Here is a 144,179-nt window from a genome sequence, read left to right as displayed (position 1 = left end):
GTTGATGGCGGGAGTTCAGTGAACATAATTCAGGCAGATGTGATCAAGAAATGAACATCCCTGAAGCAGAAATCACACCAAGATCTTCTGTCCTTGTTGGTTTTAGCGGAGAAACCAAAAACACATTGGGGGACATCAAACTACCTATTTACATTGAGGGAGTTAATTCTTTCCAAAAATTTTGTGCTATAGATAACTTGTCGTGTTGTTATGTAATTCTTGGCAGGCCCTGGATACATGAGATGAAAGCAGTAGCTTCCACCTATCATCAATGTATCAGGCTCCCAACCCATGGGTTAAGCAGGTGTTACTAACAGTTTTAAAGTGCAGGAAAGATAAAGGAAATGGGCATCAAATTCTTCATCCCCGAAAAAAGAGGATCCATCCACCTGTGCTACCCCTCATAATTGTCTTAAGGATTACATATCCTTTACCCTAATTAACTATTGTGTTAGTATAAACCATCAAATATCCATTAAAACACAAACAAATAAAAAAAGTGGGCTCGGGCCTTGTTTTATTTATCCTTCATTGCCCACTTTAGCAGCCTCCTCCTATGTTGCTGCATCCTTCCCTGCTTCAGCCATTTCAGCCTCTTGACCACCGACCACAGTATTCGTGCTTTCACCAGCTTCATCTTCACCACCGCCCAATGCTGCCAGAGCCTGTTTCCATTTTGCTAAATCCCTTGCCGACTTGTCAAAAGAAGGATTATTGGCCACAGTCACGATCTTGATCCTAGCTTGAAGAACAGACTTGGTGGCCCAGATTTTTGATTCGTTGGTAGCACGGGTCACCTCTTCTTACAGCTAAGCCTCAACTGAGGATGCGTGTTCCTCAGCCTTCTTCTTCTCCTTGGTCAGCTTGGAGATCGTCTTATCCTTAGCAGCAACCATAGATCTCATTCTTGACAGAGTCTCTTCATAATCCTTGACCATCTTGTCATAGTAGCTTTTGGCAGAATCCATGTCCTGTATATAACAAGTAGATAAATTCAAGAGGATTTGGGATCCATATCGCAAATAAAGAATAAAAGATCTTTACAAAAGTGATGAGATACTTTCTGGCCTCAAAGGATCTTCCGGCTCAGCAGTCTTCTTTCTCTTTGAAGCTCCAGACTTGGCACGAGTAGTAACTGGACGTGGCTCATGGACTGGTGTAGTCTTTGGAGTTTCCCTCTTCACAATAAAACAGTCGATGTCTTCCAGTGATAACTGAGAAGCGGATTTTCCAGACTTCTGAGCACCTACAAAATACAATATAAAGATAAGTCTTTTGTTATTTTCAATTAATATCAAAATAATATTAAAAATCTTACTTGACATGTTGCTTATTGATTCTGAAATCGACTCTTGAAAGGCTTCGGTGAACTTGGCCTAATAGCTCCTAACCTTAGGACCCAGCGAAAGGAACTTGTTCACTCTTTCCTTTACTCCAGGAAGATCGGCCAGCAAAGCAAAATTATCAACTGATAAACAAAGAAAAAGTCGTTAGATTAAGAAAGGATTATTATTTCCGAGTTAATTGAGGATTTGGAATCCTACCATGCCTAACCCAGCTTTTGGGTAAGTCTAACCCACCAGGGATGGTGTCTTTTTTAATGAAAAAGAATTGTTTTTTTTTTTCAAAAAGCACCATTCTGGGTGGCTTCGGAGATTGGAGTTGGTTGGTGTGGCTTGGATTTCAAAACGAAACGGGTAGATCCGTGGGCATCTAAGGTGTAGAGATAAGGTAACTCCGACAACCCGAATTCGATTTCTTCCTCTTCGAGGATCCTATGGTGTGCAACACTCTCCAAAGCATCGACATTGCTTGGTTATAGCTAATGCCAGTTAAGGTGAAGAAGCTTTGGGTAAACGCTGGAAAGGGGTAAGAATAACCGATAAAAAGGGGTTGTGCCGGAAAGCAAACCCAGGTTTTCGAAAAGCAATCACTTCGAACGTAGGAGTCGAACGGTCGAAAAACTGTGCCGGCCGGAAACAAGGAACAAAGGTCATCAATCTTTGGGTCGGGTAAACTTGCAAATTTCCGATGAGGGATGGTTCAGGAAACCTTGAGGTCGGAGATCACTAGATTCCGATTGCTCGGAGGAGGATGAAACAGAAACTGTAGACATTATAATAAGAAAATGAAAAGAAAGGAGAGGAAAGGATACCTAATAAACTGCTGAAGTGTGATTATAAATGGATGCAAGTGGTCACATTTATAGGCAGGAAGTGGTAAATTAGGATAGATGGTAATTATATCTAACCTATCACGTCTAATCACTCTTTTTGCATGCAAATTGAAATTCAAAATGACAGTTGTTATCTACTCACAACCGCCATTTTGAGGGCAATTGTTAGGGCACAAATTTTTGTGCTGAGGATATGTTAGCCTTATGTAAATTTAGGATCAATTATCCTTGGGATATGTTCCAGGTTACACAGGATCAAGGATCCTCAGTACTAACTATTTACTAACAGTTGTATTATTTGAAGGTGTTGTGATTAACAGGTATAACGGCTAAAGAGACCAAGTATACCTATTTATTCGCCAGTCTATGATGTTTAGCACGTGGTCAAAGTATGACAACGGATCACGGAGAAGTGGCGGAATTGTAGGAGTTTTAGTTAGCTTATATTTTGTATATATTGAGCTTATGATCGGCATAGGAACACACACAGTTTACACATCCTAATTCACAGAGATTATTTCAACTACTATCACTTACACTTCGCAATTATTGTACTCACCGATCTCTAGCTCCACCATTGTAACACTTATTTTTTTTATTAATAAAGTGGTGATAGACGATTTGTCATCACCCGGGGTTTTTGTGTCGGCGATCATCATTTGATCAAGGGCTTTTCCTCGTAACAAATGACGGTGTTCATTCTTATTTCCTTCATATATTCATCAACATTATACAAGCACTCTACCTCACAAAACAAATTTGGTTACAATATCTTTAAAACGATTTTTGACCAAAACAGATGTATTCTTTTTCTCATTTCCTTAATGTGAGATTGACTTCTTTATGGAATCATCATCATCATCATCATCATCATCATCATCGTACTCAATAAATCTCACCAATAACAAAACTATGGTAGGGTCTGAGGAGGGTAAGATGTAGACAGCCTTACCTCTACCCTTTAGGAATAGATAGGTTGCTTCCGGGGAGACCCCCGGCTCGATAGTAGTTTTGCATCAAGCCTTGGACATAATACACATAACACTCAACCATCGGGACACCGCCGATTGGTGCATGTACCATTGTCTTTCGTCTATCAACGCCACCACATGATGGCTGATTAACCTTCCGCCACTTTTAACGTTATTTTCACGTGATTAGTAAAATAACGTCAAAATTAGTGCAATTTCACTTTTTCCCACCCGAGGGTTCACACATATATATATATTATATGCGTGCACCGCAAGTAGGGAACTCTTTATGGAATATTTATTAAAATAATTTTTATTTCCTTATCTTAATTTTCCCTTTATTTATATTGGGGATATTTTTGATCCTTCAACTTTATTAAGTTGTCAAATTTGGATCGAAATTTTGGGGATGTTACAGAACGAGTCGATACAAAAATGGTTAATTTAGTTCGGTTTGTGTCTGTACGGTTTTGAGTCGAAAGGGGTGAGGTCAGAACATGTTTCATATTGGAACAGTGTCGGGTAAAATAGGTTGGTTTAAAAAATTATATATTTGAAATTACTGTATAGTTTAGCTTTGCTTCTTAATTTTCATCATCGGTTACACGCGTACCGCCTTTGCACGAATTGCACATCTACATTCGGGTTATGTGTACATTGTCATCAGGTGAATCATGTATCGACACTGATTATGCGGTTGATGTCAGGTTGCGCTCCCACTTTGCCGCACCGCGCGGGCACACAACTAGTTTTATCAAAAGCTCCAGCTACTCGGCAAAACACATAAATATATCTAAAAAGCTACAGGTAACAGTTACCAGCTAGTTTTGCCAAATATACCCGTGGCAGAAGGTCTAAAACTATTAACATTTGATGACAATTAGAATGCTTGTGATAAAACAACAAACGTTTATGAAGAGATTTTTTTGTCAAATTTATATATGTGAGATTCTAGCTTTAGTGCCCGTGTATTTCACGGTCGACGGGATGAAAAATGAGAAAAACAAAATAAATTACATTAAACATTACATACAAATTATATGTAAAAAAAGTATTACGTTGGTGATTATAAACGAAACTTTAACTTTACAATTAAAGTACATGTACTCATTTTTTCTTGAAAATGCACCAAATACAAATATAATGCTAAAAACAAATACAATGCTTAAAATATTAGAAAAATGGAGAGCAACTATCTTCATATTTCCCTTGGACCCAAAATCTGCTTTGTCTCAAACGTGCCAAACTTGACACAAATCCCTAAACTGCCATTGGATGGAAAATGATGATATATTGACGTGTGATCAAAATCTTAACTCCAAAGTAACTCTTTGACCCGTTTACCCCTACAAATGTATAACATGCAATTTGAAAATCTTCTGTTACATAAAAAGACCAACGGGAGTTTTAGAAATACTCTTTTAGATCCAAATTTTATTTCCCATTTGTTGCTGGTAATTTGTGACAAACCACTTACGGTTTCAAAATATCTTGATTCAAAATGACCCATCTTTGTATCTTGATCATGAGCTTGGATTGATTTCTTTGACTCCTAAGTGGCCAAGTCACAAAATAAATGTTTTAACTGCTTCAAACACCATAAACCTACCAAACAATAAAAAATAAATATAATCATAATAATCAAATTCATTAAAAAATGCAGCTAAGAAATTCTAATTTCTTTAATTCCCAATTCATAAAAGTCATCTTTAACCCTCTTCAAGCATCACAAGTTAAATAACAATTAGAATCTATCAAAACTGCTGCTAAAAACAAATATCGAAACCATAATCAAGCATATAATTCAATAATCTGTGTGATATCAAACTGATCTTACAGTGTACTTGGCAATATAAAAGAAAATGATGGTGGTGTATGCAATGCTATCATCATTTTCCTACATAATAGAATATAAGTTATGCACATTTTAGAATGCATATTAGGATTTGCCAACTTACAGTATCTTTCCATTTCTTAATGATACCTCAGCTTCCAAGATGGAAAGATTATTTTTCCTTCCTTTAACTTTAAGCTAAACTTATTTTTAAAGCACATTGATTACCCCCAAAAATAGTTTACAAACCACTTATACAAAATCAGATTGTTATGCAAGAGAAACATTGGCCTTCATCAAAATCCAATACCTAATATGCATGAAATTATAAAACTAAAACCAGAAAGTTTTATTTATTTTACAAAACCCTTCAACTCAACTGATTATCCATAAATTAGAGAAACTAAGCAGATATATTATATTGGATAATATTCAATAAATTGGTTTGAATTCACAATGTCCAGACATATAGAACACCATATGATTCCGTGCAGGGCCGCTCAACGTGTTCGGAGGCCTAAAATTAACTAAAATGTTGAGGCCTTTTTTTCTTGTGTATAGCTATAAAGAGTATCCACGAATTATAGAATAAGGATTATATGCAATGATAATGGGTACCGACGTTCCTCCTAAACTTGTGGCTAATAACTGAGTTATTAATACTAAAAAAACGACTTTCGAAAACCCATAATACAAACCTATATTTTAGATTGAGGCCCTATAAAACTGGAGGCCCAAAGCCTTCGCCTTATTTGACTTACCCAAGAGACGGCCCTGATTCCGTGAAAATACACCTACAAAATCAGATTAACAAAAAATAACTCACTTGGAATTTTTAATTAAAAAATAATAGTCAATCCTTTCAACAACCCCTAAATTAGTAGATTAGGTCAATTACGTTTCAAATAATCCAAATTCAAGAAAAGAAGTACATGATCTGAACTCTGAACTTTACAGATATTCTAGTCAACAATAAAACCAAACCTCACACCAATACTTAATAATTATGAACAATAATAATTATAAAAATGAAAAACAGAGTGGACATCACATAAGCAAAAACGAAACCCTAAACATGCAATCTATAGAAGGTAAACAATTTACCCGTAGATGATCAAAATACATATCCTCTCCAATTGCGGAAAACAAAAAGCATAAACCCTAACCTTGTGAAACTGAAACCCTCAATCCAACAAAGAACAAAACCGTCAACAGATGGAAAAAAAACACAAAAATATTTTAAACAATCTACACATAATCCATAATTGTGTTGCAAAAGCAACAATAAAAACATGAAGATGATAATCGTTTCTTTAAAAGAGCGGTGAATAGAAAATCAATTCGATATACATAAAATAGATGAGAAATTGGCTGTAAAGATCAATAAGGTTGACAAAGCATAGCTGTTTAATTGATTTGTAAGGAATTCGATCTTGATGAGTGTCACACCCCAACCTACGGCGGAAATGCCGGGGCGCGAACTGATTGTCACAGCTCTCAAGGTACTATCATGTAATATTTAAATGACAATATCAATTAATTTTATTCAATTTTCAAATAAATCAAATACAAAATACAACTCATTAAACAAACAATAAACACAAATTTAATTCTTGATTTTATCTTTTCTAACACAATTCTTCACTAAATCTTCACAAAGTCTTGCAACTAATTCAAGCGATAACCTGCATATGCGTATAAAATAGAATTTGATCAACAACACATGTTGAGTGAGCAACACACCAGTTTAGTTGTACATATAGTATATATAACAAAATACGTAGCTGCAACAAGTCATATGAGAATAACAATTTAACCAAGTAAGCAAGTATAACTGAGATGTCGAGAAACACAAAGGCTAACGACTGGCGTATGATCATGCTAGACTGAGATTATGTTGGACCTCTCCGAATGCGAAAGCATACAAAGCAAATAAGCACATAAACAAGTAAGGTATAAGTTAACACAAAAGACAAAGTTGCAGTTTTGTGTATAAGTATATATGAGAAATATATTTACGCATATGTCCCCAAAACGTGGAAAACAAGTAAAATAGGGGAATGTGGTACTCACCAGGTCGAGAAAGCAAACGGGATAACAAAGATACGAAACGTCACTTCTTTCGAGATTGCCCAACGGAAAATCCTAAGTATGCGTTACGAAGATAAGTAATTATGAACTTAAAATACAAATGCTAATCAAAGACGTTCGAGATTCGATGAGGTTCGGGATTTAATGATCTGATGGGTTCTTGCGAAGTTACTTATCTCTTTAAATTTATTATTAATTTTATTAGCAAAGTTTTATTGTATATAAAATACATTTAAATACTCAAATAAACGTTTATAAAGATTTTGGATAAATCATATAAAGAGATTTGTTTTAAATAATTAATTTAAGCTAATAATACATTAAATTTTTATATGTATTCTCACCATTAAAAAGATTTTTATATTAGTATTGGAGATAATAAGTAATTGATAATAAAAATAATATTTATATGATATAAAATCTTTTATAAAACACTAAGTCTTGTATTTCAATATATTAATTAATAGGATTATATTATGTATTTTAATTTAAGACCTTTTAAAAATCCTTTTTAAATATTAATACATTTATTGTAAAAACACGCACGCATACATGCATACATACATACATATATGGTTTTTACAAAGGTTCATTAAACGACTAATTAGTGTCGGTTTTAACAAAATATGAATTAATTAATATTTACTATATTATTAATATGATTGAAGTGATTAAATAGTTTGATATATTAATATATAAACAAAAAACCAAAAAAAAAACAGAGCGAAAAAAACGCTGCTGGAGGGAGTCAAACCCGAGCCCTCCAGCCCACAAACTCAAAATCACACCCAATAGTCAACGGAACTAGACACCAAGATTGTTATAGCATAAGAAAAACAAGTTAAATACAATAGTCTAGATTTACCCCCAATTTCTATAAACCCTAGAATCCGATTTGATCGAATCTGATATGTTTGATCAAATAATCATGGGGTTTATGGAGGAAAAGAAATCGCGATCATATCCATGTGTTTAATTACCTTAATATACGAACGGAGGTGGGTGTATTGATTACGACAGTGGCCGGCGATGAAAGGCGTTAAGAACACGAATTTAACAGCAACGATTATGCAATTGAATATAGGGCTATGATAGGCGAGGGTTTTGTGAAGGTTTCTGGAAGTTTAATTGCATTCTCAATAACGATTACATGTATATCGATTTAAGCCTTAGGGTCGGCTAAGATAATAAGGAAAAACAGATCGAGTATGATTGCATTAACATAATTGTGATGTCGGTGTGAACGAAATAAGCAAGTATAACAAACTTTTGATCCAGTTTCCATATTGTTTCTAGAGAATTGAGGTCCAAGTCTTCTAGATATGGGTTTGGGTATTAGGGCTGGGTTTGGGTATTAGGGCTGGATCTGGGTATTAGGATATGGGTTTGGGTATTGGTGGATTAATATAAGTAAATTGCAGATTTAGTCCTTGTAAATTATAAATGGATACAAGGTTGGGTTAAAGCTAGTTAAGGGGTGAAAAGTGTATATTAATCAAAGTTAAAATGGATATTAAAGTATAATTAAATAATATAATATTTTAGTGATTAGTTTACCATAAACGCAAATAGGTCGAGTAACAGATATAATATATTAGATGGAAAACTCGAGTTGTTACAATGAGCATTACAAATACGCAAGAGATTGATGATTGACAGAGGCTAAAGAGATACGTAAGGTTCGAAGTTAGGGTTTGACTGAAAAAGATGTTTAGAGAGAGATAGATTGAGAGAGAGAGAGAGAGCAAACCGGGTATGGGTCATAAAAAGATCCACGTGTGTTGTTTATGCGGGTAAAAGAATTTTGAGAGGGAAAAAACCATCAGGGATTCATGATACAGTGACATGTGTCACCAAACATTTTTCTTTATTAGAATAGGTAATGAACCTTATTTATGTTTATCATTACCAACAATCTTGTGTAATACACATGTTCAAAACGTAATGCATACATAAACAAATGAATTGAAAATAAAACAAAACAGAAAAGACAATTTTGGGTATAAAAGTCGGCCGGTGAGAAACTGTAACTGATAATGATTTAAAGTTGGGTCGGCGCTTACTTTAAAAAGGCCCAACAAATACAGATTGATTTTGGATAGACTCATACACAAATGGTGTTGTGCATGGTCGAGTTTTGATTTTTGGTTATTGATCATAGACCTGAAGATAACCATGAGGAGTTAATTAAATATATTTGAATTCAGTCTAAAGTTTATGTTGTTTGATTCATTGCATTTGTGAGTCACACAAGATTAGCACGTTAAACTTTTGAAACTGGTCAAACTTAAACGAACTAGAGTCTAAATCATTGATGTAAGAATTTTCCAAATCTTATGATACCTTTCTATATACCCATTTATTATGTTTCCCACTTTTTCTGCTCGATTTTTTTTAAATGTGATTGGCCATTTCTTAAAAAAGTTCATTTGGGTGTGTTCTCATTTTTGTCAAAATCCTTTCTACCCCGAACCAAAATGGGCATTTTATAAAACGACTCGTTACCCGTGTTGTTGTCATGCCGGATTCAAAAGCAAGTGAAGAGCTCGTAACATATCCTTGAATGGCTAATCTAGTAATCTCCAATCGGTAAGAAAATTTTGTTCTCCGTTTTTATGTTAATTCATAGAAAAATTATTGTTTATTAGTATGGTTATTAGTTTGAATTTACTACTTAAAACATAACAACTTTATTTGTGGCTTGGCTGCAGCTGGAAATGGCCGGTATTGGTTCAGTTCATTACATTACCGGTACGGTACTTGCTTACGCTATAAAATTCGAAAAAGAAAACCCAAAAGTAAAATCTTAATTTGGCCATAGGATATCTACACTTGGTCGATTATTGTTCTAGTGGTGGCTCGGCTTTGCACTTCAAACGTAAGTAGAAAAACCCAAGTTATCAGTATCTATATTTATACCCAAGACCTCCTACTCTCGTTGCACCAGATCAATATCTATACCCTTTAGATGATCAAATAATGTGTGGACCGTTTGACTCGTATGTGACAAGAAGCCCAGCTTATCGGGAACTACGAGGCAATGAGGAACATCCTCTCCCACTTTATGAGGATCGTGATGATAATGATGATAACGACGATTATCAATAATTTTGTTCTCGAAAGTCAAGAACAAAATCTGGATCATAATAAACAAATTCCAAAAGACCAACTCCGGATAAAGATGACCAGGGTGGTGAAAGTACACGAAAATTCAAAGGACAGATGGATTGTGTAATTGGGTCTTTCAAACAAGAGGTAGCTTTTGTGTGACATTCGTCATTTTCGGATTAATCGTATTTGTTCTTGTACGGCAAACCCAACTCGTTTTATCTTTAGGATTCTTTGATATAATTAAAAATAGTGTTTTTATGTTATAAATTTGTTTCACACTTTTTGGATCACGAAACGTCCTTTTCGGTACCTTAAAACACCCTTTTATGGCCAAAAACGACTAAAAACGAACTTCAGGGGCCTAAATCGTCAAAAACCAATATTGGAGACAAAACCCCACCCCCTGGGCGCCACGCCGCGCAGCCATGAAGGGTGTGGTGGTCATGGGGAGCGGCCACAGGTCTGCAGACCCGCCAACTCGTTTTTGTTTGCATATTGTCTTGTTTGACCATGTACACCAATCAAAATGCATGAAACCTCTTGAAAGCAATATTATACCTAAACCTTTACTCTTTCCTTATATAAACAAGACCAATTCCTCCTTTTGTTGGTTGCTCATTCACCCTAACACTCTTCAAATCTAAGTTCTAAGTATTCATCTTTCAATTCTTGATGGTTTGACTTCTCAAGGTCAAACTAATATTAATCTTTGTTTCTAACTAATTCTTGTTAACTAAAGCTTGTTATCATAGTTTGATTAAAACATATTCCCCTTGTTTCCTTGGCTTTATCTTCTCCGGCCATGGTCGGTTTCGGTATTGCTAGGCAAGGCTACATGGAGGACTATTATAGTCCTTGTTAAACACTTTAATTTATGCTTTAATTTTGTTTAAGCTTGTTAATATTGTTTATTTCCTAATCATTTTAGTTTTCAAGTCATTTTAATAGTTCAATGGTATTTGGGTATGTGGTTACCATCCTCGGTTTCATTCCGAATCAAGAACCGAACCAAACCGAACTTTTGTTTAAATACTTTATTATAAACATGTGGCTTGTATGTAAGACTTGAGTATTATCATTTCTAAGTTTATTCAAATGAGTTCCATGGTATTGGGTATGTGGTAACCATCCTCGATCTTATTCCGAGGCAAGGACCGAACCAAGACCGAACTCTCGTTTAACTCTTTATTTAATTGTTTTAAAACAAGTTGTATTAAAGATTTAAGTGTTTAAGTTCTTTATTTACATTTTTGTATTTGTTATTATAATATGGATTTGTTGGACCCAAACTTGGTCACATATAAAGTCTTGAACCAATCAAACCAAACTAGACCGAGTTCACTCGCTTAAAACACACTAGTTGTGTTTCGGGCCACCGAATCTCACGTTTTCTTTTTAAGATCTTTTACAAACTAATTATAAATGTTTTCTTAAAGTACTTGGTATGTTAGATCCAACTTGATCTTATAATAAGTTTGGACCGATAAAACCGAACACTTGCTTAACATCAATGTTTGGAGTTTCTTCTTAATAGAACTTCTAACATTAGTTAAGTTTCTATTTTAAATAATTTATCTCATGATATTTTTCACTTTGGAATGTCGGGTTTGGACTTGAAAATTTATCATGACCCAAACTGACTAACCGAACACTTGTTAAAGTCCCGTTTTTGTATATCTAACAAGGGGTCGTACACTATTGCATTAAACCAATCCCCACATATTTACTTAACAAAGGTTAAGTAAAAATAATGAATAGAATACCGAGACCCGATTTCGAGCAAACTTACTTTTCAAAAACCATGACTATAATGTCTTATGTATTTAAACTTTAACCCTCAAACTTTAATTATTTATCTTACTTGTCATGTTATTTTACTTTAAAGCTTTTAAGACCATCTACTAACTCAAGACCCTCTCAATCTAGGTCTTGCTCGTTGAACTTACATTTTCATTTCATCGCAAACTAATCCTTCAAGTTACTTATTTCATGTGAGTAATCACACTCCCCATTTTTACGCTTTTATACTTTTGGGGGTGGCATGCGTACCATATTCAAACTTACTTGTTTTATTATCTCATTATCAAATCCACAATTCAACATTATGTGTTATTACGAATATATGTTCGATCTTTGTTTATGCCTCAAATTGATTATGTGCACGAGTGTTTATTTTTATGTTGTTGTTGAGCCTCAATAAGTATGATCATACGCACCCCAAATTACTTTAGCCTTGTGCTAGTAGAACAGGGCCCCATTCTCTGAGCATTTTGGTAGTTACCAAATCGAAATGAGCCACAGTTATTTACTTTACATTTACAATAATTGTTGCATTATTCTATTTACGCATGTGAATTGTGATTTTTTCCTTATTATATACATATGTCAAAACTAGTGTATTACTCACCAACATTTGTGTTGGTCAAATCTATTTTTACGCATGCTACAGGTTTACTTTTTGGTTGCTTGTTAAGATTGAAGACTCGTCACTTAGATTATACCTTTAGGATAATTTAATGAATTTAGTGTTGATGTAATTGCTTGTATTTTATCTTTAACAAGTTGTATTTGTGATTATTGAATGAAATAAACGAGTTGAGTAAATATTGTCACTTAAATAGTGTCATAGTGTTCTTGAGCAATCCGTTGCACCCCGGCATATTCCGCCTCCTTTGGTCGAGGTGTGACATTTTGCGTAAAGCATAGATTCATATTTTTGAAAACAAGGTCGGAAATCAACATAATGGATATTTTTTAAGGTAAAGTACTTAAACGTTACAATAATCTCGTAGGTGGAAGCAATCAAGCGATTCATCAACTAAATTCAATATGGACCGCTAGAAAAAATTGTATTTGCTAGTTTATTACCATGCTATTTCTTATTTCTATAACTTTATAGGAGTGTTTACGAAATAGTAGATGCAACGTTTTTGACGTGATGAAATGGACATTAGGTGATTAAAAAAACCACTCGCCTTATTTTAATCATGTTGATGTGTGATAGATTATAAGAAAGCATGATAAATAGGACATGTTCCAATTTACGGATGAAGCGTCCTGTAGTCACTTTGACAAGAGGAGATAGTTATAGGAAGCCGCAAATACAACACAAGTACACTTAAAAGTGATTTCACTAGCTATATGTCGGACCTCAACAAAGACGTTGCATCGACAAGACCAACTTGAAAAAGACAAATGGAGTCATCAAGCAAAGGAAGTGTGGTTGTCAAACTTGATGAGTAGACGTCAATCAAAGGAGCAACCTTGAAGGAGATGGCGGTAATGAAAAAAAAAACAAGGACAACAAGATATATGCATTGTTAGCGGAACAACGGTCGGGGCAATGGAAGAACAACTGGCCCGGGGAGTGAAAAACAATTTTACCGAGTCCCGAAGATGTTTACGGAGTCACACGATCGTCTCCTAGGGTATTAGATATTGTACATAAAAAATATATCATACGGGGTTTGTTGACACCTACGAGACCCTCTAGGTCCAAATTTGTTTGTGTCGTGTCATGTCAAATTATGACGTGTATGTTTTGTATTTACGAGTTGATCAGTTTATTACTCATTGGCAAAAAGAAGTAATATTTGTCATCTTAGAGAAAATTATGATTTGCCTCCTTTTGTTAAATCGAAGGGGGCACCTGAACCCCTGAAAACTAAATTTCTGGTATTGTACATACAGTATATGTTTTTTATAATGCTTAGAATGCTCAATGTAGTGTTAAAAATTGGTTAAATGACCATTATACCCTTCATCTTCATCTTCATCTTCATCTTCATCTTCATCTTCAACACAAACCCAGAAACACAAACACATACACAAACCCAAAAAATCGTTGGCTAATAACCCAAACCCAAACCCGAAAAACACATAAATCTTATACAAAACACATAATAGTAACAACACAATCATCATCATCTTCATATATTTATCAAGAACACCATCTCCACCACTCAAACCCTCCACCACACACCACCGTCTCCACCACTCACCCTCAAACACACACCACTGACATCTTCCTCGTTGCCAACATCGAGCACCGACTTCGGCTCACTTAACCCAGAATCGCAGGAACCCTAGAACTCGCCGGAATCGCCGGAACCCTAGAGCTCGCTGAAACCTATATTTATAACACTCATTTTCTTCCCCACTTCACCCGCACCCCGTCACCATAGCCGTCACCACCATCCCGTCGTCGCACCCCGCTCCCGTCACCACACCACCTCCAGTCGCCGTCCCCGTAGCTCCACTTCACCTCTCTGTCCCCGTCGTCGTGTAGCCGTCGCCGTAGCTTCTAATAATTCACACACCTTAGATCTATGTTTTTTTTAAAAAAAAAAATTGTATAAAACCCATGTGGTTAGGGTTTTAAATCTAGATGAGGATGATGTTTGGTTTGAATTGAATGTGGTTCGAGTTTGGGTTTGGCGGTGAGAAGTTTTCCGGTGGACGCCGGCGACTGTTGCGACGGAGGAGAAGGTTGTGAGATGATGATGTTATTTGTTGTTGGTGTTATTATTATTATTATTATTATCTATTATCATTGTTGTTATTATTATTATTAACAGATATTATTACTATTATTTATCGAATTACTAAAGTGCTCTTGAATTAAACGGTCAACTAACGGTCAACTTAAAAACAAGGGTTTAATACGCTTAACTAGGGGCTCATGTCACCATTATAAAAACCATATGGGTACTATACCCAAAATTTAGTTTTCAGGGGTTCATGATGCCCCCGCCGATTTAACACAAGAAGGCAAATCGTAATTTTCTCATCATCTTATTAACAATTTTAAGTAAGGCATAACTCCAACTCAAATAAACATTTTTATAATTGATAACTTTTTGAAATTATATCCACGATATTTAATGTTCACTTACAAATAATGAGTTTACTCACGGGATGGAGGTTTAGAAGTTAGTTGAGCAAAAAAGTAAGTTTTAAACCTTAATAGTTAATAATAATTATATGTTTTGAAAGATACATTTTTAAGATACTGTTAGAACTTTCCATGCGTTTGGCAAGGAGTCAAAGTCGACGCGTCATAATCAGAAGTGTAGTATTACCGTTAAACCTTTATTTTGTTTCTTCCTAAACACCTTTGACGGACTCAAAACATTTTGAGGTCCACAATAATTTTTAAAACTCAATTTTTAAAACTCCTGGAAGCTTTAAAGTTTCACGTACGTCGTAAACAGCGGCGTAGCTTCTCATAAACTAGGGGTTCTCAGTTCTTTTTTTTTTCAGTAGTATAAATTTACTCGGTTTCATATGAAAATTTTCACACAGAGTTTAAATTTACCCGTTTACGTCTGAAAATTTTGAGCTCACCACCATGTTTATGAAAATTTATACGTATTGGGTCACTCCCCCTCAAGCGTGTTTTCATCCATACTTCGCCACTAGTCGTAAAAGTCATCAATCTTTGTACATAAATTTGTAGTGACTAACATACACTAATTCTATTTCTGAATTTCCAAACAACATAGAAAGTAATGGACAAGTGACAAACCTAACAACTTTTTGTTTATAGGTGTCGCGCGTGACGTACATGTTACTATGGGGATAGGCTCCCCGTGAACTCAAAGAAAAGTATCTACATGTTACTGTGGGGATAGGCTCCCCGTGAACTCAAAGAAAAGTATCTACATGTTACTATGGGGATAGGCTCCCCATGAACTCAAAGAAAAGTATCTAATTTATTTTTTTATTGTAACTTTTTAATCCCACAATTTTTTTGTTCCACTCATGTTTAACTAAGTACATTTGTAAGTTACATTGAATTGTTCCTTTAAATAACTTCTTGTTTTCTTTGTGATCCAACCCACTTTAATCCGAACCATATTATTATATATTTTTCAAATTGATTAAATATTTTTCCTTCACTCAGAGAATTGCACTTAAAAACCAGCATTATTCAAATTTAATATCATAACCATTAACCAATGGTTCCATAACCTCACATATATAAACACGTTTAGTATATAGTTTATAATGGTGTTTGGACAACTTAAAACTTATTTATTTAATTTCGTATTTAAACATGCCATTTTAAAAAGTATGAAAATCATCGTTTTTAAATGATTTTTTAAACCTTAAATACATAATATTAATATACGTAAGAAATCATGAATTAATTCGATATATGGGATGTGTATAAATTTTTTATATTATTAATAACGACATGCATAATAGCATGCATAGATAAAAATAATAGTAAAATTTTGAAGAAACAAAAGTGTTGGATCAAGAATAGAGCAAGGAAACCAGTGGGGCTTGCCCCAATGGGCAGGAACATGATGGATGACCCGGATGTTCCGGGTTCGAATTCTGATTCCGGCCGGATTTTACTAGAGCATTAAAACCTATCGTGTCTTCGGGCGGGGTGAGCCAGCTGGGTTTTACTGGGATCGTCAAGTCAAACTTGGATGCCAGCGTGGATCCCGATCATGTCAACATAGTTGGTCTGAGTGGGGTGGCGGGGCGCGGCGCGGCGTAATCGTGCAATGAGATAACTTAACTGTGAAAGTCACCGATCATAAAAAGAATAGAGCGAGGAAACGTGAGCTTACATGGGTAAAATGATGTTTTTGGTTGTAACAATTGTGATTAGGTGGGACTGGGTGTTTTGTTTTGTAACGGCTTTTGCTTGTTTGATGATTTGGCTTGTTTTTGACGTGTCTAGCAGATTGTAATGTTTTAATGAGTATATTTTGTTGATCATTCAAAATAAAAAGAGTAGTAAAATACTTTAATATTATTATAATAACGGGATGCATAATAATTTAATATATGAATAAAGTAGTAAATATATGTAAAAATTTGCCTCGTATGCATATAAAATAATATTAAAGAACAAGTAATTTGTAGCTAAAATAAAAATAGAAATTCGTCTCAAACTTTAAGTACTACAAAAGTGACACCTAAGAGCAAGATAGTCAACTAAAAGGCTTTAAAAGTTGTAACAACTAATATCTTTTAAACTATAAAATCAAATGTCTATCTTTAAAGATTGATAAAATCAAATGTTTAGGTGAAATCCCTCACTTTTTTCAAATATAAGAATCAATAAACTTTCAGATAACTTTATTTTTCAATCACCGATACCTAATATTGGATCAGCCACTTATTTAGCAATACCATTTTACAAAAGTTTTGTACGCATTCAAGCATATTTAAAAGAAAATAGGTATACAATTTTTAATAGTGCTTGCCACTATACTAACCTAGTGTGTTTTATGAGACGAAATGTCAACCGTCCATAGTCTATACTAATTTTTAGGGTGCGCGTGGTGTGGTTTGGTGTGGTTTTGGGCTAAACCAAACCGAATACCAAAACTTTTGTTTTTGAATTTTTTTTTAAACCGTTCGGTTTTGGGTTTTTTGGTTTCGGTTCGGTTTTGGTTTTTCCTTTTGAACTTGAAAATTTTAGGCCGAAAATATAGTTGGCAAAAAATAATGAATTGGGTATAAATAATGTTGTTAATCATTAGCTAATAGACTACTATACGTTTGAGTTTTGACCAAAAACATTTGAGTTACATATTTATTAAATTATTACAAATTACTTAAAATAAAAATAAAATAAAAAATTAGGAAAGCGGTTCAGTATGGTTTTTCGGTTTTTATTACAAGCAAAACCAAAACCGAACCATTATTTACGTTTTAAAAAGAACATAAAGCTAAACCGTCGATAATCATTTTAATTCGGTTTTTTCAGTTTTAAATCGGATTTTTAGTTTTTATATACCTTTGTTAATTTTAATACTCTGAACATCACTTATCCAAAAACACCAAAAGAAAATTCATCACGATGAGAAACTCTCCTTAAATTAGTTTTCCAGACTAAAACCCTAAGGGGGTGTTTGGTACAGAGAATGGAAAATGAGAGAAAATAGAAATGGAAATGGAATTGTAGAGAAAGAAAATTGGTATGGAGAATGAGAATCATTTCTCTTGTTTGGTACACGAGAAAATAAACAGAGAACTCTACCATACCCAACCCCACCTCCACCCAACCTGACACCACTCACCACCGCAGCCCCACCACCACAGCCCCACCACCACAGCACCACCACCACCAGCCCCACCACCACAGCCCCACACCACCAGCACCACCACCACAGCCCTTTCTTCAACCACAGCCCACCACCACTGGCTGCCGCCACCAAATCCCCTTCTTCAACCACACTACACAAAAAATTAAAAAGATTCAAATTTTTGGAACATAAGATATAGAAAAAGGAGGCTCAGATCTGTCATCACTGCCTCTTTGGAGATTTTGTGGTGGTGATTGTGGTGGCGATGATGATGATGATAATCAGAAGCCACCTGCGACCGCCGTCGATTTCCACCACCACTGTCACCCACCTGCGACCACAATCACCCGACCATCTGAAAACCCTAACCTACCACGAACCACCACTTGAAACCCTAATCTCCGTTCACCCGTACCACCTGCAACCTACAACCGGTTACCATCTCTGTGTTCACCACTGCGAACGGCGGAGACGGGGTGGTGGTTGCAGACTTGGAGACGAGGTGGCGGTTGCAGACTTGGAGACGAGGTGGTGGCCGGAGACGGGATGGTGGTCGGAGACGAGGTGGTGGCCGGAGACGAGGTGGTGACATGCTATGAGGAGGCTGCTGAGAAATGGATTTCTCTTTGTTTTAAAGAGAAATGGAATTCTCTAGTTTTAGAGAAATAGAAAGAGAAATAGAAATGAAAAGTGGAAAACAAACAAAAGAAATATTTCTAATTCCATTTCTCCCCAATCAAATCCCTCTACCAAACACCCCTAAGAATCCAAGCCTTAAGTAAAATCAACAAATGTATTTAGATAAGAAGACCAATCACAATCGAGTTTATACAAAAACGACAAAACACTATTAAAATTAATAATAACAATATAATATTCCCTACTACTACTATTAATAATAATACAAACTATACATAGAAACATTTAAAATACATTACATTCGTATATATTACTCGGAAAGTGCGCGTTCTCCCGGTCAAACTTACCCCACCCCCACTTGCCTGTAAAGTCAATGTCAATTCCACCTTATCCTCCTTCCACTACCACACCATCACGCTATTCTCCATAACCCTAAACCAATGGCTTCTTTCAAACCTATTCTCCGTTACGTCATGCTCATCACCCTCACCGGACTCTTCTCTTCTCCGCCGTCCGTCGCCGCGGACGACGCCAACTGTCTGCGAGGCGTGCATAGCTCGCTTCGTGATCCAGACTCACGCCTCCACTCATGGAACTTCAACAACAACACCGCAGGCTTCGTCTGCACCTTCGAATTCATCCGCTGCTGGAACGATCAGGAGAATCGTGTCCTTGAGCTCACGCCTCGTGACCTAGGCTTAATCGGTTCGTTGCCGTCTGACTTACGCTTCTGTGGTAGCTTACAGAAGCTAGATCTCTCTGGTAATAATCTCACTGGATCTATACCTTCCAACCTTTGTACCTGGCTGCCGTATTTAGTTGACTTAGATCTTTCCAGAAATCAGTTGACCGGAGAGATTCCGGCAGGGTTAGGTAAATGTTCGTATTTGAATAGTCTTATTTTATCGGATAATCAGTTGTCCGGTAGTATACCGTCTGAGTTTGTTAATTTAGGAAGGTTAAACAAGCTTTCGGTTGCGAATAATGATTTGACCGGTCAGATTCCGTCAACGTTGTCGAAATTGGATGCGGCTGGATTTGAAGGGAATAAAGGACTTTGTGGCGACCCGATTGGGGGCTGTGGTGGATTGAAGACGAAGAATTTGGCGATTTTTATTGCGGCGGGTGTGTTTGGGGGTGCGGCGTCGTTGCTGATAGGGTTGGGGTTGTGGTGGTGGTGCTTTATGAGGTCGAAAAGGAGGAGACGAAATGGAGTTGTTGGTGAGGGTGGTGGAAGTGGCAGCTGGTCGTATAAGTTGAGATCTCACAAGCTTGTTCAGGTGTTTTTGTTTCAGAAGCCGCTTGAGAAGGTTAGGCTGGTGGATTTGATGATGGCGACGAATAATTTTAGTAAAGAAAGTATTATAACTGAGACGAGAACGGGGACGACGTATAAAGCTGTCCTTAGAGATGGTTCTGCTCTTGCAGTCAAGAGGCTTAGCTGGTGTAAGCTTCAAGAGAGGCTGTTTCAAGCTGAGATGAATGCGTTGGGCAATCTAAGACATCCGAATTTGACTCCGTTGTTAGGTTACTGTGTAGTTGAAGATGAAAAGCTTTTGGTTTACAAGCACATGTCTAATGGGACTTTGTCTTCTTTATTGGCTAAACAGTTTAGCTTATTAGACTGGCCCACACGGTTCAATATCGGTCTAGGTGCAGCCAGAGGGCTTGCTTGGCTTCACCATGGTTGTCGGCCTGCAATCTTGCATCAAAACATCAGCTCAAATGCTATATTTGTTGATGAAGAATATGATGCTCGGATAGTGGATGCTGGATTGGCTCGGCTTTTGAATCTTTCTAGTAACCATTCAAACGAGAGTAGCTTTGGTGAGTTTGGTTACGTGGCGCCAGAGTATTCAACCACCATGGTTGCTTCTTTGAAAGGAGATACTTATGGTTTTGGTGTCGTGCTTCTTGAGCTAGCCACCGGCCAGAAAGCTACTAATGTAACAGTTGCTGAAGAAGGGTATAAGGGTAATTTAGTTGATTGGGTGAATCAGCTAGCGGGTTCGGGTCAAATCAAAACCGCCATTGATAAGAACATTCGAGGCATGGGTGATGATGAAAAGATTGTTGAGTTTATGAGAATTGCAGGTAATTGTGTTACTAAGGCTAAAGCAAGATGGTCAATGTACGAGGTTTATGAAGCTTTGAACGGTATGACGGAAGGACTAGGTTTATCTGAACATTATGATCAGTTTCCCCTTCTTTTTGATACTCCGAATGATGTTATCAGAGCTTAGATCAGGTTTCCAAGATGGTTGTGGCTCGTGAAAAAATCTCTGTTAGTTATTTACTAAAGTATGCTTGCTGTAGATCCCATGTTTTCTATTTTAGCTCTATTCATTTGATGCTTGTCAAATATATTATTATACATATTATTCCAGCTTATCTTCAGGTGCTTCTGTGTGATAATTTTAATTTGATCATTATTGTGTTTATACCTGTTGCATTGTATAGCTTTTGGTTTCTAGTTACAACTTTGTATTCGGTTTGTTTAACACTAATCTATGTTAAAAGTTCCTGGGTTGCGAGGATCGTTTTATCCTTTTCATTAAAAACTTAAAAATAAAAGACGCCTGAAAACTCGTATATACAGATTGATATGATAATGAGTGGCGGGAAAATGATTCCGACAGATCTTTTTAGTGAAAAGTGTTGGCTTAACAGTCACAGATGGTTGTTAAGGGTATCTATAGCCATTCAATGCGAGGTATGTTACTTCATTAAATGCGCGATAAGTACCGACACCCTTCACCGTTCATCTCTATGGTGGACATTATTATTCTATTTTGTCGTCGTATCCTTCTATCACCATATGCATTATCACCCAATAATAACAAGAAACCAGAAACTCTCAAAGTGGTGAGTCAGTGAGCCACACTACTTTTCCAAATTGATGTTCACTTTGATCTGTTTCATTTGCTACTGAACGACACTGCATTTGTCTCAACCCCCCCCCCCCCCCCCCCCCCAAAATTTATTCCATGGACTTCGTAACTCCGTTAAACACCACTTTGTTTAATGCCTTCAACAAAATCCACCAAGTGATGTAAAATAATCCTCCTTTAAAAAAAATCAAATTGCCTTTAAAATTGAAAACCACAACAACCAAATGCCCAAATGGAGCTGTGACCACTAGAGGTGCACAAATCGGGTTTTTCAAATACCCAGGTTCGGGTATGGAACCGGGTTAGGGTATGACCGGGTATTGGAAAATCGGGTATTGGTAATAACCGGGTAGGGTTCGGGTCCGGGTATTGCCTCTAAAAACTATACCCTATGCATCGAGTTCGGGTCAGGTATAGGACCGGGTATTCTAAAACCAGGTATTTGAATACCCTATTTTCGGGTATTGAAAAAACCCTATTTGTGGGTTTTTTTCGGGCTTTTTTCCGGGTATTTATCAAGTATATATTGGATTTTTTAAAAGATTGCATTTTTTAGGGATTTTTTTTGGGTATTTTTAAGGTATTTTTCGGGTATACATTGGGTATCTGAAATACCCAGTTTCGGGTATGGGAAAAACCCGGTTCCGGGTATGGAACTGGTTCAGGTTTTCGGGTATTACCGGGTACAAACAGGGTCCGGATTTTAGTACCGAAATGCATACCCTATCCGTACCCTACAGGTAGGGTCGGGTACGGGTTCGGGTATTAGAAACTCGGGTATTAAAAAAACCGGTTCCGGTTTATTTCGGGTCCGGTTCCGGGTTCGGGTTTTTTGTGCACCTCTAGTGACCACTGAATCTGAAACCGACCCACTACGATAGATTAGCCCAAAAGAGTGTGGCATGCAGCAAAAAGGTGATTATGATCTGCTGTTTTCATCAGGTTGTTCCCAATAATCGTAGAAAGAATTTGTGTCAAAGGCGAGATTGTTGAATTCCTATGTCAGTTAGCAACTACTTAGGAGATATTTGGTGACATCTCACTTGATAAAACAAATAAATACTCTACTTAGACGGATTATCCGAGCTAACATGCGCTAGTCTTAGCTTAAGCTCAACTCATTTACAAACTTAGCCAGCTCGTCTTCGTTTGTTTACAAATCATGACAATTTCGAGTGAGTTTCGAGTCATCCACAATTTAAGCAGTCATGCGGACCACTGGAAGCGAAAAACTCTGAAGAATGTGAGAGATATTTGGAGAGAGAAATGGAGGGGAGCCCGGGGGAGAAGAGGAAGTCCTTGGATGGAGGGAGGAAATGCGTAGACACCGAGCAAAGGGATGGGAAGGGGGGCCGTGAGCCTTTGTGTTGTGAATGTTCTTTTTTTTTAAACGACCAACTAAGTAACGTAGGGTACTTCGTACGCGCCCCCCATTGACTAACGGTAGCCCGAGCCTGCCACTAGTCCAGACGGACGGAGCCCCTAGCGGTCCACCTATTGAGGGATTCCCCAAATAAAACCCAACCCCCACGCCCGCCAAAGGCACGACATCGAGGGGCCGGTAAAAGTGGGTGAGATCAGGACTCGAACCCTGGCAAGCCAGGGTCATCCCTCATATCTCCCATATAAATTGGTGATAGTGAGGTTTGAACCCCCTACCTCTCACTAGTAAAGTGAGTGCTCTACCATTGAGCCACATCCAATTATGTTGTGGATGTTCTAAATTGAGGAGTTAAATAGGAACTTTTGGATGCTTGAGATTTAAATTGTTAAGGGAAAATTCCCAAAATAACCTAAAAGAAGAGAGAGAAAAAAAAATCCTAAATTTGTCCACATTCCTAAACTAACTTATTAAATATGTACTGAGCCGACGCTTTGGGAAAATAAACGACGAGATTTTTCAACCAATGAAAAGTTGACATGTGGAAAACATCTAACACACTATACGAGATTTTTAAAAATTTCGTGGTTTCTGACCATATTTTTAAAAGATCATGTTTTGAATAAGATACTAATAACTTGTTATGAGTGGGATTTGTTAAGATGTTATGGTTATTATACCATAAAATCGTTATTAATTTTTTTATCGTCTAATTTAAGTACAAACAATTTTTTCTTTTATTAAAAGACTCTTCTTATTTTAAAAGTTCCATAAATATATTCATTATTCAGTACACTTGTTAATACAGAATCTAATCTAATCTAATCTAACTATACAATAAAAGAATATAATGAGCATGATTTGACAATCTCACATTCATATTTGGCCTAATCTCTTTCTAATTTATTCTATATATCCATGGGTTATGGGCAAACCGTTTTGGAAATGAGTTATAATTTCCTTTATAATTTACTAATTTCTCATCTCATTCATCCTAGTTATCCATAGGTCACATGTCAAAATAATTTTGGCAAGTGGATTATAATATACTTTCTAATTTCTCATCTTATTTATCCTACTTATCTATGGGTCATGGAGCAAAACAATTTTGATAAATATGTTATAATTTCCCTTCTACATATCTCATCTCTCATCTCTCATCTCTCATCTCATTCATCATGGCTATTCATTGATAATGAGTCAAAACAGTTTTGATAAATGTTGTATATAAAGATATTTTTTCGAATGTGTAAATTTGAGCTTTTAGAATTCGTATTGTTTGTACTATATATTTTATTTTTTACCTTTATTTTGTTCATTTCTTTCAAATAACGAATCAAATTTATTTTTATTATTTGACAAATTCCGTATAATACACGGTTTCAAAAGATAGTTCATAATAAAATGAGACATAAAGTTAAGGATGACTTAAGAGTTACTCTATGTATCCGATTCCAAAACATATTTTCTAATGAAATAAATATTTAAAATTTGATTTCTAAATATATGAATTTAGCTATATAAAAAAATGTTTTGGAAGTTAATTTAAAATTAACTACTGTTGTACCTGGTTCGTTGCGGCGGAACAGGTCGGTAAAACCTTAACGATGGTAAACCCAAGCATTGTTGGTCCCCCGCGTTGAGGCGGTCGGTTTTGGTTACGTAAAACAAAAAATATATAAAAGTTGAGGTGGACCAATAGGGCGGCGTCGGTTAATAAAACTCGATTATTGGTAAAACCAAACTGTTGCCGATCCCCCCGTATTTAGGTGGTCAATCTACGTGAATTTGATCAGTTTTCGTCGTGTTTGTTACTATACCATAACTAAAACAAATTCAGCATTCGGTCGGTTTTCGTTACATTTGTTACGGAATTGGAACTAAAACAAAACACGTTGAGTTTGCAAGATTTTAGTTAGTTTATGTCACGATGGTTATGGCACCAGAACTAAGACAAAAACAAAGAATACACAAAAGTCGGTTTTGTTTACGTTCTTACCGACCGGAACTACAACAAAACCAAAAAAAGAAATAAAAAAAAAACACAAAAATCAAATTTGTTTACGTTCGTTACGGACTGAAACTACAATAAAACCAAAAAAAAACACAAAAGAACCACCAATAAGGTGTCGCAAAGTGATCAGGTTGTGCGGCACCGAAGTTTCAAAGTGTTATATTTAATAATGATATTAAAAAAATAAAATTAGAACAATTTATATTGAGAGTTTGGCAAGCAGTCAAAGTCGACGTATTATACTTAAAAGTCCACCATTACCATCAAAACTTATATTTTTATACTAAAGAGTATTTGATTGGTTTATTCAAACTTGACAATTATGTAATAAAAGTTAGGTTAAGGGAGAACCCCACCATCAATGCATGGAAAAGAGTGGTTGCCACACGTGGATGGTGAGGCTGCCACTTTAACAAGGCACGAATGGTGATGCTTCAACAATTATCGCACGTAGATTGTCTTTCCAAACAAAATAAAAAAGGAAGTTTTGGGCAACATTGGAGCCCATTCAACGCAATTTAAGCAATCTCTGTAGCCCGATAGCCCATTTAATATTCAAATTTCGGTCAAAATGCCTATTTTGGTTTTTTTCCGGGGATATTATACAACATACGTACGTGGAAATTAAGACTTTGGTGTCGGAAAGTAGACCGTTTATAAAGAGCTTATGTGAAATATTTCACTGTGACTTCTCCAAGTCCAACTTATAGAAAAGTAAAATATTCCTACCACCTTATTCTTCTCGCATTAACTAGTGACGTACGTGCATTCATGCAATTTCCAACATTCTGATCAATGGCTTCTTTCAGACCAGTTTTCCACTATAGGATGATACTGATCACGCTTGCCATTTTCTCCTTCTGCACTCTGCCGTTGTTGCTGCGGACGACACCAAGTGTCTGCTTGGCGTCCGTACCTCCCTTCGTGATCCAGACTCACGGCTCCACTCATGGAACTTCAACAACAACACCGCAGGCTTCTTCTGCACGTTCGAATTCATCCTCTGCTGGAACGATCAGGGGAATCGTGTCCTTGAACTCACCCCTCGTGACCTAGGCTTAATCGGTTCGTTTCCGTCTGACTTACGCTTCTGTGGTAGCTTACAGAAGCTTGATCTCTCTGGTAATAAACTCACCGGTTCTATACCTACTGAACTCTGTACGTGGTTGCCTTATTTAGTCGAGTTAGATCTGTCCAATAACCAGTTAACCGGAGAAATACCGGCAGGTATTGGTAAATGTTCGTATTTGAATACACTTATTCTGTCGAACAATCAGTTAACTGGTAATATACCGCATCAGGTCAATAATTTGGTCAGGTTAATAATGTTTTCTGTTGCAAACAATCATCTTTATGGTCCCATACCGTCAGTCAAATTTTGATGTTTCCAGTTTTGTTGGAAACGAAGGAAGTAAGCTTTCTGTTGCAAACAATGGTCTTTCTGGTCCCACTCCGAAATTTAATTCATCATGTTTTGATAGGAACAGAGGACTTTCTGTTTCTGGCAAACCTCATGACAATCGTAGCGGTTTGAACACGAAAAATCTGGCAGTAATTATTGCTGCTAGTGTGTATGGGGCAGCAGAGTAATTGTTAGTAGCGTATGGGTTGTGGTGGTGCTTTATGAGGTTGAAAAGGAAGAGTGGCAGCTGGTCCGATAAGTTGAGATCACACAGGCTTGTTCAAGTACAGTTGTTTCAGAAACCACTTGTGAAGGTCAGGCTAGTGGATTTGATGATGGCGACGAATAATTTTAGTAAGGAAAATATTATAACTTCGACAAGAACAGGAACAGGAACGACATATAAAGTTGTTCTCAGAGATGGTTCCGCCATTGCAATCAAGAGACTTGGCTGGTACTGTATGCTTCACAAGAAGATTTTTCAAGCTGAGATGAATATTTTCCTTATATTTAGTAAGGAAAATATAAGACATCCGAATTTGACTCCGTTGTTAGGTTACTGTGTAGTTGAAGATGAAAAGCTTTTGGTTTACAAGCACATGTCTAATGGGACTTTGTCTTCTTTATTGGCTAAACAGTTTAGCTTATTAGACTGGCCCACACGGTTCAATATCGGTCTAGGTGCAGCCAGAGGGCTTGCTTGGCTTCACCATGGTTGTCGGCCTGCAATCTTGCATCAAAACATCAGCTCAAATGCTATATTTGTTGATGAAGAATATGATGCTCGGATAGTGGATGCTGGATTGGCTCGACTTTTGAATCTTTCCGGTAACCATTCAAACGAGAGTAGCTTTGGTGAGTTTGGTTATGTGGCTCCAGAGTATTCAACCACCATGGTTGCTTCTTTGAAAGGAGATACTTATGGTTTTGGTGTCGTGCTTCTTGAGCTAGCCACCGGCCAGAAAGCTACTAATGTAACAGTTGCTGAAGAAGGGTATAAGGGTAATTTAGTTGATTGGGTGAATCAGCTAGCGGGTTCGGGTCAAATCAAAACCGCCATTGATAAGAACATTCGAGGCATGGGTGATGATGAAAAGATTGTTGAGTTTATGAGAATTGCAGGTAATTGTGTTACTAAGGCTAAAGCAAGATGGTCAATGTACGAGGTATATGAAGCTTTGAACGGTATGACGGAAGGACTAGGTTTATCTGAACATTATGATCAGCTTCCGCTTCTTTTTGATACTCCGAATGATGTTATCTGAGCTAACATCAGGTTTCCAAGATGATCATGGCTCGTGAAAAATCTCTATTAGTTATTTACTGATTTATGCTGGCTGTAGATCCTATGTTCTCTATTTTAGGTCTATTCATTTGGTGCTTGTCATATATATTACACATATTATTCCAGCTTATCTTCAAGTGCTTCGTGTGATAGTTTTAAATTTGATCAAGTATTGTTTAATAACTGCTGCATTGTATAGCCTTTGGTCTCTAGTTACAACTTTGTATCCCGTTTAGATCATTTTGTCCTTCTCAAGAAAAACTTAAATATTAAAATAAAAGACACTAGACAACTCATATATGCAGACTGATATGATGATGAGTGGCAGGAAAGATTTCAGCATAGATATTTTTAGCGAACAGCGAGTGTGTTAGCCTAACCTCGTCCGGATGGTCACTTCTCGCTAACTGTATTACTATTTATAGCCATTGAATGCGTGTATGCTCATTAAATATCTGGTAAGTGCTGAAACTCTCCACCGTTCATTTCTGTATGGTGGACAATATTAAAATTCCTTAACACAATAGTGAGCAAAACGCTCCTCTTTTTTTTTTTCCTTATCAAAATTGCCTTTCAAATTGAACAGGGGCGGATCCAGTATTCGGTCAAGGGGAGCGTTTGTACCCACTCAAGTCCATAGTTTTATTTACAATGTAATATATCAAGTCCAAAGACCTAAGTGAGCCGCCAAAAAAAATTTGGGTGACCCATTCAGAATTTTTTCAGTGCTCTAAACTTGACTTTTAAAATTTTATGCCAAAATTTTTAAGCCCAATTTTAATTTTGTTATGAACAATAACAATTAAGCCCATATTAGTTAATTGCTCAACCACTTTAATTGAAAATTTGGAATTAGTGGGAGGCGAACAAATTAGGGTGATGGCGGCTTCACATTGTTGTAGATGACACTCGTTATAGACCCAAAAGACAAAGGTACACAATTACCAATCAACATTATTATAATTTTGATTGTTTCAACAGTGTTGTCGATATAGAAATGCAAGAATTTGGTGATCGCTATAATGAGATTAACACTGATTTACTTCAAAACATGTTGGCTTTCAATCCGTATGATTCATTTTCCAAGTTTGATGCATCAAGTTAATGAGATTGTGTGAGTTTTATCCATATGATTTTGATAATGGGGACAAAATTGTTCTTGCATCTCAACTTAGTTTGTAGTTGATAGTGTGCGAAAAGATGAAAGATTTGCTAATTAGAAAGGTATTGCGGATCTTGCTAGAGTTATGGTGGAAACAAGGAAACATATCTCTTTTTATTTGGTTTATCGATTAATAAATCTAACATTAGTTTTGCCAATTGCAACCGCAATGGTTGAGAGATGTTTTTCGGCAATGAAGATCATAAAGACAAATTTACGTAATCGAATTGGTGGATATTTTTTGAACGCGCGTGTAATTTGTAATGTTGAAAAAGAAACACTTTAAGTGTTACGAATGAAACTATAATTGACCGTTTTCAAAAGATGAAATCACGTAGAGATCAACTATAATATGTATTTTGTTTATCTTTAATGAAATTTATTGTTTTCATTTTTACACGTAGTTTGTTTAATGTATATTTTTTACTCAACCCGTTTCGGTTTGACCCGACCCATTTTTGTTTGACTTGTTTTAGTTTGAATTGAAGAGTTCTAGGTTGAACTTTTTTTTTGCACCCACTAGCTATATTTTCTGGATCCTCCACTGAAATTGAATCTCGTGACAGATTAGCCCCCACAACAGCAAAGCATATTGGTAGGCCTGTAAACGAACTAAACGTTCGGTGAAATGTTCGTAAACCTTTCGGTGGGAAGTTCGTTTATTTAATAAACAAACGAACATGAACAAAAAGTTGTGTTCGTTTAATTAAACGAACGAACATGAACGCATGTTTCGTTCGTTCATTTATGTCCGTGAACGTTCGTTTATGTTCGTTTATTTATGACCGTTTATGTTAATTTATTATTAATATTTGCATTTTATAAGTTATATTACTTTATGTGTGTATGTTCTTGATTTCTAATTCATTAGTTTCTAATTCACTAATATCTAATTATCTAAGTCACTGGTTTTTAATACGTTCCAAACTTCAATCTCCACATAATACCTAAAGAAAAAAAAATAATAATAACCTCTAAATAGCCCTAATAGTTGCATTTATTACAAAGTGAAATCTAATTGTACACTCTCTCTCTACAACCCCAACGTTTCTCTCCGTACGTTTCTCGCCGTACGTTTCCAACGTCCCACACCTGCAAGTCTCTCCGGCGGTGTCACTGAAGAGTTTCCGGCACCGGGTAAGTACTCTCTTCTACTCATTTCTTGTCTTCATCGCAGGTTCTTCACAAGCCACCACCACGTCACCGTTTGAAAAACAAGGCGGCAACAGGCAACCAACGAACTTGGCCGGAAAATCCAACATCCCCGATCAGCGGCGGAGGACTCAACATAAATCAAAGCTCAACATCTCATCGACACAATCACACATTCATACTCTCTTCAAGGTTGTTCGCATCTGGATCTAGATCTTGCTTCATCGGAATCTAATCTGGGTTTGCTTCAATTTGGAATCGTGATTTTCCACCCCAAAAAGTTCAACCTATTACCCACTATTATTATTATTATTATTATTATTATTAGTAGTAGTAGTAGTAGTACTACTACTACTACTATTATTATTATTGGGTGTCCTATTATTTGTGTTTGTGTGATTAGTTACAATCATAGAGCGTAGGAACCATGCTTATTACTTGAGACCATGTCCTAGTACGAGGGGTGTAGGTAAGGGTAAAGATAGGGAGTATAAATTGCGTTTGGCTTCTTGGAACGTAGGAACACTAAATAGTAAGTTGCTAGAATTGGTAGATGTGCTTAAAAGACGTAAGGTTCAGATAGCATGTCTCCAGGAGACAAAGTGGAAAGGGCATAGAGGGGCGGAGTGTAATGGGTATAAGTTGTGGTACACGGGGGCTGATGGAGCGAGAAATGGAGTGGGGTTTCTAGTGGCTAAGGAACTACACACTAGTGTGGTGGAGGTGATAAGACATAATGACAAGATTATGGTGTTGAGATTAGTACTAGGAGAGGAAGTAGTGGTAGTAGTATGTGCCTACGTGCCTCATATAGGCCTAGAGGAGCAGGAAAAGAGAGAATTTTGGAATTGCCTAGACGCAGTGGTATGAGGCATACCTAGGGGTGAGAGGATTTGTATAGGAGGTGATTTTAATGGACACATGGTAAGGGTAACGGTGGTTTTCAAGCTGTACATGGGGGTTTCGATTTTGGTGATAGAAACGAGAACGGAACAGATCTTCTAGAGTTTGCGGTGGCCATGACCTAGGTATTATAAATTCGTATTTTAAGAAAAAAGATTCACTTTTGATCACTTTTAGCAGTGGCGGACGCGACACGCAAATTGACTACCTTTTGATGAGGCAAGGAGACTGACGTTGGTGGAAGGACTGCAAAGTCATACCTGGGGAGACAGTTGTGGCTCAACATCGACTGCTGGTGGCAGATATAGGCTTCAGAAATAAGCTGACTGTTCGAGAGAGGAAATTTACACCAAGAATTCGATGGGAAGATTTGAAGGACGAAAATCTCCCACTGTTTAAGGATAAAATCATATTGCAGACGCTGGATCGAATAATGGGGACTCAACTCATATATGGGAAGCTAAGGCGACAAATATCATTCAAGTAGCAAAGGAGACTCTCGGGGTCACAACAGGAAAGGCAGGTGGCCATAAGGAGTCTTGGTGGTGGGATGAGGTCGTACAAGTCAAGATAAGGGAAAACCAATGATGTTTTAAGGAGCTTATGAGGTGAACGAATGAGGAGGAGCGAGTGGAATTGAGGGGGGGGGGGGGCTACAAAACGACAAAGAGAGAGGCGAAGAAGGCAGTGGTGGAAGCAAAGAACACGGCCTATAAACGGATGTATGAACGTTTAGACACGAAAGAGTGGGAACATGCTATGTTTAAGATTGCCAAAGCTAGGGAACGTAGAAGGCAAGATTTAGGGCCTGTGAAGTTCATAAAGGATACAGATGGGCATGTACTGGTCAAGGAGCAGGACATCAAGCTAAGATGGCAAACCTACTTCCACAATCTTTTTAACAATGTGAGAGCTTTCCAAGAAGAATATGACAACACAACCTTCCAACGACAACAACCAAATAACTGCTACTGCCGACGGATCACACGGGAAGAGGTGCGGACTGCACTTAGGAGGATGGGAAGGGCTAAGGCGGTTGGCCCAGACAACATACCCATCGAGGTGTGGAAGTGTCTGGGAGAGGAAGGAGTCATGTGGTTAGCTACTTTGTTCAATATTATCCTCAAATCTGGTAAGATGCCAGACCAGTGGAGGAGCAGCGTTGTAGTTCCTATCTATAAGAACAAAGGCGACGACGAATGTTGTGGTAACTACCGAGGAATCCAACTACTAAGCCATACTATGAAGCTATGGGACAGAGTGATTGAGGTTAGACTTGGACGGGAAACTCAGGTTACAGTGAACCAATTTGGCTTTATGCCTGGGCGTTCCACCACAGAGGCAATACACCTTTTAAGAAGATTGATGGAAAAGTATAGGGAGAAGAAGCGTGACCTGCATGTGGTGTTTATTGACCTAGAAAAGGCCTACGACAGCGTGCCACGACAATTGCTCTGGGAGTGCTTGGGGGGTAGAGGAGGCCCAAGGAAATATATAGAGATAATTATGGATATGTATACCAGTAGTGCAACAAGTGTCCGTGCGCCCGTGGGGGATACAGATTTCTTCCCCGTAGAGGTAGGCCTTCACCAGGGGTCAGCGTTGTGTCCGTTTCTTTTTGCAGTAGTCTTGGATGAGTTGTCAAAGTCGATTCAGGGGACTCTCCCGTGGTGTAAGATGTTCGCAGACGATATTTTGTTACTTGCTGAGAGAAAGCAAGACCTAAACAGGAGGCTAGAGGAGTGTCAAACAACCTTAGAGACAAAAGGTTTACGGATTAGTCGCTCTAAGACGGAGTACCTCCACTGTGATTTTGGTGGAGTAAATGACAATGAGGATGCCCAGATCACCATTGAAGGGCAAGTGGTTCCACAGGTAACGAAGTTTAAGTATCTAGGATCTTTTGTTCAGAGCGATGGGGAATTAGACAGTGATGTGACCCATCGAGTTTAGGTAGGATGGTGTAGATGGAAAGCAGCCACAAGTATATTATGTGACAAGAGTTTCCCAACTAAACTAAAGAGAAAATTTTATAGGGTAGAAGTTAGACCCGCAATGCTATATGGAACAGATTGCTGGGCCATTAAGAAGGAACAAGTGCGGAAGATGGAGGTAGCAAAGCTGAGAATGCTACGCTAGATGTGTGGGCACACAAGGTTAGGCAGAATAAGAAACGTTGTGTTATGATAGAGATTAGGGGTAGCTAACATATCAGACAAGATAAGAGAGTGGAGATTGAGATGGTTTGGACATGTGAAGAGAAGACAGACGACAAATCCGGTTAGATCCGTAGAAAACATTACTATAGATGGGAGGAGGGGTAGAGGACGACCTAAATTGACGTGAGATGAGAGGATTAGGCATGATTTGATAGACCTAAATCTCTCAGGGGTCATGGTTGGGGATATGAATTCTTAGAGAAGTAGAATTAAAGTTAAGGATTTTTAGGGAGAAATGAATACCTTAGGGGCTTCTATTTACCTTATTTTGATCACACACCATTATAGTATTTTCTTTTCATATATATATATATATATATATATATATATATATAGTATTATAATTTTACTACCTGCTATTATCAATTATCAATTATACTATAGTTGAACTTTGATTTTTTTTATTGTCGCATACATATGTAGTCAAGAGCTGAGGGTCTCTCTGAAATCCACCTCTCTATCCCATTGGATAGGGGTAAGGTGTACCTACATCCCACCCTTCCCAGACCATACTTATAGCTTTGCTATTGGTGGGACTCCACTGGGTAAGATTGATTGAAATAGCCCTAATAGAATAATAGGTTAATCTCATTCTCACATTCATATTTCTAATCTAGACAACTAAACAAGTAAACCTAGCACCAGTCTCCAGATTTTCTCTCACAAGTCACAAGCTCATATCAGATCTGATTCTCCATATCCGGCTCTATTTTTTCGCCATCGCCACCATCTCCGGCTCTGATCTCCATATTTGTCTCTACTCTCGCACCCCTTTCACTGTAAAGTAAGTTTTTGACATTTTTCTCACAATTTTTTTAATGATTTGGATATGTAGCCTTTATAAATCCATTGTTTGCGTTTCAAGGTTTATTTTAGTTAGCTACTAGATATTAAGTTATAATTTCATTGATTGACGCCTTTTCAGAGATTATTTTAATTTAAATCCATTTAATATCATACAAATTTTCTTTCTTATTTGTTTATAAATCTATTTAGTTTCATAAAAATTCTTTCTTGCTCTATTTTTTATGTAGATAATCTAATATGTAGGATTCAAAATTGTTTTAATTGGTGGAATGCAACTTATGCTATGTTATCTACGGCCTTGGAATATAAAAGAGTTTTTGTTAATTATGGAGACCGAGAAAGTACATACAAGACATTGCCAAGTAGTGATGATTGGGATAAAGTCGACAGTGTATGCTCATTCCTTTCACTCTTCAACGAGGCTACCAAAATAATTTCAGGTAAGCGTTCTCAATAAAATCTCTTATTTTAGCTTTATCCCTGCATAGAATTTTCCAAATTGTTTGTTAATCCTTTTATATATCAGTCTCCATTTCTCCATCAATATGAATACATGATGTTGTGAATAATCAACCTTTTTGAATAAGCTAATATGTTGCTTTCAAAATTTATATCTGACGTTATGATTTTTTTTCTTATATTTTATTCAAATTTAAGCTACCTGATCCGATCTAACACAAATCCTTTTCAAACATGTAATATTTGGCCATCATGGAGAATTTTATTCATATATGTAATATTTGGCCATCATGAAGAATTTTATCAAAACACATGTAGTTCATTTTCACGAGTACTTTTATTTCAAATATCAAGATTTCATTTTTTAATTATTTTTTAATCTTGTAGGTTCCGAGTATCCAACTTCTAATTTATTTCTCAGTGAGTTATATGTTATAAAGGAAGCATGGGATAAAGTAGCTTTAAAGGAGGATGATTGCATGAATTCAATGCCCTTAAGATGAAAGGAAAATTTGATAAGTATTGAGGTTCTTTTAATCTGTTGATTTCCTTTGGTGCTATTTTGAACCCTTTATATAAAATGGAGTTAATCAACTTTTCTTTCAAGACAATATATTCTGAAGGTTTATGGGAAGTAGAAACTCAAATTGTTCGTGATGCTTGAGAGGATTTGTTTGAAAAATATGTTGAGGCGCATAAAGAATCAAATAATGTTCGATCCAATAGTGGAAGCGGGATCAAAGCTAGTACTTCTAACAGCTCTAGCTTCGCCACTTCTCGATTTAGTATGAACACAGGTAGCGCTAAGTTCGCCCACATATCAGAAATGTTAATACCATTGAACGCGTGAAGTCAGTGTTAGCCACTTATTTAGATGAATGATTATACTTGCGTGAGGCTGATACAAAGTTTGATGCATTGAAATGGTGGAAGGAAAATAGACATAAGTATAGAATTTTGTCTAAAATTGGGGCTGATATCTTATCTGTTCCGATAACAACTATTGCTTCCGAATCATCTTTTAGCTAGGGATGACAATGAAACCTGAACCCGATGGGAATACCCGAAACCCGACTTAATTGGGACGGGCAATACCCGTCTCATTAAGGTATGGGAAGGGTTTGGGATTACTTTTGAAAATTTTATCGGGTTTGGGATGGGTATGGGATTTCTAATAAACCCGATTACTCGAACCCATTACCCGATAACATAGCATCATTTACCCGATTATATATCCAAATAACTTGACATAATTTTATTTTTTTATATATTTATTTTAAACATGTATATATGTATATGGATATATTATTATACATATATTATATTTTAAATGTATCATCAAATTATCAAGACTTATAAGTTTCCAACACCAATTTCCCAAATTCCTCATGCTCGCTCAATTACATCTTGATTCTTTCTTCTAATCTTTTTAATTTTTCTAGACTTATCAGTATTACTATTTGGCAAGGAGGATTAATATTGTTCCATTCAGTGATGCAACTCGCAAACCTATGTAGTGGTGTATGATGAATAAGTTTTAGTTATCTTATCTTGTTTTAATGTATGTATATGAATCTTGAATTTGTAGTCCATAAATTTTTTGAGTCGGTTCATGTTAAAATCCGAAAAAGGTTGCAGTCCATCTATGATGTCAAACTCGTTAGAAACCAGAAAGTTTTGTGCCATGTATACCCGACGAGTAATTACCCGATAAATGGGACGGGTCTGGGGCGGGGTTTTTTAATCGGGTCCGGGTATGGGAATACCTACACCCGTCCCAAACCCGACCCATTGCCTTCCCTACTTTTAGCGCCGGTGGGAGGGTTATTGACCCATATCGTTCATGTTTAGGAACGGAGATGGTAGACACGCTTGTTTGTGGAGCTGATTGGTATCGTCATTATTATGGATTACATAAAAAGAAAACCAAGGTGATTTGCTTATTCATTCAACTATAATATCATTATTATTCTATTACTAAAATAATTTTTCATTGTTAACCGTAGGAAAATGGCGATATTGCATACATCATGCTTGAATGAAAATACGGTGAAGTATTTAATTATTGTGTTATTGGTTTCGCGAGTATAAAATGTACATTAGAACCACTAATAGAATGTATTTCATATATCTCTCTTTTATTATAGGTTTAACATGGATGGAAGACTTTGGATAACAGGACTTGGATGAAACAAGGATGAACAATTGATTTTTTTGTTGGAATCATGATGAACTTTTTGATAGAATCTTGATGGATTCTTTTCATTATCTTGTAAACAACAATTTTGATGTAATTTTTGGATGAATTATGCAGTTAATGACTGTTCATTTATGTTCGTTTATTGTTTGTTTAGTGTTCATATATGTTCGTTTAAATGTTCATTTATGTCCGTTTAAGTGTTCGTTTATGTTCACGAACTGTCATTTGACTTTTTAAATGAACTAACACGAACATGACCACTTTTTAAACAAACGAACATGAACATTTATTGCATGTTCGTTTAAGTGTTCGAGTTCATCTAAAGTTAAACGAACGAACATGAACAAGCTCATGTTCGTGTTCGATTAGTTCGTTCGCAGGCCTACATATTGGAATGGTAAAAAAGGTGATTGGCATCCTCTCTTTCCAATTTTCCAATAAACAAAACTTGCAAACTGGATGAATATATACTATCCCCCTTTAGAGGGATTAATCATAGTAGGTATATGATTTAGTAACAATCATAATGCGGAACCACTTGAGCTATCCTATCCACTGCCCTACTGCAGTGAGAAGTTAGCTGGTCTTTTCGCCTGAATAGCTCGCACAAATGATTTTACTGAAAACTGACTGGAGGCTTCCGCCATCCATTCCCAACCGTCTTCATGGTCTGAATATTTGAAATTCTTCAACAGGTACTCGATATTGTCCAGTACGTTAAGACGATCTCTATATTTTTAGATGTTTCACCCCTAATTCCAAGGAAACAAACCTTCAACATTTTTGCCTTTGAGAATTCTTTGCAACACGAAACACAATTCTCTACATTCGAGCTCAACTTCTATGTGCCTGGAGCTTATGCACGTTGAATTTGGAGGTGATACGGATGTGCCTTGTTCGCTATAAGATCAGAAAAGTGTCATGCCCAGTGGTGAGGTATGAAAGGTGTCATGTATGGTGCTCATGACATGTGGAAGGTTTGAATCCTATATCAATCCATCCTCATTCATGGGCTCTAGTCTGTGGTGCGTGGAGCATCGTACCAGACTAAACGCATTGTGTCTGGTTGTCAAAATCATTATATACTTAAAACACCTAATTCTTTCAAAATCATTCTTACATACTTCAAACATAAGGTCTAGTGATGTTGAAAAATCGGAATCTCTGTCTCAACCTCCAATTTTCCTACTACTCTTGAGTCACAAATCTGAATTTCACCATGAAGTAATTCGAAGAATTGGTGTCCGATCATGTTGAGAAGATGTACTTGATGCGGAAGCAGCAACATACCGAATGAGGGCCAAGTTCTAGACATGAACGTTTAGAAGATGTACTTGATTGTATGCATTGGGCATGGAAAACTGTCTTGTTGTATGGAAAGGACAATATACACAAGGTGACAAAGGTCGTCCCATCAAAATGCTTGAGGCAGTTGCGTTACATGACCTTTGGATTTAGCAAGCATGTTTTTGAGTTGCAGGATCGAAAAATTCATTTATGTCATAAATCAGTCACCGATATTCAATAGAGTGTTAGACGGTAACACACCGCCATATAATTTTACTTTTAATGTAAAAGTATGCGACAAATAATATTATCTAGTAGATGGAATATATCTTGAATGGGCCACACTTGTAAAAAGCTTCTCATATCCACAATACCCCAAAAATCAAAAACTAAAAAACCGTCATGTGGTAACAAGAAAAAATGTGGATTCCAGACAATTGGCCATGTGGCGCAGGTTTTAATGACGGTTAGGTTTTACTGGCCGAATAAACATTGTTTTATGATGTGTGCGTGAGGTGTGGTAAAATATAATGGATGGGAGATTTAGCTTTTGCACAAGATAGTGTTTTAAATTTATAAAAGTGATTTCTACTAAGACTAAACACACACAAAATAGGCAAGTGTACCTATCGTATATGTAGAATAGTATTGGTAAGAACCAATTATCTATCCGTGGACACAAATGTTTCTAGTTGAATCTTCGTTTTAGTTCAATCAGATAGTTTTAATCATTTTGGGGTTGATTTTTAAACTTTTTATAAAATAGAAATACTTATATATCTATAATATGTAGATGACATGAAGAGAAATTCTAAATGAGTAATTCAATTATATGAAGGTTACCATCTAAGATCAAGAATCCACTCAATTCTTCCTTGATGATTATTAAATAAACATGTGACAAACTTGCCCTAATAATATATGATAGAATAGCCTCTCATTTCTAAGTGAACATATTCTATGACATAAAATAAAGTAGCATGCGTATTTTCAAGTCAACCCTTGCTTAATCTCATACCACCACGAGAATGTCAATTTAAGTAGGCAAGTAGTTTGGTAAAGTAGAAAGATTAGAATTGACTTCGATTTCTCAAATACCAATTCTAACAACTTCGGGTGGTTATAGTTTAGCCACACAACCTCCCCTTGGTTGATTTAATTAGGTTATAGTTACACATTCCATTAACATATGATTTCTTTAACTAGCATGATAACCTAAGCAATCGTGTTAACAATGTCATTTTAGAATTATCAAAACTAGAGAAATAGATCATAGCTTATATCTCATCATTTCTAAGTACAATATAAGGATCCATGTTTTATCTTGAGTAATGTATCAAGGTATTCTTTTTACCATTTCTGATCTCCAAGAACATGAGTGAATCATGAATGATTGTTAATCATCAACCTTGATGTATAGAGTTAACGTGATAAAGCATTTCTTCATCAAAGGATAATTGCAAAATAACCATATACTTTACCAAACAAAATCACATGTTTAATATAACAAAGCTTCTTCCTAAAAATTAGATGGTAAATGGAGTTTAGCTCATGATGAGCATGGTTATGAACATGAAAATAGATGAAGATAACAACCAAATGATCAAACTAGAACAATCTAACCAAATGTGGATGAATCTTCCTTCTTCAATGGTGATGGATGATGATGATGATAGATGATTATTATGATAGCCTCCAAGCCTTCAAACTCTCCACAAGACCTTCAATATGAGTGTAAAGTGGATGTTTTTATAAGAGAAACCCGTATAGAACTTTCTTCAAGCACACTTGATGAATGCAATATGCTCCACTATTTATAGGCAGTCTGGGCACTCAGGCACGACCCCGTGCTCCATAAGGCACGCTCCCGTGTCCAGCTCTCCTTTCTCATTTAATGCTCTGTTAGATCATACATGCTGACTCCTCATGGGGGCGTTCTTCCTGAGGCACGGCCCCATGTTTTTGGTCATTTGTTATATTTCTTTTATCTTTTCTAAAAGGTGACCACGGCCCCATGCCTTCTGAGGCACGGCCTCGTGTCCATCTATTTTGTCTTTTCTTGCATATTTTTGTCTTTTATTTCATAGGAAAGCATGGAGGCATGTTTCCTTTTTTTTCGGTTTTCTTTCATTTTTCTTTGGCTTTTGGTTTGTATCTTTGTTTGAGGCTTCGGTTTACCTGAAATTACATTTTAACATGATAAGTAGCTATTTGAGCTGTATTATTTGATGGAAGTTTCGGGTTTTAGAGATAATTTGATTCTAAAAAGATGTATAATTTTATATACATCATTTTAAATATTTTAATTTTTTATATATTAATCTTTTTAAAGTTAATTCGGCGAATTTATAATTTGGATTAATTATGGTGCCATCACGAACGTAACTGATGTCCAAAGAATACCTATCAACTCAACGCCACAGCGCTCGAGTTATACCAACGCCTAAATTTTACCTACTGAATAAGCATTGTTTAAAATATGTTACTTTTTTATAAATACACTGTATGAGTGCCGCTACTTGTTTTTGTTTATTATTTAAATCATGTTAATTTGATGAATTTATTTTCTAGGTTAAAAGCCTGTACCATAACGAGCGTAGCCAACACTAACTGAATTCGGGTCGACTCGTCACTGCAACGTATAGGTGTAACTGACTGAATTCTCCATGCAACACGCACGGGAAAATCAATGTTATTGCTGTTAAGACCTTTTTAATATGTATTTTTATTATAAATTATACTAGCTTCGCTATTGTTTTCTACGTTAACAAATTAAAATTCTTAAGTAGTGTTGGTATCTTAACGAACTTAACCAATAGCAACTGAATCAACATTAGTGCACCACTGCAACACGAAGGGTATATAAATATATTCAAACTACCCGGCGCAACACGCCAGGTAAAATACTAGTTATTACATTAGAGAATATTTAATTATTTTCTTTTTGAAAAATATATGTACGTGTTGTTTTGATTTTTAAGATGTTTTTATATGTACTTGTTGCTCAGATTTTCAACATGTTGTTTATACCTTAACAAACGAACTGATACCGGCCGAATTTGCGTTGACTCGCCGTCGTAACGCTTGGATTTTAACAACACTCGGATTTTACCAACGACGGGGTTTCAACGCTCGGGTTTTCACGACAACGTTTGGGTTTTAACAACGTCCGGGTTTCACCGACCAGATAAATGTGGTTTTTAATATTTAAAATATTTTCATATGTTATTTTGATGAATTTATTTTTTAGGTTTTATTCTAATACCAAAACGAATGTAATCTTTACCGATCGAATTCACGTCGACTCGTCGTCTAAACGATCATGTGCTACCAACGCCCGAGTATTACCGACGAAATGAATGTTGTTTTAAATATTTTAATTGCATTTATAATAAGCTATACGAGTGCCACTACTATTATTTTTTTAAACATGCTAGTTTGATGAATTTAATGTTAAGGTTTAGTTTCGGTACCGTAACCAACGTAACCTACACTGACCGAACTCAACTAATTTGAATGAATCGTAGAGATAGGTGATGGGTGACGGTTATGGAAATTTGTTGTCTGGAACAGAATGTTGTTTTCAGGAAAGTTTGTGAAATGCACATGTGAATTGAATGGGAATATATATGGAAGACAAGACAAAGAGGACATGATGAGGGAAAAGAGAGTGGATTCCTTAGTTAGATGAGGATGTGACATATGATATTACAAATGCCTAATTCTTCTACTCCAAATCTATGTGATATTAGTAACATGCAATTTTACAAATTCTCATCAACGGCTTGTTGCACACTTATTCTCATACTGGCCTTTTAATCTGTATCATGCCTTCTTCAGAATTAGATGATTTCAAGTGTCAGGCCTGCATAACTCGGTTTCGTGATCCTGAATCAATGCTTATCTCCTGGAACTTCGACAACACATCCTCCGCAGAATTCTTCTACAACACCTTTGATTTCATAAGCTGTTGGTACGATCAACGAAGAGTTAATGAGCTCAGGCTTAATAACCTAGGATTGATTGGATCATTTCCCTCAGACATACGCATATGTAATTATCTGACTGGTTCTATACCTAGCGACCTTTATACGTGGTACCTTATTTATTCGAATTAGATCTATCCAATAACCGGTTGACTGGAGAAATTTCAATAGGTATCGGGAAATGTTTGCATTTGAATAGTCTTAATCAGTCGAACAATCAGTTATCCGGTAATATACCCCCTTAGTTCTTTATTTTAGTCCGCCTAAGCAAGCTTTCCCTGGCAAACAATGCTCTTGTCGGTCCAATTCCGTTAAGCCTGTCCATATTCAATCTATTCAGCTTTGAAGGTAACGAAGGACTTTGTGGCGAGCCTTGTGACAATTGTGGCGGTTTGAACACAACAGATTTGATAAAAGTTATTTTTGTTAGTGTGATTGTGACTATCTGCTTTTGGGCAACAATGTTTTGATTGTGGTCGTGCTGTCACAAAAGGAAGAGCAGCAGCAGCTGGTCTGATAGGTTGAGATCTCACAAGCTTGTTCAAGTACATTTGTTTCGTAAACCGCTTGTGAAGGTCATGCTGGTGGACTTGATGATTGCAACAAACAATTTCAGTAAAGAAAATATCATAACTTCAACTCAAACGGGAACAACATACAAAGTTGTACTCAAGGATGGTTCCGCCATTGTAATTAAGAGGCTTAGCTGGTACTGTAAGCTTCCTGAGACACTGATTCAAACCGAGATGAGCTAGTTGGGCCATCTAAGACATCCAAATCTGACCACTTTGTTAGGATACTGCACAGTGGAATATGAAACGCTTATCGTTTACAAACACATGTCCAATGGAACTCTATCTTCTTTGTTGGCTAATCAGTCTAGCTTATTAGACTGGCCTACATGGTTCAAGATCGGTCTAGGTGAAGCCAGAGGGCTTGCTTGGCTTCACCATGGTTGATGACATGTAATGTTGCATCAAAATATTGGATTGGCTAGGCTTTTTAATCTTTCCTATAGTAGCTTTGGCTTTATCGCTTCGAGCTTTTAACCACCATGGTTGCTTCTTCCAAAGGAGATACTTACGCTTCTGATGTCTGCTACTTTTATTAGCCATCAGTCAGAAAGCTACCAATGTAACCGTTGCTGAAGAAGGTGTTGGTAATTTCCATATTATTAGGCCCGTCACGTGTATGTGACTGGGTTGGACCTATTGGGCCTTTGGAATTCATTAATGATGTAATCGGTTTATGGGGTTGAAATTGGGCTTTTATATTTGGTAATTACTTTTTGACCAAGTTAGGGTCTCCCTATATATACATAGCCATGTTAGGGTTATTGTATGAGTGAAAGGGATTATTGTATTCAAGTTTTGTGCTAGTATCTTGATTATAATAATACATGAGTTTACCCTGAATATTGTTTGTTCGTTTGTGTTTCCGTTATCAATTTGTTCTTGAATTTGTATCAAAGCTGGTTAAGGATTTCGTGTTAGTCGATCAAAGACGTGATCGATTAAAATCTGCCCACTCGATGTCGCCGCTGCCAAATGTAACATCCCCAAAATTTTGGTCCAAATTTGACAAATTAATAAAGTTAAAGGATCAATAATAATCTCAAAGACAAGTAATGGAAAAAATATTTTCAAGATAAATAATAAGAAAATAAGATAAGGAAATAAATATATAAGGTAAGTCATCTCACATGAAGGAAATAAGAAAAAGAAACTCTATCCCACATGGAAAGATGTAAAAAAGTGGAAGCATTCCACTTGGGTATAAATAAGGAAATGTAATCCATCCCACAAGGAAAGTGGTAAAAAATTGAAAGCTCTTTATAAGAGATAGAATTTCCAAATTTATATTCTTTTATGCTTAACATGCACCAAGTGGTCCTAGCAAAGGGTGCGAAGTACTCGACGCGCACCGCGCACGGGCTCGGGTGATGGCGAGGGCGATGGCGACGGGCGCAATGTGGCGCTTTGATGGCGCACTTTGCACTTCGCACGCTCGCATCGCCGAGAGCCGCCTTTGTATTTTTGGATAATGAGATTTAGACCTAGACATGATAAGCTATAAAAGAAAAAGGACCAAAAATGAAAAATAATATCCAAGGACCCATTGCAATACGTGATGAGTCCAAAAACACGGCTATCGCGTAGCGCGATGGGCCGTGATGACGCATCACACACGTGGCAGGCTGACAAGCCACGTGGCCACGTCTGACGACATGTGTCATCGCGAAACGCGATGACCATGAGAAAGGGGCCCATCGCGTATCGCGATAGCACCAGAAATCAGCTATAAAAGGGGAAGCCACGGGCTTATTCTCTCACACACATTCCCACTCTCTCTACATCGTTTTGCATGCCACCGACCCGACAAATATCACCTCGTAAACCGTGTCAATACCCGGCGTTTCCTCGAAGTGCGTGCCACCCAAAAGTAACCCAACATTTTGCCTTGAAGTACGTGCACGACCCGGCAACTCCTGAACATCGCCTCGATTTGCGGCCAAGGAAGGTTGATCTAGAACGCCTCAATAAATGTACATTGAGTAGAAGTGCTGCTTGTATAAACTTAGGAATATCTAAATCCGAATACCCGTGCGAGGTAGGGGTTCGACCTAAGTCATTATTTTATTATTATAAATGGCTTAAGACCATAGTCGGAGATATAACCGAACCTTGATTACAATTTAGTATTATATAACTTTTCTTAAGCAAATGTTATAGTCAAAATATTGTTTCTTCTTAAGAAACGTAAGCAAGTATATACAAGGGGTATAATTAAAATAGTATTTCTTTATTATTAAGAAATATAATATTCAAAGATTAGAATTAAATTAATGTTCTTCTTGAATAAGAACTCAGTATAGACGTTTGTTCCTTAAGAAGAAACATAGTATATGATTGGTAAATAAACAAGGGAACTAAAGGTCCAAATGCTTTATAGAAACAAATGTTTTTATCAAGGTTAAAGCAATACAAAACGGACTAAAGGTCTGAAGCTAGATCAAAGATCTAGTTATTTATACAAAAGGTTATTCTCGTACTATAGGTCTGATATACGTTTATTTATACATCTTGAATCCCATGTAAAGTTTTGTTTATTTAATGTTTTGAGTTCGTTTTTGTTCGAGTTTCGTTTATCTTTTATTATTTAAGGTTTTGAGTCAAGTTTTATATATTTGTCGTGTTTTAACTCTTTTGATGTCTTGCATGTTAAACTTAATTCTTTCTATCATTTGATGCGAAGTTTATGTTCGTTTTACTCGTCAATGACTACATGATTAGTTCACTTAGAGTTTAGATAGATGGTGGCTTTGGAGTCAAGGAAAAGAAGTTCTAGAAGTTTCTCATCGTTAGTTGGAGTTCAAGAAAGGGGCCTAACATGAATAAACAAGAAATAAGTGCAAAAAACGAAAATTCACCCCAGGGGGCGCCGCGCCGCGCCTAGGAAAAAGGCAGTTTGCCGTCGCGGGCGCCTAGGTCTTTCTGGTCCCTCGTTTTTGCAAGTCCAAGCCCATTATGCGTTCTATATATACATCTTTATAACCAATCAGATTCTACATCTTTTGGCAGCCGATTTTGAGTCAAAAACCAAGGGTTTGATGGTGATTTGAAGCTAGGAACCAAGGAGGATTGAGAGAGCTTTCATCCGGGTGTTCGAGGATCAATCGCAAAAGGTTTTATCGCTCTAACTTTCGTTCCTTGTTCATTATTCTTGATGTCTTTCCTCTTTGTTTTTAAGACTTGTTTAGGATTGTTTTTAATAATGATTCTAGGCTAGACTTCATGTCTACCTAGGTTTGATGAACATGTTTGAGACTTGATTCTTGCTTTGGACTATTCTTTGATTATGGATTTCGTTATTTAATAGTAAAGACTTGATTTTGTTTTCATGACTCGTATAAGTATTTGTTATCTTGATTGATCGTTAACTATTGCTTCACATGGATCTTTTATCTATTGATTGTGTTCTTAGATTCAGGGTTCGTGTTTAATCTTTACTTGGTGTTTTGATTATTATGGTTGAATAGACCTATTAGATCATAAAAGCTTGTTGATAGTTGGTTAGGGTTTTATATGTTTTGCTAAATTCCGATAGCTGTAAGGTGAAGAGTTGTTCGTGTGTCTTGGTCAATTGCATGCTAGGATAGATTGTGACAATATTCTTGCTTATTGTGTTGATCCATTTTCACGATGTCATGTTAGTTTATCAAGTTATCTAAGGTTTAGTGTTTCATAAGATTGCTTGCTATAGAAACATTTAATTAACCCTAATTTATGACTTTGCGAAAATCAATAATATTGATTGCTTAATAATCTAATAGTTGTTCTTTGGGATTTCACTTGATTCAGTCAAGGGTCCTTAGGGTTTTGTTAGATGAGTATGTTTTAGAAATCAGTTTCCATAATCATGTTATTTGTCCATTGCTTGATGATTGTTGATACATGGGATTCTTACCTAAGTAGATTCCTTCTCTGATTGGTTTCGATCTCGTGATTAATTGCTTGTTTCTCGTTTACTTGTTTATTTGCTTTCTTAGTTTAATCTTAGTTTATTATTAGTTTAAAAATCCCCCTTAAAACATTAATAATAAATAGTCGTGTCGTAAGTCGAGTCTAATTAGTTAATTAACGTAATTTATAGAGACCTGTGGGTTCGATATTCCGGACTTACTTAGCTTAGTACAATTGACCGGTTCAGTTGCCGGTGTTTTGTTTAGCTGAGTCTTAGGTCTTGTTTTTATTACTTGTTTAATTTAGTTAATATTTATTGACTGTTTTTAGCACATCAAGGTCCGAGGTAATAAAACAAGAAGCAGAAACAGAAAACTGGAATCAGTATCAGAAACTGATTATAAACAGAAAAAGGTGAATACGCCCTAAACTTTTATAAACTCTTTTAGAGTCAGAATTTTTGCATAGGATTTACGAATCCTTAAAACTTTGTGTTACAATAATAAGAAACGGACACTCAGATTAAGAGTATACATGAGTCTGGATCCATTCATACATGGTGACTCGGCATTTCCCCAAGGCCATGCATATCATCAACATGCCTTTGAAAGTCTACTGGACTGTTCAGAGAAATGATATTGTGTATATAATTAATTGTACAAGGTACTTAGGGTAATTTGATCCCAATGTAGTTTGGTGCCTAATGAGTAGTCACAAAGGTATTGAAAATATTTTTACAAAGAGTCGGCGTCATTCACCAGCTGTGTGCTGACGTATTTTTCTAAACATTTTATAGAAAAACAGAAAAGTTAGGACAGACAAACAAGATAGAATAGAAGATTGGAGAATTAGTCATTAGATGTTATCTGATGGCTCAGATATTTTATATTAAAATATTATAAAGAATTATGTTTTCTAAAGAAAGGTATTTGAAATATCAAACGGGTATTTAAACTCGAGTTTCAATAATAACAATATTATATTTAAGACTTCCACTGAAAAGAATTTATTTTCTCAAACATGCTTTGTACACATTTAAAAAGATATTTTAATCCAACATTTTATAAATGAATATTTTATTAAAAGACTTCCGCTAAATCAAACAGCAACTCTGATATATTTACAAAACAGCTACCAACTATTGGTCACACGCCTAGGCCATAAGTCGGGGTGTGACATGTTGGTATCAGAGCCATCAATCTTAGCGAATTAGGTATTTAATTATACCTAGTCTTTGATTAAGGATAAGTTTCAAAAACCTATTATACAAAATATTGGTTCAAGTAAATAAGATACTTGATTGAAAATATCAAAAATTACAATCATTAAATGATAAGATATAACAATACGGATAAGATAGGAGCGTCCTTCTATCCCTAATCTAATTCCGCACGAATGCGATCGTCAATCTAGTCATGGATTATTTCAACACCTATCAAGTAAAGCAAAAGAATTCATAGGGATATCTTTGCTCTCAATATCTAGCAATGAAAATTCCTGTCAAATATCAATGGAGAAAGATCCATATTATTTTAATTCTAAAAATCCCACTAGCACAAGACATTCCAAAATATGCATGGAATAGGATCGATTAGATCCAAGAAATCAATGCATTAAAGAGAAAAGAAGCAAAGATGGAAGAAAAAGAAAGAGAAAAGGAGATCAGCAAAAACGTCAAGAAAGAAATAGAACCTTAGTAGTTATAAAGTGTAGTTGTAATAAGTGTGCACTTACGTAACTATAATAAGATAAATAAAATATATGTTTTAAATTCTTCAAATATTGGACTTATCTTTTAAAAATTCTATTATAGTATGTCAAGAGAAGAAAGTGCAAACTCTCACAATAGTCCTCACAAGAAAACTGGAAATAAAGAAAAAGTTGAAAATCAAAATAATGAAATTCTCGCCCAATATATAGAAGGAATTCAAAAGATGATTAAAGAAGCTATGCATCCAGTTCTTGACGCAATCAAAGACATTTCTACAAGTCAAAGTCAACCAAAATCCAACAAGAAAAGTAAAAGTAAATCTAGAAAGGAAGAGACTTATGATAGCTCTACAGCTGATAACAATCCAAGGAACAAGAAACGAAAGAAAAGTAAGATCCAAAAAGAATGCAACTTTAAGAACTTTAAAGTTTACGATCCTAAAGAATTTTATGGAGACACGGATGGTGTAGCCGCTATGAGATGGCTAGAAGAACAGGAATCAATCGTCACCATAAGCAAATGCACCGGTGACGAAGCTATCCAATATTCTTCACAAATGTTCAAAGGAGTAGCTATTGAATGGTGGAACACCCTGATTTAAAAAAAGGGTCGAGAAACAATGTATAATTTAAGTTGGGAAATATTCAAAAGTCTTATATTAAAGAAATTTTGCCCAACTCATGAAATGGATCGAATTCAAACTGAGTTATGGAATCACAAGGTTATTGGCACAAATCTTAGGGAATATAACACTAAGTTCCTAGAATATTGCGGACTGGTTCCACATTTAGTAACATCAGAATATAATAAAGTAAGTCATTATATATATGGACTACCAACAGAAATAAGAGACATGGTACGATCAAATATGCTAGAAACAGTTGATTCGGCTATGGAATTGGCCGGATACTTAATCAACAATATGATAAGGAATCAAGAAGAAGAAAGACAAAGAAACTAAGAAACCTAAAGATTCCGAGAAGTTAGAGAAAGAAGAAACTACTCCCAAGTCAGCATGTAAGACTTGTGGAAGAAAACATATTGGAAAGTGTCGATTAGAAAATACAAAGAATTGTGCATACTGTAAGAGAGCAGGACACACAATAGAAGAATGTCATAATAAGTTAGGCGTATGTTTTACATGTGGAGAAACGGGTCACTTTAAGACTGAATGATCGAAAAGAAAATCTAATCAAGATTAATGAATGATAAGATCATATCAAAGAAATGTTAGATAGATTAGTTAAATTTTGTACATTAATTGTAACTCGTTATCAAATGAGAAGTTTTGTAAATCAAAGAAGGGTATTTAATTCCCTATATTATAAATGAAATATTAGCATACAGATCGAGTTAATACATAAGAATGCTTATATTCATTACCTCTAAAGGATAGTCAGAGGTTCAAACACTGAAAAGTTTTTCTGAAACTTAGAACGAATAACACGTTGAGATAATATAGGAGGATGACTAGAAAGAAAGGATATGTCAAACATTAGAAAGTGTTTAAATATACAGGGACAGTATATCAAGGAAATTCTGATCAATCACAAGATATTCAAGGAATTCTTCTGATAGAATGATCTACCAACTAAGGTTGATCAAAAAGTCAAAGAGACATAATTCGAGAAAATTCAAGAAATACAGTTGCTAAGAATAGCAAATGTGATTAAGTCAAAGTACGAAGATACTGTTAGAATACAAAAGAACATTACTGAGCTGGATCAAAGACAGAATAGATTCGATAGACTGAATCTAAACAACAAGTGGAATAGATTCGACAGACTAAATTAAAAAAACAATGTAGTTAACATCAGTAAATATTTAGAATACAAAACGGTAAGGTAAATAGTTAAACACAACCGATCACAGTGTTTATCAATTTATAATTACTAACGATACTCTGAACTATTAACAGCTTACATCATTTAAAGATGTAAGTTAACAACAAAACAGAAACCTTAGTCATTCTGCATAGAGATTGTAACAACAAACAACCGGATTAGATAGAATCTAATTAGAAATCGAAAGGTAAGAGCCATTTACACTTCAAACAACGAATCTCGAGGACGAGATTCATTCCAAGGTGGGGAGGATGTAACATCCCCAAAATTTTGGTCCAAAGTTGACAAATTAATAAAGTTAAAGGATCAATAATTCTTGTTTGTTTCTATTCTTGATTGCCAGATGCTCCTTGTGTTTCCTACTTCCTATTGTTGTTGATTCTTGCATCTTTGAACATTTCTTTTTTTAAAATGTCCTTTTTCTCCATAATTGCAGCATACAACTGCTATCCTTCTACAGTTATCTTCAGAATGACTGATGTATTGTTCTTGTTCTGTTTACGACATTTTCCATAATGTCGCTTGCCACAGTTCTGATAGATTGGTCTTTTGAATTTAAATGTTTTATCCTTGTTGATATTCTTTGTTTCTTTGACTTTTCCTTTTTCTTTCTTTCTCATACCATTGAGCAAAAATTTGGCCAATTCCATGGCCGAGGAAGTTGTTTGTGGCATATGGGTTCTTGCTGTATCTCCTATCTCTTTGGGTAACCCAAATATGTATTGAATAACTTTGTTGTATTCTGAGTCATTTATACGTGGAGTTGATTGGCAATATTCAAGAAACATTATATTGTACTTTATGAGATTTGTAACATCTATCTTAGTTTGAATATGATTGGCTTCTAGTATGGGGCAAAACTGTTGTAACACAAGTTCTTTAAATGCTTCCCATTTCATTTGATATAAGGTTTCTCTGCCCTTTCTCATGATTAGAGTGTTCCACCATTCTAGAACTTTACCTTTAAATTTAAGAGATGTGTACTGGATCTTTTTAATTTCAGTACATTGACTAAAGATGACGATGGACTCGATCTCCTGAAGCCATCGTAAAGTTGGTATAACACCTTGGTTTCCATAAAATTCTTTTGGCTCATAGGTTTTAAAATCCTCAAAACTACAACCTTGAGTTACTAAAGAGTTCTTGAGCTTATTACTGAATCGACTATCAGTCTTAAGATTCTGAATGCTTTTATCATTATGTGAAGGTTTTCGATAAGGATGGTTTCTAACGACCTTATTTGAGTGTTTAACTTTATGTATCTCTTATTTCATCGCATCAGTGAGAGGAGTTAATGTGTCTTGAATTATCTCTTGTATTTTAACTAAATATTGTTCATGAATCTCACGATCAGGCTCTGTCATGTTCTTGTTGCTTATTTGATTGGAAACTTCATCATCATTTGCTTGACTTTTTACGTTCGTCATTCTGTAAGTAGAATTCTATCAGTATGAAAGAAACTTATATACTGATGATATACTACATGGTATCTTAATGCTATAAGTATTAGAAATCTTTTGATTATGAAACGTCTAATAAATTTGTCGTATTCTTAGAAGAATTTCTTTCTAACTTTGCTTCTTATTTTTCTTGGACTTCAACTAACTTTTCCCTGGGGTTATTCGTTTTGTTTGGGGATAATCCATGTGTTTTTCCTTTTGATTGAGAGATGATATAAAGGAAATTGTATATTACCATAAAATTTTCCGAATATCTTGATGATGATTGTTAAGGTTCTATTGAGGTATAATTACTTTGCCCTCTTTTGTATGTTCTTGAAATGACTAGTACATACCTTGTGTATAGACAACCCATGAGAAATTTCCAATTCTCTTTCTAGGTTTATCTATGTCTCTTTTGTTAAATATTTCTTTGGGATTTTGCCCACCTGGACTTTTCCTTATGCTGATATTCTTTTTTTCCAGACTTGTTAGGAGAGTTACTCTAAGAGATTTATGCTCTTATTCTATTGCTATACTTATTATTAAGATTTTTATTGTCTACTTCTTTTAACGAATGATTGATTTCTTGATCTTATTTTTCCTTCTTGGTGTTTTTGCTTATCTCCTCTTATTTTGTCTTTCCTCATTTTCCATTTCTTTCTTAAGCATTGCTTTTATTAATTTAGTGATATTGATTTCGTGAGGAATTGATTTATCTTCAATGTCATACATTCCTTCCAAGGAATTTTGATCTGTAGCATTTTTCTTGAGTGTAAGTGAAGTAAGGATTTTGAAATGCTGGGTAATCGAAATATTGTTTGTTCTTTGATAATTGTCTTCATTACTCTTTTTCCTTTTTGACAATATTGGTTTTGATTTACTTGATCCTACTCCTTGCGTATTCTGATTTACACTTATCAGAACGGGTGGAGTCTTAGCATCGAATGAATCTGAATTTCCTTCCATTGTTGTTTGATATGAGTCTTCGTCACTGTACACATGAATTAGGAGTAGAGACGTTCCAATGTATCCCTTTCCTTTACTGAATCGAGGTCGACTGATATAACTATTGTGATTGGACATACGTATGAGGTTTGATTAAAAGGTAGGAATGTGTTCCTATCTTATATGTACAGTTTACCTTATCTGTAATATTTGAATATTCTATGATTAAAATTTAGATATTGTTCAATCAAATATCTAATAAGATTGCTCTTCCTATCAATATTTGTGGATTGCCAGGAAGATTCTTTGTTTGCCCTCCATGTGGCAAATTAGAAACTGTCGATTGTTCCTGACTGATAAAGCTTTGTATAATAGTTGTTATTACTGGCCATATCTGATGGCTCAGATTCAAGTAGAATGATTGAATGTCTAGCTACTTGGCGTATATGCCTAAAGTAGTTTGTATAAGATATTGCTATTATGTTTTTGGGATATGTAAACTTTCAATCTTTGCTTATCCGTACTTATTCAACAAGAAGTTACAGCTTAGGTACTAATATATTAATACCTAATTCGTTGAAACCGATGGCTCTTATTTATAAGATTGATATCTATCTCTGATCAAAGCCTAGGTATGATTAAATACCTAATTTGCTAAGATCGATGGCTCTGATACCAACCTGTCACACCCCGGTTTAGGGCCAAGGTGTGTGACCACAAGTTGGTACCTGTTTTGTAAATATATCAGAGTTGCGGTTTATTTTTAGCGAAAGACTTTGGTTAAAATAAAATATTAATTTATTTGAAAACTACTCAGATAACAAATATCCAAGTGTTTGATTTATTAACCATGTTTAAATCTTTTATAATATTTTAATAATATAAAACTGAGTCATCTCTACCTTGCGAACGTCTATTTCCATGAATGACTATTTCCCTTGCTGCCTGTGCTAATCTGTTTTCCTGAAATGTGGGAAAAAATACGTCAGCTATATGTTGGTGAACACATATGACTCTATAAAACATTTTGAATGACAATTACAATACAATCATAGTTTTCTGTACACTCAGCAGATACACGTCCACATCTGGGCTTTGTACCACTCCCCTACACACACAATTGTTCCCCCGAGCTATATGCGTATAGCCCCTGCATGGAGAACTAGTTATGACCGTTAGCCCGCGGTCACACCGACCATTGATTGATGGGCTGAACAGTTATGTTTGGATCCAGACTCATGTGTACTCGGTCTGAGTTTGTAGGTTCCCTGGACGGATCACACGAGATATCCCGATATACACAGGTGCGGAATCCCTGTGTAGATCGTTACGGACGTAGAACACAAATACACACGAACACACGAATACGATACGAACAAACGCACGTTATATTAATAACTCAACACGTGATACTTACAGACTCTCGACCTCACGTCACTTAACTCACTGAATTACACGTAACTTGAACTACTCAATCAACTTCTAAACAGAAATCCGTAACCTATATAAATACACGACAACTTCGCCTCAGGCGAAGTTGTCCATAACTTCGCTTGTTCAACAAGTTCGCCTAGGCGAACTTGTCAACAACTTCGCTTGGTTAACAAGTTCGCCTAAGCGAACTTGTCAACAACTTTGCTTTAAACAAACAAATACATAAACAATATTACAGACTCGATTACAGACATTAGACATATGAACTACTGACATTTATGCACCAACAGACTCCCCCTTGGCAGTAGCTTCATATCTTGATCTTTCAGCTCTTGTCTCATAATCCTGTATCTTTACGCGTGCACTCCTTCTCTAACACATACCGTGACTACTCGCTGATATTTCCTTGCTTCATCCTTCCAAGCAGGAATATAGAATATCTTCATTTCATTCAACACTTGCAGATCAGCTTTCGATAAGTTAACAAGATGCATCGGATCATACACCCTCAGCACTTCTTGTTCATCTTCGTCTTCCATCACGGCTTCAGCAGTCTGGCAATCAACGTACCACCATTTTAGATTCTTCAACACATCTTGAGGCATAGTCTTCATTGGAACCTCCTTGATGCATCGGATCGGTTTGTACTTCATCACCATCCATGGCTTGCCATCTGCTTTCATTCCCCTTTCTGTATCCTCCACGAGCTTTCCCTTCTGTGGCTTTAATAATTCAAACTTCTTCTCTTTTATGCTTTCTTTCCACACGATCTTCCCAATCACTCTTGCCATGTTGTCGTCACTTCTATTTATCAGGCCCAACCTGGCCAAATCCTTCACCTCACATTCCGGCAACGTATTGAGAGATCTCAGGGTTCTTTTGAAGTATTGAATACCATCATAACGCTTCACCACAAACAACTTTATCTGTTCATCATATATCCAACAGATAATTCCCTTCTTCGACTCAGCATAGCCTTTGATGTTATAACTCTTCTTGAACATGGCTGGAACAGCAGGCTTCTTGGTCTTGATAAACCAATGAGCACAGCCTTCCTTCCACCTAGGCTGCTCCTCCCACTCAGTCTCATCCATCTCAGTACCCATGTCGGCTTTCTCAACATCAGGGATCTCGTGTTCAACATCTTCTACTACTATCTCTCCTTCCTCAATCTCACTCTCAATCTCAATCTGCTCACCGATCTTCTCAATCACATTACTCGGCAGCACATCTTCATCAAACAACACATCATCACTGAGCATATCATCGTCAAGTTCCTTCAACGCATCTATCACGTCATCCTCAACCAACACCACATCATCACCACCAGCTGCGTCGGCAGACTCCCCCTCAGCTGTGGAAGAACCAAGAGCTTGAGAAGTTCTTGGCAGCTCACCACCTGCATCTTTCGATTCATTGGGATCATCGTCTCGGTCATTTCTTCTTTTCGTCCTGAGCTCGTCGCCCTTACAGCTCATCTCCCCCTGAGATGCCAAGAACTCCTTCAAGGCATCTATAATTTTCCCATGCTCAACCAGGAGGGATGACTGTAGTTGATTTGCTTCCACTAGGAGTTGAATAGTCTTCGATTGCTCTGCCACGATCCGCTCTAGTGAAGCTATTCTCTCTGAGTCTGACATAGGTGAAGGCGAGACATCAGAAGCAGGCGTAACCGCAGGTGGTACCATACCTGATAACCCTGCAGTAGTAACGACTGTTGACTCTACAAATCGTTCAGCTACCACCGACTGAGTAAGCGTTGGAGGTGGTAGAGACACGATCTCCGGAGTCGACGTCTGGATAGCAGTGGTAGATGGAATGTTGGCAGATGATGTAGCCACCACGGGAACATCCGCAGCGCTTATACCTGTAACCTGTACAGAAGTAGGAATGATAGACATACCAGACAGTGCGGCCGGAGCAAAACGTACCATCCTTGAAGTCTCTCCAGCTCCCATGCCAGCACCTGTCCTTTCCCGTCTTGATATTCTTATCAGCTTATGTATATCTTCTTCCTCTTCTGACTCATCATCATCCTCCGTTCTCTTTCTCTTCCCAAAAGTTCTCTCTCGAGACACCATCAACCGTCTCCCCTCATCCATGATCTCATCCAAATATGAGTCAGCCATCGACGTAGCTGCTCTAGTAACACTTACACCTGAACCCTGTGTAGCAGAGACCTGCACCTCTTCAACTTGATCCATATCAAAATAACCTTGACCTCCAAAGACAGCGTCAAGATCTATATCATTTGCAGCCGACACAACAGGCACAGCAGGTGGAGCTTGAGTTGCTCTTGCCTGTCGCGGTTGAGGATCTCTGAACTCGTCCCCACCAGCAGGAACATACTCTGGGTTGATTAAAAACCCAAACAGTGGAGTATGCCTGGGACGACGTTCAGGGTTGCTCCTCGCACTCGAAGTGCGGCATTGAGCAAAGATACGTTTGCTCACAGATTCCACGTATCTTATCGGTCGTCTCTGAGGTAGATTCAGAGCCACATGGTTCAATATCATCTGGATGAACCGTGGGTACATAATGAACCGCTCCCGAGACATCGCTCTCCTCTGCCTGTCTATCTCGTAAAAGACCATCTGACTGAAACTGTAGCGTTTATTGTAAGTCAGTGCAGTCATTGCAGACTGCATGGTCGCACCCATACCATCCGTGCCCGCCTTCCTCCCAGACATGCAAACTATCATAACGTGCATGAGGAAGCGCCATGATCTAGAAGGAAACCCTTCCTCCTCTGGGTATCACCTAATGGACCAGAGTAGCCCATTCGGAGAAACGCTCCATCACGGAACGGAGCCACAAACTCCGTTGGATCGTCCTTCGTTTCTTCTCCAAACCGTAACGCCACCCGAATCTGTTCAGAATTGAACTGAACTTGTTGATTGTTCACAGTCGCTCGCATGACCGGGGGCTCAACACGACAGTCGTATTCGACCGTCTGCCAGAAGTCTTCGATATTCGGTAAGGATATCGGCAGAGTGTTTGTGATGGCATGAAAAATCCTCGAGCGTAGGAGGAAAGTGATGACCTCGCGGTAATCGTCTACACCGCTCGCCTCCGGGTCAAGGGTGATGTACATATTGTGACCCGGGAAAAATTGACGTTGGTTATCACCATCGTCTCTTCCTGCACCTCCAGCACCAGCTACCGCAGCCATATCTGCAACAAACTAACCAAGTTAGATAAACGTTAATGAATAACACAAGTTCGCTGGTTACCATGAGCGAAGTTGTGATAAACTTTGTATAGGCGAAGTTAAAGTTGAGGCGAAGTTGGGAACAACTTCGCTTCAGCTTTAAGTTCGTCTAATTAACATTAAGTAAAAATGATCTAGACGAAGTTAATGTTAACTTCGCCTCATCACAACATCGCCTCAGGCGAATTTAAGTTTCAGGCGAAGTTACGGATAACTTCGCCTCAGGCGAACTTAAGCTTCAGGCGAAGTTACGGATAACTTCGCCTAAACCCTACTTCGCCTGAATCTGAATCGGCGACTGTTAGGATAATTCAAAATTCAAAATCCGAGATTTGATGATAAGTTTGAAGATTAAGGACTCCGAATAACATGGTTTAAGGTTATCTAGACGATCATAATAGTTCTTAACACGTAAAAACACAAGTTATGAAACTCTGTTTCAAAACCGATGGTCCGAGGGTTCGAAAACAGTTGAAACAAACATTTAGACGCTTGAATGAACATTGACTATGTGATATAATGGCATTTCGAACCTTGAATCGGTGTGAAAACAGGGAATAAATAACACGTAATCGGTTGAAAGAACAAGTTCGCCGGAAAAGTATAAGTTCGCCGGATAAGTTCGCTGTTATTTTGAAAAGTGATGAACAGTTTGTCTATTGAACATCCTTATATAGGGTCTGGGTTATACAGGTGAAGTTACGGATAACTTCGCCTAGGCGAAGTTATTCACAACTTCGCCTGTTTAACAACATCGCCTATATTTACAAAATCAAACCTTATAATTAACCCTTTAAAACTTCCCTTTAAGAAATAAATGACATGATCAATTCTAAGTAACCAGTTAAGAAATCATAAAACTATCTAAGTACAAAAACTTAAAAAATTTAAAGTATAAGGGATCAAATTTCAGTCTCGATAGGGACTGCTACGTTTTAGAAAAGATCCGAACAGGAATCATACTAATTACGTGACTGTCACATAGATCCGTGTTTAGCGGTATTATGACATATAGAGACAGGTTGTACGCAGGTATAACTTAAAATGGTTTTCATCGTGTCTGTGATACGAGTTAGGTTCGATTAAGCCTCAAAATTTAAGTGGGCAACAACTCAGAAATATTGATGTCTCCTATCTATCCTCAAAGCGTATTTGGCTTTCCCCAAGTCACCCCGAATTGACCTCGACCCATAGCGTCTGATTAAGTTGTAAGTATTCGTGATCTGCTTCCCGTTCTTCTCTCTTACTCAATGATTGTGAAGTCTTGATTTTGTCAACACTAATATGTTTCAATAACTCCAATTTTTTTTTTTTTTTGAATAAACATAGACTTCAAAGTAGAAATTAACCGCAAGTCCCGAATCTGGATCACTGCAGTTTCTTCACATACTATCTTTATGGGAATCAGAACACTTACGGGCTCGTGTATGACTGGGTAATCACTTTTCTGCCTATCATTCGGAAAGATATATATGAAGACATGCAAAAATCTTAAGGAATTTCCACGTAAAATCAAGTAAATTTAGTTTGTATCACGTTTACTTTTACGCACCATAAAAAGTTACCATGACATACAATGACTGTCCTAAAGCCCTTTAAGCCTAATAACTTCACTAGTTAAGCACACAGAATCAGTATAACTATCATTTTCCAAGGTTGGATCAATTTTCTGTTAAACATAGCTAACGAACTTCTTACGAAGTAACAGACTTGAAAAATAATTTCATTTCCCTTTTTCTTTCAAAATTTTAACAATAATCGCCCCGACCAAAACAAAGTCTTCAGGTAGACGGCTATCCCGAAGATCCAATGGATCAGCTGGACCGACCACATACTATTATGTGTCCTTCTAACTAGGTATGATTGACTAATTTTAAGCGAAAGAATGAAAAACTCATCATAAACCGCCCCGGTCACTATCAGTATTCTGGTTAATGGCTATCCTCAAAATCTACAAGTAGAAAATGAGGACCAACACATATCCGAAGACAAGTCCTTCAAACTGATGTAACCGACATATTTTTAAGCAATTAGTGACGTTTTTTTTTTTTTTTAAATATCACAAGAAAAGCATGGTTACTCGGGATTGATCATCCCATTCAGTTCAATAAGGTTTTGAAATCTGGATTTGTCAAACGCTTTAGTATATAAATCAGCGAAATTATCAAGCGTATCCATCTTTTCAAGCATTATCAGTTTCTTCTCAGCACAATCCCGTATGAAATGATGACGTATGTCAATGTGTTTAGTTTTACTATGTTTCACGGGATTGTTAGTTACTGAGATAGCAGTTGTGTTATCAATGCAAATAGGAGTAAGTAAGAAATTCAGACCATAGTCGCGCAACTGTTGTTGAATCCAAAGAACCTGAGAGCAGCAGTTGGATGCTGCCATGTATTCTGCCTCACAGGTTGAAATTGCGACTGAAGTCTGCTTCTTGCATTGCCACGACACCAATCTGCCACCAAGAAACAGACATCCTCCAGTTGTTGACTTCCGACTTTGATTGCACCCTCCATAATCAGAATCTGTGTAAGCGACCAGCTCCAAGTCTCCTCCTCTCGGGTACCACAACCCCAGCTTCGGCTTGCCCTTGAGATACCGCAGTATCCTCTTTGCACCTTTCAAATGAGATTCTTTTGGATTTGCCTGAAAACGTGCACAAAGACAAACAGCAAACATTATATCAGGCCTAGATGCAGTTAAGTACATTAAATAACCTATTATTGCCCGATATTGAGTTGGGTCCACATCTGCATCACCGTCTACTTCAGCACCCAATTTGTGATTGACGCAGATTGGAGTATCATATGGAGAACTGTCCTCCATCTTGAAGCGCTTGAGCACATCATGAACATACTTCGTCTGATGAATGAACATCCCGTCCTTCTTCTGATCAACCTGCAATCCTAGAAAGAAAGTTAGTTCACCCATAGCACTCATTTCAAACCTTTTCTTCATGACGGCTTCAAACTCCTGACACATGGAGACTTTTGACGCAGCAAATATAATGTCATCCACGTAGACTTGTACCAGCAGGAAGTCGCTTCCATCTCTTTTGAAGAACAACGTGCTATCAATTTTCCCTCTTTCAAAACCATTCTCGAGCAAGTAATCCGATAAAGTTGAATACCAGGCACGAGGTGCCTGATGTAATCCATACAACGCCTTGCTCAACCTGTACACGTGATCTGGAAAGTCTGGGTCAGGAAAACCCGGAGGTTGCTCAACATACACAACCTCATCAACTTTCCCATTCAAAAACGCACTCTTCACATCTAGCTGAAACACCTTCATCTTTTCATAAGCAGCAAACGCTAAAAACAATCTTATGGCTTCCAACCTAGCTACAGGAGCGAACACTTCGTTATAATCAATCCCCTCTTGTTGATTAAAACCTTTAACGACTAGCCTCGCCTTATTTCTTATAATAATCCCCTTATCATCTCTCTTGCACTTAAACACCCATTTTGTGCCTATCGCATACACATTCTTTGGTTTTTCAACCAAAGTCCAAACTTCCATCTTCTCGAATTGAGCCAACTCTTCTTGCATGGCTTCGACCCACGAGCTGTCCTTTAAAGCCATTTGATAATTCTTCGGTTCAATCTGGCTTATAAAGCAGGTATACAGGCATTCATTGATTATTCATGTCTCCTTAATGCTTGTATAAACACAGGTGTGTTCATTCAAGCTACTTCTCGTTTGTACACCTGAGGACACATCACCAATCACATCATCCAAAGGGTGATCTTTATGAATTCTCGTGGCCGGAACAGAACCGACATGCAAATTATCTTCCAAATTAGAAGAGATCTCATCAATGGTTGTTTCATGCTGAGAGTGAAAAGGATTGATAAATTCTTCTTCAGCAGAGGCAGCAGGGGTACCGATAGTGTTTGATGAGGAAGGTTGACATTTATCAATCAGCTGTCTTTGCAATAGATTTTCTTCCTCATCAAGTATCATCTTCGTCGCAGCTCTTTCTTCTTCTTCAGAAATTTCCAAATCCGGTATGTTAAACGACTTAAAAAGCTTTACATAGTCGAAAAGCTCAGCAGGTCCATTGCTAGGTTTTGGCGGTTGGTAACTTGTGATGTCGGTGTTACACACCACCTCCACCTTGCAGGTCGAAGTATTGAAGACACGTCTGTTGGGAGTACCAACAACATAACCGACTAAGATTCCTTCATCGGCTACTTCGCCAAATTTAGAATTTGTCTTCAAGATCGAACAAGGGGACCCAAATGGTTAAAGACCACTCAAGTTGGGCTTCCTTCCATGCATAAGCTCGTAACATGTTTTACCAAGTCTCTTAACAGTTAACACTCTATTCAGAACATAGCAGGCTGTAGCAACCGCTTCAGCCCAGAACATCACAGGAAGCTTCGAATCTGCCAGCATAGTTCTGGCTCCTTCAATTAAAGTTCGGTTCTTCCTTTCAGCCACTCCATTCTGTTGCGGAGTATACGGAGCGCTGTATTGGTGTTCGATTCCTTTCTGAAGACAGAAGATTTCCATTTCAAAATTCTTGAACTCCGTTCCATTGTCACTCCTGATGAACTTAACTGTTTTACCCATGACGTTCTCAACTTTGGTAATCAAATGCTTCACCATTTGAGCCGTCTCATCTTTCGATTTCAGAAAATATACCCACGAATATCGCGAGTAGTCATCAGTGATCACCAAGCAGTAAGAAGTACCTCCTAGACTTTTTGTATTCACGGGACCGAAGAGATCCATGTGAAGCAGTTTTAGAGTACTGGCAATAGAGTTGACCTTCTTGGTGAGATGGGATTTCTTGTGTTGCTTTCCCTTCTTGCATGCTATACATTTGTCTTCAAAGTTAAAACTTTTCAAGGGAACGCCCATCACAAGTCCATTCCTGACAATGTGGTTCATCTTCCGAAGATGAATGTGCCCCATCCTCCTGTGCCACAGTCCGGATTCCGATTCGCTTGCTTTTGTCATTAGACACGATTCTTCCGTGGACATTTCAGTAGACCTCATATCCATCACATAAGTATTTGTATCACGTGGAGCTTTCATCACTATCCACTCGTCTGGTGTCTGAAAACCAGGCTTCAACACGATCGCCTCATTCTTCGTGAAATGAACAGTGTACTCCTTATCACAAATCTGCGACACACTCAGCAGATTGTGCTTCAACTCTTCTACAAAGTTCACATTCTCAAGAGTCATTTTCCCATTGGACACCGTTCCTCTTCCAGTAATTCTTCCTCCACTTTCACCTGCAAAACTAACTCTCGCTCCTTGAACAGGTTTTAAGTCGTGCAACAAGTATTTGTTACCCGTCATGTGCCGGGAACAGCCGCTATCTACAATCCAAAGACTGTGGGCAGCCCTGTTCAACTGTTCCTGCACAATAAAGCAAAGGATTAGAATCTAGGGACCCAAGACCAATTGGTCTTGGATCTATACATCCCGTACTTCTGCTTTCCAAAGTTAGCATCTGGATAATTTCTGTCAGTCCTATTAGGAAATCTCCTTGGAAATTGAGTGTGAGGCCTTCCAAACCTATGTATATTGAAAGTATTATATCTTGTGGTTTGGTTATTAGCATTGTTAAACTGAGGTTTGTTTCTGTGAAAACCTGAATTAGTTACATTTCGGAATTTTGAAGGGTTTTCATTTTTAGCAGTATTAAAATTACCATTAGGCTTATGCTCAGTTTTAATAGGCCTCACACCTCTGAATTTCGGCGTCATAGGGCAATCTGCAACAAGATGTCCTAACTTATTACACCTAAAACAACACCTATACTCCATTTTCTTTTCAAAGGTTGTTTTGGATGTCGAGGCTGTGTTACCGGCCGTTCGTCTCACATAAGGTGGGACGTACGGGTTGAGTGGAGTATTCCTTTTATAAGTTTTATCTTTTTCTCCACCAGTGGGTAACACTACCTTCTCTTTTGTCTTACCCGATTCAGACAACTTATCCGAATCTGATGAGATTGGACTCGTAACAGAAATTTTCACACTTGAAACGGGCGAACTCGTTTCGCCACTACTAACACTTGGTACTTTACTCGTAACCTTGATTGGAACTGTCTGAGGAACTTCAAAATCAACAGATTTCTGAACACTAGGGTTAAAAGTGTAATTGTGGTTATAAGGTGGTGGAACCTCGTGATAACCAATTCCTCCCCTCTTTGTAGAAGTACCTTGATCACTAACAAGGTGATCAAGAATAGCTGAGGAATTTCGAAACTGTCAAGTTTTCGGTTCAGTTCCACCACTTTCACTTGGTGGTCAGCAATCTGCTTTTCTCGTTCAGCAATCAGTTTAGTCTTTTCTTCTAAAACCTCATAACTTAGATCAATTACTTCAATTTTTTCAGCAAGTGAAGCTTTTAACATCTTTTTCACACGCTTTTATTTTAACTTTGTAACTGTTTTCTCTTGCTTTCATAAAGTGATGATCTTCTTTAAGAGTTTTAAATTCAGCATCTAAACGAACATACTGATCAGTTATGGTAGCAAGTTGCTCAGACAAATTCTCACATTTAGTACAAATAGGTTTAGAACTTACCTCGGAGAGTTGATCCTTGTTATCTGTCATGAAAGCTTTTTCCTTACCAGTAGCTTTCTCTTCTCCGGTAATCTTCTCACGTTCTTCATTCTCAACCTTAGCCATATTTGCCTGTTCACTAGTTTCATTCGAATGCAGGTTCCAGTTGTATTCACCTGCTTCTCTGGACAACATGGCATTGACTTCTTTACTACTCCCAATGTGCTGTGCAGACCGGCCTAGACCACGTTCAACTCGCTCGTTTCTGCACTCTTTGGAAAAGTGCCCGTTTTGTTGACAGTTATAGCACCTCACCTTAGACTTGTCGAACCCTGGCCTGCCACCAACAAACTTTCTCCCCGTCTTTCTCATAAACTTCTTCACTATCCTCACTATCATGGCCATCTGCTATTGTAAATCCATTTCCTCCAGATCATCAGCATCGATCTGGTCATAGTCTTCATCCAGCATCGCTGGATCAACAACCTTTCCTTGAATATAGTTTTCATATGAAGCAATAAACGAAGCATAGAGACCAAACTGCTCTTCAGCAGATTTGACGCTCATTGGCATCTTAGAGTAATTATTGCTTGAGGAACTTGAAGATCCACTAATCTTGCTTGCTGTCTGTTGAGTACCACTTGATCCACCTGCAACAAAGCAAACATCCCCATTTGAGTTTACTGACACATGCCCCTCCTGTGAAGACTTGGCACCCGACTCGCTCTTCGAGTAGTAGGCGGCAGAATCAGTCTTTGAACTTGAATTGGAGTTTACTTTAGCACCGTACATGCCTAGATCTTGAACCTGATCCATAGATGTTTCTTTTCTTACCATATTAAGCTCAAAAGTTCTGAGCTTGTTGACAGTGGTTTCAAGATCATAAGTAGGGAAGTCCTTGTCTTCCCTCATCAGCACAGTATACATCTCCCATTTTGGTGGGAGGGCATCTAGAAGCTTTTCCACAATCTCTTCTTCTCGGTAGGAAATGGAGTAGTTACTCAATTCAGTCATTAGATGATAATATCGAGTGATAATATCATCAAGAGATTCGTTCTTTAAGTACTTAAAGACTAAAAATTGAGTTTTGAGCAACTTTATCTTTGAAGCCCGAATACCTACATTCCCCTCAAATCTGTTCTCAAGAGCTTCCCAAAGCTCTCTAGCTGATGGAAGAGCCATTGTGATTGCAGCATGAGCCTTGCTTTCGGCTTCATACATCTTTTTCTCCTCCTCTTCCATTTTACTGTATTTCTTGATTTGGTCTCGACCCTCATACTCCATGACTGGTGGAATATATCCATCTTGGATGCATACCCACATTTTCTCCTCCTCTGCCGAGTGATGTGATTGAGAAGATCGGTGAGCAGATTGAGATTGAGAGTGAGATTGAGGAAGGAGAGATAGTAGTAGAAGATGTTGAACACGAGATCCCTGATGTTGAGAAAGCCGACATGGGTACTGAGATGGATGCGATGATATGGAGGAAATGGATTTACAATAGCAGATGGCCATGATAGTGAGGAGAGTGAAGAAGTTTATGAGAAAGACGGGGAGAAAGTTTGTTGGTGGCAGGCCAGGGTTCGACAAGTCTAAGGTGAGGTGCTATAACTGTCAACAAAACGGGCACTTTGCCAAAGAGTGCAGAAACGAGCGAGTTGAACGTGGTCTAGGCCGGTCTGCACAGCACACTGGGAGTAGTAAAGAAGTCAATGCCATGTTGTCCAGAGAAGCAGGTGAATACAACTGGAACCTGCATTCGAATGAAACTAGTGAACAGGCAAATATGGCTAAGGTTGAGAATGAAGAACGTGAGAAGATTACCGGAGAAGAGAAAGCTACTGGTAAGGAAAAAGCTTTCATGACAGATAACAAGGATCAACTCTCCGAGGTAAGTTCTAAACCTATTTGTACTAAATGTGAGAATTTGTCTGAGCAACTTGCTACCATAACTGATCAGTATGTTCGTTTAGATGCTGAATTTAAAACTCTTAAAGAAGATCATCACTTTATGAAAGCAAGAGAAAACAGTTACAAAGTTAAAATAAAAGCGTGTGAAAAAGATGTTAAAAGCTTAAAAACAAAACTTGCTGAAAAAATTGAAGTAATTGATCTAAGTTATGAGGTTTTAGAAGAAAAGACTAAACTGATTGCTGAACGAGAAAAGCAGATTGCTGACCACCAGATGAAAGTGGTGGAACTGAACCGAAAACTTGAGCAGTTTCGAAATTCCTCAGCTATTCTTGATCACCTTGTTAGTGATCAAGGTACTTCTACAAAGAGGGGAGGAATTGGTTATCACGAGGTTCCACCACCTTATAACCACAATTACACTTTTAACCCTAGTGTTCAGAAATCTGTTGATTTTGAAGTTCCTCAGACAGTTCCAATCAAGGTTACGAGTAAAGAACCAAGTGTTAGTAGTGGCGAAACGAGTTCGCCCGTTTCAAGTGTGAAAATTTCTGTTACGAGTCCAATCTCATCAGATTCGGATAAGTTGTCCGAATCGGGTAAGACAAAAGAGAAGGTAGTGTTACCCACTGGTGGAGAAAAAAATAAAACTTATAAAAGGAATACTCCACTCAACTCGTACGTCCCACCTTATGTGAGACGAACGGCCGGTAACACAGCCTCGACATCCAAAACAACCTTTGAAAAGAAAATGGAGTATAGGTGTTGTTTTAGGTGTAATAAGTTAGGACATCTTGTTGCAGATTGCCCTCTGACGCCGAAATTCAGAGGTGTGAGGCCTATTAAAACTGAGCATAAGACTAATGGTAATTTTAATACTGCTAAAAATGAAAACCCTTCAAAGTTCCGAAATGTAACTAATTCAGGTTTTCACAGAAACAAACCTCAGTTTAACAATGCTAATAACCAAACCACAAGATATAATAATTTCAATATACATAGGTTTGGAAGGCCTCACACTCAATTTCCAAGGAGATTTCCTAATAGGACTGACAGAAATTATCCAGATGCTAACTTTGGAAAGCAGAAGTACGGGATGTATAGATCCAAGACCAATTGGTCTTGGGTCCCTAGATTCTAATCCTTTGCTTTATTGTGCAGGAACAGTTGAACAGGGCTGCCCACAGTCTTTGGATTGTAGATAGCGGCTGTTCCCGGCACATGACGGGTAACAAATACTTGTTGCACGACTTAAAACTTGTTCAAGGAGCGAGAGTTAGTTTTGCAGGTGAAAGTGGAGGAAGAATTACTGGAAGAGGAACGGTGTCCAATGGGAAAATGACTCTTGAGAATGTGAACTTTGTAGAAGAGTTGAAGCACAATCTGCTGAGTGTGTCGCAGATTTGTGATAAGGAGTACACTGTTCATTTCACGAAGAACGAGGCGATCGTGTTGAAGCCTGGTTTTCAGATACCAGACGAGTGGATAGTGATGAAAGCTCCACGTGATACAAATACTTATGTGATGGATATGAGGTCTACTGAAATGTCCACGGAAGAATCGTGTCTAATGACGAAAGCAAGCGAATCGGAATCCGAACTGTGGCACAGGAGGATGGGGCACATTCATCTTCGGAAGATGAACCACATTGTCAGGAATGGACTTGTGATGGGCGTTCCCTTGAAAAGTTTTAACTTTGAAGACAAATGTATAGCATGCAAGAAGGGAAAGCAACACAAGAAATCCCATCTCACCAAGAAGGTCAACTCTATTGCCAGTACTCTAGAACTGCTTCTCATGGATCTCTTCGGTCCCGTGAATACAAAAAGTCTAGGAGGTACTTCTTACTGCTTGGTGATCACTGATGACTACTCGCGATATTCGTGGGTATATTTTCTGAAATCAAAAGATGAGACGGCTCAAATGGTGAAGCATTTGATTACCAAAGTTGAGAACGTCATGGGTAAAACAGTTAAGTTCATCAGGAGTGACAATGGAACGGAGTTCAAGAATTTTGAAATGGAAATCTTCTGTCATCAGAAAGGAATCGAACACCAATACAGCGCTCCGTATACTCCGCAACAGAATGGAGTGGCTGAAAGGAAGAACCGAACTTTAATTGAAGGAGCCAGAACTATGCTGGCAGATTCGAAGCTTCCTGTGATGTTCTGGGCTGAAGCGGTTGCTACAGCCTGCTATGTTCTGAATAGAGTGTTAACTGTTAAGAGACTTGGTAAAACATGTTACGAGCTTATGCATGGAAGGAAGCCCAACTTGAGTGGTCTTGAACCATTTGGGTCCCCTTGTTCGATCTTGAAGACAAATTCTAAATTTGGCGAAGTAGCCGATGAAGGAATCTTAGTCGGTTATGTTGTTGGTACTCCCAACAGACGTGTCTTCAATACTTCGACCTGCAAGGTGGAGGTGGTGTGTAACACCGACATCACAAGTTACCAACCGCCAAAACCTAGCAATGGACCTGCTGAGCTTTTCGACTATGTAAAGCTTTTTAAGTCGTTTAACATACCGGATTTGGAAATTTCTGAAGAAGAAGAAAGAGCTGCGACGAAGATGATACTTGATGAGGAAGAAAATCTATTGCAAAGACAGCTGATTGATAAATGTCAACCTTCCTCATCAAACACTATCGGTACCCCTGCTGCCTCTGCTGAAGAAGAATTTATCAATCCTTTTCACTCTCAGCATGAAACAACCATTGATGAGATCTCTTCTAATTTGGAAGATAATTTGCATGTCGGTTCTGTTCCGACCACGAGAATTCATAAAGATCACCCTTTGGATGATGTGATTGGTGATGTGTCCTCAGGTGTACAAACGAGAAGTAGCTTGAATGAACACACCTGTGTTTATACAAGCATTAAGGTGACAGGAATAATCAATGAATGCCTGTATACCTGCTTTATAAGCCAGATTGAACCGAAGAATTATCAAATGGCTTTAAAGGACAGCTCGTGGGTCGAAGCCATGCAAGAAGAGTTGGCTCAATTCGAGAAGATGGAAGTTTGGACTTTGGTTGAAAAACCAAAGAATGTGCATGCGATAGGCACAAAATGGGTGTTTAAGTGCAAGAGAGATGATAAGGGGATTATTATAAGAAACAAGGCGAGGCTAGTCGTTAAAGGTTTTAATCAACAAGAGGGGATTGATTATAACGAAGTGTTCGCTCCTGTAGCTAGGTTGGAAGCCATAAGATTGTTTTTAGCGTTTGCTGCTTATGAAAAGATGAAGGTGTTTCAGCTAGATGTGAAGAGTGCGTTTTTGAATGGGAAAGTTGATGAGGTTGTGTATGTTGAGCAACCTCCTGGTTTTCCTGACCCAGACTTTCCAGATCACGTGTACAGGTTGAGCAAGGCGTTGTATGGATTACATCAGGCACCTCGTGCCTGGTATTCAACTTTATCGGATTACTTGCTCGAGAATGGTTTTGAAAGAGGGAAAATTGATAGCACGTTGTTCTTCAAAAGAGATGGAAGCGACTTCCTGCTGGTACAAGTCTACGTGGATGACATTATATTTGCTGCGTCAAAAGTCTCCATGTGTCAGGAGTTTGAAGCCGTCATGAAGAAAAGGTTTGAAATGAGTGCTATGGGTGAACTAACTTTCTTTCTAGGATTGCAGGTTGATCAGAAGAAGGACGGGATGTTCATTCATCAGACGAAGTATGTTCATGATGTGCTCAAGCGCTTCAAGATGGAGGACAGTTCTCCATATGATACTCCAATCTGCGTCAATCACAAATTGGGTGCTGAAGTAGACGGTGATGCAGATGTGGACCCAACTCAATATCGGGCAATAATAGGTTCTTTAATGTACTTAACTGCATCTAGGCTTGATATAATGTTTGCTGTTTGTCTTTGTGCACATTTTCAGGCAAATCCAAAAGAATCTCATTTGAAAGGTGCAAAGAGGATACTGCGGTATCTCAAGGGCAAGCCGAAGCTGGGGTTGTGGTACCCGAGAGGAGGAGACTTGGAGCTGGTCGCTTACACAGATTCTGATTATGGAGGGTGCAATCAGAGTCGAACCCTGGCCTGCCACCAACAAACTTTCTCCCCGTCTTTCTCATAAACTTCTTCACTCTCCTCACTATCATGGCCATCTGCCATTGTAAATCCATTTCCTCCAGATCATCAGCATCGATCTGGTCATAGTCTTCATCCAGCATCGCTGGATCAACAACCTTTCCTTGAATATAGTTTTCATATGAAGCAATAAACGAAGCATAGAGACCAAACTGCTCTTCAGCAGATTTGACGCTCATTGGCATCTTAGAGTAATTATTGCTTGAGGAACTTGAAGATCCACTAATCTTGCTTGCTGTCTGTTGAGTACCACTTGATCCACCCGCAACAAAGCAAACATCCCCATTTGAGTTTACTGACACATGCCCCTCCTGTGAAGACTTGGCACCCGACTCGCTCTTCGAGTAGTAGGCGGCAGAATCAGTCTTTGAACTTGAATTGGAGTTTACTTTAGCACCGTACATGCCTGGATCTTGAACCTGATCCATAGATGTTTCTTTTCTTACCATATTAAGCTCAAAAGTTCTGAGCTTGTTGACAGTGGTTTCAAGATCATAAGTAGGGAAGTCCTTGTCTTCCCTCATCAGCACAGTATACATCTCCCATTTTGGTGGGAGGGCATCGAGAAGCTTTTCCACAATCTCTTCTTCTCGGTAGGAAATGGAGTAGTTACTCAATTCAGTCATTAGATGATAATATCGAGTGATAATATCATCAAGAGATTCGTTCTTTAAGTACTTAAAGACTGAAAATTGAGTTTTGAGCAACTTTATCTTTGAAGCCCGAATACCTACATTCCCCTCAAATCTGTTCTCAAGAGCTTCCCAAAGCTCTCTAGCTGATGTATACTTTCTGAACGTATGGAGGATCTCCTGTGGAAGAGCCATTGTGATTGCAGCATGAGCCTTGCTTTCGGCTTCATACATCTTTTTCTCCTCCTCTTCCATTTTACTGTATTTCTTGATTTGGTCTCGACCCTCATACTCCATGACTGGTGGAATATATCCATCTTGGATGCATACCCACATTTTCGCATCCTGGTACTTAACGTATTGTATGAACCGATCCTTCCACGCGACAAAGTCGGTTCCCTTCAGCAACCTTGGGGCCTTTGTAGCTGACCCCGCTTCAACTTCCATCTTTACAAGCTCCGAAATGTTGATCGACGACATCCTTCTTGAAGACTAAGAAACCCGAAAAATTCTGAAAAGGCGAAGTTAAAAAAAATTTCTTCTGAACAGTACTGTAGGCGAAGTTAGGGATAACTTAAGTACTAACTTCGCTGGATCTTTCTTAAATTCGCGTGACTGGGCGAAGTTGAGAATAACTTCGCTTACGGTAAGCGAACTTAGAAAGTAGGCGAACTTGATGAGAACTTCGCTGAGTTAGGCGAAGTTGAGGAGGTAGGCGAAGTTGTAAATAACTTCGCTTCTCCTTATATCTTTGCCGAAACCCTACGTATCCTGACGGCAACTTCGCCTGATGAACAGCAACTCCGCCTGACGAACTTAAACTTTCTGCAGATCTGAAAATCGGATTTTAACGACGTTTTTGACGGTTTAAAGGCTTGAACACACTGGTAGGAGGCTAGAATGAGCAAAAACACCAAAAACTCGTCCCGTGAATAGTCGAAATGGGACGAATTCTACACCCGCGTGAATATCCCGAACCACACAATCGAGCAAATGCTCTGATACCAATTGTAGGTTCCCTTGACGGATCACACGAGATATCCCGATATACACAGGTGCGGAATCCCTGTGTAGATCGTTACGGACGTAGAACACAAATACACACGAACACACGAATACGATACGAACAAACACACGTTATATTAATAACTCAACACGTGATACTTACAGACTCTCGACCTCACGTCACTTGACTCACTGAATTACACGTAACTTGAACTACTCAATCAACTTCTAAACAGAAATCCGTAACCTATATAAATACACGACAACTTCGCCTCAGGCGAAGTTGTCCATAACTTCGCTTGTTCAACAAGTTCGCCTAGGCGAACTTGTCAACAACTTCGCTTGGTTAACAAGTTCGCCTAAGCGAACTTGTGAACAACTTCGCTTTAAACAAACAAATACATAAACAATATTACAGACTCGATTACAGACATTAGACATATGAACTACTGACATTTATGCACCAACAGAGTTGCTTTTATTGTCTATATTTTATTATAATGTTTTAAATATCACATTATTTCATGTAAACATTGACTGACTCGTTAAGATAAACACCTGTTTTATTAAGTATAAATATGTTTTGACTGATTGAAAATGTTAGCGTCTTCACGTTATAAAAGGTTTGAACGTATTCACCAGTGATTGTCTGTTCTGAATAATATGGTGATCTCGTTTGAAACCTTGATTGTGAATGATTGATTGATGATTGGCCTATTATAAAATAGGTTTATATAAATATCTGGATCGTTTCTTGATCCGGCTATAGACCTTTAGTCTGGTTTTGATAGCTTTAAACCTTGATTGATCATTTCTTTGAATAAAATATTTAGACCTGTAGTCTTTTTGTTTATTTACTAATCACATTTATGAAGAAACTCGTATAATCTGTTTCTTCTTCAAGAAGAAACATTCATTGATTGCTAGCTTTGAATATAAAATCTTATGTTTCTTAATCGTGAAGAAACAATAATTTGACTATATCCTTATGAATGAAAATTATGTGTTTCTTAATTGTAAAGAAACATTACTATAATCCTTGTATGTTTAAAGCATATGTAAACATATTTATGATCAACGTTTGGGCTATACCCTGACTATGGTCTAAGCCATGTAATATAATAAAATAATGACTTAGGCAGAAGCCCTACCTTACACGGGTATTCGAAGTTCTTATTACTAAAATTGATTGAGCAGCATTTCCACTCTCTATCGCGTTCTAGAGCTTAGACTGTCGGAACCTCAAAGCTTGGCACGCACTACGATATTTGGCACGCAAAACGAGGCGACATATGGTGGTTGATGTGTGAAAAACGTATATAATATTAAATACCAAGTTTTACCGAATTCACCTGAAAAAAACACACAATCGGCAAGTATACCGGTCGCAATGTAGTTAGCAAGTAAGAACGGATATCGAACCTAGGACACTATGGGTAAACTCTAATTATTAAACCTAAAATATTACTAACCTAGACTTTCTTTTGATTTTCTGGAATTTTTTTTATATTAATTAAACTAATAAAACTTAACTAATTAAAATTTAAACTAAAAATAAAAATTGGGTTTAAAACAAATATGAGAAACGACTACCTAGGTAATGGAATCCTACTAGTTAAACTTAATAGCTAACGAACTTGACTTGGTTGAAAAACAATACCTTAAAAAAATATGACACTAAAGACCACTAAAATACGCTAGATCGCCTCCCGGCCTCACCAACGACACCCTAGAACTCTAATGACATGTGAAGCTCAATTGTTAAAGGGTTGGATCACCTCCCAGTCTCACCTTACCTAATAATACTATGGTATCCCACAACCCAAATCACCTCCCGGTCTCTTCGGATACAATATATATTAATATAAAGGGGGTATTTTTAATTAACTTGAACAAAACTTGTATCACAATAATCTAAGGTACATAGTCTAACCCACACCCGTGCAATTATTACCCAAACCCGCAAAAGACAAAGATGACACAACACTAAATTGCCTACCGGCCTCTCTAGTGAAAGAACAATAAAATCTAAACCACTTTCACTACTTATTTCTATGATTTTTTCGACCATAAACCGCAAACAAGTTGAAAACACAAAGTAGACAACCTAATCATGTGCCTTAACAATCACAAAAAAATTATTAAACACAAGTGGAATAAATATTAAAGTAAGGAACTAGATTCTATTACTCAACAATATTATGACCAAACCAATTAAAAACTTTTACCATAACACCAAATCAAACAAAGTCAAATAAATAGTTCGTCAAACCATTAATATAAACTAGTAATCAACCAAAACCTAGGCAGTTTAAAAGTATTTAGCTACTCATAATTAAATACGAAACAAAACTAAAATATGAATAATTGTTGTTCATAGAAAAATAAATAAATAAAAACATGAACCTTATCTTCGTCTGACTTGGCTACCTTTTTACTCTTCTCTGTTTGCTTCACATGACCGGCCAAAATAAAAGTCTTTATGTTCTGCTTCTCCACATCAATAATAATAATAATAATAATAATAATAATATAGTCTGGAGCTTTCTTTTGACTTTGTGGATGCCACTTTTATTTTGTGCACAGTAGTAGCCGAGCAAAAAAAACTAATTGTGTATATATTATTAGTTGCTTCGTTGACTTATACACACAGTAGCCGGCCCTTCTTCCCAGATTATATATTATTACCTCTGCTTCGGCTGTCTCTTTATATTAATATATTAGGGTATTAGGTTTTTATTAGTAAGGGCCCATCAACATAATTAAATGGTCCAGAACTAATTAAAAATCATTTGAGTAAATAGCCATGATTAATCTTGAAATTTTCGTTGAAGCTCTGAACCAACGCAACATGAATTTGATCAATGGCCATTGTTATATATTTCTTTTGATCTTTTTCTGGGCCCAGCTCATATGTCTTCTAAGATTTGATGTCCAAGACTTCGACACCTACAATGCATTCACACAACCACTTATTTAGTTTTAAACTCGTTGCCTTATGAAACCTTTAAACTTTAAATATGTGTCCGGTAAGAGTAATATTAAATAAAAACAACGTCAAAAGCTATTTAAAATGTAGGAAATATCTATAATATTTATATATAATTTAGCCCATATCAGTGGTCGTCGTGTCGTGTCGTGCACGTATTTCGAGATAGAATGTCGGGTTATTTTTGGGTGGCACGCACTTTGAGGTATCATCGGTATATGGCACGGATTACGAGGTGACGATTGTCGGGTCGGGGCACCGAAACCGAGGTAGTGAGAGAGTATTTCTAGAGAGAGAAAGTGAATTGGTGTGAGAATGAAGGAGCCGTGAGCCCCCTTTTATAGGCTGAACTTGCAACCCATCGCGATAAGCGATGGGTCTTGGAATCCCGTCGCGTATCGCGGCGCCGCAATTTTTACGCCGCCATACTACGTGCTGACACGTGTCCGCCGACTCATCAAGGTCCATCGCGATACGCGATGACCTGTGTTCTGGGCTCGTAGCGCGATGGGTTCCTGAATTCAATCTTTTACTTTTGGTCTCCTGTCTTTTGTTAGCTTGTTAGTTATGGGTCTAACTCCCTATTTATAACCATTTTTATGTTACTTCGCGTCGCTTGGTTACCATTTCTTCAAAACTTTGATTTCCTGCTATTACTAAACCCACTTATTTATTTCTCAATGTATAGATATAACGATTCCTACACCTTAATGGCTTGAGAGAACCAAATGTTAATACATATATATTATGTTATAATAAAAGTCGGTTCGTTTAAAACCCACGTAATGTGATTGTTAGGCGATTCTTAGGCGGTGATCAAAATGTGGCATTTATAATGATTTTTTGGGGAAACTACAAATAACGTGCTGTTAATTCTTATATTCAACACCAAAAGGGCTTAATGCCATTTATAAAATTATATCATAACAATATTTATGAATATATTATATAATACACATTTTGATGAAACTGGAGTTCATATACCTATATAACTATAAATAATATGCGGTTTATATTATGAAATGATAGTTCATGAAATTATATTGTGTATATTATATCCTACGTATACATATTAACATAATTATTTATTAAATAATTGCTAGTTTATTTATGTGATTATTATTATTATTATTATTATTATTTCTTTGTGTAAAAAAATGACCATATTGTTTACCTTACTTCTTATGTCGATTATTACTTTTCAACCCTTAGACTTTTGAAGGTTGACGTTTTTGTTTCGGAATTTTGGCTGGTGTTACAAAATGGAAGCTCTTTATAAGAGAAAAAATTTCCATAGTTATATTCTTTTATGCTTAACATGCACCAAGTGGTCCTAGCAAAGGGTGCGAAACACCCGACGCGCACGCGCACGGGCTCGGGCGAGGACAAGGACGATGGCGAAGGCGACGGCGAAGGGCGTTGGGCGTAATGTGGCGCTTTAATGGCGCACTTCGCACGCTCGCATCGCCGCGAGCCGCTTGAGATCCGCCTTGGTATTTTTGGATAACGAGATTTAGACCTAGACATGACAAGCTATAAAACACAAAGGACCAAAAATGCAAAATAATATCCAGGGACCCATCGCGATACGAAATAAGTCCAAGAACACGGACATCGCGTAGCGCGATGGGCCGTGATGACGCATCACACACGTGGCAGGCAGACAAGCAACGTGGCAACACATGTCAGGCCAAGTGGTGACACATGGCAATGTCTGACAACATGTGTCATCGCGATACGCGATGACCATGAGAAAAGGGGCCCATTGCGTATCGCGATAGCACCAGAAATCAGCTATAAAAGGGGAAGCCACGGGCTTATTCTCTCACACACATTCCCACACACTCTCTCTAAGTTACTTTCTCTCTCTACATCGTTTTGCGTGGCACCGACCCGACAAATATCACCTCGTAAACTGTGTCAATACCTGACGTTTCCTCGAAGTGCGTGCCACCCAAAAGTAACCCGACATTTCACCTTGAAGTACGTGCACGACCCGACAACACCTGAACATCGCCTCGATTTGCGTGTCAAGGAAGGTTGATCAAGAACGCCTCAATAAACGTACATAGAGTAGAAGTTCTGCACGTATAAACTTAGGAATATCTAACTCCGAATACCCATGCGAGGTAGGGGTTCGACCTAAGTTATTATTTTATTATTATAAATGGCTTAAGACCATAGTCGGAGATATAGCCGAACCTTGATTACAATTAATATTATATAACTTTTCTTAAGCATATGTTATAGTCAAAATATTGTTTCTTCTTAAGAAACGTAAGCAAGTATATACAATGGGTATAATTAAAATAGTATTTCTTTATTATTAGGAAATATAATATTCAAAGATTATAATTAAATTAATGTTCTTCTTGAAGAAGAACTCAGTATAGACGTTTCTTACTGAAGAAGAAACATAGTATATGATTGGTAAATAAACAAGAGAACTAAAGGTCCAAATGCTTTATACAAACAAATGTTTTTTATCAAGGTTAAAGCTATACAAAACGGACTAAAGGTATGAAGCTAGATCAATGATCAAGTTATTTATACAAAAGGTTATTCTCGTACTATAGGTCCGAGGTAATAATACAAGAAGCAGAATCAGACAACAGGAATCAGTATCAGAAACTGATTATAAATAGAAAAAGGTGAAAACGCCCTAAACTTTTATAAACTCTTTTAGAGTCAGAATATATGCATAGGATTTATGAATCCTTAAAACTTTGTGCTACAATAATAAGAAACGGACACTCTGATTAAGAGTATACATGTGTTTGGATACATTCATACATGGTGACTCGGAATTTCCCCGAGGCCATGCATATCATCAACATGCCTCTGAAAGTCTACGGGACTGTTCAGAGAAATAATATTGTGTATATAATTAATTGTACAAGGTACTTAGGGTAATTTGATCCCAATGTAGTTGGATGCCTAATGAGTAGTCACAAAGGTAATATTGCTAGTTCCACAAAGGTATTGAAAATATTTTTATAAAGAGTCGGCGTCATTCACCAGCTGTGTGCTGACGTATTTTTCTAACCATTTTACAGGAAAACAGAAAGGTTATGACAGACAAGCAAGATAGAATAGAAGATTGGAGAATTAGTCATTAGATGCTGTCTGATGGCTCATATATTTTATATTAAAGTATTACAAAAAATTATGTTTTCTAAAGAAAGGTATTTGAAATATCATACGGGTATTTAAACACGATTTTCAATTATAATAATATTATATTTAAGACTTCCGCTGAAAAGAATTTATTTTCTCAAACATGCTTTGTACACATTTAAAAAGATATTTTAATCCAACATTTTATAAATGAATATTTTATTAAAAGACTTCCGCTAAATCAAACCGCAACTCTGATATATTTACAAAACATGTACCAATTATTGGTCACACGCCTAGGCCCTAAGTCAGGGCGTGACACCAAAGTTTCAATCTCTGCAAGAAAAAGAAAATTTTGTCACGTCCAAAGGGAATTATTTGAATTCCAGTTATTTGATTAGGTGTTTGGTACTAAAAGTAAAAAAAATAATAGATTTGATGTTTTTTTCTTGCCGACAAGGAATTAAGAGAAATAATAATAAACTTTAGTTTCATTGTTTCTTTTGGTTGTTAAGAGTTCAGACGGAAGGGCAGAATAAAAAACCAAAAGGAATAAGCATAGTGGTTTTATTCTTTTTGTTTTTTTTCTTGGTTCAACAAAGGTTAATCAACTTGTTTTCGCGGTTAGAGTTTGACGTAGATCGATGGGTGATAAGGAAACAGTGAAGACGAGCGGTGTAAGCAGGAGTGGGAACCCGAATGCATTCCAAAGTCCCATACTTACCTCTACCAATTACACGGTATGGGCTATTCTAATGAAGGTACTCTTGAACGTGCATAAGGTTTGGGATACCATTGATCCGGGTGCAACCGATAATGATAAAAACAACATTGCGATTGCGTTGATTTATCAGTCGATTCCGGAAGCGACAATCATGCAAGTGGGTAATCTTGGGTCGGCCAAGGAGGTTTGGAACGCGATTAAGACGCGTAATCTGGAGGTTGATCGGGTTAAGGAGGCAAGATCGCAAACTCTCATGAATGAGTTTGATGGTATGAGGATGAAAGAGATGGAGACTATTGATGAGTTTGTGACGAAACTCTCGTGTACGACGTCGAAGGTGGCGAGTTTAGGAGAGATGATCGAGGAAACTAAGATGGTCAAGAAGTTCCTTTCAAGTCTACCCCGAAGTAAGTTTATTCAAATTGTTGCATCTCTTGAACAAACTTTGGATCACAAACTGTTGGGTTTGAAGACGTGGTGAGACATTTAAAAGCATACGAGGAGCGGATTCGAGAAGAAGACATGCATTCCGAAACCCAAGGTAAGCTTATGTTTCAAAAGTCTAAATCCTCAAATAGTCGGTATAATGATCGTGAGTCCACTCGTGGAGGTCGTGGACGTGGAGGAGGGCGAGGACGAGGTGGTCGCGGGTCGATTCAAAACCGCGGTCATCAAGAAAACACCATGAACCGGGAAAACCGTGATCATAAGGGCAAAACCCGGGACCTCTAAAAGAGTTTGGACACTTTGTCCATAAATGTCCCAATCGAAAACAGAAAATTAAAGGTGAAGCAAAGCTAGCTGAAGCATCCGAGACAAGGGATACTGCTTTGTTTATGATGAAGCGTGTTCAAGAAACGGTGTTCTTGAATGAAAAGAAGGCTATACCCGCCAACTACGAGTCCAAAGATGGTGATGAATGGTATTTGGACTGTCACACCCCAACCAAAGGCGGCGGAACATGTCGGGGTGCAACCGATTGCCCAAATACACGAGACACTATTTAAAGTGACAATATTTAATTAACTCATGTTATTTCATAAATCAATAAATAACACATCTCGTTCATATAACAAATTTGAAAACAAGTAGCAATCACATTGTTCATTTTACTAATACCCTAATAGTCTTGGTAACGTTTTTCGTCAAGTCCTCGAGTCAACAAAAGTCAAACCTGTAATATTTCATAAAATAAAGTTTGTCAACACAAAGGTTGGTGAGCAATTCATAAGTTTGAGCATATAAGTATATAATAATAAAAAGCCACAAAACTTGTATACAAAACAATAAATAAAAGCTATAAACTTAAATAAATAGTTATCGCCAAACAAGTTAACGACATCTAGCTATAAGGGGATACCAAATAGTATAGGATTTTATTGACCATTGCTAAACACATTAGCACCACCTAGCTACAAGGGGTTGCCAAGTAGTCTAGGATTTTATAGTTATCGTTAATTGCATTTACGTTAACGACACCTTGCCATGAGGGGTTGCCAAATGGTCTAGGATTTATAGTTCCACCATCCAAAAGCGATAAACACATAAGCATGTAAGCATAGAACACCAAATCGAGCAATTATTTAAGTAAAGTATACAATCACGTTTGTGGGTTTAAAGATTCAAGTAAATAACGCATTTAGTTTGATAAGTATGAAATGCCACCCCAAAACGAAATATGGAAAACGGGGTATGAAAGTACTCACCTCGATTGACGAATTGATAAACTAATAAGTGATCGACATATAGAAAGCTTGTAAACGAAACGCACGAATCCGACTTGAAAGCTAATTGAAAATTAATAAATAAAATATATTAATGAACTTGAACTTTAGTTGAAACTACATTTGAAACATTGAACGATGAGGTTCGGTTGTCAATCAGATTATCGGTTAATTTGTTAACGATCAGGGACTCGTACTTAATTGGTAATTTAAAATAAAATAATATTATTTTATTGGGCTTTTACATAACTAACCCAATATTAAAAAGAAACAAGACGGGTTTAAATAAAGAGTTCGGTTTTTACAAATGAATTGATAATAAAGTTTATAATAATATTATTAATGATAATGATAGTAATGATAATAATAATTCTAAAAAGATATGTCAGATATATATATATATATATATATATATGTAAGATAATGATAATAATAATAATAACAATAATTATTATTAATAATACTAATATAGTATAATACAAATAATAATAATTAAAGAATAAAGATCTTAGTATTAATTAAAATGTTGTTGATAATAATAATAATAATAATAATAATAATAATAAATAATAATGATATTAAATAATAATGATATTAAATAATGATACCACCCTCGATGTCGGTTCGAGTTCTAAACGAGTTCACAAAATAATTATAATAATATTATTGCTAATAATAAATGATAAAAATATAATTTTTAATAAATAATAATAATATGATTTTTAATAATATTAACAACTTTAATCTTTATAAGAATAATGATACTTATAATAATATTAATAATAGTAATAATAAAACCATACTAAATTTTGATTCGGTTTCTAAACGAGTTCAGCATTTTAAAGATTTATTAATAAATAGAACATTTATAGTACTAATAATTAAAATTAATAATTTTATGCATTTTTTTATAAAGAGTTAATAATAATAATAATTGTTAAAAATAATGAGTTTTATATATTTAAATAGTTTTATACTAATTATACGACTTTTAACAACGATAACACAAAATCGGTTTTAACGTGGGACTCGAACTCGGGTCTGGACGAGACGACTCAACAATCTAATCCCGAAACACAATTTGTTAATAAACCAATTCCATATTTTATATAACAAATTAAACCAAACTCTTCCCCACAACGTAAACACCCAAATCCTAAATTTATCTACCTTTTAGAGGTTCGCGAGTCGTGGCTCTATACGGGAAGGAACCGAGTCGATTACCGCCGAAGATTGAAGACAACCGCTAGAGAGAGAGAGAGAGAGAGAGAGAGAAAGAGAGTGACTAAGAGAGAGAACAACGGGGAGAGAGATACCGAAGGAGAGAGATAGACAGATAGAGAGAGAGAACGTCGGGGAGAGAGAGAGAGAGCCGGAGGGAGAGAGAACGGCGTAGAGAGAGAGAGAGAGAGAGAGAGAGAGAGAAAGAACGGCGTACACCGGTAGGCCAGATTTCCGGTCGGCGGAAAAACGATCCGAGAGGGAAAGAAAGGGGGTTTTTGGGTGCGGGGTTACCGGAGAACGAGAAGGATGAGGGAAGTGGTGGTGGTGCGTCGGAGGTGGTGGCTGGAGGTGGCTTCTCGCCGGAAATGGAGGTTCGCCGGCCGCCGGAAATCGGCGCAGGAAATATTGGAGAAAAAGATGGAGGCTGGTGGTTTATGTTTAAGGATAGGGTTGGGTATTTTTTTTATTTATATATATATTACATATTTTCAAAACAACCTCCTCAATTTTCAATCAAAGTTTAAAATGAGTTTAAAGGTTTCCAAATCTTATAACAAGTTTACGAAAATCATTTTAAACCCCTTATGTTTTTCTTAACAACACTATATTATGACAAACATCGATTTATTTAAGATTGAGGCCTAAAATAATATTATATAATAATTATTTAAGGTTCTAAAAATGTTGTGTCGGTTTTACATAAATAAATGTTTACAAAACTAATACAACTCGAGACCTGAATTTGACAAATGTCACAGTATCCTCAACTTTTTGGAAATTTCGTCCCGAAATTGAAATAGACTTAAAGAAAAAGTAATTATTAACGAATATTGTCTTTAGTAGGATAATTGCATGAACAAATAGAATAACGTCAAATCCTTGCATGACTCGAAAAATGCTACAAATGAGAAACATAATAAAGGCACTTATATATTAGGATGTACCGGCGGCGTATCCACCGTGCCCTTATCATGATTCGCATTTCTATCATTTTTCTGCCATCATTCTCGGGTCTGAGTTATCGCACACAAGTGTACTTACTATGGCTTCTATACGGAGATTTCGATAATTAAGTGTGCACCCATAATTATTTAGATTGTCGTATGGTCCACATGGTTCGTCCCATTGTGTGGTTTAAAAGGACATATTTATATATTATTTTTTTGAAATCTTAAACATTTGAAACGTGCATAAATCTATTGAATTTTAATAATGAGAAATCTGATAGAAGGAAATGAGAAATCCAATAAAGGAAACGAGAATCCAAAGAGTGAAAATGAGAAATCCGATAGGTGTAAATGGGGAACCCAAAAAGGGAGTACATAAGGTCGGGGTAAACAATGTTATAATTAACAATAATCTCGTGCAATGAGTTTTATACGCGTACAAACTTGAGGTTATAGGTAATTGAGAATACGATTGCGTGAAATCACGAGAATGAGGTGAATTTCTTTGGGGTGACGCATACGTGCATCAATATAAATAAAATAGTATTTTATTAACAACCAAAACAATCAATGAAATGTGATAAAACGTGAATACGGCCACTATTGTGAAACCATTTATATAATCGTCATTATAATAACGGTTTCTAATAACGCCAAAACTTGTAGACATCCACACATAGGCCGTTAATAGATTAGATAAAATGATATAGAATAATGTATAGAATCATGTTTACATAAATGTTCAAATATAAATAACATAGTCATGATAATATCGTTTCAAAGATAAACGAGATTTTGGCGAAGTTAAGGTTTTGAAAGTATTACACAAATTGTTATTGAATAGTTTGCATTCGGTCACGAAAATCAAAACACAAAAATGAAATCTCATGTGCAAAATACTGTCATCGAAACATCTCATCAAATGAAAATAAAATCGCAATAATTGTGAGACTTGAATTTAATGTCAAAATATGTAAATCGCGTAGCGTATAATAGACTAAAATTGAAAATAAGGTCTTAAGTAAAGCCGTTTTATTGTTTCTAATAAATGTAGATAATAACGAAGCATCGCGGTAACGCATTGCTAGGGAAAATATTTAAATCATTATTGATTGTAAATCTTGTAACCCAAATTGTTAAAGGAGTTTGTATACATAAAGTTATTATGATGAAAATAAATTTTATAAAGTGATGAGGCTTGCGATAATAAGAGGTAATAATTTGCGTAAATCGTTATTGAACAAGAAATTTGTGTAATAATATAAAATATCTATAAACGCGTCCCAAAAGATTTGTAGAATTATTATCATTGAGTTTATGCAAAAATAGGGAAAGCTGTAATTTGTTATTGAATAAATCTCGCATTCAACAATCAAAATGAAACCTCATATTTATAAAATTATTAAGAGATTTATCACTTTAAGTGACAATATTTAAAACCTTGAAAACACGCATATAATCGTTTAATAATCTTTTTGAAAACACTTCCTCATATTAAAATTTTGTTGTCATGACAATACCATATATATATATGTGTGTGTGTATATATATATATATTAGAGTTTATAATTTAAAAGTGATTATTTGAACACATGAGGTTGTTATAAATACACTAGTTGTATATATATAAATAAAAAATCTGGGAAAAACGAAGCTTGCATGTGTAGGGAGGGGTTTTAGGCTTTGTATGGTGAATGGTTTGGAAATTTTTGTGGTAAGTGTGAGTGTTTAGGTCCGTTTGGATAGTTGAGTTTTCTTGAGTTGGATTGATGAGGTTTGTTGAGTTTAGGTCGTTTGAGTGGGTTAGGCTTAGATGATTTGTGTGAGTAGTGGTTGGGCTAATAGGTGAGGTTTGGCTTATTTGAGCTTGGGTTAAGTTGATGGGTTGGATAATTTGATCTTGGCTAGTTTGGGTTAAGATTTGGTTTATACATGTATTTTGTAAGGTGTGTTTGGGTTGCTATTTTGATATCAAACTCTATGGTTGGATGAGAACGATGTGGCGATATGGTTTGTGACTCGACATGGTATGGGTCGAAGGGTTTTGAGTCTTAGTTGGGTAAACTTTGGTTTGCATATGTTCGAAGCATTCGTGAGTGTGTTTGTCGGTGTCTTTGAAGTATTAGGATAGTGAGTATGAAAGGTTTTCGTGGCGTGGGAGTGTCTGTATTTAAGGCTTTTTGTTGGGTTAATGTTGTACATCTTGGATTTTGCATGGGGCTTTAGTTGGTGAGGGTATACTTTTGGATGTTTAGGTTTCGTTCATATTGAAGAAAGACTTGAGTACGCGGGCAAGCTTTTGTAGTGGAAGGATGGTTTGATTTGAGGCGGTAGTTTGAGAGGGAATACGGGTGTTTGGAAACTTGGTTACATCTAGGGAGATTTTTATATCATAATTTATAAATAATGTTTGAAGCATCCATGAAAAGTTTGATAATAAAAATTACAAGTTAATATATATATATGAATATATATATTATAATAACAGATTTTTTTTGAGATCCGAGCGTGTGAATCACACAAAAATTTTTTTATAAAGATTAAAATAAATTTTATTTTTTTTTTCTTATGAGGAAATTTAAAATACGCAAATTGAATGTCAAAATTTGTTATGAGGTATCAAACATTGAACGATGAGTGTCGGTTTGGGAATATAAAGTTGCGAAATGAAATTTTTTACCAAGTTCGTTATTTAATATCGTGTAACGAAAATATCGTGGTAACTTAAAATGTCCGGCATTGCAAATCGAGAGATCACAAGTAACGATTTTTGGTCTTTAAATAAAATTTCTATGAAGTTTTGCATGAGAGTTTCAAGAAGATTAAATGCCATAAGTTTGTGACTTTCTTGAAAAATCATGGCAAAACTATCATAAGAATTTTAAAACGCGGAAAATCGTATGATGTAAATTTTTATTTGCGAAAAATTATAACGAACCAAAGATTGCATGATGAAAGTTGATATGAAAATAAATTTGGGTAGTGAAAATTTTACCACGTGTATTATATAATGTAGTATAACTAAAAATGTCGTAAGAAGTATAAATAATTAAAATCTTGAAGTGATCGTCCAAAATAAATGGAATAGATATAAAAATAAAATATTATAAATTTTTTGTACAAGGACTTTAAAGACAATTTGAAGTTTATACAATAGGAAAATTTACTTGAAAAGTTGAGGTGAAATTTATTATAAAACCTTCTTAATATGATGAAATTTATATAATAACATTTTTGTTTGTAGATCTTCTTAATAAAAATAGATGGCATTTTAAAAATCATTATGAATAGATCAAACTCTATATATACATTTATTTATTTTTTATAACGAAGAGATTTTAATGAACAAAATTTGCAATAAAAATCCTTGTGAAATCAAAATGAGATAATTGGTGTAAAACTTTACCATATAAAATCGAGATATAAAAGAATTATTAACAATAAGAAAAATATAACATTTATAAATAAAGACTTGTGATAAGAATTTATAACAAAATGAAGGAAAAATGGTTTAAATTCTTGAAACGTAATAATAATGTTTTAAGATTTAAAGGCTGAAAAATCATGCATGAACCACCACGACTTGATATTCCGACACTAAAAACCTTTATTACAAAAATACCATGTTGGAGTCTAAACGTGTGCACGTACCACCGTGTCTTTTTCATGTCTTCGACTCAAATAACGATTGTAACAAAAATAATAAATCAGAATACAACGTCATGTCAAAACGCTAGTCCACGTACCACCTCAGTTATATTGTTTTGACACCAAAAATTAGGATGGCGAGCGGAACGCTCGCATTCGACTACTTAAAGTGGTCATCTCATATGAGACAATCTTTAAAGAGATTTGAAACAACGGAATCCAAGTTAAGCACGTGATCCATAAAACATAATAAAAAAACTAATGTTTTTGCGTTTTAAGGTAAAGATACATTGGAGTACTATGAAAGTGTGTGTATATGTATATTTATGATTTGATGAGATAAATAAGTATATAAATAAACAAGTGTAATGAAAAATCAAGCAGGGTAAACACGTATAAGGACCCTAAGGTAAAGACTATACGAGTCGTTACGTCTAACCATCTATCCTATTGTCTTGTGGCTCTGATACCAATCTGTCGCACCCCGACCAAAGGCGGAACATGTCGGGGTGCAACCGATTGCCCAAATACACAAGACACTATTTAAAGTGACAATATTTAATTAACTCATTTTATTTCATAAATCAATAAACAACACATCTCGTTCATATAACAAATTTGAAAACAAGTAGCAATCACATTGTTTGTTTTACTAATACCCTAATAGTCTTGGTAACGTTTTTCGTCAAGTCCTCGAGTCAACAAAAGTCAAACCTGTAACATTTCATAAAATAAAGTTTGTCAACACAAAGGTTGGTGAGCAATTCATAAGTTTGAGCATATAAGTATATAATAATATAAAGCCACAAAACTTGTATACAAAACAATAAATAAAAGCTATAAACTTGGATAAATAGTTATCGCTAAACAAGTTAGCGACACCTAGCTATAAGGGGATGCCAAATAGTCTAGGATTTTATTAACCATTGCTAAACACATTAGCACCACCTAGCTACAAGGGGTTGCCAAGTTGTCTAGGATTTTATAGTTATCGTTAATTGCATTACGTTAACGACACCTTTCCATGAGGGGTTGCCAAATGGTCTAGGATTTATAGTTCCACCATCCAAAGCGATAAACACATAAGCATGTAAGCATAGAACACCAATCGAGCAATTATTTAAGTAAAGTATACAATCACGTTTGTGGGTTTAAAGATTCAAGTAAATAAAGCATTTAGTTTGATAAGTATGAAATGTCACCCCAAAACGAAAGATGGAAAACGGGGTATGAAAGTACTCACCTCGACTGACGAATTGATACACTAATAAGTGATCGACATATAGAAAGCTTGTAAACGAAATGCACGAATCCAACTTGAAAGCTAATTGAAAATGAATAAATAAAATATATTAATGAACTTGAACTTTTGTTGAAACTACATTTGAAACATTGAACGAGGAGGTTCGGTTGTAAATCGGATTACCGGTTAATTTGTTAACGATTAGGGACTAGTACTTAATTGGTAATTTAAAATAAAATAATATTATTTTATTGGGCTTTTAAATTACTAACCCAATATTAAAAAGAAACAAGACGGGTTTAAATTAAGAGTTCGGTTTTATACAAATGAATTGATAATAAAGTTTATAATAATATTATTAATGATAATGATAGTAATGATAATAATAATTCTAAAAAGATATGTTATGTAGGTATTGTATCATTTCAGAAGTTTTTTTACAGCGAGAAGTGCGAGAAGTGAAGGTGTAACTCCATTAATCCCTAATTTCATTCTCTTTCTTATGTGTAGGTGTATTGTGTAGGTGCATATGTATGTGTGTTGGTACGTATGTTTGCATACTTGTACGTATGTTTGTATATGTGTATGTATGTTTGTATGTGTGTAGGTACATAGGTTTGAATGTGGCTCGGTACATTTATATGTTTGTAGGTAGGTTTGAATGTGTAATTAAGACATAAATACAACCAACCTACATATATGTATGTAACATCATATGAAAGAGAGTAAAATTATGAATTAATGGAGTTATACATTCACTTCTCGCACTTTTCGCTGTAATATCACTTCTCGCAAGATCCATCCCCATGTTATATATATATATATATATATATATAGATATGTATAGATATGTATAAGATAATGATGATAATAATAATAACAATAATTATGATTAATAATACTAATATAGTATAATAATAATAATAATAATAATAATAATAATAATAATAGTTAAAGAATAACGACCTTAGTATTAATTAAAATGTTGTTGATAAAAATAATTATAATAATAAATAATACTGATAGTAAATAATGATACCACCCTCGATGTCGGTTCGAGTTCTAAACGAGTTCATAAAATAATTATAATAATATTATTGCTAATAATAAATGATAAAAATATAATTTTTAATAAATAATAATAATATGATCTTTAATAATAATATTAACAACTTTAATCTTTATAAGAATAATGATACTTATAATAATACCATACTAAATTTTGATTCGGTTTCTAAGCGAGTTCACCATTTTAAAAATCTATTAATAAATAGAACATTTATAGTACTAATAATTAGAATTAATAATGATATGCATTTTTTTATAAAGAGTTATTAATAATAATAATAATAATAATAATAATAATAATAATAATAAGAATAATAATTGTAAGGCCCCGTTACCGGTAGCCCAACTTTCGTGTTGGATTTACTCATAAACGCAGTTCTAAATATCAGAGTTAATTAAAACATTCGCGGAATATAAAAACTTTCGTAAAACATTTCATAGCAAAACACATCTTGTCTTAAAACAACATCTTGTCTTTCAAAATGAACAAAATATTAAACTTAAACGTCTTGAATCTTCCGATGCCCGCCTCTTATTCAGTGTCACGTGTCTCCTCAAGCGAGCTGCCTCATCCTACTCACCTGCGTGCATACTAAAAGTCAGCTACGCTGAGTGAGTCTAGTTAATCATACATTATACAATACACACAAACTTATACTCTTTCATTCATACTTTCATACTTTCATACTTTCTTACTTTCTTACTTTCATACTTTCTTTTGTACTAACTTGCTTTCATATCTTATGTTATAAAGAGCATTACGCCCTACATTCCTCGAGTATTATTAGGGCTCGGTACCCTCCTTCCTCGAGTATTATTAGGGCTCGGTACCCTCCTTCCTCCAGTATTATTAGGGCTCGGTACCCTCTTTCCTCGAGTATTATTAGGGCTCGGTACCCTCTTTCCTCGAATATTAGTAGGGTTCGGTTCCTTAGTTCTCGAATATTAGTAGGGTTCGATTCCCTCTTCGTTACCATACAACCATACATCATACCTCGAGTATTATTAGGGCTCGGTACCCTTTTTGTAACCATACAACCATACAACCATCCTTTCCTTCTTTTATTAACTTTATCACGTTCATACACATAAGCATACATATCATACTTACCTTATACATAGCGTTACAACCTGACAGTACGTGCAATATCCGAAGATCGTTCACGTACCATCAAGCCATCATTCATACATATCACATCATTCACATAAGGCATACACTTATCTCTTAGGATAAGCGTATTAACAAACATATTGAGTATGCACACAGCCCCGAAAACATAACACATAAATGGGGCTAGAAACTCACTTGAATCCTGTTACGCTCCCCGTTAATCGTTATTCCCTTCTTGAGCTGTGCACGGCTAACTGTATAATATTTACATGTATCAATTAACTACTACTACTCATGTTGTATTTCTATCTCAACGAACGGGGGTCCGGGGGTAGCTCCCCTGGCAGCGGGGTCTAGGGGCGGCAGCCAAGGTGTAACTTCGCCAAGTTAACTTCGCCTGGCATAAGTTCTCCCTTGACAACTTCGCCTGGCATAAGTTCGCTTAAGGTGTAACTTCGCCTGGTGTTAAGTTCGCTTAATGTTAAGTTCGCTTACAGTAAGTTCGCTTAATGTTAAGTTCGCTTATTGTTAAGTTCGCTTAATGTGTAAGGCCCCGAACCCGGTGGCCCTAATTTAGCGTCGGATTTACTCATAAACACAGTTCTTCAAATCAGAGTTTATTAAAACTTTTCGCGGAATATAAAACATCAATCATTTGTTACAAAACATTAAATCTTTTCTTTGATACCATAACACAAAACTTTATATTTAAAACATCTTTACTTCTTTCTTCAGATGCCAGCCGTTCAATCCATGCCATGCGTCATCCTCATGCTAGCCCTGTAATCAGCTCACCTGCGTGCATACTAAAAGTCAGCTACGCTGAGTGAGTTCTAGTTAATCATACACTATACAATACACATAAAATCATATTCTTTCATTCATACTTTCATACTTTCATACTTTCATACCTTACGTTATAAAGAGCATTACGCCCTACATTCCTCGAGTATTATTAGGGCTCGGTACCCTCCTTCCTCGAGTATTATTAGGGCTCGGTACCCTCTTTCCTCGAGTATTATTAGGGCTCGGTACCCTCTTTCCTCGAGTATTATTAGGGCTCGGTCCCTCTTTCCTCGAATATTAGTAGGGTTCGGTTCCCTAGTTCTCGAATATTAGTAGGGTTCGATTCCCTCTTCGTTACCATACAACCATACATCATACCTCGAGTATTATTAGGGCTCGGTACCCTTTTCGTAACCATACAACCATACAACCGTCATTTCCTTCTTTTATTAACTTTATCACATTCATTCACATAAGCATACATATCATACTTACCTTATACAAAGCGCTACAACCTGACAGTACGTGCAATATCCGAAGATCGTTCACGTACCATCAAGCAATCATTCAAACATATCATATCATTCACATAAGGCATACACTTATCTCTTAGGATAAGCGTATTAACTAACATATCGAGTATGCACACAGCCCCGAAAACATAACACATAAATGGGGCTAGAAACTCACCTGAACACGGTTACGTTCACCGTTAATCGTAATCCCTTTCTTCAGTTGTGCACGGCTGACTGTATAACAAGTATACGTATCAATTAACTATCACTTCTCATAATGTATTTCTATCTTTATATGACCCACAACGAACGGGGGTCCGGGGGGCAGCGCCCCTGGCAGCGGGGTCTAGGGGCGGCAGCCCCTAGCAGGGTCCAAGGGGCAGAGCCCCTGGCTGGGGTCGAGCTGCCAGGTCAGCTTGGAAAAATTTTATTTCCATTAACTGTCTTAGCACATTTTTCATTAGATTTTTAATTTATTTTCTGATCGAACTTGACTTTAAGCGAAGTTAAACCTTAGGCGAACTTAGCTTTAGGCGAAGTTATCAGGCGAACTTGGCTTTAGGCGAAGTTAAACCTCAAGCGAACTTAGCTCTAGGCGAAGTTATCATCAGGCGAACTTGGCTTTAGGCGATGTTACCAATTAGGCGAACTTGGCTTTAGGCGAAGTTACCAGCTAGGCGAACTTAGCTTTACAGCGAAGTTGCCGTCAGGCGAACTTGGCTTTAGGCGAAGTTTTCATCAGGCGAACTTAGCTTGCAGGCGAAGTTCATCAGGCAAACTTAGCTTGCAGGCGAAGTTATCGCTTTGAAGGCGAAGTTGCCCAGTTGCAGGCGAAGTTGCCCAGATCAGCCACTGTTTTAGTTTCTGACCAGCATTTCGAGCTATTTTAACACCCTTGCTATGGTTCAACATCACCCACTACGCTTCCCGACCATTTTCGGTCGTATCTACACTATAAAACTTGGATCTTTAAACTTCAAAGATCAAGAATCATACATTTCTTGAGCGTGTTTGGATCTCGGTTAACTTGTTAGTCACAACTAGTCTCTCTCTCTCGCTCTCTCGGATCTCGATCTCCCTCTCCCGGCCGCCGGCGAAGTTATGGTGTGTGGTGTGTGTGTTTTGGAGTGTTAGATAATAATAAGATAGAATGAAAGATATTTTGGGTTTAGGGGATATTTATATCCCTGAAATCCCATGGATCTAAGGCCCATTCTCATTTAACCCATCTCAATTAATCCAAGTCCATGACCCGCTCCTTACCCGATATTAATTAATTACGCGAAATCACTAAACATAACTTCCTTTACTCGACATTAAATTTTAGGATGTTACAAGTCTCCCCTCCTTAAAGAGGTTTCATCCCCGAAACCTAACTATTACATAAACAAACTAGGGTAAAACTTGCGAATCTCATCCTCGGCTTCCCAAGTAGCATCTGATCCCTTGCGGTGTTTCCATATCACTTTTACCAAAGGTATAGTCTTGTGACGAAGCTGCTTCTCCTTACGATCAACGATCTTTATCGGTTGCTCGATGTAGTTCAATTGTTCATCAACCTCAATGTCCATCAATGGCACGTGAGACGTGTTATCAGCTAGATACTTCCTCAGATGAGAAACATGGAAGGTTGAATGAATTCCTTCTAACTCATCGGGTAAATCCAGTTTATAAGCTACTTCACCCACACGATTTACAATCTTGAATGGTCCAATGTACCTCGGACTCAACTTTCCTCTTTTCCTAAAACAGATAATTCCTTTCCAAGGCGAGACCTTAAGCATCACATTGTTACCAACGTTAAACTCAATTGGTCGTCGCCGCTTATCTGCATAAGACTTTTGTCTGTCTTGCGCGGCTTTCAATCTTGCTTTGATCTGATCGAACTTTGAAGACGTTTCTTAAACCACTTCTAGGCTTCCCATTTCTTTCTGACCAATCTCACCCCAACACACCGGGGTTCTACATCGTCTACCGTAAAGCATCTCAAACGGTGGCATACCAATACTTGAATGGTAACTGTTGTTATAGGAGAACTCTGCCAGATGCAGATGATCATCCCAACTTCCACCAAAATCTAAAACACAAGCACGTAGCATATCCTCAAGGGTTTGGATCGTCCTTTCAGACTGTCCATCGGTTTGAGGATGATACGTCGTACCGATGTTTAACCTCATCCCCATAGCTTCATGGAATTTCTTCCAGAACCTAGAAGTAAACCGTGTATCTCTATCGGACACGATCGATAACGGTACTCCATGCTTGGTTTCATCTTCTTTGATGAACAAGCTTGATAACGTTTCTGACGAGATGGCCCTTCGTATGGTCAGAAAGTGAGCACTCTTGGTCAAACGGTCCACAATCACCCAGATGGTATCATGTTGCTTAGCTGTACGAGGTAGCTTAGTTATGAAATCCATGGCGATGTGTTCCCATTTCCATTCAGGTATCTCTAGCGGTTGCATCTTCCCGTAAGGCTTTTGGTGCTCGGCTTTGACTTGTAAGCAAGTTAAGCACTTACTAACATAATCCGCTACATCATTCTTCATTCCCGGCCACCAGTAATCTCTTTTCAAGTCTTGGTACATCTTTGTAGCTCCACGATGGATTGTTGGTGCATAATGTCAGTAGTTCATAGTCTAGTGTCTGTAATCGAGTCTGTAATGTTTAATTATGTTTTGTATGTTTAAGCGAAGTTACTGACAAGTTCGCTTAACATGCGAACTTGTTAGTCAAGCGAAGTTATGGACAACTTCGCCTGAACATGCCAGGCGAAGTTGTCGTGTATTTATAGTCCTAGGTTACGGCTTGGTTTGTAATCGTCGTTTAAGTTCGTGTCAGTTGTTCGAGTTCATTGTAACGTGAGGACGAGAGTCTGTAACAGTGATATTACATCACGTGTTTGAGTTATAATATATAACGTGTGTTCGTGTGATTCGTGTTCTATACTTGTAACGATCTACGCAGGGATTCCGCACCTGAGTAGACCGAGATATCTCGTGCGATCCGTCCAGGGAACCTACAATTGGTATCAGAGCGTTTGCTCGATTGTGTGGTTCGGGATATTCACGTGGGTATAGAAAACGTCCCGTTTCGACTATTCGCGGGACGTGTTTTCTGTGTTTTTGAGTCAATCTTACCTCCTACCATCGTGTTCAAGCCTTTGCACCGTCAAAAACCTCGTAAAATCCAGATTTCAGATCTGCAAAAACGTCCGTGTTCATCAGGCGAAGTTGCCGTCAGGATACGTAGGGTTTCGGCGAAGATATAAGGTTAAGCGAAGTTATCCACAACTTCGCCTACCTTCTCAAGTTCGCCTAACTCAGCGAAGTTCTCTACAACTCCGCCTACCTCCTAAGTTCGCTTACCTTAAGCGAAGTTAATCATCTGCGAAGTTCTTCAGCGAAGTTAATCAGCGGCGAAGTTAAGGCTTAAGCGAAGTTATCCGTAACTTTGCCTATAGTACATTTAAGAAAATTTTTGATTTTTTCGGGTTTCTTACTTTTCGGGAAAAATGTCGTCGATTAACATCTCTGAGTTAGTGACGATGGAAGTTGAAGCAGGGTCAGCTACTAAGGCCCCAAGATTGCTGAAGGGAACCGATTTCGTCGCATGGAAGGATCGGTTCATACAATACGTCAAATACCAGGATGCGAAGATGTGGGTATGCATTCAGGATGGTTATATTCCACCAGTTATGGAGTATGAAGGTCGTGATCAAATCAAAAAGTATAGCAAAATGGAAGAAGAAGAGAAAAAGATGTATGAGGCCGAGAGCAAGGCTCATGCTGCTATTACTATGGCTCTTCCACAAGAGATCCTTCATACGTTTAGAAAGTACACGTCAGCAAGAGAGCTTTGGGAAGCTCTTGAGAACAGATTTGAAGGGAATGTAGGAATCCGTGCTTCAAAGATAAAATTGCTCAAAACCCAGTTCTCAGTCTTCAAGTATTTGAAGAATGAATCTTTAGATGATATTATCATTTGATATTACCATCTGATGACTGAATTGAGCAACTATTCAATTTCCTACCGAGAAGAAGAAATAGTTGAGAAGCTTCTAGATGCTCTCCCACCAAAATGGGAGATGTACACTGTGCTGATGAGGGAAGACAAAGACTTTCCCACATATGATCTAGAAACGGCAGTCAACAAGCTCAGAACCTTTGAGCTTAACATGGTCAGAAAGGAGAGACCTATGGATCAGGTTCAAGATCCAGGTATGTATGGAGCTAAAGTCAACACTAGCTCAGGATCGAAGACTGAATCTGCTGCCTACTACTCGAAGGGAGAGTCGGGTGCAAACTCATCACATGAGGGTCATGTGTCAGTCAACACAAATGGTGATGTTTGCTATGCAGCAGGTGGATCGAGTGGTTCTCAACCCCAGGTAAGCAAGAGTAGTTACTCTCCAAGTATTCCCAGCAACAACTACTCTAAGATGCCTATGAGTGTCAAGTCTGCTGAAGAGCAGTTTGGTCTCTATGCTTCTTTTATTGCTTCCTATGAGAACTACATTCAAGGGAAGGTTGTTGATCCAGCTATGTTGGATGAAGACTATGACCAGATTGATGCTGATGATCTGGAGGAAATGGATCTGCAATGGCAGATGGCTATGATCGTAAGAAGAGTGAAGCGGTTTATGAGAAAGACCGGGAGAAAGTTTGTCGGTGGAAAGCCAGGGTTTGACAAGGCGAAGGTGAGATGCTACAATTGTCAGCAAAACGGTCACTTTGCAAAGGAATGCAGGAATGAGCGTATGGAACGAAGTCAGGGCAGGTCTACACAGCAAAGTGGGGGTTCTAAAGATTATAGTGCAATGATTTCCAGAGAAGATGGTGAATACAACTGGAACCTGCATTCTAAAGAAACTTTTGAGCAGGCAAATTTGGCGAAGGTTGAAACTGAAGAAAATAAGAAGGTTACCGGAGAAGAAAAAGCTCTTATGGCAGACGTAAATGACCAGCTCTCTGAGGTATGTTCTAAACCTACATGTTCTAAATGTGAAACTTGTCTGAACAATTAGCAACTATAACCGATCAGTATGTTAGGTTGGATGCTGAATTTAAAACCCTAAAAGAAGATCATCATTTTACAAAAGCAAGAAAAAATAGCTATAAAGTCAAAATAAAAGCTTGTGAAAAAGATGTTAAAAGCCTAAAAACAAAACTTGCTGAAAAAATTGAAGTGATTGATTTAAGCTATGAAGTTTTGGAGGAAAAAACCAAACTAATTGCTGATAGAGAAAAACAGATTGCTGATCACCAGGTAAAAGTGGTGGAACTGAATAGAAAACTAGAGCAGTTCAGAAATTCCTCTGCTATTCTTGATCACCTTGTTAGTGATCAAGGTTCCTCTGCTAAGAGAGGAGGAATCGGTTATCATGAGGTTCCACCACCTTATAATCACAATTACACTTTTAACCCTAGTGTTCAGAAATCTGTTGATTTTGAGGTTGCTCAGACAGTACCAGTTAAAATAACTTGTAAAGAACCAAATGTTAGTGGAGGCGAAACAAGTTCGCCTGTTTCAAGTGTTAAAATTTCTGATCCAAGTCCAGTCTCATCGGATTCGGATAAGTCATCCGAGTCTGGTAAGGCAAAAGAGGATGTGGTATTACCCAATGGTGGAGAGAAAGATAAGACGAATAAAAAGAGTACTCCACTAAACCCGTACGTCCCACCATATGTGAGACGAACGGGCGGTAATAAAGCCTCGACATCTAAAACACCGGTTGATAAAGAGGTTGAGCATAGGTGTTGTTTTAGGTGTAATCAATTAGGGCACCTAGTTGCAGATTGCCCTCTGAAGCAGCGATTCAGAGGTGTAAGGCCTACTAAAACTGAGAATAAGCCTAATAGTTATTATCATGCTGCTAAAAATGAAAACCATTTAAAATTCAAAAATGTGACTAATTCAGGTTTTCATAGAAACAAATCTCAGTTTTACACAGCTAATAACCAAACTACAAACTATAATTCTTTCAATTCACTAAGGTTTGGTAGGCCTCACAATCAATCTACAAGGAGGTATCCTAGTAGGACTTACAGGAATTATCAAGATACTAACTTTGGAAAGCCAAAGTTTGGGATGTATAGATCCAAGACCAATTGGTCTTGGGTCCCTAAATTCTAATCTTTTGCTTTATTGTGCAGGAACAGTTGAACAGGGCTGCCAACAATCTTTGGGTTGTAGATAGCGGCTGTTCCCGGCACATGACGGGTAACAAATACTTGTTACACGATTTGAAACCTGTTCAAGGAGGGAGAGTGAGCTTTTCCGGTGAAAGTGGTGGCAAGATTACAGGAATGGGAACGGTGTCGAACGGAAAGATGACATTGGAGAAAGTTAACTTTGTAGAAGAATTGAAGCACAATCTGCTGATTGTGTCGCAGATCTGTGATAAGGAGTACACCGTTCATTTTACTAAGAATGAGGCGATTGTGTTGCAACCTGGTTTTCAGATACCAGAGGAGTGGATTGTGATGAAGGCTCCACGTGAAAGAAATACGTATATTATGGATATGAGGTCGACTGAAATGGCCACGGAAGAATCATGCCTTATGACAAAAGCGAGCGAATCGGAGTCCGAATTGTGGCATAGGAGAATGGGACACATTCATCTTCGGAAGATGAACCACATTGTCAGGAATGGACTTGTGCTGGGCGTTCCCTTGAAGAATTTCAATTTTGAAGATAAATGTGTAGCGTGCAAGAAGGGAAAGCAGCACAAGAAATCCCATCTCACCAAGAAAGTCAATTCAATTGCCAGTACTCTAGAATTGCTTCACATGGATCTCTTCGGTCCTGTGAATGCAAAAAGTCTAGGAGGTACTTCTTACTGCTTGGTGATCACTGATGACTACTCACGATATTCGTGGGTATATTTCCTGAAATCAAAAGACGAAACGGCTCAGATGGTGAAGAATTTGATTACCAAAGTTGAGAACATTATGGATAAAAGGGTTAAGTTCATCAGGAGTGACAATGGAACGGAGTTCAAGAATTTTGAGATGGAGATCTTCTGCCTTCAGAGAGGGATTGAACACCAATACAGCGCTCCGTATACACCGCAACAGAATGGAGTGGCTGAAAGGAAGAACAGAACATTAATTGAAGAAGCCAGAACAATGCTGGCTGATTCAAAGCTTCCTGTGGTGTTTTGGGCTGAAGCTGTTGCTACAGCCTGTTATGTTCTGAATAGAGTCTTAACTGTTAAAAGACTTGGTAAAACGTGTTATGAGCTTATGCATGGGAGAAAGCCCAACTTGAGTGGTCTTGAACCATTCGGGTCCCCTTGTTCGATTTTAAAGACAAATTCTAAATTTGGTGAAGTAGCCGATGAAGGAATCTTAGTCGGTTATGTTGTTGGGACTCCCAACAGACGTGTCTTTAATACATCGACCAGCAAGGTTGAGGTGGTGTGTAACACCGATATCACAAGTTACCAACCGCCAAAACCAAGCAACGGACCTGCTGAGTTTTTCAACTATGTTAAACTTTTTAAGTCTTTTAACATACCGTATTTGGATATTGCTGAAGAAGAAGAGAGAGTTCCTACGAAGATGATTCTTGATGAGGAAGAAAACCTATTACAAAGACAGCTGATCGATAAATGTCAACCTTCCTCATCAAATGCTGTCGATACCCCTGCTGCCTCGACTGAAGAAGAATTTTTCAATCCATTTCACTCTCAGCATGAAACAACCATTGACGAGCTCTCTTCTAACTTGGAAGACAATTTGCATGTCGGTTCTGTTCCGACCACGAGAATTCATAAAGATCACCCTTTGGAGAATGTGATTGGTGATGTGTCCTCCGGTGTACAAACAAGACGTAGCTTGAATGAGCACACCTGTGTTTACACAAGCATCAAGGAGACAGGGATAATCAACGAATGCTTGTACACCTGCTTTATCAGCCAGATTGAACCGAAGAATTATCAAATGGCTCTCAAGGACAGCTCGTGGGTCGAAGCTATGCAAGAAGAGTTGGCTCAATTCAAGAAAATGGAAGTTTGGACTTTGGTTGAAACACCGAAGCATATTTATGCGATAGGCACAAAATGGGTGTTTAAGTGCAAGAGAGATGAGAAAGGGATTATCATAAGAAACAAGGCGAGGCTAGTCGTTAAAGGTTTTAATCAACAAGAGGGGATTGATTATAATGAAGTGTTCGCTCCTGTCGCAAGGTTGGAAGCAATTAGATTGTTTTTGGCGTTCGCTGCTTATAAGAAAATGAAGGTATTTCAGTTGGATGTGAAGAGTGCGTTTCTGAATGGGAAAGTTGATGAGGTAGTGTATGTTGAGCAACCTCCGGGTTTTCCTGACCCAGACTTTCCTGATCACGTGTACAAGTTAAGCAAGGCATTGTATGGACTACATCAGGCACCTCGTGCCTGGTATTCAACTTTATCAGATTACTTGCTTGAAAATGGGTTTGAAAGAGGGAAGATAGATAGCACGTTGTTCTTCAAGAGAGATGGAAGCGACTTCCTGCTGGTGCAAGTCTACGTGGATGACATTATCTTTGCTGCATCAAGAGTCTCCATGTGTCAAGATTTTGAGGCCGTCATGAAAAAGAGGTTTGAAATGAGTGCTATGGGTGAACTAACTTTCTTTTTAGGATTGCAGGTTGATCAGAAGAAGGATGGGATGTTCATTCATCAGACCAAGTATGTCCATGATGTGCTCAAACGCTTCAAGATGGAGGACAGCACTCCATTCGACACTCCAATCTGCGTCAATCACAAATTGGGTGCTGAGTCAGACGGTGATGCAGATGTGGACTCAACTCAATATCGGGCTATTATAGGTTCTTTAATGTACTTAACTGCTTCTAGGCCTGATATAATGTTTGCTGTTTGTCTTTGTGCACGCTTTCAGGCAAACCCAAAAGAATCTCATCTGAAGGGTGTGAAGAGGATACTGAGGTATCTCAAGGGCAAACCGAAGCTGGGATTGTGGTACCCGAGAGGAGGAGACTTGGAGCTAGTCGCTTACACAGATTCTGATTATGGAGGGTGCAATCAGAGTCGGAAGTCAACAACTGGAGGATGTCAGTTTCTTGGTGGCAGATTGGTGTCGTGGCAATGCAAGAAGCAGACTTCAGTCGCAATTTCAACCTGTGAAGCAGAATACATGGCAGCATCCAACTGCTGCTCCCAGGTTCTTTGGATTCAACAACAGTTGCGCGACTATAGTCTGAATTTCTTACTTACTCCTATTTGATTTGATAAAACAGCTGCTATCTCAGTAACTAACAATCCCGTGAAGCACAGTAAAACTAAACATATTGACATACGTCATCATTTTATACGGGATTGTGCTGAGAAGAAACTGATTGTGCTTGAAAAGGTGGATACGCTTGATAATTTCGCTGATCTTTATACTAAAGCGTTTGACAAAACAAGATTTCAAAACCTTATCGAGCTAAATGGGATGATCAATCCCGAGTAACCATGCTTTTCATGTTATATTTAAAAAAAAAAAAAAACGTCACTATCGCTTAAAAATATGTCGGTTGCCTCAGTTTGATAGACTTGTCTTCGGATATGTTTTGGTCCTCATTTTCTACTTGTAGAATTTGAGGATAGCCATTAACCAAAGGACTGAAAGTGACCGGGGCGGTTTATGATGAGTTTTCATTCTTTCGCTTAAAATTAGTCGATCATACTTAGTTAGAAGGACACATACTAGTATGTGGTCGGTCCAGCTGATCCATTGGATCTTCGGGATAGCCGTTTACCTGAAGACTTTGTTTTGGTCGGGGCGATTAATGTTAAAATTTTTTTTAAAGGGAAATGAAATTATTTTTCAAGTCTGCTACTTCGTAAGAAGTTCGTTTGCTATGTTTAACAGAAAATTGATCCAACCTTGGAAAATGATAGATATACTGATTCTGTGTGCTTAACTAGTGAAGTTATTAGGCTTAAAAGGCTTTAGGACGGTTATTGTATGTCATGGTAGCTTTTTATGGTGCGTAAAAGTAGATGTGATACAAACTAAATCTACTTGATTTTACGTGGAAACTCCTTACGAGTTTTGCATGTCTTCATATATATCTTTCCGAATGATAGGCAGAAAAGCGATTACCCAGTCATACACGAGCCCGTAAGTGTTCTGATTCCCATGAAGATAGCGTTTCAAGAAACTGCAGTGATCCAGATTCGGGACTTGCAGTTGTTTACTACTCTGAAGTCTATGTAAATGTTTATCATAAAAAAAAATAAAAAATTATGAGTTATGAAAACATTCTAGAGCTGAAAATGTCAAGACTTCTCAATCATGGAGTAAGAAAGAGAACGGGAAGCAGATGAAGAGTACTTACAAACTTAATCAGACACTATGGGTCGAGGTCAATCCGGGGTGACTTGGGGAAAGCCAAATATGCTTTGAGAATAGATAGGAGGCATCAAAATCTCTGAGTTGTTGCCCACTTAAATTTTTGAGGCATAATTGAACCTAACTCGTATCATAGAAACGATGAAAACCATCTTAAGTTATTTACCTGCTTACAACCTGTCTCTTTATATCATAATACAGCTAAACACGGATCTATGTGACAGTCACGTAGTTAGTATGATTCCTGTTCGGATCTTTTCTAAAACGTAGTAGTCCCTATCGAGACTGAAATTTGATCCCTTATACTTTATTTTTAAAAAAAAGTTTCTTGTACTTAGGTAGTTTTATAATTTTGTATCTGGTTACTTGGACTTGTTCGTGTCATTTAATTCTTAAAGGGAAGTTTTAAAAGTTAATTGAAAAATGTTCAAATTATAAGGGTTGATTTTGTAAATATCGGCGAAGTTGTTAAACAGGCGAACTTGTGAATAACTTCGCCTAGGCGAAGTTAACCGTAACTTCGCCTGTATAACATCGTCCCTATATAAGGAGTTTCAAAGGTCAAACTGTTCATACTTTTCAAATTCAGCGAACTTATCAGTAAAACCCTAAGCGAACTTCTCGATAACTTCGCGAAGTTATCTGTCGATTCATCTTTGCTATCTTTCTTCGATTTCGAACAGATTTATAGGTTTGTTGGGTCATCATATCGTATAATCAATGTTCATTGATGTTAATCTGAGGTCGTTTCGACTTGTTTCGTGACCTCGGTCGATCGACCTTTGTTACCGGATTGTCAAAACTGGTTTTTACGTGGTCATGAACAAAACGATCGTCCAGATACTCTTAATATCATGTGTTTTAGGCTCCTCAATCGTCAAAATTGACCGAAACATCAGATTTTCCGACTTAGATTCTGCTTACTGTTGTCGTTTCAGATTCAGGCGAACTTAAGGTTTAGGCGAAGTTATCCGTAACTTCGCCTGAGGCTCAACTTCGCCTGAGGCGATGTTGTGGTGAGGCAAAGTTATCATTAACTTCGCCTGGACCTTTTAATTTTTTAATTATTAGACGAACTTAAAGATGAAGCGAAGTTGTTCCTAACTTCGCCCCAACTTTAACTTCGCCTAAACAGATTTTATCACAACTTCGCACATGGTAACAAGCGAACTTATGGTACGCCTTAATGTTTATCTAACTTGGTTCGTTTGTTGCAGATATGGCTGCAGTAGCAGGTGCTGGAGGTGACGATGGAGATAATCAGAGGCAATTCTTCCCAGGTCATAACATGTTCATCACCTTATACCCGGAAGCGAGTGGTGTGGAGGATTACCGCGAGATAATCACATTCCTCCTTCGCTCGAGGATATTCCACGCAATCACTACGACTCTGCCGATTTCCTTACCCAATATTGAGGATTTCTGGCAGACTGTGGAATACGATTGCCGCGTTGAGTTCCCGGTTATGAGAGCAACCGTCAATAATCAAGAAGTTCAGTTCTCGTCTGAACAAATTCGGGTGGCGTTACGTTTTGGAGAGGAGACTAGGGATGACCCTACAGAGTTTGTGGCTCCGTTCCGTGATGGAGCGTTTCTTCGAATGGGCTATTCTGGTCCATTAGGTGATACTCAGAGGAGGAAGGGTTTCCTACTCGATCAGTGGCGCTTCCTCATGCACGTAATGATTGTCTGCATGTCAGGGAGGAAGGCGGGCACTGACGGTATGGGTGCGACCATGCAGTCAGCAATGACTGCTCTGACTTATAACAAACGTTATAGCTTTAGTCAGATGGTCTTTTACGAGATCGATAGACAGAGAAGAGCGATGGCCCGTGAGATGATCTTGAATCATGTTGCTCCCACGTTGCCTCAACGACGTCCAATACGATACGTGGAGAATGTGAGCAAACGTATCTTCGCTCAATGCCGCACATCCAGTGCGAGGAGCAAGCCTGAACTGCATCCAAGGCATACTCCACTCTTTGGGTACTTAATAAACCCGGGGTATGTGCCAGCTCGTGGGGATGAGTTCAGAGACCCTCAACCACGACAGGTAGGAGCACCTCGAGATGTACCTGCTGTGCCTGTTGTGTCGGCTGAGGAGGATGTAAACCTTGATGCTGCATTTGGCGGCCAAGGATTCTTCGATATGGACCGGTTTGATCCGCAAGAAGAGGTGCAGGTCTCTGCTGCACAGGTTCGGGAAGTGAATGTTACTAGAGCAGCTACGAAGGTGGCTGACTCAGATCTTGATGATGTTATGGATGAGGCGAGAAGGATGTTGGTGACACGAGAAAGGACGTTAGGGAAGAGGAAGAGGACAGTTGATGATACTGAGTCAGAAGAAGAAGAAGAGGATATTCACAAGTTGATTAGACGGTCAAGACGGGAAAGGACAGGTGCAGGTATGGGAGCTGGAGAGACTTCAAGAGTGGTACGTTTCGCTCCGCCCGCACTGTCAGGTATGTCGATTGTTCCTACATCACTACAGGTCACAGGTTTAAGCGCCGCGGATGTTCCCGTGGTGGCTACATCATCAGCTTTTGGCATCCCAATCACTACTATCCAGCTGACGACTCCGGAGATTGTGTCTTTACCACCTCCAACGCTTACTCCTTCAGAGGTGGTGGCACAATTTGTAGAGTCGACAGTCGTTGCAACTACAGGGTTGTCGGTCATGATACCACCTGCGGTTACGTCCACAACTGCTTCTGATGTCCCGGTTACATTCGAGATCCCTGCTGAGTATACTCAAGACACATCTAACATGAGGTTTGATTTCGATGCAACCCTCTCAGACTCGGAGAGAATAGCTGCACTTGAGCGGGTCGTGGCTGAACAATCAAGGGTGAATCTTATCCAGACCCAGGCTATTCAGCGCCTTGTAGCAGAGAATCAACTACAGTCGTCCCTCCTGATTGAACATGGGAGAATTATAGATGCTATGAAGGAGTTCTTGGCATCTCAGGGGGAGACAGGCTGTAAAGGCGACGAGTTAAGGACAAAGAAAAGGAATGACAAAGACGATGATCCCAATGCATCGAAAGATGCAGGTAGTGAGTTGCCAAGAACTACTCAAGCTCTTGGGACTTCCACAGCTCAGGGGGAGTCTGCAGGTGCAGTTGGTGGTGATGGGGTGGTGATGGTTGATGATGAAGATGATGTGATTGATGCTTTGAAAGAATTAGATGATGATATGCTAGATGATGATGTGATGTTTGATGATGATGTGCTGCCTACTGAGGAGATTGAGAAGATTGGAGCACAGATTGTGATTGAAGAAGATGTTGAAGAAGGTGAAATAGTAGAAGAGAATGTAGAGCATGACATTCCAGGTGTGGAGAAAGCAGATATGGGTAATGAGACAGTAATCGATGAGACTGAATGGGAAGAGCAGCCTAGGTGGAAGGAAGGCTATGCTCAGTGGTTCGTCAAAACGAAGAAACCAGCGGTCCCTACAATGTTTAAGAAGAGTTACAATATTAAAGGCTATGCTGAAGCAAAGAAAGGGATTATTTGCTGGATCTATGATGAGCAGTTGAAGCTCTTTGTGATTAAACGGTAAGACGGCGTTCAGTATTTTAAAAGAATGTTAAGGTCGTTGAATACACTGCCGGAATGTGAAGTGAAAGACTTAGCCAGATTGGGGTTAATCAATCGAAATGACGATAATATGGTTAGAGTCATTGAGAAAATTGTATGGAGAGAGAGTATAAAAGAGAAGAAGTTTGAGCTGTTGAAACCGCAGAAGGGAAAACTTGTTGAAGACAAGGATAGAGGTTTGAGAGCTGATGGAAAACCTTGGATGGTCATGAAGTATAAACCGATCCGGTGCCTTAAAGAAGTACCGATGAAGCTAATGCCCAAGGATGTGCTTAAAGACCTAAAGTGGTGGTATGTGGATTGTGAGACAGCAGAGGCGGTGATGGAAGACGAGGATGAACAAGAGCTCCTAAGAGTTTACGATCCGATGCATTTGGTAAACTTATCGCAAGCTGATCTGAAGGTGCTTAATAAGAAGAAAATCTTTTATATTCCCGCTTGGAAGGACGAAGCGAGGAAGTATCAAAGAGTTGTGTCAGTTTGTGTTAGAGAAGGAGTACATGCGTGAAGATTCAAGATTGAAGATTACAAGACAAGTGCTTAAAGATCAAGATATGAAGCTACTGCCAAGGGGGAGTCTGTTGGTGCATAATGTCAGTAGTTCATAGTCTAGTGTCTGTAATCGAGTCTGTAATGTTTAATTATGTTTTGTATGTTTAAGCGAAGTTACTGACAAGTTCGCTTAACAGGCGAACTTGTTAGTCAAGCTAAGTTATGGACAACTTCGCCTGAACATGCCAGGCGAAGTTGTCGTGTATTTATAGTCCTAGGTTACGGCTTGGTTTGTAATCGTCGTTTAAGTTCGTGTCAGTTGTTCGAGTTCATTGTAAAGTGAGGACGAGAGTCTGTAACAGTGATATTACATCACGTGTTTGAGTTATAATATATAACGTGTGTTCGTGTGATTCGTGTTCTATACTTGTAACGATCTACGCAGGGATTCCGCACCTGAGTAGACCGAGATATCTCGTGCGATCCGTCCAGGGAACCTACATGGATTGAGTACCTTGACTTATGAGCTTCATCTAAGATTTGACTTCTAAGATCACCATGGCGTGGGATCCACATACGGTCGAACCTAGTTTTAACTCCATGAGTGTTTTCCATCAACTCATCTTGCTGGCCATAAATCCTTTCTTTCTTTACTAACCCTTCATCTACTAACACCTCTGACTGCACCTTGATGATTTCTTCAAAAAGACTTGGGTTCATGATCAACTTGTAGGACTTCACTGTTGCAAGGACTTCCTCATTCTTACGACTTAGCGCATCAGCGACCACGTTAGCTTTACCGGGGTAATAGTTAATCTCACAGTCGTAATCCTTTATCAATTCTAACCATCTTCTCTGCCTCATGTTCAATTCTTTCTGCTCGAAGAAGTACTTTAAACTCTTATGATCTGTATAGATAATACACTTAGCACCGTACAGATAATGCCTCCATATCTTAAGAGCATGTACTACAGCTGCTAACTCCAAATCATGCGTCGGATAAGTACTCTCATGGACCTTCAACTGTCTTGACGCGTAAGCTATCACCTTCCCTCGTTGCATCAGCACGCAACCTAACCCTTGATGCAAGGCATCGGCACAAACAACGAAATCCTCGTCGCCATCGGGTAGAGCAAGGATTGGAGCTTGCGTGAGTCTCTTCTTCAATTCTTCAAAGGCTTCTTCCTGAAACTTCCCCCAACTGAATACTATCAACTTTCGCTTTCTGAGTTATCCTTCTTACTCCTGACTTGTAGCCATCGAATGGTGGTCATGTGTTTTAGCTATTTAAGGTAGCTCGTCCATGAGACCCTCGATGTACCAAGACTCATCTCATCCTTCCAAGTCTTCGATTAGTACTTTTAACACTATTGTCTAAAAAAACCTTTCATCATAGCATAATAATCATTCATAACCAAACTCAATATATTACACGCCACTGATAAACATAAGTTTTAAACCCTAACACAAAACAAGTCCTTAAGCAAAAGTAACTTAATAAAACCATTGCATGAGCAATTATTCCTTCATCAGGTGTTCCTCTCTGCAGTTTTCCCAAGTCTTCATCCTTTTGCACCTCCCGCCCCTGATTCCTTGCAATCCCTAGCCATGTGGTCAGCTTTTTCGCATTTGAAGCACTTTGGACGATCAGGGCATTCTCGAGAATAATGCCCACTCTTTCCACACCGATAGCACCTGTTTGTCCCAGTCTTGCATTCTTCCTGGTGCACTCGCCCACATGTCTTACATGCATCCTTGTTCCCAACCTTGGCCTTCCTCTCATCAGTTGTTGTCACCATCAAGCCAGACCGCTTAGCAGAGGTAGCCCATTTCTTTTCCTTCTTTTCCCCCACCGTTCTTGCTCCCCCACAATCCCTAGCTAAGTGACCCGACTTACCACACTTATAACATTTCTGGTCCTCGGTGCAATCACGAGTTATGTGTCCCTTCTTCCCACATCGGTAGCACTGATTTGGACCAGCCTTGCATTCTCCTAGGTGCATCTTCCCGCACACTTTGCATGTTTCCCTTCCCGCGACCTTTGGTATCTTTTTCCCCGCGTACTCCACGACATCTACAGATCCATTGGTTCCTTTCGCTCCTCCCTTATCATCATCACCCTTCTTACCGTCTTCTCCTGCCTTCTCAGTGGCCCTTGCATGGTTTTCGGCAGACTTGTCAGTACGAAATTTCTTCTCTGCAGCAGCTACAGCGTAAGAAATGGCAAATTGATTAACAGGATCCAGCTGATACCCTTCATTGCTGCTTGGTCCTTGCAAAGTTTCACTTTTATCCTTTTTCGTGGTAGTAACTAGTTCTTCAGAAGGTTCTCGGACAACGCGCATTCCAAGAGGACGTCCAGTGTGACCTCCCTTACCAACAAACCTTCTTGCTCCAGCCATTAGTATTCTAAAAGGGAAAACACAAACATCATCACTCAAGGAACTATCTAGTACAAGGATAGTAAGGCTAACAGGTAATAACAGTGGCCAGTTGTGATTAGCTGATCATGTTACTTTCCGTGTCCTATACACTTCCCTTTATGAGTCTATTTGTGCTGGTTCTACTTAAGCAGTTTGTCAAATCAAACAATCAATTATTCCTATCCCTGTCGTTCACGTATCTTTTCTTTCTCATTAACATATATCATTTAATCATACACCTTACCTTTACTGATCTTGCTTGAGCGACACATGGCATTCTTGAACTGGCATCTTCTTTCCTTTCTTACTTAAATCCCATTCTCTGTTCGAGTCTAAGCATGTAGGATGCTTAAATCTCCCGAACTTATGCTCTGATACCAACTTGTAAGGCCCCGAACCCGGTGGCCCTAATTTAGCATCGGATTTACTCATAAACACAGTTCTTCAAATCAGAGTTTATTAAAACTTTTCGCGGAATATAAAACATCAATCATTTGTTACAAAACATTAAATCTTTTCTTTGATACCATAACACAAAACTTTATATTTAAAACATCTTTACTTCTTTCTTCAGATGCCAGCCGTTCAATCCATGCCATGCGTCATCCTCATGCTAGCCCTGTAATCAGCTCACCTGCGTGCATACTAAAAGTCAGCTACGCTGAGTGAGTTCTAGTTAATCATACACTATACAATACACATAAACTCATATTCTTTCATTCATACTTTCATACTTTCATACTTTCATATCTTACGTTATAAAGAGCATTACGCCCTACATTCCTCGAGTATTATTAGGGCTCGGTACCCTCTTTCCTCGAGTATTATTAGGGCTCGGTACCCTCTTTCCTCGAGTATTATTAGGGCTCGGTCCCTCTTTCCTCGAATATTAGTAGGGTTCGGTTCCCTAGTTCTCGAATATTAGTAGGGTTCGATTCCCTCTTCGTTACCATACAACCATACATCATACCTCAAGTATTATTAGGGCTCGGTACCCTTTTCGTAACCATACAACCATACAACCGTCATTTCCTTCTTTTATTAACTTTATCATATTCATTCACATAAGCATACATATCATACTTACCTTATACAAAGCGCTACAACCTGACAGTACGTGCAATATCCGAAGATCGTTCACGTACCATCAAGCAATCATTCATACATATCATGTCATTCACATAAGGCATACACTTATCTCTTAGGATAAGCGTATTAACAAACATATCGAGTATGCACACAGCCCCGAAAACATAACACATAAATGGGGCTAGAAACTCACCTGAACACGGTTACGTTCACCGTTAATCGTAATCCCTTTCTTCAGTTGTGCACGGCTGACTGTATAACAAGTATACGTATCAATTAACTATCACTTCTCATAATGTATTTCTATCTTTATATGACCCACAACGAACGGGGGTCCGGGGGGCAGCGCCCCTGGCAGCGGGGTCTAGGGGCGGCAGCCCCTAGCAGGGTCCAAGGGGCAGAGCCCCTGGCTGGGGTCGAGCTGCCAGGTCAGCTTGGAAAAATTTTATTTCCATTAACTGTCTTAACACATTTTTCATTAGATTTTTAATTTATTTTCTGATCGAACTTGACTTTAAGCGAAGTTAAACCTTAGGCGAACTTAGCTTTAGGCGAAGTTATCAGGCGAACTTGGCTTTAGGCGAAGTTAAACCTCAAGCGAACTTAGCTCTAGGCGAAGTTATCATCAGGCGAACTTGGCTTTAGGCGATGTTACCAATTAGGCGAACTTGGCTTTAGGCGAAGTTACCAGCTAGGCGAACTTAGCTTTACAGCGAAGTTGCCGTCAGGCGAACTTGGCTTTAGGCGAAGTTGTCATCAGGCGAACTTAGCTTGCAGGCGAAGTTCATCAGGCGAACTTAGCTTGCAGGCGAAGTTATCGCTTTGAAGGCGAAGTTGCCCAGTTGCAGGCGAAGTTGCCCAGATCAGCCGCTGTTTTAGTTTCTGACCAGCATTTCGAGCTATTTTAACACCCTTGCTATGGTTCAACATCACCCACTACGCTTCCCGACCATTTTCGGTTGTATCTACACTATAAAACTTGGATCTTTAAACTTCAAAGATCAAGAATCATACCTTTCTTGAGCGTGTTTGGATCTCGGTTAACTTGTTAGTCACAACTAGTCTCTCTCTCTCGCTCTCTCGGATCTCGATATCCCTCTCCCGGCCGCCGGCGAAGTTATGGTGTGTGGTGTGTGTGTTTTGGAGTGTTAGATAATAATAAGATAGAATGAAAGATATTTTGGGTTTAGGGGATATTTATATCCCTGAAATCCCATGGATCAAAGGCCCATTCTCATTTAACACATCTCAATTAATCCAAGTCCATGGCCCGCTCCTTACCCGATATTAATTAATTACGCGAAATCACTAAACATAACTTCCTTTACTCGACATTAAATTTTAGGATGTTACATAATGTTAAGTTCGCTTAACACTAAGTTCGCTTACTGTAAGTTCGCTTAATGTTAAGTTCGCTTAATGATAAGTTCGCTTGAGTTAGCAAATTAGAAAATAAATGAAAAACCTAATGAAAAATGTGTTAAGACAGTTAATGGAAAATGTGTTAAGACAGCTCGACCCCAGCCAGGGGCTCTGCCACTTGGACCTTGCTAGGGGCTGCCGCCCCTAGACCCCGCTGCCAGGGGCGCTGCCCCCGGACCCCCGTTCGTTGTGGGTTATATAAAGATAGAAATACAACATGAGTAGTAGTAGTAGTAGTTAATTGATACATGTAAATATTATACAGTTAGCTGTGCACAGCTCAAGAAGGGAATAATGATTAACGGGGAGCGTAACAGGATTCAAGTGAGTTTCTAGCCCCATTTATGTGTTATGTTTTCGGGGCTGTGTGCATACTCAATATGTTTGTTAATACGCTTATCCTAAGAGATAAGTGTATGCCTTATGTGAATGATGTGATATGTATGAATGATGGCTTGATGGTACGTGAACGATCTTCGGATATTGCACGTACTGTCAGGTTGTAACGCTATGTATAAGGTAAGTATGATATGTATGCTTATGTGTATGAACGTTATAAAGTTAATAAAAGAAGGAAAGGATGGTTGTATGGTTGTATGGTTACGAAAAGGGTACCGAGCCCTAATAATACTCGAGGTATGATGTATGGTTGTATGGTAACGAAGAGGGAATCGAACCCTACTAATATTCGAGAACTAGGGAACCCAACCCTACTAATATTCGAGGAAAGAGGGTACCGAGCCCTAATAATACTCGAGGAAAGAGGGTACCGAGCCCTAATAATACTCGAGGAATGAGGGTACCGAGCCCTAATAATACTCGAGGAATGTAGGGCGTAATGCTCTTTATAACGTAAGATATGAAAGCAAGTTAGTACAAAAGAAAGTATGAAAGTAAGAAAGTAAGAAAGTATGAAAGTATGAATGAAAGAGTATAAGTTGGTGTGTATTGTATAATGTATGATTAACTAGAACTCACTCAGCGTAGCTGACTTTTAGTATGCACGCAGGTGAGTAGGATGAGGCAGCTCGCTTGAGGAGACACGTGGCACTGAATAAGAGGCTGGCATCGGAAGATTCAAGACGTTTAAGTTTAATGTTTTGTTCATTTTGAAAGACAAGATGTTGTTTTAAGATAAGATGTGTTTTGCTATGAAATGTTTTACGAAATTTTTTATATTCCGCGAATATTTTAATTAACTCTGATATTTTGAACTGCGTTTATGAGTAAATCCAACACGAAAGTAGGGCTACCGGTAACGGGGCCTTACAATAATTGTTAAAAATAATGAGTTTTATATATTTAAATAGTTTTATACTAATTATACGACTTTTAACAACGATAACACAAAATCGGTTTTAACGTGGGACTCGAACTCGGGTCTTGACGAGATGAATCAACAATCTAATCCCGAAAAACAATTTGTTAACAAACCAATTCCATATTTTATATAACAAATTAAAACCAAACTCTTCCCCAAAACGTAAACACCCAATTCCTAAATTTATTTACCTTTTAAAGGTTCGCGAGTCGTGGCTCTATATCGGGAAGGAACCGAGTCGATTACCGCCGGAGATTGAAGACAACCGCCGGAGAGAGAGAGAGAGAAAGAGACTAAGAGAGAGAACAACAGGGAGAGAGAGACCGATGGAGAGAGATAGAGACATAGAGAGAGAGAACGGTGGAGAGAGAAAGAGAGAGAGCCGGAGGGAGAAAGAAAAGCGGAGAGAGAGAGCTAAAGAGAGAGATAAAGAAAGAGAGATAGAACGGCGTACACCAGTGGCCGGATTTCCGGTCGCCGGAAAAACGATCCGAGAGGGAAAGAAAGGGGGTTTTTGGGTGCGGGGTTACCGGAGAACGAGAAGGAGGGAAGTGGTGGTGGTGCGTCGGAGGTGTTTGCCGGAGGTGGCTTCTTGCCTGAGGTGGAGGTCCGCCGGCCGCCGGAAATCGGCACCGGAAATATAGGAGAAAAAGATGGAGGCTGGTGGTTTATGTTTAGGGTTAGGTTGGGTTTATATATATATATATATATATATATATATATTACATATTTTCAAAACAACCCCCTCAAGTTTCAACCAAAGTTTAAAATGAGTTTAAAAGTTTCCAAATCTTATAACAAGTTTATGAAAATCATTTTAAACCCCTTATGTTTTTCTTAACAACACTATATTATGACAAACATCGATTTATTTAAGACTAAGGCCTAAAATAATATTGTATAATAATTAAATAAGGTTCTAAAAATGTTGTGTCGGTTTTACAAAAATAAATGTGTAACATCCTAGAATTTTCATATTTTATAAAAGAAAGTCGTGTTTAGTTGTTGGGTTTAAATAATTAATTAGTATTAATAAAGATCATGGACTTGGACTAATTAAGATGGATTAAAGGGAATGGGCCTTAGGTCCATGGGCTTTAGGGGATATAAATATCCTCCTAAACCAACCTAAAACCCTAAACCCTCATTCATTTCCATCCTAATCTCTACACACTACAAACACACACACCACCTCATACGGCCGAGAGAGAGAGCGGATTCGAGTCCAAAATCAAGCCAACCATTATTAGACCTTCAATATATGAGCTAGTTACGAGATAACCGAGCACATAAAGGTATGATTTCGATCTTAAAGTTCACGTTTTTAAAAACGATTAGCCACGAAACTTAAACGTACAGTAAATCGGGTCTAAACGAAACGTAAAGTAGCAAACTTGACGTTGGAAACGAACTTAACAAACCTATGGCTATGTACGGCGACTCGTTTTGAACGTTCTTAAGCTTAAAGGACCAAGCTTTATAGTATATACGGGTTATATATGAACGAAAACGGTTAGGAAACGATTAGTGGGTGATGTCGAACCATAACGAGGGTATTAAAATCGCCAAAATGCTTGTTAAGATCGATAGGAACCAAACCCGTAGCTGAACTGAATAACTTCGCCTGCAAACAGCAGACCACGAACTTCGCCTGTGTTAGAAGTTCGCTGCTGTAAGAACTTCGCTGAGTATATAAGTTCGCCAGGACTAAGTTCGCGAGGACTAAGTTCGCCAGGACTAATTTCGCGAGGACTAGGTTCGCCAGGACTAAGTTCGCCTACGCTTAAGTTCGCTAACGATAATTTCGCTTAATAGTAAGTTCGCCAAAAGTTAAGTTCGCTGAGAAATAAATTAAAATCCTAATAGAAATTGTGTTAATACAGTTAATTAAAATAAAATTTTTCCAAGCTGACCTGACAGCTTAACCCCAGCCAGGGGCTCTTCCCCTTGGACCCCGCTAGGGGCTGCCGCCCCTAGAACCCCGCTGCCAGGGGCGCTGCCCCCGGACCCCATTCGTTGCGGGTTATATAAAGATAGAAATACGATATGAGTAGTAATAGTTAATTGATACATGTAAATATTATACAGTTAGCCGTTCACAGCTCAAGAAAGGGATTACGATTAACGGTGAACGTAACCACATTCAGGTGAGTTTCTAGCCCCATTTCCTTGTTATGTTTCCGGGGCTGTGTGCATACTCTATGTGATAGTTAATACGCTTACCTTAAATGGTAAGTGTATGCCATGTATGATTTATGTGATAAATATTATGTTATGATTGTGAATGAAAGCTTGTCAATACGTGAACGATCTTCGGATATTGCACGTGTTGACAAGGGAGGTATGTATATGAAAGATGAATGTGTATGATATAAATATATGAACGATATATGAGTATGTAATAATGATTAAAGAAAGTATATGTATGAGTATGTAAAGATGGTATGAACGAAGAAGAAGAAAGAGGAATCAGACTCTAATAATATCTGAGATAGAGAAGACGGGATCAGACCCGTAATAATATCTGAGATAGAGAAGTAAAAAGGGATCAGACCCTAATAATATCTGAGATTGACAAGAAAGGGATCAGACCCTAATAATATCTGAGATAGAAAAAGGAAAGAGGGATCAGACCCTAATAATATCTGGGATAGAAAAGGAAGTGATCAGACCCTAATAATATCTGAGATAGAATGGATAGTAAATATAAAGTATGAACGAAATAAAGTATGTACGTGTATGAAAGTATGAAATAAAGTAAATTAGTAAAGTAATTATTATGTATCTTCAGATGCATGATTGAAGGTAAGTGAATGTATTGTATGATGTATGATTATCTAGAACTCACTCAGCGTAGCTGACTTTTAGTATGCACTCAGGTGAGTATGATGCGACAGCTGGCGTGAGCGGGACACATGGCAGAAGAATAAAAGCCTGGTATCTGAAGATCTGCTATGTTTTATAAGTTATGTTTTGATTTTGAAAAGACCAGAAGAATGGTTTTAAGACCTGTTTATGATTTAATATGTAACGTTTATGAAAGTTTTATGTTCCGCGTAAGTTTTTAATTAACTCTGATTTTAGAACTGCGTTTATGAGTAAATCCAACGTCCAAATGTAGGGCACCGGTAACAGAGCCTTACAAAATGTTTACAAAACTAATACAACTCGAGACCTGAATTTGACAAATGTCATATGGACAATGGCGCGAGTAATCATATGACGGGTAACAAGTCTTTCTTTTCTGAACTTAACAATCGTGTCATGGGAAAGGTTAAGTTTGGGGATGACTCTTATGTTGATATAAGCGGTAAGGGAGGATTTTATGTGAGGCTAAAAGTGGTGAACATCGCTTGCTTACGGATGTTTATTTTATACCGAGTCTTCGAAGCAATATTATTAGTCTCGGTCAAGCCTCGAAACACGGGTGTGATGTTCATATAAAAGATAACTACCTTACGATGCATGATGAGCAAGGTAGGTTATTGATGAATGTGACTCGTTCCTCTAGTCGGCTATACCGGATACAATTAAAGATTGGTATACAATTAAAGTCCTGATTTCACTATATACGGGAATGTGTGGTGTGGAAGGAGTTAGTGGTGGAGCATATTAGTGGCAAGGAACAACGAGCTGACATCCTTACGAAAGCACTTGCGAGAATCAAGTTTGACGAGATGAGAAGATTTCTCGGTGTTGAAGATCTCCTAGTTTCGAGTCAGAAATTAAGGGGTGATTGTTGGTAATTTCCATATTATTAGGTCTGTCACGTGTAGGTGACCGGGTTGGACCTATTGGGCATATGGAATTCATTTATGATGTAATAGGTTTTGGGGTTGCAATTGGGCTTTTATACTTGGTAATTACTTGTTGACCAAGTTAGGGTCTCCCTATATATACATAGCCATGTTAGGGTTATTGTATGAGTGAAATGGATTATTGTATTCAAGTTTTGTGCTAGTTTCTTGATTATAATAATACGTGAGTTTACCCTAAATATTGGGTGCTCGTTTGTGTTTCCGTTATCAATTCGTTGTTGAGAAGGGTACAAGGGTAATTTAGTTGATTGGGTGAATCAGCTATCCGGTTCGGGCCAGATCAAAACCGCCATAGACAAGAACATTCGAGGCATGGGTGATGATGAAAATATTGTTGAGTTTATGAGAATTTCAGGTAATTGTGTTACTTATAAGGCTAAAGCAAGATGGTCAATGTATGAGGTTTACGATGCATTGAATAGCATGACAGAAGAACTTGGTTTATCTGAACATCATGATGAATTTCCGCTTATTTTTGATACTCTGATTGATGTTATTTGAGCTAACACCACTACATCAGGTTTCTGATCCATTATCTAATAACTGATGTATGCTTGTTGTGGATCTTACATGGCTATATGTTTTCTGTTTAGCTCTATTGTGAATGCATTTTAAATATGTAAGCCATATTATTCCAACTTATCTTCAACTGCTTTTTGAAGACTTTTAATATATTACTATTATTATTAACATTATTATTAGCATATTATAATTCTGTGTCTGGTAATTTGGGTTTTGTTCACTAATTGTTTGATAGTTGCTGGTCTGGTGCATTTTATAGTTTGTGTTCTCCAGTTGTTTAAACTTTTGTATCTCGTTTGTTTAACGCTAATCTATGTTTGAAAATACACAGATGAGAGGATCATACTATTCTTGTCTTTTAAAAAATGTTTAAAACTAAATGTAAAAAATAATATATACCTGAACAGTTATGTTTTCTAATTCATATAAAAAGTTTTCATTTGTGTGATTTTAAGTCATCTAAAACTTAAGGTTGTAGTGAACACTTGCTTTGGTTTAAAGGATCACAAATTGTTTTATAGACAGATGATTTGTTATTTCCCGTTAAAACGTACGTATTCGTGATGGTCAATGTTAAAGCATGTTTTTCAAAAGCTCCTTGTGGCTGGTGCATTACTAATAAGCCTGCCTGCAAACAAAGACACTATTAGTCTCGTCTTATAAGGATTTTTTTCTGCAACCTGACTCTTGTGAGAACTAGTCGATTGTGTAGATCTTATTAAAGAAGAGTGAGTGTTAGCTTAACCGTACCTGGTTGGTCGCTACGGGGTATTTATAGCCATTGTATAATTTGTATTTGTGGAAGTCTACTTCACTAAATGTCAAATAAAGGCTAAGATCGTTCATCTTATTTTAGACACAGAAAAGGTATTGGTTGATGGTTGAGTCTCGAGCTATACTCGAAACTCAAGTCTGATGTGCCATTTCAGCTAGTCTCATGGCATAAAAGGAATTGTTGAATTTATACGGTTTCAAAACATATTATATTTTTAAAGTAATTATAAACTTAGCTATCTTATCAAGTAGAAACTTTTAAAAGTTAATAATATGAAAAAACTAACAAAATAAACATGTGATATGCTCAAAACAATATCTATATGTGTTTTACACCGATTGAAAACCATAAACACGAATACTGGTACCGGTTCCAATAATATCTATACTGATGTTGTAAGTCGGGATCGGTTCACTTCGTCACAACACTAGTACGGTACTGACACTTGCTATAATGTAAGATATAAGAAAAACGCTATTATTAATTCAACTTCGTTTTCAACATTGTTCAGTCAGAATCAGTTCCGGGAAATATGCATATCGACCTGGATACAAGCCCAATAACAATTGTTGGTCAGGGATGCATTCGGGGGCCTGATTTTGTGAACCAATATAGTTGGATTTAGGCCCAAATGTTTTTATGATAAATATTTAGTTATTTGGTTTTCATAAATTATCCAAGCATACTAAAGGACTGTTTGGTAGTTTCTTAATGATCATTAAGAGGTCATTTTTTAATGGTTCATAGTCTTTTAATGGTTAAGTGATAATCTTAAATCTGAATGGTTAAGAAACTACCCCTTGATGGTTCATAGTCTCTTAATGGTTAAGAGGTAATGTTAAATCTGAATGGTTAAAAGACTACTTTTTAATGGTTAAGAGATTATGAACCATTAAGAGGTAACCTCTTAATGACCATTAAGAGGCTACCTTTGTAGTTTTGTAAATTGCATTTTTATATTTACGATCAATTTTCACACAAACAAACGTACCTACTAAATATCACTTAATATAACCGGGCTGCGGGTGCTAAATTGTCACTTACGGAAGAGGGTTGTGCGAGAATGAGATGAATGCAAAACCTTGACAAGTGAAGTAGAGTAATAATTATTACGTTATTTCAATTGTTTGGTAGCGTGAAGTTATTATTCCATTTCATGTAGAGTAATTATTTGCCAATAGTTAATTGTATTTACGAAAATACCACTACGTCCTTTTTATTCTTTACTGCTTATGTTTACTGTTTAGCATGTTAAAACATAATTGTAATTGATCATAGCACTACGCACACATATATAACAATTAACAGGGGCTATTAATTTAAAACATCAATTATATAAAAAGTGTCAGAAGGTATATATCTTGCCGAGTTGCCGACACATTTACATGCATTAATTTTAGGGGCGATGGGAATTTCATCCATTTACATACACAAGTTTTTGGTGTCAATATACGTAAGTTGGACACATCTAAATAGATTATACACACAACTATGAATCAACACTCATTTTTACAATGAATCAAAAGTTGGGCATGTTGTTGTAATTGTTTGGACAATATTGTAATCAGCAGTATATCAGAAAAAAACAGTATTAAAACAAACTAGACTTAAAAAATAGACTCGCCGTTGTAATAGACTGTGGGGTGTATATAATATCCATACATAAAGGCGCATCTAAAGAGTGTAGAATTGTAAAATACTAGTAGGAAACCCGCGCGATGCTGCGGAAACGATAATTCGCAACGCGATGCTCGTTTATATTAGTTTATCAATCTACCTCGTGATATATTGCATAGTACTTCCGTTAGTTTATACACATTGTACGAAACCCATTATTTTTCTAACAAAATAATAATTTAGTAATAAACCAAAGATAACATAACATCTTCTAGTAGGATTTACAAAAGTTGATCACAATATAGTTATTCTAAACAAAAGAAGCATTGTTGATTTGTTAACATTTTCAAAACAATATTCATTCTTCAAACATGAGACTTGGATAACCTCTATAGTCTATGACATATCTTTTCCTGAAATGTATATAAATTGATTAGTTGCATGATTAAAAGAAGAAAAAAAATAAAGTAATAAGTACCAGCTAACACATTAGAACTTAACCCCAAAAGAACAAAATTATAACTAAAATATGACGGTAATTCTAACTAAAAATAGTGGACAAATTTTAAGCCAAAACGGTGCAAAATTTAGTACTTAAAACGACAACATTTAAACTCAAAATGGTGCAGAACTGTGACGTACTGCAAAATTATGGTTTGAATAAAGCTTCATTTTTTATAAGTTATAACTCATCGTGTATCAACTTATTCCATTTCAAATATACTTTTATTAATACGTCATTGTAATTAAAAGATTATTCAAGATCACCACTCATTGTGAATATGCCTCTTTCTTTTATTTTTACAACTCCCTGTGAATATTACTCTTTCTCCTTTATCACAACAATTGAAATTATGACGCTTTCTTTCATAATCACAACTCAATCGTGATTTAACCCTATATTTCATGATCATGTCACTAATTTATATACAATCAATTTTATGACACAAATTGATCAATAAAATTTCATAATCACAACTCATTGTGATTTAACGAGTAGCCGTTCATTAGAAGACTTGAAATTTAGTTACATATTACACTAAAAACATGATAAAAAAACTTACTCTCAAGGTGTACCTAGCTTCAATCTATCCTCCAAAAGAATGCTTGAGCAAAATGAGCAAGCCGAACTCCAGTTCTCATAAATTAAATGAGCTGACCATGTAGTTTGACGAGCTTGGACCCTTCGAGCCTCACAACTAAAGCGATTGAAGGTATAACAGTTGTGCAAAAAGACTAATAACCAAAGTGAAAAGAATTGTCAACATTATATAAAACAAATTTTTTCAATAAAGAAACAATAAATTTTAAGCGAACTTTATTCAACACGTTTACATTTTCAGCTAAGTTTCAACCCATTTTAAGTGACATACTAACCTTACGAAAACCATGTTGCTCCCCTTTCAAACTCCACTAAAGCAACGTGCAATCTTTTTTGCTTTCAATGCTTGATATATTTTCTTGATTGATCAGGAGGTACAACCTGCAACACCAACATGCTATCAATTCATTTTAAAAATATGCAAAAATGCTATAAGATATAAAAATACAATATAACTTATAAGGCAAAGTTTTACAAAGATGGTCAAAATAACTCGAAAAAACGGTTCCAAGACCTTGTCTTCCATATATCCTTGAAAGAGGATTATAGGGCAAGAAAAGAAAACTAATACGTGATCTTTCAAAGAATTCTTTTACACCACCTGTTGTAAAATTAACTTATAAATATATAACCAACTAATAATGTAACATAGGAGTAAAAGTGAATAATAGTTACCAATAAGGCTATCCATGTATCGGACTGTAATTTGTGTGCTTCTTCTTTCAACGACTTTAATTCAGTTACTTGTTAAATATGATTACAATATGTTAAACATAGTAGTGACAAGCATTTGGGTGTTTCTTCTTTCAGCAACTTTAAGTGAGCTACCTGTTTAAGACGGTTACAATATGTTAAACATAGTGTGACAAAATGTTCAGGTTTTAACGGGTCGAAAATGAGGACTTACACCTTATAAAGAAGCTCCAGCTTTAAAATTTTTCTTGAATGCAAGTACAGCTAATGCTGTGTGACCGCCAGTAGAGCCACCAGTGATGCGTAGTCATTCAGTATCTGCTTCTCCACTATCCACCCGTACAAAAAGAAAACTGAAAAAAGAAACAAATTTGAAAAAATGCGAAGAGAACATAAGATATCAAGTTGACTTTAGTTAAATTCCTTCTAAAATGATATAAATTATTACTGATCTACAATGAAAACATACATTAAGCTGACCCATCAATCCAAACCGTAAACCATAACGCTTCTTGTTGTTATCTTTTATACCAATATGTCAAACATAGATAAATTAGAAATTAAAAAAAGTACAATATAGAATATAGATTATGAAAAAGAATGTCTGGTAATACCTGAAGGGAATACCGAACGATGATAAAGGAAAAGAAATACAAGCTCTAGTTGCCTCCATGAGTTATTCTGTCTTCTCATAATAATTATGGCATCTTTGCCGGACTTGATACAACCCTTACCCACTACCAACTTTATATCTGTAACTTATCAATGGACTTCAATGGAGGGCTAAATGTGCTCGTCTAAATCCATTTTCGTTAACAATTTTTAAAGAAGTTCACTCGATTACAAGATAGAGGTTAGTAAATAAACATTCATGTATCAAATCGATAAAAAAATTCAGGGTTATGAAAATTAAATAAATAATAACCACATATAATAATATATCATCAATTCAACATACCATCAAATCAATTCTAGCACATTTGACCGCAGAGGAGTTTCGGTTGTCAACCTACAATCACAAGACAAACAAAATAATGCAAATTATTATAAAAATGTTATATTAATTAACTGAATAAAAAAATCCCTAATATCAAATTATATTTATTAACCTTATACATATCAATCAAACAACGACTTCCTAGATGGCGTATCAAAAAGATGAAATTCAGAAAATGAAAACAAGATTGTTAGCAAAAATATAGAAGGGTACCAAAATCACAGTTCAAAAGGTCTACCACTCTTGTTACAAATTTCATAAACCTAAATATGCAATTATACAAGAGTTGAATAGCGAAATTAACTTCAAAATTCAGGGCATCCCGAGACTTGAATAATGAAATCAGTGTTGCGTTTCAAACAAATTTTTCTAAACATTTTTTGTATTTGTATTAATTTGGCTCTAATTGAGAAAAATGATAATTTCAAACAAATTTGGATGAAATTCAGATGAATATGACTGTAATTGAAGAAATCATTTCAAAAAGAAGTGAAAAAGGTTTTGTCTCACCGGTGGAGTAGAGACGATCTGAGCAAGAAACTGATATCAGATGGAACCGCTTGGAACTGTTTTTTCAAAACTAAAACAAAAGAAAAAACTGTATTGGTATTGGTGTTATAAAAGACTTGTACTTTGATGCATATATGACTTGTACATTGTTATTCAGTATTCAAAAATTTTTACATCGAAACGTTGACAAAAATAAGCGTGTCGTGATGTTATGTTCGAAATATATTAAAATTTAATTCATTCACATATATAAAAGAAAAACAAAGAAAAAATGGAATAGAGGAATATATGGATAAGGTTAAGGGGGTGAAACAGTAACTATTATTCAAATTTACTAAAGTTAAGAATAGTTGAGGGATTAAAGTTGTAATTGTAATTTAGCAAATGGAGTCGGTGGTTGAAATGAAAATGCAAAGACTATAATATCCTCTAAAATACTAAAATTCTTGCTATAAGAGTTGTATATAAAGCATGGAGTATGGTACCTCTTAAAACTTAAGAGGTCCTTGACTTCTTCTTTATATATAGTAGAGATTATAGATATAAAAATTGATTTGATGTTTATAATCAAATCAAATTATACATCAATTTACTTTTTGACCATCTACTGTGATGAAATTATGTTTGGATCAAGTCTAGATCGTTTCAAGGAGATCGTTTGGGTAGAGTGGGCTTCGTCTTCGATTTCCCCAGTTTCAATTTAATGTACTATCCATTGTTGTGGGTTTGATCTAGCTTTTGGCTAGTGGTTTCTTTATTTAAATAAAATTGCTTGTTGTTTCCCCAAATAATAATCTATACATATTATTAAAGAAAGGAGCAATTTTCACATGTTATCATTCTAGGGTGTCCACATAGGATGCCACCTCACTGCCATGTCACTCATTACCTTTCTTAAGCATGCCAACTCATCAACAAACCTATATTTAAACCATAACATTTCTTAATTTTTTACCCTATTCAACTTTTTCTCTCTTTCACCTGTTAATATATTCCGGCGAATATCATCAAGATTTGTATCAATTTTCCGATAAGTTTGTATTTTATAATAAACTTCTGATTGTTTATCTATTTATTTCCGGCAACCTTATTATTTTTTCCGGTTATTGTTTATTCTAACTTTTTTATGTTTATTCTCATTGTTAACTGATTTTATTTAAATCAGTTTATGTTGTAAATCATAAACGGGCATGAAGGTGGTATGTGGACGTTTTAAGTTTTTCTGTTAAGTATTTCCGGTAAGATTTTCCGTTAAGTTTTTTCCGGCTATGTTTTATACCTATAACAATGGTTGCTTTACATTATTTCAGGTTATTTACCCGATTAATTTGTTGAAGATTTCATTTTAGTTTGTTAATAAAAATCTTATATTCCATTGATACGTTTTTCCGGTAAGTTTTTTCGGTAACATTTTCCGTATATGTGTTTTTCTTATAACAATTGTTGCATAATATCAACATTAATATTTTATTTTATAATTTCAGGTGAGTGTCATGGCTTATACAATCTTTTTTCCGGTAACATCTTTAAATTTTGTTTTTCCGTTAACATCTTTAAAATTTTCCGGTTATTAGTTATAATTAAAATAATCTGTAATATCAATATTAATATTCGTTTTTATTATTTGCAGGTAATTACCGACTCATATAATTTAATTTCACAGAATAATTATGTGTTTATAATATGTATTTATTTTAATTTTAATGTTGATGTATATTTTATTTTGTTAATATTCATGTATATTCATCTTCTTGTGTTTATAAAAAATAAAATATGATTGTATATCGGAGATCCGAGATAAGTTTGATCTATATTTTTTTCCGGCGTGTTTTAATCTATTCGATACGAATTATCCCATCAATACCATTTATTTTGTTTGACTTTCCTTATTGTTTTAAATAACTTAATTAACATGAATATTGTAATTTAATTATCCCATTAACATATTAAAGTATATACTTTGACTTTCCTTAATTTATAAACAAACTGATTTTAAAGTTAAATTGAATTATTTGAAATTAATTACTTTATAGTCAACGTGAATATCTTAATTTGGTATTCAAAAATTTAAAATTAAACGAGATTGAATAGTGTTAATTTGGTATTTGAAAATTTTCCTATTTTCAAATTAAACTTAATCTGAATGTTTTTTGACCATCAGTTAAATAAGTTAATTTTGTATATTTTTGGTACAAGTTAATTTGGAAATAAGTATCTATATTTTACATAATAGGAAACTATATGATTTGTATTTATATTACAATTTTACAATATATTATAATTTACGGATTTATTTATCATTTTCAAATTTGAATTATTGACCAATTATATTAAGTTTACCAAAATATTAACTTTATAAAAATAGTTTTGCCGTTTTGGTATATGATTTAGTGATTTTTTAAATAATCAATGATTTTACTCTAATTTTGGTAACAATGTATACAAGATTATAATTTTAATAAGTAATAACTAATTATTTAATAATAATAATTAATGATTTGACTCTAATTTTGATATATGTTTATATATTATAATTTTACACACGGGTTGATTTTAACTTTGACTATATTATTAAAAACCTGATTATAATAAATTAACCATTCGACTCAATTTCACTCAAATTCTGTTAAATTTGGACATAATTTTAACTTTAAATATTTATTCACATTTCTATTTATATTATTTTTTACATAAATAAATTAAATATTTTATACTATATAATCGATACATTTCTTATATATTTTCTCATCACTTTATACCATTACAGCCTCCATTGTTTTTCTCCATCCAAGTTAATCTAAATTTTAACTTTTATTTTTTTTAATACAATCTACTCCCGTTTACATTTAGCATAATTAAAATTTTCTTAGTTTAGTAACCTTGACCAGTCAATTCTAAGTTACAATTTTGTTAATATTTACAAACCGAAATTCAAAATTATCTTATAACCTATTTCAATTTTAAATTCAATATTATAATCTTTAGAAAACAGAAACATATCGGAAATAAAATCTTATGAATCATTTTATATGTTATTATTATAATATCTATGTTTATTTAAACTCTTATAATTGTTTAAAACATATAAATCCATTTTTACAACATATAAAATGTATTAGAGTTGTACTTTTAATTTCAAATGATCCAATTACCGTTTAATTAGTATTCATGATGTAATACCTTATAATTCATCTAAAATAATCCTTTCTTATTAATATAACATTTACAATTCATTTAAATTTAAAACATATATGTATATTTTACGTTTTTTATAATTCCCGCTCATGTGTTACACGAGTCACTCGCTAGGTTATTTAATTCAAAATTCAAAAGTGGGTTTTTTTTTCAAGATGGTAATTTAGTAACTATAATTCCCGCTCATTTTTTACAACGCCTCCTTTTAGTTTGGAACGTCGTCGAGGAGTGGTACGTAGATCGAGATAATGGGCACGGAAAACGAGGTTTCGGGGCACGTAAAACGAGGTGGATCGATGGTACGTATTTCAAGGTAGTGAGAGAAGTTAGAGAGAGAGTAAATGTGTGAGATTTTGGTGTGGGAACAACTGAACCCGTGGCCCTCTATTTATAACCAAATTTTGGACCCTATCGCGATAAGCGATAGGTCACTTGGAAAGCCTATCGCGTATCGCGATATAGGCCTGCTGTGTCAAATCGTAGACCTGCCACGTGTTGACACGTGGCGGCAGGCGTTGCCACCGTGTGCCGCGTGGCACACGTGTCACGATGTGTCAGTCACTCCATCGCGATACGCGATGGAGGTTTCTCTTGATTTTATCGCGTAGCGCGATGGGTCAAGAAGACTGATTTTTCATTTTAGTCCCTGGAGTTTGGAAATTGGCAGAATTGGTCCCTTGACTTTCGAAAATTGACATTTTTGGCCCGAATTTTACGTGATGTTACATCCTCCCCACCTTAAAATAAATTTCGTCCTCGAGATTGTTTACGAGAATAAGTGGGGGTATTTCTTCCTCATTTCGGACTCGAGTTGCCAAGTATACTCGGGTCCTCGTCGGGAATCCCATTTCACTTTCACGATTTTCAAAGTTCGTCTTTTAAGTTTCTTTATTTTCGAATCTTCAATTTGAATTGGTCTTTCGATGAATTTTAAGTTCTCGTTAATTTCGACATTTCTTAAGGGCATCGAAATAGATTCGTCGGCTAAACTTACGTAGATTCGAAACATGGAATACATCGTGTATCCCTTGCATTTGTAACGATTCCGGCAAACTCAGGTATACCCTAGCCGGAATATACTATTACGTGTTATGCAATACTGAATATATGAATTATAATGTGTTTATACGAGTATATAAGATTCGCAGTACGAATTATACTCGAATATACAGCTAGTCGTATTGAAATTACGATTAATCGATGAACGGTTATTGAAACCCGAACGAATCGGGGATTACATTATAGACGAAATATATAATGTTTAGTGATGTTTACGAAATATTAAAGCTTCGGGATAAGTGAATTATAGCACAGAAAAAGGATTTCGATTTATTAGTACGTCGGTACGATAAACGAAACCTTTAACATCAAACCAAGCAAGAGACGATCGATCAAGCCGAAAAAGATGCACAATTACCGACAATATGATGTGTTAAGTCAATAAATGTCATGGTTTAAGTTTTTAAAGTTTTTAAATCGGTTTTATATAAATTTAAATTTTAAGCCGAAAAACGACCGTTTTGGCCTCGTTTTGAGCGGAATTAAACGTTTAACCGAAAAACGAACTGAACCAGATTATCCACAACATTATCCGGATTACACAATCCGAATGTGTGGCCAAGGTTGAAGATGTGGGCCCCACCCCACACCTTACTAGGACCGATCGGTCCAATACACACACCAAAACATTTCATTTTCTTTTTTTTAACATCCCAACTCTCCAAATCCTCTCAACCCTACATACATTCATCCTAAATCCTTGATTTTTAAGCAAGAAACACAAGGTAAAAACATGGTTATAATGATTAATTCATAGTTTTGATTCCATAATCTTGAGAAAATGAGGTTTCAAATGAAAAATGGGTGAAAACCCGAGATGAAACCGATTCTTGCATGATCAAGTGATGTATACAAGTTATACAAGGGATCTTGGTCCAAGAAAGGAGTTAAAAGAGTCAAAAACGAATTTTTACGGTTAAAATCTTTGTTTTGATGTCTTAACCGAAACCATGAAAGAAATGGCTTGATTGTGGGTATAACTTGCTTGGTGTGGTGTTGTTGTGCTTGTAGGTGTTGTATCTAGTTGCTAGCAAAGGCTAGAAAGCAAGATCTTTGCGATCTAAAGCTAGAAACACAAGGTAGTTCGGTTTTTCGTATGATTTGTAAGATTTGGACAGATTGTGGTAGACTTAGAGTTGAGTCATGAAATTTCACAGAGATGATCTACACATGAAAATATGAGATCTGTGAAATTTTGGTAATTTTTGGATAAGGGATGAATATTTGGTGAATTTAATGCTCGGTTTTGGCTAAAAATGGTGAAAAATAGCTAAACATCATGAAAAATTCTGGAAAACTTAAGATAAGCTTTTTATAACATATAAAAGTCACACACAAAATTTCACGTCCATTGGAGAAGTCTAAGTAGGCTTTCCGGTAAAACGAGTCCTAGGGTTTTCTAGCTCGGTTTTGGTGAAAATGGCATGAAAAATAAGTTTTTGGTTCTGTAAAAATTACTGGGAACTATATGGATGGCAGGAGTCATCCCAGAAAAATTTGGGATTTTTCTAAGGTCGTTTGGTATTTTCGACATAGTTGGTGTTTAAAGGACGTTTAAAAATAGATAAATAAATGTTAAATATAGAAATTAAATCTGGAAATATTTTTATTAAATTCCTTACTGTCAAAAACTGAATTTTGCAAAATTTCAAGATCCGAGACTAAACGGATATTTATTTGTGCTAAATGGAACTTAAAAACAAAATTTTAAAGCTTAAAACGCGTAAACCGGCAAAGTTCGCCTAAGCGAGCTGACTGGTGTATAAAAACCTTAAAAATGGACTATTTTCATGAAACTAAGTTAATCAAGTGAAAATAAATCATCCGAAAATAATTCGGATGATTTGGGTAATTTTACCCGATTTAGCAGTTTCCGGTGTATTAAAGACGGAAACGGGCCCCGCGGCCAAACGGGGTGTCTAAACCGAGCTCTAATTTCACCACTTTAATTAAAATATCAATAAAAACTATTTTCGGGTCGTATGTGGCCAAACTCATTTTTGAAAACATAAAGACGAATAACCGTGCTAGGCACGCAAAACGAGAAAACAAACTAATGGTAGTTTTGACTAAAGAACTCTAAGTGATATCACAATCTAAGTCCTGAGAAGTGTATCGGGGTTAACATTGTCCCCGGATCGTGTACGGTACTGGGTTAACAGTGTCCCCGGACGTACCGGTTAACACGAATTTAAGATATATTAATAGAAATTGTGTAGTAACGACTTAGGGATCGTATTACAGATCCGGACCGGTAGCTGTGCACAGTATTACATCTTTGCTCACAAAAAGGTGAGTTTTCACGAGCCCCTTTTACTGAACTGTTTTAAATATTTTCCCGGGGCGGAAAGCATGTTTATATCAAAATGTTTAAGTACATGCTGATCGCATGGAAATGAATGTATTTATATATGTTTTATTGTACGGGAATCGTACGGAAATGTACTAAGATGGTAATTGTCTGAGTTGCTAACATTGTAAGGCCCCGCAACACGAGTGATTAGCTAAAAGCCGGTAGAGTGTGAATAGTACTATTGGTCTGACAAACCCAACTGGTCCGGCATGGATTTGCTGATGTTTCCCAGCCAGTTGCACATGTCTATTTTGGGTGTTATATATATTTTGCTATGTAATGTTAGACATAGCGGTTTGGGGCAGTTCCGTGGACGGGGGATATGTCACGGGTCCGTGGGCGGGGGATATGCCACGGGGATTGTGTGTGATAGTCAGAGGTTTCACTTGTGGGCTCAGCATAATTACATCGCTAATATATGATTTATTATAATAAATTGTCAATGTTTATTTAAATCTGTGAAACTCACCAACTATTCGTAGTTGACCCGTTTTTCTTTCCATGCTTTCTAGGTACCCCCAAATTGGAATGAGTGATACGTGCTTGATGATGTGTGCTATTTGTGGAAGATTAAGGATCTATATTTTGCATTAAATATGTTAATGTACTATCGGTAAAACTTATGTGATAACACCTAGATAGTAACGAAACTCGGAACAATGTAATTTGTTTAAATTAATGTAGTGGTGTTTTCTTTATAAGCAATGCTGTTGATATCAGATGTGTCTGTTGCATCCCGTGTACGTTTCCGCTGCGGTTACGGGGTGTTACAGAACTTGGTATCGGAGCCATTGGTTATAAAGGATTAGGATGTCTTTAAAAGATACCTAAAATATAACCAGTAGCTCAAGTGTTATAGGATCTGAATATCAACTAATAAATTATTGTGACGAGGTCTGGATGAACTTGGATGGACAAGTGAGTTATTATGGTCCGGAACATAATAACAGACTTGTCCGCACGAGGGAATTCAGGGGAAGTCACGGGGGAATTTAATAGGTAAAATCGGCAACATATGTGTAAGTATATAATAATATTTTTATGTGACAAGGTGGTATAAATGTGTGTATATTAATTTAATTAGGATTTACATTATGAAAAGGACTATATGTTTGCTAACTTGTGTACAGGTAAGCATGTCAAGATCACGAAGTTTATCTGTAGAGGAGGACCCGGAGGAGGCCAGTTCCGGGGACTCTAGGAGTGTACGCTTAGCTTCCAGCACCGAGCCTTCTGAGACTAGCCTTAGGAGTGCTAGCTTGTCCTCCCCTGCTAGGGTTACCAGGTCTCCCACCCCACCCGCACCTCAGGTCACCCTCACCCCTCCCAGACCCGGTCCCCGCCTCACGGCGCGGATCAGTGTCCCGTATGTTCCACCTACCTTTACCCCACCCAGATCCACTTACCACAGAGGCGAGTCCTCCCGCCCCCAGCCCGGGCCTGTGCCGCCACCTGTGTGGGGTACCCCCAGGCCAGTGAGGGATGAGCGTCCCTCCACCAAGGCGGCGTGGCTCCGGGTGCTCACCGAGCGGATGAATGAGCACACCACCGCCTTGACGGTGGGTATTCAGAGGAGGAATCACTTGGTGGATTGCATACTGGACAGCCAGCATGCGATCGCGCAGCTGAGGAGGGAGGACGCCTACTCCCTGGGGTTGATTGACCGGATGGAAACACGGATCCGGGGTTTAATGGCAGTGATTGTGGGGATGGCGGCGGTGTTGGTGTGGTTGGTATACCACCGTGATTAGATCATGTTAGGGTGGTGGTAGTCAGGGGCCGCTTTTTGGTACTCTGTGTAAGCAGTTAGTGGTGATGCTAACATAGAGTGAATCTTGGGTAGTTATAATACAACCACTGGCCCTTAGGGGGGTCTCTTTTGGGGTATATCATTATAGATACTTTTGGGTATCATTCAAGCACTGACCCATTGCGGGTTATGTCGAGATGATGCCGACATAGGCCCTATGTAGGAAAACTTAACTTATGTAATGATGACAGGAAAAGTATGTGAACTGACATGGATGAAATATGTACTAATGTTTGTTAATGAATGGAATGTTTGTTGTGTTTTATGATTGGAACTTGTATTAATTATATATACTTTCTTGATGTTGTGTAGAATGGCACCAAAACGTTCAGCCCAATTGTCGGAAGTGGACGTGAGTCGTTTGATTGCTCAACAGTTAGAGGCGGCGATACCGGATATAGTATCACGCATCGCCGCCAGTATTAACAATTCGGCCAATCCAACCCCTCCGAGCAATCAAACGACCACCAATAATGACGGGGAACAAAATGCTAATCCTCCACAGAACGATAACACGATTCCGAGTAATGACGCACCGCCTAGGGTGGTCGTTACGGACAATAATGGCCCTATACCAACTGTAGAAACGAACCGCACTGAACCAATTCCTGTATCCAGGGGATGTTCAATCAAAGACTTTATGTTGTGCAAACCCCTAGAATTTAGCGGATCTGAGGGACCCAATGGGTTGGTTAAGTGGATTGAGAAAATAGAGGCTGTTGTGAACATCAGCAACTGCCCTGAGGATTACGTTGTTAAGTATGCTACCTGCACGTTCACGGACCATGCCTTGACATGGTGGAACACCATAGTGCAGACTCGCGGTCAGGCGGCGACAAACCGCATGACCTGGACAGAGCTCAAGGCTCTCGTACTGGAACATTTCTGCCCGAAAAACGAACTACAAAAGTTAGAAAACGAATTGTGGAACCTGGAGATGCAGGGGGCAGACCACTTAGGTTATACAAACCGATTTAATGAATTGTCGCGATTAGTCCCATGGTTGGTCACCCCAGAGTCAAAGAGGGTTGAGCGTTATATATGGGGACTAACTCCACTAGTAAGGAGTATAGTCAACTCTGGGGGACACCAGACGTTTGAGAGTGTGGTGACGCAAGCTGGTATCGTCACATACGATTTCGTGAGGAGTGGGTCACTGAAGGTGGCAGGAGAGTCTGCTGGGGGAAAGCGAGGTACGTATGACAATAGGATCCGGGAGAAGCAGCAAAGTAAACGTGCTAGGTCCGCTGCCCAGAACTACACCATGACTAGTTCAGGCGGAAGGCAGGAATCGCAGAAATGGACGTTCCCTAAATGTGGGAAATGCGGTTGCCAGCATGGTGGCGTGTGCAAGGAGGTAGTGTGCCACCGGTGTGGCAGGAATGGGCACTACGCACCGAGTTGTAGGACAACCCTGAACAATCTGAACCGACAACCGCAACCTATCCGTGCGTAGCCATTTAGGACCCAACCAACCCGACAACAAAACCCACAAGGAAACCAAATGATGACCGCTAGCCGTGCTTGCTTTGAATGTGGCAGCACAGATCACTTCAAGAGAAACTGTCCGAGGCTGAACCAGGGAGGAAGTGGGAGACAAGCAGTGGGTCAGGCATCGTCGTCCAATCCGGCGAGAGGCCGAGCTTTTGTGTTGGGGGCGAACAAAGCACGCCAGGACCCCAGCGTAGTGACAGGTACATTCCTCGTCTCTGATCATTACGCTTCTGTATTATTTGATACAGGCGCCGATAGAAGTTTTGTCTCTGTCAAGTTTCTATCAATAGCAAACCTTCCGATTAGTGAAACCATAGAACCTTATACTGTAGAAGTAGCTAACGGTAAAACCGTGATAGTTAATCAGATAGTTCGGAATTGCCCTTTTATTCTGAACGATCAATCCCTTCCGATTGACTTGTTACCGGTAGAATTGGGTAGTTTTGACGTGATAGTGGGAATGGATTGGTTAGCACGTAACAAGGTAGAAATAAACTGTGAAACGAAAATCGTCAAGATCCGGGTGTCGGATGACGAAGAGGTGTTAGTGCAAGGAGAGAAGTCGGGCACAATGATACCATTTATATCCCACCTCAAGGCGTTAAAATATATACGCCAGGGATGCGTGGCGTATCTAGCAAGCTTGACGGCCACCGATTCTGATGAGAAACGGGTGGATGATATCCCGGTGGTACGCGAGTTTCCACAAGTTTTCCCAGAAGAACTTCCTGGATTACCGCCAACCCGACAGGTCGAATTCAGAATCGATTTATTACCTCAAGCTGGCCCTGTTGCTAAAGCACCCTACCGACTTGCACCATCCGAGATGCAAGAATTATCCAATCAGTTGCAAGAATTGTTGGATAAAGGATTTATGCGTCCTAGTTATACCTCGTGGGGTGCACCTGTACTATTCGTGAAAAAGAAGGACGGGAGCCTTAGAATGTGCATTGATTACAGGGAATTGAACAAGTTGACAATCAAAAATAGGTATCCTCTCCCCCGAATCGATGATCTGTTCGACCAACTACAGGGTGCGAGCTACTTCTCAAAAATAGATCTTAGATCGGGATACCATCAGGTTAGAATTCAGGAGGAGGATATCCTAAAAACCGCATTCCGGACTCGCTACGGCCATTACGAATTCTTAGTTATGCCTTTCGGGCTAACAAATGCGCCAGCAGTGTTCATGGATCTCATGAATCGAGTCTGTAAACCCTATCTCGACAAATTCGTCATCGTGTTTATTGACGATATTTTGATATACTCGAAGAGTAAAGAAGAGCACGAGCAACACTTAAGATTAATTTTAGAGCTTCTTAATCAGGAGAAGTTGTATGCAAAATTCTCCAAGTGTAACTTCTGGTTACAAGAAGTGCAATTCCTTGGTCACGTTATAAACCATCAAGGAATACACGTTGATCCAAGTAAGGTTGAAGCAATTAAGAATTGGCAAGCGCCTAAATCGCCAAAGGAAATCCGCCAATTCTTAGGCTTAGCTGGATATTATCGTCGATTTATAGAGAACTTTTCCAGCATTGCCCAACATTTAACCCTTCTGACCCAAAAAGATCGAAAGTATGAATGGGGTGAAGAGCAGGAAACGGCGTTTCAAACGCTAAAACAAAGATTGTGCCAAGCGCCAATCTTAAGTCTCCCCGACGGAGACGATGGTTTTGTCGTGTATTGTGACGCATCCCGGAGAGGGTTAGGATGCGTGTTGATGCAAAATAATAAGGTTATAGCCTATGCTTCTCGACAGTTAAAAATACACGAGAAAAATTACACTACTCATGACTTAGAACTGGGAGCAGTTATCTTCGCACTTAAAATCTGGAGACATTACCTCTACGGTACAAAGTGCACCATCTTCACCGATCATAAAAGTTTACAACACATATTCGATCAGAAAGAACTGAATATGAGGCAACGAAGATGGGTCGAGTTGTTAAGCGACTATGACTGTGACATCCGTTATCACCCCGGCAAGGCTAACGTTGTAGCCGATGCCTTGAGTAGGAAAGATCGAGTTAAACCATTGCGTGTGCGAGCGCTAGGGATGATTGTCCAGTCGAACCTTTCGGATTTGATTCGAGTCGCTCAACGCGAGGCGTTGAAAGAGGAACAATTGGAAAAAGAGGGACTTTACGGTAACGAGAAGAATTTCGAACAGCGCGTGGACGAAATTCTCTATTTCAAAAATCGGATTTGGATCCCGACCCTCAATGACCTTCGTGAATTAATCATGGACGAAGCGCATAAATCAAAATATTCCATACATCCGGGATCGGATAAGATGTACGAGGATGTAAAGGAGTTCTACTGGTGGCCGGGTATGAAAAAGGATATAGCCACCTACGTCGGCAAGTGTACGACGTGTGCGAGGGTTAAGGCGGAGCACCAGAAACCCTCGGGGATGTTACAACAACCGGAAATTCCTGAATGAAAGTGGGAGCGGATCACGATGGATTTTGTGACACATCTCCCCAAGACGTCCCGAGGACATGATGCAATTTGGGTAATCGTGGATCGATTAACCAAAACAGCACATTTTATCCCGATTAGAAATAATTATAACACAGAGAGACTTGCGCAGATTTATATAAATGAAATTGTGTCTCGTCATGGGATACCCATCTCAATCATCTCCGATCGGGATAGCCATTTCACCTCCAAGCTTTGGCAAGCTGTGCAAGAAGCGCTGGGAACGCGTATTAATCTAAGCACAGCTTACCACCCTCAGACCGATGGTCAGTCTGAGAGGGCCATCCAAACCCTGGAGGATTTGTTTCGTGCATGCGTACTGGATTTTAAGGGAAATTGGGATCAACATCTCCCACTCGTTGAATTTTCCTATAATAACAATTACCATAGCAGTATAAAGGAAGCACCTTATGAAGCATTGTATGGACGGAGGTGCCGATCACCACTCTGCTGGACTGAGGTGGGCGACGCACAGGTTATTAGATCAGATCTGGTCCAGGAAACGACCAGCAAAATTCTTGAAATTAAGAACAATCTAAAGGCCGCACGGGATCGGCAGAAGAGTTATGCCGATACCCGTAGAAAACCATTATCATTTGAGAAAGGTGATAAAGTGTATTTGAAAGTATCACCTTGGAAAGGAGTAGTCAGATTTGGAAAGGCGGGGAAGTTAGCCCCTAGATACATTAGACCGTTCGACATTATTGCAAAAATCGGTCCTGTAGCATACCGATTAGAACTGCCTGATGAACTGAGTGCAGTTCACAACGTGTTTCACGTGTCGAACTTGAAAAGGTGTCTGTCGGATGAGACATCGGTGTTACCTTTAGAGGGTGTCCAAATAAATGATAAGCTCAACATTGTAGAGGAGCCCATAGAAATAGTAGACGGGAAAATCAAGCAACTTAGACACAATAAGATCTCGTTGGTCAAAGTTAGATGGAACTCGCAACGAGGCCCAGAATATACTTGGGAACGAAAGGACGAATTTCGGAAGAAATACCCCCACCTATTTCCGCAAAAGGAAGTAGTTGATGCGTAAAATTTCGTGGACGAAATTTTTGTAACGGGGGGAGAATGTAACGATTCCGGCAAACTCAGGTATACCCTAGCCGGAATATACTATTACGTGTTATGCAATACTGAATATATGAATTATAATGTGTTTATACGAGTATATAAGATTCGCAGTACGAATTATACTCGAATATACAGCTAGTCGTATTGAAATTACGATTAATCGATGAACGGTTATTGAAACCCGAACGAATCGGGGATTACATTATAGACGAAATATATAATGTTTAGTGATGTGTACGAAGTATTAAAGCTTCGGGATAAGTGAATTATAGCACAGAAAAAGGATTTCGATTTATTAGTACGTCGGTACGATAAACGAAACCTTTAACATCAAACCAAGCAAGAGACGATCGATCAAGCCGAAAAAGATGCACAATTACCGACAATATGATGTGTTAAGTCAATAAATGTCATGGTTTAAGTTTTTAAAGTTTTTAAATCGGTTTTATATAAATTTAAATTTTAAGCCGAAAAACGACCGTTTTGGCCTCGTTTTGAGCGGAATTAAACGTTTAACCGAAAAACGAACTGAACCAGATTATCCACAACATTATCCGGATTACACAATCCGAATGTGTGGCCAAGGTTGAAGATGTGGGCCCCACCCCACACCTTACTAGGACCGATCGGTCCAATACACACACCAAAACATTTCATTTTCTTTTTTTTAACATCCCAACTCTCCAAATCCTCTCAACCCTACATACATTCATCCTAAATCCTTGATTTTTAAGCAAGAAACACAAGGTAAAAACATGGTTATAATGATTAATTCATAGTTTTGATTCCATAATCTTGAGAAAATGAGGTTTCAAATGAAAAATGGGTGAAAACCCGAGATGAAACCAATTCTTGCATGATCAAGTGATGTATACAAGTTATACAAGGGATCTTGGTCCAAGAAAGGAGTTAAAAGAGTCAAAAACGAATTTTTACGGTTAAAATCTTTGTTTTGATGTCTTAACCGAAACCATGAAAGAAATGGCTTGATTGTGGGTATAACTTGCTTGGTGTGGTGTTGTTGTGCTTGTAGGTGTTGTATCTAGTTGCTAGCAAAGGCTAGAAAGCAAGATCTTTGCGATCTAAAGCTAGAAACACAAGGTAGTTCGGTTTTTCGTATGATTTGTAAGATTTGGACAGATTATGGTAGACTTAGAGTTGAGTCATGAAATTTCACAGAGATGATCTACACATGAAAATATGAGATCTGTGAAATTTTGGTAATTTTTGGATAAGGGATGAATATTTGGTGAATTTAATGCTCGGTTTTGGCTAAAAATGGTGAAAAATAGCTAAACATCATGAAAAATTCTGGAAAACTTTAGATAAGATTTTTATAACATATAAAAGTCACACACAAAATTTCACGTCCATTGGAGAAGTCTAAGTAGGCTTTCCGGTAAAACGAGTCCTAGGGGTTTTCTAGCTCGGTTTTGGTGAAAATGGCATGAAAAATAAGTTTTTGGTTCTGTAAAAATTACTGGGAACTATATGGATGGCAGGAGTCATCCCAGAAAAATTTGGGATTTTTCTAAGGTCGTTTGGTATTTTCGACATAGTTGGTGTTTAAAGGACGTTTAAAAATAGATAAATAAATGTTAAATATAGAAATTAAATCTGGAAATATTTTTATTAAATTCCTTACTGTCAAAAACTGAATTTTGCAAAATTTCAAGATCCGAGACTAAACGGATATTTATTTGTGCTAAATGGAACTTAAAAACAAAATTTTAAAGCTTAAAACGCGTAAACCGGCAAAGTTCGCCTAAGCGAGCTGACTGGTGTATAAAAACCTTAAAAATGGACTATTTTCATGAAACTAAGTTAATCAAGTGAAAATAAATCATCCGAAAATAATTCGGATGATTTGGGTAATTTTACCCGATTTAGCAGTTTCCGGTGTATTAAAGACGGAAACGGGCCCCGCGGCCAAACGGGGTGTCTAAACCGAGCTCTAATTTCACCACTTTAATTAAAATATCAATAAAAACTATTTTCGGGTCGTATGTGGCCAAACTCATTTTTGAAAACATAAAGACGAATAACCGTGCTAGGCACGCAAAACGAGAAAACAAACTAATGGTAGTTTTGACTAAAGAACTCTAAGTGATATCACAATCTAAGTCCTGAGAAGTGTATCGGGGTTAACATTGTCCCCGGATCGTGTACGGTACTGGGTTAACAGTGTCCCCGGACGTACCGGTTAACACGAATTTAAGATATATTAATAGAAATTGTGTAGTAACGACTTAGGGATCGTATTACAGATCCGGACCGGTAGCTGTGCACAGTATTACATCTTTGCTCACAAAAAGGTGAGTTTTCACGAGCCCCTTTTACTGAACTGTTTTAAATATTTTCCCGGGGCGGAAAGCATGTTTATATCAAAATGTTTAAGTACATGCTGATCGCATGGAAATGAATGTATTTATATATGTTTTATTGTACGGGAATCGTACGGAAATGTACTAAGATGGTAATTGTCTGAGTTGCTAACATTGTAAGGCCCCGCAACACGAGTGATTAGCTAAAAGCCGGTAGAGTGTGAATAGTACTATTGGTCTGACAAACCCAACTGGTCCGGCATGGATTTGCTGATGTTTCCCAGCCAGTTGCACATGTCTATTTTGGGTGTTATATATATTTTGCTATGTAATGTTAGACATAGCGGTTTGGGGCAGTTCCGTGGACGGGGGATATGTCACGGGTCCGTGGGCGGGGGATATGCCACGGGGATTGTGTGTGATAGTCAGAGGTTTCACTTGTGGGCTCAGCATAATTACATCGCTAATATATGATTTATTATAATAAATTGTCAATGTTTATTTAAATCTGTGAAACTCACCAACTATTCGTAGTTGACCCGTTTTTCTTTCCATGCTTTCTAGGTACCCCCAAATTGGAATGAGTGATACGTGCTTGATGATGTGTGCTATTTGTGGAAGATTAAGGATCTATATTTTGCATTAAATATGTTAATGTACTATCGGTAAAACTTATGTGATAACACCTAGATAGTAACGAAACTCGGAACAATGTAATTCGTTTAAATTAATGTAGTGGTGTTTTCTTTATAAGCAATGCTGTTGATATCAGATGTGTCTGTTGCATCCCGTGTACGTTTCCGCTGCGGTTACGGGGTGTTACAGCATTTCCTCGGGTAGTCGCAATCGGTATGCGATGGTACCAATTCGTTCGAGTTCCTCGAAGGGTCCAACGAATCGAGGACTTAGTTTGCCTTTCTTGCCAAAGCGAACTACGCCTTTCCATGGCGAGACTTTCAATAACACTTTATCACCGACATTGAATTCTAACGGCTTACGACGGACGTCGGCGTAACTCTTTTGGCGATCACGTGCCGTCTTAAGTCGTTCACGGATTTGAATTACCTTTCGGTGGTTTCTTGGACTATTTCGGATCCAGATAATTGACTATCTCCGGTTTCAGACCAACACACAGGCGTTCTACATTTTTAACCATATAACGCCCCGTATGGTGCGGTTTGAATGCTTGTGTGATAACTATTATTATACGAAAATTCCATTAGAGGTAAGTGGTCGTCCCAACTTCCTCCTAAGTCTATCACACATGCGCGGAGCATATAACGTTTGGATTGTCCTTTCGCTTTGCCCATCAGTTTGTGGATGATAGGAGGTGCTATGGTTTAGCTTTGTGCCGAGTGCTTGTTGGAAGCTTTTCCAAAAGTCAAACGTAAAATGACTGTCTCGATCAGATATTATAGATAGCGGTACTCCATGTAAAGCAACGATGTTGTTTACATATATACGCGCTAATCTATCCATTGAGTACGACTCATTAATAGGTATGAAATGTGCAGACTTAGTTAAACGATCCACAATCACCCATATAGCATTATGTTGTCGAGTCGTTTTCGGGAGTTTGGTAATAAAATCCATTTTGATTAACTCCCACTTCCATACGGGAAGTTCGGGTTGCTGTAGCAGTCCCAAAGGCTTTTGGTGTTCAGCCTTAACTTTTAAACAAGTGAGACATTTCGCAACATGCGAAGCGTCATCCTTTTTCATTCCTTTCCACCAATAATTTGCTTTAAGATTTTGGTACATTTTGTCGCTTCCAGGATGCATTGTATATTTGGATTTATGGGCTTCGTTTAAGATCTTCTCACGCAATCCTCCAACGATTGGTACCCAAATCCTATTGCCAAGTCTAAGGATACCATCGTCACCTTTGACTAGCGAGTCAATGGTGCCGTTTCGCTTTTCGTCAGAAATTTGATTTTCATTAATCGCTTGATTTTGCGCGGATTTGATTTGATCAATAAGATCGATTTGAAGTTCTAGCCTTAACGCTCTGACTCTTTTTGGCTTTTCATGCTCTTTACGACTTAAGGCATCGGCCACAACGTTGGCTTTACCTTCGTGATAAACAATTTCGCAGTCATAGTCGTTTAGAGTTTCCATCCAGCGTCATTGGCGCATATTAAGTTCTTTTTGATCAAAAATCTGTTTTAAACTCTTGTTATCGGTGTACACGATAAATTTTACTCCATAGAGATAATGCCTCTATATCTTAAGTGCAAAGATTATGGCGCCTAACTCTAGATCGTGAGTTGTATAATTCTTTTCGTGTACCTTGAGTTGACGAGAGGCGTAAGCTATAACTTTCTTGCGTTGCATCAACACACATCCTAAGCCGGAATGTGACGCATCGCAAAAGACCACGAAGTCTTCAATTCCTTCTGGCAAAGCCAGTATAGGAGCTTGGGTAAGCTTTTGTTTAAGTATATCAAACGCCTCTTGTTGCTTTGTTCCCCATTCATATTTGATGTTCTTACGAGTTAGAGAAGTTACGGGTGCAGCGATTCGAGAGAAGTTTTCAATGAATCTTCGATAGTAGCCAGCCAATCCCAAGAAACTTCGTATCTTGGTTGGCGACTTTGGGATCTCCCACTTAGAGATGGCTTCAATCTTAGCGGGATCTACTTGAATTCCGTTAACATTAATGACATGACCAAGAAATTGCACTTCGTGCAACCAGAATTCGCATTTTGAAAACTTGGCGTACAACTTCTCGGTTCTTAGAATTTCAAGCAACTTTCGAAGATGATTTTCATGATCGTCCTTTGTTTTAGAATAAATGAGTAAGTCGTCGATGAAAACGATCACGAATTTATCTAAGTAAAGCTTACAGATACGATTCATCATATCCATAAACGTGGCTGGCGCATTAGTAAGTCCGAATGGCATAACGGTGAACTCATAATGGCCATACCTTTTTTGGAAGGCGGTTTTAGGAATGTCTTCGGATTGAACCTTAAGTTGGTGATAGTCGGAACGAAGATCGAATAGGTCATCGATACGCGGAAGTGGATAACGATTCTTGATGGTAACTTTATGTGACAATCGTCAATTTCAGGTTAACTCCATTAACTCCGTTAACTCAACTTCGTCAATTTAAACTTAAAGATCACTGAATCTATAACGCACACCTCATTACATTTAAACTAGGGTTTAAATGACGCTTAACACTTACTACATGTGTAGTCTTTCGGGAATTGCACCGAAACGCAAACGAGTTGACGCAAACGATTGGTGAATAAACGAAAAACGTCAAAACAATAATTATGTGATAATTATGTGTTAGACTTATGTGTTATGTGATAACATTCTTATAAACATTAACTTAATGTGCTAGAACTAATTATTTAAGCTAGAGAAGTAACATGTGGAAGTTGAGGGACTTGAGTGTAATATATTGTTATTAAATAATATTATTATAAACCCTAACTCTTCTCTTTCTCTCCCTCATACCCGACGGCAGCCTCTAACCCCCCCCCCCTTGCGATCGGCCTTCATACACACACATACTACCATTGTTTGATCTTGTCTTTCACAATTGAAGCATCCTACATCCGTTTCTAGCCATCCTCTACCTTCCTATTGCTTGTATTGGTGTTTTTGAAGGTATAATTTCAAACCCTAGGTCCGATTTTCATATGTATATGTGTTCATATGTTTTATCTTGATTTGATGATGGATTGATTGTGATATGATAACTAGAATTGGTATTATTACATGTTAATTGATGTGTTCTTGATTTTGAATTCAAATAAAACCCTAACCATGTATGTATGGTGTAATTGATATGCATGGATAGTGATTATGGTGTCTAGAGTGTTATATGAACGGATTATAGTCTATAGATGGTTAAATTGTTGAGTTTTGTTGCAAACAGTTTCTGGACAGATTGTGTTGTTGATGTTCAACTGACTGTAACGGGGTGTAAATGTGAAAATTTATTGAGATAATTGATACTACAGTAAACTAGGTTGAGTCTAGTTTCTAAAGAATGTAAATTTGCAATTTTTGGACGTGTAAAAGTTAACCTTTATGATTTTACAAAAACGTTGTGCAAAGCTGAGTTGTTAGACCTGCTGTTAGGTTGTTTTGTAAATGTTATATCTCATGAACTACGAGACCAATTGGGTTGGTTCCACTTCTGGAAGTTGACTTATTGAGTTAGGAACCTAACCCAAGTGGTCTTGCATTTGTTGGATTTTTCATTTAACAGGAATTTCAAATAACATTCTGTTGCGCATGAATTTGACTGTTATGAGCTTGCTGTAGTGTTTTGATCATTATGAGAAATCTATGTGGAATAAAAATAAAATAAAATATGTTCTGGAAACCTAACACATGCATGCTTTAGTGATGATTTTTGGTAAATTAATTGAGATGCTATGATCAGTGGAATAGTACAATCTTTCAAGTAGAATTTCTGTCTCGGTGAAACTAGCTGCTGAATTTTGTTAAAATGCATGAAACATGATAATTGCTAGTTAATTGTTATGTTTTGACCAATTTGCCCCTGCGGGGAATACTTGCTAAATAGTTGTCGTATTTTGACCAAAATACCCTTGCGGGGAATAATTGCTAATTGATTGTCATGATTTGACCAAATTGCCCTTGCGGGGAATAATTGCTAGTTAATTGTTATGTGATGACCAAATTGCCCTTACGGGAAGTAATTGCTAGTGATGTACATTATGAATACATGACACGTAAATAATTGCTCACACATGTAACGTATCACAAATACACTTGTTAAAGTCACACACAATTCACAAACGAAACACGAAACATGTTGTGTGCATAGGTATTATGTGCAGAGTCTAGAGACTCGATAATAGTTCCGACACTTAGAAAATCTCCTTGTTGTTTTAGAACGCTAGAGAGAGTTTTTGTCGGTGACGCACATCCTTTGGTGAATTATTTTGGGAAATCCTTCGCAAACAGTGAGTTCACTTACCCCTTTTTAAACTGTTTTCAAACGCTTTTCACTTGGGGAGATAACATACTCCGAAAACGCATTTAAGATTTTGTTAATATAGATTATATATCACTTGTAAAGACTAAGTGGCAAACGCAATAACTAAAGTCCTTCATTCACATCGAACCGTTTAATATTGGATAATAGCGAGTCATTATTGAGTAGTACTACTGGGTTTGACAAACCCCACCCAACGCTAAACTCGACTGGAGGTCGAGTGGGTGTAATCTTGGCTAAACACATACCATGGTCGGGATAGACCTGGTGGCAAGGCAAATGATAAACAGTCAGCTTCGGTGTCGAACACTTAGTAATACTTGTTTTATAGGCTAGCTACCTATAGATATATAATTGACATAACACTATCTGGTAACGCAAAACGCTGAACGCAAAACGCTGAACGCAAAACGCTAAACGCAAAACGCTGAACGCAAACGCTAAACGCTTTATTTTATATAAACTTGTGAACTCACCAACCCCGTATTGACACTTTTAGTATGTTATTCTCAGGTAGCCAAGGCGGGCGCGCGGTATAGGATCATGCATTGTTTGAAACGCTTTTGTTTATGCAACCTGATTTTAAACTGTTATTATGGGGTTTTGAGTCGTCCTGCGTGACGCAACTTTTAACTTTTGGTCTTTTGGTTTTTACGTTTCCGCACTTATTTTCATTTAAACGTTTTTATGGTTTGATTATAACTAATGATTCCGATCCTGTTAGTTCACACCCTCTGACTGTAAAACTCCGTTAGTGGATTTTGAGGGTGTGACACTTTGTTGAGAGCTCGGTAGTCGATGCACATCCGCATGGATCCATCTTTCTTCTTAACGAATAGTATTGGCGCTCCCCATGGCGATGAACTTGGTCTTATGAAACCTTTCTCGAGAATTTCGTCCAATTGCTTCTTTAGTTCTTTCATCTCGGTTGGCGCGAGGCGATATGGTGCCTTGGCGATCGGAGTAGTTCCGGGAATAAGATCGATTCTAAACTCTACTTCACGATCGAGTGGAATGCCGGGGAGTTCATCAGGAAAGACATCGGCATACTCGGAAACAATAGGAACATCTTGAAGTTCTTTAGGTTTTGATTCCTCGGTGACATAGGCCATAAATGCTAAGCATCCTTGATTCAAACATTTGTTAGCCCTTATCATGGAGATTAGGCTAACTTGGCCAGCGTCTTTATCCCCTTCAATTCGTATGGTACGTTTATCAGGGGCTTGAAGTTCAACAGTCTTGGTATTGCAAAGGATACGTGCATGGTTGTCGGATAACCAATCCATACCCAATACAACATCAAAACCAGCAAGAGTCATGAGTAACAATTGAATAGGCAAAACATAACCGGCTAACAAGATTTTTCCGTTTTCTAAAGTTTCGGAGATTTTAACAATGTCGCCATTAGCGGTTTCGACGCTTAGAGTTTTATTAAGTTTGATTAAAGGTTCGTTCAATAGACTACAAAATTTATAATCTATAAAACTTAAATTGGCTCCTGAATCAAACAAGACTCTAGCATAGGCGTTGTTAATAAGGAACGTACCGGTAATAGTTTCCGGTGTGTCAGCTTCTTTCTTGGTATCCAAGACGAAGACTCTTGCATTGCCCTTCTTGGGCGTTGTTAATAGTGTGTATCTTTCGTTGGGGATTTCCTGGAAAAAATCGCCGGGTCTTCCTCCGATTTCTTATAAAAGATATTCAATCCATCAGAATAGAAGTTAAAGAGGGTATTTATGCTCGGCGTGTCCTTTATATGGATATAAGAGGCCAGGGAGCCATTCCATTGACTCGTACTGATGAGAATTTTACTCCACGGTAAATGGAACAAAAAGCTGCGGAATTGGCCTATTTCTTGCGTGTACCAATTGAAGTATTTTAATTAGAAGTTATTTTACCGATGAATGATAAATGAATGCTTTCTCAGCAGGAGGGCAAAAATGCAAGAATCCTCTTTTTTTAGAACATAACTTAATTGATGTTTCTTCAGAACATTCATTCGAGTTAAAGCAGGCTATATGGAACAAGTATAAAAAAAACGATTTGGGGTATCTTTTATATGTATCGAAATATACACAACTCAATTAAATAAAAAATGAATAAAAAATCGAAATATCTCATAATCAACCATTTCGAAATAAGGAAATATCCCCCCTTTTGACTTGTTTTTTACTTGTTGGAATTGAGACTTTATATTCAGATAGATAATATCTTGTCATTTTTTCGACGCTTCTTTTTGTGCTCCTTAATGACCAAAAAATTGGATCTCTTATAATGATAACTAGCCAATTTCTTTCTGTCGTTTTTTGCCACCCTTT

General features: G+C 37.5%; 1 protein-coding gene and 2 pseudogenes across 1 annotated transcript; all 3 read left to right on the top strand.

Moving 5' to 3' along the window:
- The first annotated feature begins 19,260 nt into the window (after positions 1-19,260).
- On the top strand, positions 19,261-21,534 carry LOC143573430 (inactive LRR receptor-like serine/threonine-protein kinase BIR2). The gene has a single exon (XM_077058313.1). The coding sequence runs from the start codon at positions 19,317-19,319 to the stop codon at positions 21,117-21,119; it is 1,803 nt and encodes a 600-aa protein (XP_076914428.1). The 5' UTR covers positions 19,261-19,316; the 3' UTR covers positions 21,120-21,534.
- A 4,344-nt stretch (positions 21,535-25,878) lies between these two features.
- Positions 25,879-27,966, top strand: LOC143573429 (inactive LRR receptor-like serine/threonine-protein kinase BIR2 pseudogene; annotated as a pseudogene).
- Positions 27,967-41,865: 13,899 nt separating this feature from the next.
- On the top strand, positions 41,866-115,363 carry LOC143573425 (inactive LRR receptor-like serine/threonine-protein kinase BIR2 pseudogene; annotated as a pseudogene).
- The last annotated feature ends 28,816 nt before the right edge of the window (positions 115,364-144,179 follow it).

The sequence above is a fragment of the Bidens hawaiensis genome, unplaced genomic scaffold (genome assembly GCF_021521415.1).
Source record: "Bidens hawaiensis isolate Kalapana, Puna unplaced genomic scaffold, B.hawaiensis_p1.1 tig00026421_1, whole genome shotgun sequence".
Lineage (NCBI taxonomy): Eukaryota > Viridiplantae > Streptophyta > Magnoliopsida > Asterales > Asteraceae > Bidens > Bidens hawaiensis.
Note: the sequence above shows the minus strand (reverse complement) of the source record. Positions and strands in the feature narration are given on the sequence as shown.

Bases quoted from the DNA above. Each gene is read 5' to 3' on its own strand.
- LOC143573430 (XM_077058313.1), top strand. From the start codon at position 19,317: ATGGCTTCTTTCAAACCTATTCTCCGTTACGTCATGCTCATCACCCTC.